At 37.1% G+C, this 144,179-nt stretch overlaps 1 protein-coding gene across 2 annotated transcripts; it reads right to left on the bottom strand.

Annotated features, from left to right (window-relative positions):
* Window positions 1-23,095: 23,095 nt before the first annotated feature.
* On the bottom strand, window positions 23,096-88,609 carry RAB18 (RAB18, member RAS oncogene family). 2 transcript variants are annotated; one of them, XM_033105320.1, is made up of 8 exons: window positions 88,409-88,609; window positions 84,155-84,210; window positions 69,231-69,292; window positions 61,988-62,060; window positions 60,661-60,779; window positions 60,520-60,586; window positions 57,200-57,352; window positions 23,096-23,504 (listed from the first exon to the last, which is right to left on the bottom strand). In XM_033105320.1, the coding sequence occupies exons 1-8, from the start codon at window positions 88,474-88,476 to the stop codon at window positions 23,458-23,460; spliced, it is 645 nt and encodes a 214-aa protein (XP_032961211.1). In that variant the 5' UTR covers window positions 88,477-88,609; the 3' UTR covers window positions 23,096-23,457. The 2 variants fall into 2 exon arrangements, with proteins under 2 accessions (XP_032961211.1, XP_032961212.1); XM_033105321.1 differs by lacking the exon at window positions 23,096-23,504 and having other exon boundaries at window positions 55,814-57,352; window positions 88,409-88,606.
* Window positions 88,610-144,179: the final 55,570 nt, after the last annotated feature.

The following is a 144,179-nucleotide window of genomic DNA, read 5'->3' as shown; positions in this document are numbered from 1 at the left end:
TCAAAACTGTCGGTTGACTGTGAGAAGCATAGCAGACCAAGCAAACATCGATAGAGAAACAGTTAAGAGAATCTTAACTGAAAATCTTGGCATGAGAAAGGTGTGTGCAAAAATGGTCCTGAAGGAGCTCACCAATGAACAAAAGCAAAGGAGATTCGAAGTTTGCCAAGACATTTTGGACAGGCAAGACGATGTTTTGGGCCATATTATCACTGGTGATGAAACATGGGTGTACCAATACGACCCTGAAACAAAGCATCAAAGTGCACAATGGAAATCAGCCAATTCTCCATGACCAAAAAAGTTCTGTCAGTCCAAATCAAGAGTCAAAATGATGTTGTTAACCTTTTTTTGACATCAGAGGGATTTTTCATTATGAATTTGTACCAACTGGACAAACAGTTAACCAAGTTTACCATCTGCAGCTGCTGAAAAGACTGCATGAAAAAGTTAGATGAAAACGACCTGAACTTTTCGCCAACAATTCATGGCTCTTGTATTACAATTATGTACCAGCTCACATGGCACTGTCTGGCAGGGAGCTTTTAGCCAGTAAACTAATAACTGTATTGGAACACCCTCCCTACTCACCTGATCTGGCCCCAGTGACTTCTTTCTTTACCCAAAGATAAAGGAAATATGAAAGGAAGACATCAAGGACATGAAGGATAATACGACGACAGCTCTGATGGCCATTCCAGAAAAAGAGTTCCAAAATTGCTTTGAAGGGTGGACTAGGTGCTGGTGTAGGTGCATAGCTTCCCAAGGGGTTTTTCGAAGGTTATCTTAGTGGTATACAGCAATGAGGTATGTAGGTAGCACTTCTTCCTAGGATGAGTTCGCAAACTTAATTGTCACACCTCGAATGACAAAACATCCAATAATATTTTATAGAAAGTATGGTGAAATAGGGGCTGGCTGATAACAAAGCTAGCTGGATTTGATATTGGTGAACAATTGAACCTGAAGTGGATTAATGGTCTGATAACATCTAGAAAGTTGTTCCTAAACTTAACTTTTATATTGGTGACTTTTATGAAGAGAGTAGATGTTAACGATTCAAGAGAAAAAAAATCAAGAGAGATAGCAAGTGCCATGGGTTATAGGCTAAATATTCAAAATGTCATCAACAACCTCAAATATTGGCTAAATCTTGATGGGATAAACCTTAGCACAGAAAAAAAGTAGTCTTACATTTAGTCTCCTAAAAATAACTCACAGAACATCATGGAAGAGACTTAGGTTGGTATACATTCATAAGAAAAAGATCGGAGAATTAAGAATAACTAAAAGGTAAGCAGAAGAGGAAGGCTGATTAAGGAGAGTTCCAAAAAAACATAAGAAATGACTGAAAAAATAGGATGTGTTGCTTGGAAAAGAAAGTTTGGGGAAATGTGAGTGCTCTCTTCAAATATTTAAAGAACTGTCTATCAAGAAGAAGGAGTTAGTGCAGAAGTAAGTCAGGAGTGACAGGGAGAGAGACTTTTGCAGCAAGAGAATGAAAAACTTCCTAGTCTACTGTGAAAGGTTCTTGGTGGTAAGGTAGTCTAACATCTTCAATGACTTCCAAAGTTCCTGTCAGCCTTTTGATTCTGGGTCACTTTTTTTTTTAAATCCCTTTCCCTGCCTCAGTCTTGGCGAGGACACAAATCATTAGGTCGTTGAGTTTTCTTTGTGAATCACTCATAGAACAAGCAGTTGCTCTGCCATGTCATAAAATATTTTTCCACTTAAGGACACAAAAGAATTTGTTGTGAACACAGAGAATCCTGACATGCTGTCCTCTTGCCAGCAGTCCCAGAAATTGTCTGAAGGAAAAAGAGTCAGAGGAGGGAGGAGAGAGAGGGTTGTTTCCATACCCTTCACACACAGGGCTGCTCTGGGCAGGTCTTATTCAATCCGTCTGGCTGGTCTCATGAAATATTCTATTTTGTACCTTCTGGGGCTGTTGAAGAGGCAGAGTGGAGATTTATAACAACAGTTGTTCATTCCAGCCCAACTGGTTTGGCACAGGGAGGAGCTATGTTTTTCAGAACAGCTTTTCAACATTCCTACATGAGCTGAAATGCATGAAAATTTCAGTTTTGAAACAACCAGATGTTTTTGTCAGGGAAGAAATAGATGACCTAAAGGAGATGGGGAAGATAAACTTGGGGGTCTGGGAAGAAAATGGTATGGCAGGGAGTTCATGTCTCTCACAAGTCCTACCAGGCACTCACCATGATTAACCTACTTGTACGAAAGCCAGAACCCACTCAGCATTTTCCATCCCAAAGTTCCCATTTGGGCTACAATACTGCTAAAGGTCTGGGAGTTAAGGAAGAAGTTCACCATCTTCCACTGCAGACACTGAGAAGAGGGAAGGTAGATGGCCGGATGCAGAACCCCTCATGGCAGAGCTGGCCCAGATGATGCAGATACACAGCAAGCTGCAGAAAGTAGTAGAAATAACACTGAGCGTAAAAATCAGGGCCCTGGGTTTCTCCGCCACGAATTTGTCATCTCCTTGAGCCCTAGTCACATGATTTGCAAAACAAGGAGCTTCGAACAGGTGATCCCTAATGTCTTTTTAGCCCCCGGATTCAATGTATCTCTGCATCTTCTCTTCCTTAAAAAATAGATAATACATTTAAATTGATCATAAGAAAATAATTTTCCCATTACTAGTTATAAGATAAAAAAAAATGGAAAATGTTCTTTTCAATAAAGGTGGCATTTCCTAATTTGAAAAGCATAATTACTTTGGTAGATTCACTGAATTAAACCTTCGTTATTGTGACCATAGTCACAGATTTTTTGAAGTGGTCTTGATTTCGGATATTCTGACCTGCTATCACACCATGAGTTCTGGTTTTCAGTTAAGAAAATTTTGGTCAGGTACTTATAAATACTGGTGGGGAAAAGGAGAGAGTACGGAGAGCATAGAGTTTCTATTTCATATGACTATTTTTATCCTGAGTATAAGGTTATCTTTTCAGTTCTTCACAAATTTCTGGATGAGACTTTTTTAAAGTTCTTGAGCAGGAGAAGCCCAGGAGTCACACATCTCCTCCCCTCTGGTCTCCAGAAGTTCTGACTCCTCATCAGCGTGTTTAAGACGCTGAGATACACCAAGTATTTATCTGCTGCTACAGCCAAGAGCCAAGAGCTCCAGGCATCCTCACTGACGTTCCTTGGTGGTCTGGCACCTGCTACTATTTCTACTCTTGCTACCTCTTTCCTGTGCTTTACAAAATCCTGCCTGGTTATAAGAGGAAAAAAGACTTTGAAAAGTGGGTGAAACTGAGAATGATTTGGACAGAGAGCACTGAAAATGTCTGTCTTCATTTGTACCAGCCATCTGCCCTACTGCTTTGACTTCTAGAGCCACACATCAAACTCCAGTACTGCCCTTTGCCTGACGAGCCCCAGCTCCTACGCTTTCCAAGTGCTACCAATACCTGGGTGATTTGTTTAACATTACTCTTGTAAAGTTACTGCCTCTCCTAGAGCCGCGTCAGCATGCCTCCCTCTTCTTCAGAGACAGCCAAGAGAAACTATTAAAAATGTGTTTGAAATTACACATTCTCCGCTCTCCTTGACAGAGGAGCTTTGCAAAGCTCGTTAAGAGAGCTGGAGAAAATTCCACAGCACATTTCTCGGTTTATGGTTATTATTTTGCATGTGCCGCTGAGCTAATAGAATGTGACTTTGGACATCGATGATCCAAGGGAAAATGGCCGCCTAAGTCCGGAGGCTTTACTACCAGAACAGCAGTGATGGCTACCATTTTGGCTATTCACTCCCATCTGTTCTACTTGCAGACTCCTTGAAAGAGATGAGAGCCAAGTAGACAAAGAGAAAGAGGAAAGGAATAAATTAGGCAGATTTTGGAATGAGTCTTTTTCTTCCCTGCGCCTTTGTTCCTTCCCCCCTCCCCAGTCCCTTGCCCTTTCAAATGTTGGATGGGCTGATTTAAGTTTATTTTACAGCTTTTCTCTGACTCTGAAACTGAGCTCTACCAGAGCCGGACTCTGAGACTAGTAAATAATCTCCTAGAGAAATCTCGCTAAGTGGAAGCAGCCTGTTTAGTTCCATTTTCTCCTCCAGTTACCATCGATGACCTCCAGACATCTCAATTTCTTACATAACCCTTGAGCAAGCAAAGCCACCACGCCATTGCCTCTATTGGAAAGAATGTTGCGCTTGACCTTCTCCCTTGCTGGTGTGTGAGCATGACAACGTGTGAACCAGCTCAGCTCAGATCAAGAACCACCATATTAAAACTTCACATACAGACCTCATGTTTTCATATCTTCTCCAGAAGATCTGAATGCCTGGTGAATGTATTGCTAAACAGACACATTAGAAGTGAAGTTCTCTACCACCTCACTGAAACTGATCTTTTACTATAAAAACAATGGAGCCCACTGACGTTTGCATCAAGCAAAATGTGAAAAAAAACTCCATTTGACCTTAGGCCATGTAAATAACTTCAACAAGTGAAAGCTAAAACATACTAAGTCCATCTAACAAGAAACATACATTGAGAAATCTAGCATGTGGGAGAACTTCAGTAGAATTTTAAAAATTTGTTTAAAATGGGAACTAAGTTCAGAAACATGTAATTTCCAGTGTCATATAAATTTGTAAAGCAAAAAATGGAAGATTTATACCTAGTGCTATGAATGTAACTTCATCTTGAAAGAAGAGTTTAGAGAACACATGTCATTCTTTTCTTCCTATTTATCTGTGCCCTCAGTTCTTGACTTGAGATAGCATTGTGAATTAGCCAGCTGTCCCCTGATGGATGAACGCCATAGTTTTCTTTTCAGTCAGGTTGAATTCAGATTCTCTCAATCTAAAGAAGGTGGAAGAGAAAGAAAATAGTCTTATCCTATTAGATGAAATATATCTATTGATAAAATAAACGCTAAATTCTTAACAGGACAGTATATAACCAACACCAAAAGGATTCTTTATTCTTCAAAAATTTAAGCACAATTTCAGGTCACAGAGTTAAAAAACAATTTCCAAAAGACAATTCCAAAACTACATCCATCTGTCTGAAAAGACCTCATTTCCAAAACCCTGTTGTAAGCTTTTTTGTTTCCCTGGATATGTTTTTCTTTCCATTTCAACTTTTACCTAAAGCAAAGACCAATCTTCACTCACTAGAATATCTCAGGGAAAGTTTTCATATCAGAATATTTTCTCTTCTGGATTTCTTAAGCACCCTTACTCACAAAGCAGGAGTTTCACTTGTGATAATCACTGCCTACAGAAATATGACCCTTTTACCTGAAACTGTGTGCTTTTCAGATTAACATCAGCTTTATATTCAATTAATTGTTCAAAGTTCACAGGCTTTGAACAATCCTCTTCATTTATCCATTGCTACCAAGGAGAAGGAAGCCCCTAGCATTACAACCCCATAACCCCTAAAACGGACATTGTTCTTTGTATTTAAGAGGCCCGTGGGACACTTGGTGTCCTGAGAGTTTGGGAGCATCTGATACATGGCACACAGCACAATACTCAGATGCAATACTCAGATACTCTAGTGGACCATCCTCTGTCCAACTGGAGGATGGCAATTGGCTCAAGAGGAGCTCATGGATCAGTCTTGCAGCTGGAACGTGAACTACTGGTTCAGAGAACTGGCATTTTCTCACTGGCCAAAACTGAAGTCTCTTTCTGATGCAGAACAAGAAGTCCTTTCCTTGAAATGTACAGGTGATCAGGGCGTGGAGGACAGGATTGGGTCCCCTCAGTGCTTCATTCACTAAGAGACAGAGACAGCTGAAAATAAGGCCCGCCCACACATTACCAGAGCCCTGAGAATGGGGAACAATTTTCCCAGTTGGGAGCATCTGAAACCTCAAGCAATTCTTCAATCTCTAGGCTACATTTAAGTTTGCTTTCCATATGGCTCCGCTCTGAAAGCTAAAAAGGGGCAGAGAAACTTGCTGAGCTTCAAAGGGCTCTTACAACCACCACTGTCAGGAGCTAATTTAAATAAAGAGGAAACTCACAGAAGAAATTTCCTTTGAAGTGCATACAGGATGTAAAGAGAAACAAAAAACGTACCTGGCAGAGCCCAGCTGGGTTCTGATTTGTCTGTTTCTTTTTGAAAAGCACGCGCGGCTCTGAAGGAGCTGGCCGTGCCCCATGTCCCCGCTCCCCATTACAGATGCTGGGGGTCACTGTGCCCTCCAGCCTGTCATGAGGCCTGTGTGTGGCAGGGGCAGGTGTGGGGGTGGGGGGTGCAGAAAGGACACAGTGCTGAGCTCCACTTCAATCACACATGCATACCCCTCTGACAAATAGAAAAGAACAAAAGTGTAGGAAAGGGCATTTTTTAAGTATTGGTGCTGGAAACAAATAATTGGAGGGGCAGGGGGAACAGATGTAGGTTGGTGAGGTTATTTGGTGAGGACAGTTTCTTAATGCTTTTCAAAAAGGAGAGAGAGAAGGAAAGAAAAGGGGAAAAACCAGTGCATTCAAGTATGAAGGGTGAAACTGAAGTGCGCTGGGCTTGGAAAGTCTCAGCAGCTATTGTGGGCCACTCACGCCCATATGATTTCCCTGCTCTCACTATGTTATCTTCTTAGAGCCAGGATAATTACCAAATTAACACCAAATTGTCAAGTGGAAAACTCTCCCACGCTTCAGATGATATCTACAAATTCCATGTCACCAGGGAAGACCCCCTGGATTTCTCCACTAGACCAGTCTCCTGTTAAAATCCGTCCACCAATTTTCTGTCTCCTCCACTGGCCCGCAGCCCCATGGAAGAAGGGGGTGTCAGCTACTGTGGATCCTTCGCCAGCACAGTGCTCTGGCACACTCCTTCATTCATTCAACGAATGTTCACTATGCTCCTCCTATGTAATGGGATCTGTGCCAGGTACTGGGATACTATGGGACACAAGACAGAAAAAGCCTTCTTTGCTCCACAGCATTTGATTTTAGGGGTGAGCAGCATGGGGGGGAGAGGGCGGGTGGACAAAGTGGCGAAAGGTGGTCAAAAGGCACCAACTTCCTGTTATAAAATAAGTAAGTCGTGGGGATGTAACGTCTAGCGTGGCGGCTATAGTTAATAATATCGTACTGCATATCTGAAAGGTGCTCAGAGAGTGGATCTCAAAAGTCCTCATCACAAGACGTAAAAAGGAAAAAAATTGTTCACTGTACGGTGAGGGATGTTAATTAACTACACTTGTTGTAATCATTGCATAAATGTATGCGAATATTGAATCATGTTGACACCTAAAACTAATACAAGGGTATATGTCCATTATCCCTCAGTTAATAAATAAGTAAATTCAGGAATAGGGATAGGGATGGGAGAAAAGAAGCCAAATATGTAAGTCAACAATTAAATGAACAAGAGAACTTCAGATACTGTTAAGTTCCATGAAGAAAATAAAAGAGGGTGACATGCTTCTGAACTTCTGAATGCAGCCCTGGGGTGAGAGGGTGGGGGTAGGAGGCCATCGGATGGAGTTGTCGGAGAGGTGATGTATGAGCAGAGACGAGAGTGGCAGGATGTGGCCAGATCAGCAAAGATCTTGGTGATAGAAGATTCCACACAGTATATATTTCCTTAAATAACAGTGAGTTGGGCATGTTCATGGAAGAGAAAGAAAATTACTATGGCTGAAGCTTAGTGGAATCTGGGAAGAGAGGCAGGAGATGGGGTGGGAAAAAAGGTATGGAAGATTGTGTGGGTTATGTGGGTCCATGACAAGGAATCTGAGTCTTGTTATGAGCTCACGGGAAATCACCAGAGAGCTTAAACCGAGCAAGATATCAGCATAATTTTACAGGCTTTTCCCCCCACGCCCCAACCACTGACTCTTGTATAAGGGTTTATGGACAGTGTAATAAAAAATAGGGACATCCTAGTTCATGGATTGAAAACTCACAACATTAAGGGCCCTCGTGTGGTTAGTAGGGGGTCTTCATGGCAACCACTTCGTTTGAGGGATTTTTGGAGCAAGTTAGGCAGAAATCCTGATGGTTAGAGCCATCCTACTGATGTAGGATATTTCTTTGTACCCGGGTCGTAGTCTTGTGAAGCTGAAGAATGGATACGCGGCCCAAGGAGAGGCAACGAGTTGCAAGAGAGGATAGTTTACTGAAGCAAGAGAAAAGTTACAGCTGCCGAGCGGGAGGGGGTACCCGAAGCTGGGATGCCCACTAGCTAAGGCAAAAGCTTTTACTTTTATATTTCTATTTCTACCCGGGAGGGGAATATTGGAATGCTGGTGCCTACCAGTATGATGTTTATCAGATCCGCTCTGCTGCTCCAGCCTGGGGAGACTTTTGAAATGTTCTGGTTGCCCCAAAGCATGATTAAGGTTTTTGCCCTGTAGGAGCAGGTTATCTTGAGGCTTGGAAGATATGGTTAGTTCAGTTTCTGCTCAGTCTACCAGGGAATTCCTAACTACCTGATATCATACTAACTAACCTGTCTCACTACAGGAACCTGGAGTCCAGATGTAGTGACTCTGGCCCAGGCATTTGAAGGTATCCCCACTGCAGCTTGACAGTAACTTAAAACAGAAAATGTTGGGGAGAAGGAGGAGGAAGAAGTGGCTTCTTTAGTTGAAATTAGTTGATTTGCTCCCTACCTGCAAGGCTGAATTTGCCAATTAAATTTGGTTATTTTCTTCAGCAAGGAAATTTATTTCAATCCTGGTTCACCTAGCAGGATTGTGTGTAGAACGGGCAGCTATAGTTAGTGTTATACACCATTGCTTCTCAAAGTGTTACCCCCGAAGTACTCCAGCACCCATGGATCCATGAAGGCGATCCCTAGGAAAGCAGCCTGTCCATTGGAGGCTAAGGCTATGTTAAGTATTATGTCGATTTATCTTCCTATTCCATAATATACCTAAGTTTTTTCTAAAATTTAGAGATGATCATGTTTTAAAATATTTTATCAATTAAGTGATTTTACTTTTCACTCATAATTTTCTAGTTAACAACAACAAAATCCAACCCTCCAGGAGGTCTTAGGTGACCTGACACATCGTTAGTGACCCCGAGGTGCCTGCTCTCCAGTGTGAGAGGTGAGCTCCATCACCACTCCTTCACGCCCCCTCATGCCCCAAGAATTAGGTCTATACACCAAAAAGGTAGTAAATGGAGGCTGGGCCTGAGAGGGGGAGGTGGGAGGGAAGGAGCTAAGAATCCCACCCAGGTTCCAGAACATGCCTGGATTTTTAGCTAGTGCTCAAGTCCTGTGTGACATACCTCTCTCCAGGGTTAACCCCTAAACTTCCTGCAGGACACTTGGGGCCCGGACTAATTCCAAGTCTTATAACTACTGCTCCACCCATCAGACTGACCTCTCTCCTTGCTTACTTCTGATGAAATGCCGTGAGCTAAGTGTTAGAAGAAGAAAACCAAAGTATCCCACACCTTCTTATGATGATTTGGATGAATGGTCCATGAAGTTCACATCAGTTTTTCTGTTTTGCAAAATCAATGCAATTTCTCACTTGCCGAGCCAATGCCACCATCCCAGCCAAATCAGCCATCAACTGTTATCTTTTCTCAGCTTCAAATAATGAAGTAATCTTGTTTTCCTGAAATGTCTTGAAAAGGTTATTTCCAGGCTGACACTCTACTTGCCAGCTTTTATTTAGAAACACATTTTTTATGTATTCACTTCAATTCTCTGGAAGAGAAAAGGGCCAAGAAAGAGTCAGTAAAGCAGCGGCTGAGGTTACTACTCATCCGTTAATCCCTGGGCCCTGATTAAACCAGAGCCATGCAAACACAGCCTTTGTAGGCCTTGCCACAGGCCAGACCCTCTTTTCAAAAGGGACCTTGTTGCCCTGGAGGGTTTAGAGTTGAAAAGAAAAGCTTTTCAAAGCCATCAGAAAATGAAAATCAATCTAAGTGCATCCATGGAGCACAAGAGTGTCAGAATTCATAATTAGGGGTCATAAATCTTTTTGCAATGGAGCAAAAATAAATAAGCTTGTGGGAGCACAAATCTAAAGGCAACGGGCGTATACACACTCCAAGTGTCAGCTTGAATTTATTTCTCCACTTGGAAAGGGGAGACTTTGAAAGCTGGCTGCCAGTCTGGAGGGAGCCTCCTCGACTCTTCTTCTGGCCCAGACAAAGGTTTGAATGTTGTAGGGAGAAACCCAAAGAATAACACAGGAAGCTTTTGACTTCTTACATTGAAAAAGAGTTCTTTGGGAGGGAGGAGGGGAGGAAAAAAAAAAGAGAAAGAGAACAAATCTCTTCTATAGTAATCTCTTTTGTATAACAACCCAAAATGTTTGGCGCATTAAAACCAAATTGCAAAAAAACAAAAGTCTGATTTACAGTATGTTTTTTGACACATCTGGAGAAGGTTTAGCAAAGACATTCACAAACCATTTTAACTGCACTGAGAACCTTGCTAGGACAACAAAGATATGTATATAAGTATGCACATATGTATTCACACAACTCAGAGTGCAGAAGTCTGAGTACATAATCATCTCCCTCGTGAATGGAAACATCATTATAGCATTCAAATTGGAGGGGATCAATAGTAATGGAATTTCCTGCGAGTTCCACATGGAAAAAGGGTCACCGAAAACAGTACCTGTGGAACTGATTACTTGTCGTTAGTCTCAGCAGCATGAAAATAAACTTTTCCCCTCTTCTGCTGTCGCTCACTTTCAAGCATCCAAACAGAAAACTTCAGATTAGCAAAGCAAAAGGGCCACTCCAGGCAAATGCCCGCGCTCTGAAAAGAGGTCTTCTGCGGCAGTCTTTCAGCAGGAGAGCCAGGGTTAGACATTTATGAGCTGAGTCACCTTCGCACATCGAAGCAACCGATCTATTGGGTCATACAGGAAGCTTGCTGCGGGTTAGTCACCTAAGGCTCAGTCACTCAGGCTCCTGCGATCACCCCTGAGCTTCTGTGACTCAGTTTCCCTCATCTATAAAATAAGACCTTTCCTTCCTACCAAATCATTTTTTTTTATGTTTAAGATAAAATCGTTAAGATACTGAGGGCACTTTTAAAGTATAAAGTGCCTTAAATATACAAGAAATGTATTGTTCCCAAGTTATTCTAGACAGCCTGAGCAGAGCGGGGAGGGTAGAGGGCAGGTAACTGCCTGCACAGAATAGTAAGCTTTTTCAGTTTCTCTTGAGGCCAATATGAGATGGAAAGTGGTATGTGAAGGAAGGAACAGGTGATCTGCTCTGGATTTCATGCAACCAGCTGGACGGGGGTGGGGGTGGGGGGGTGGGGGGAGGGGGGTCTGTGCGTGGGATCGAGTTTGGGGGCATCTGTGAGCTTGCCTGATAGCATCCTGCTTCTTCCCTGTAGGAAACTCAGAAGAAACCTGACTTGCTAGATTTGCAACTTCACTTTTCAGAGCCATCTGTCTCCCACTGACAAGAAAAGCTAAGAAGTTGACTGGCATTTGGAATTATTCGTTGGGGAGGAAAATACCTGAGCCTTTTGCTAGACTTTCTATCATTTCAGAAGACAGAGCCCATTAACTTAATACATAACCACGTATATGCTATTTTTTCCTATGCATACATACCTTTTCCCTTAAAGGGAGCACTTACAACTTCTCTTTGGCATATTAAATTGCCAGCCTCACTACACTTACACTTTGGGGCCATTATTAAGTAAAATAAGGGTGACGTGAACACCGGCACTGTGATACCATGACAGTCAATCTAATAACTGAGACGGCTACTAAGTCACTCATGGATGGGGAAAATCTACAGTGTGGAGACGCTGACAAAGGGAGGGATTTATGTCACAGGCAGGATGGAGCGGGGCGGCAAGATTGAAAACTTATGAATTGTTTATTTCTGGAATTTTCCGTTCAATATTTTTGGACTGCAACTGAATGTGGGTAACTGAAACTGCAGAAAGCAAAAGAACGGATAAGGGGAGAATACTGTATTAACAGCATGGTACAAGCAGAGGCTTGCCCTCTTGAGCTTGTGCCATGAGAAGAACAAGGGTGGTTCAACAATCCCAGGAAAATGGGAAACACCTGGAATACACTGAGCCACTGAAATCATCAGAACGGTCTCAGCTGACCAGCTAACCAGCAGATGCGTGATCCAGAACAACAATTTACTTCTTTATGTCACCGTATGTTGGGATGGCACGTTATGCAGCATTTTAGCCCCTTGACCGATATTAGTCCCCATAGAAAGTAGAACAGGTTATAAATTACAAGTGGAAGCCTGATGTTTGGTGTGTAATACAGGATATTTTAAAGCTTCAACATTTGGAAATGGTATTTTATCAGCATGACTTGATTGATCCTCATCAATCAATCATTGATCCTCAATAACTGAGACACTAAGTGTAAACCGGAGAGAAGAAAACTAGGGTGCCAAAACAATGTATACACATTTTAAGAAAGGAAAACTGTATTAAAACTGTAATACTCAATATATACAGATAACACATATACAACGTATAAACGTGAATACAAGTCACGTTTGACTTCTGCAATTACAAGAGGTGCTCAAAGTGGTTACCATCAGTGTCCAGACACTTCTGATTACAGCGAACTACTGCTTGAGCAATGTTGACCTAAATGTCCAGTTGTATGCATTTTTGGGGCACCCCCAGTATTTTTTTAAATTCCCACGATTTTTACTACAGAAATGTTCATACCCCCCCAAAAAGATTAATGAACCCTCATAAACCATTACCCAGCTTCAACATTTATCAGCATTTTACAAAATTTTTTGCTGCTACCCTACCCACTGTTTCCTTGAAAATTCAATCTTTTAAATTCCAGGTCCACTGGGATATATCTTTGGTGAGTTCCTAGAGTCAATTAGAGTAGGAAAGATTCTCTTTCTAGCAAAGGTTCTTAAATTTGAGTTCAAGGAGTCGTGTATCTTCAAAAACTTATGTACAGTTTGTGTATGTACATTTTGTGTGGAGGAAGTCCATGGTTTCCATCAGATTCAGAAGGTACATTCTACTTCTCTGTACAAAAAAACATCAGCCATATTTGCCTGTTCTCTCCCGACCTTGCCAGATGCCAGCATCTCTCACCCTCTGCAGGCAACAACAGAAAGCATATCCATATGAGGGATCAAATCACCTCAGCCCAAGGAGAACCGCAGACTCTCCAGATGGGCAGATCAGTGACTTGCTTATGTAGGCACAGAAATAAGAAGTGTCAGCTTTAATTTTACAGTACTAGAAGTCACAATCCTTTAAAGGGTCAAGAAGAACAACTCTGCCTTTCAGTGAAAATGTCTTGGGTGGCTTAGGGTTCAATTTCTAAATCTCGCCTGTCTAAGAACTTCAGTTGCCCCTGCAAGCCCGCTTCATCAGCAGAGAGGAAGTACCTCAGGTGGATAGACTGAGCCTGGGCCAGTGGGTCTTCCATTTTAGAGAATATTCGAATCACCTGGAAGACTTTCAAATTAATATTCCTGGGTCCCATTCCATACTTACTGAATTGGCATCTCTGAAATCTGCATTTTAACAAGGTCCGCAGACCATACACCAAGAAACACTGGCTGAGGATTGCCCAGGTCTAGAGCAACTATCTGAAGCTTAAAGTAAGTCTTTTCTTGAATTCATATTTCCTTTCAGTCTGTAAATGGGGGTGGATTTTTTAAAAAGCCTTTAAACTCTCCACCAGCCTAGAAAGCTGTGATTTCTAAGATTTCCAATTTCCTTTAGGGCCTGTGCACCTTTACTAATTTGTAGGACTGCTGTTCCACTGGGCTGGTTTGAAAGGTTTAGGGGAATTCTCATCAACCCAAACTGAGGAGAGCCAGTCAGAGTCAGGGGCGCCCAGAAGTTATTCAGGCTACACAGGTGGCAGTGGCAGGCATGGAACAGAGTCAAGCATATTTGAATTTCTAAACCAGTTCTTCCCAGGAGAAATGTCACATAAGTACTGGGAGCTCCAGAAGTTCTCTTCAAGTACAAAAGGGAACAAGAATTTAATGAGAATCACAGAGCCAAAGGACAGTAAATACAGCCACCCTCCCCCTCTGTGTTCAACATCAAGGCCACTGGTGCAATGTGGGTTTCATTAATGGCTCAAAGACAATATTTCTCAGAGTTATAAGTTCAAGATGTTATTGAAAAACCCATATTGTGTTTTTTTATTCCCACCTACCACCTCCCCCAGGGTTTTCTTAAATCATTAAAAAAAAAACAAAAAAAAACTTTTTAACATGGTTCCACCCAAGTGGTCATATTTCTAAGGGTCTGGGGCAATCCTCACTGGGGCCAGTGAAACACAAAACGGTTTGGTAGAAGGATGATGCTATTTCCTCTGCCTCTCAGGGGGAGAGGGGGAAAAGCTGTGAAACCGTTAAGTATATAAGCAGGATCGTGTGGGTGGCCCCAGAGAGGGACACCTGTTTTGCTACTAAATGCTAGATTACAAACACAATTTTTCCACAATACTATCCTGCCTGAAGCTCAGCCAGCACTGCAAAACCAAGGGGATTTCTAGAGAAATTTAGAGCAAGATCCCACAAGGTCTGGACGGCAGGTTGGCTCAGTGGTTGGAGCGCAGGGCTCATAACACCAAGATCGCCAGTTCGATTCCCACATGGGCCAGTGAGCTGCGCCCTCCATAACTAGATTGAAGACACCGACTTGACATGGAGCGGATGGGTCCTGGAAAAAGACACTGTTCCCCAATATTCCCCAATAAAAATTTTTAAAAAAAGGATCCCCCAAGGTCCTAACGGTACAATCTCAGGAAAGAGCCACTGCATTGAAAGAAAAAGTCTATGGATATTCTTTTTCGGAGATGCAGACTATTCTATGAGATGCCTATACTGGTTATTGGTGGTTATTTAAGTGTTTCCATTTTTTCTCTATTATAAACAATGTCACAATAGATAAATAAATATATGAGGCTGGACAACTAAGTCTGCGAACTTTCCACTGTGTACTTACATGGTGGAAAGATCTAGAAATTAATTGTCTGACCTCATGTTAATATATACTACAACGGTGTTTTGATTTCTGGAGAATGGATTTCTACAATGGATTAAGAGTACTTACAAGCATGGACATTGAACATTTCATAAATACTGCCATATTCTTTTCAAAAATGATACTAACAAGTCTTATTCCCATCAGAAGTAGATACAAGTGCCTGTTTTCTCAAACTTCTGTGAGCAGAGTTGCTTCTTTTCATCCCCACTGATATGGGCATAAAATGATTGTTTACATTTTTGTGAGTCAGGTTGAGCGTATTGTATATATTTGTTGGTCACCTCATAAGTATTTTCTCTTCCATGAATGTCTGTTCATACCCTTTGTCATAGTAAATTCTTTTTCTTATGAATTTGTAGAAGCTGAATTACATTTACACTTGGTCTTGCACATATGTTAATAATGTTTTTCTCCCAGACTTGTTTGTCTTTTAACTTTGTTCTTAATCTTGTCCTTAGACATACACAGATTTTTAATTTTTAGGTAGTCAACTCTTTATAGATTCTGCATTTCCTAAAGGTTTACCCCACCCAATGTTATAAAATATATACCTTAAATTTTATCCTAAAATATTTACAGCTTAAAAGATAAAGAACTTTAACTCATCCATCTTAAATTTATTTTTGTGTCTATTATGTGAAGTTCAGGCCTCACTTTAGATACTTCTGATATACAAAGCCAATCACAACAGTGCCATCTAGAAAACATCGCCCTACTCTCTGGTGAATTCAAATGCCATGTGGTCTCATATTACATCCCCGTGAACCTGTTTCTGAACTCTCTATTTTTTTTTTCAATTCCTATGACTGTGCTATGCTTTTATTTATTATACTTTCATACTAAATTTTAATATTCTCTATTTTTCCTATAATTTTGGGGAAACTCTTGCATATCTATTTTTACACAAAAACTTTGTCTATTAAAAATAAAAAAAAAATCCAAAAGAAATTGAATATTAAAAAAAATCCAAAGAAATTGAAACTATCCGCTGGAATTCTGATTGGAATTGCATCTTATGTAGTAATTTAAACCTTCCTATCAAGAAACATGGTAGGTCTTTCCATTTATTCAATTGGCCATTGCCCCTTGAAAACACTATTGTCTATTGCCCTTTAACACTATTTTATATATCTTCATTTGGGTTAGTCCACATTCAGAACTGCGTTGCTAATATGAATGAAATTTTGTCATGCAGGCAATCCTAGTTATTCGCAGATTCTGTATTTGCAAATACACCTGCTTGCTAAAAGGTATTTGTAACTTGCTGCACTTTCACATGTGCAAAGTGGCAACACCTTTGAGTCACCTGATGTGCAAATTGCAGCTGAGGTTGACTAAGGCAATGCTCTGCCTTTTTGTTTAAGCTTTCATAGTGTAAACGAGGGTCTCTTGCGTGGTATATTTGGTGCCATGTTGTTTGTATTTTTGTGCTTTTGGTTGGTGATTTTACTGTTTAAAATGGCCCCCAAGCATACACTGTGCCTAGGTGTAAAAAGAACTTGATGTGTCTTAGGGAGAAAACATGTGAATTAGAAAAGCTTTATTCAGGCATGAGTTGGCTGTAAGTTCAATGTTAGTGAATCAACAATATATATTAAACAAGGCATCTCGAAGCAGAGACACACATAAAACAAGGTTATGTATTGATTGTGTGATGAAAACATTATGACCAGAGGCTTGCAGGAACGTAACCTATCCGTGATCTTTATATCAGATTTTGATAGTAAGATTATGCTAATGTCATTAAATTAAGTAGTAACCTTTGCATCCTTTATATGGTCTGGAATAATTTAAATACAGGAATTCCTTTCTTTGGGACAATCTGTAGTCAAGGCTGAATACTCAGTCTATTCTATTTTCCAACCCAATTACATCCAGCCATATTATTAGAGGTTCTTCAACATTAAGATATTCCAATAATGTGTTCGTAGTAAATCTTTCATTATTTAAATTAAATAATAAAATTCCAATAATATAAAATTGCTTCAAATTTGCATATAAAGCCTCTCCCATTATGAATTTCCTCCTGAGATAGTAAAATTTGAAGATTAAATCCCAGAGATCAAAATTCTTAAATTACAGTCCAAAATATTTAATATCCCCAAACTTTCACCTTTGTGAGTTAAAAATACAAAGAAATTGAAGTTTAATATTCCTCTTCCGCCCTAATGTCTGATTTTGCTCAGCACCACTAAACGGTCCTCGATGTTTGCGTAGAGTGCGTGTTGCTTGTCGCAGCACACTGGGCTGCCCGCTGGGAGAGTGTAGTTCACTGCGGACCACCGAGGTTAAACTAGCCTCTCATACACTCTGCCTTTAAAAAGTCCAGTGTGTTCAAAGAAAGGTAGGAACATCACAACGTTGGCTTTACAGCTACGAAATTTAGGGAGCAAGCCAATGTGCAGACCCTCAGTGCAATTATCCTAGATAAAATTATGTTCTCAGAACCCCGTGCTTACTGTTGCCAAAGTCTAAATGAAAAACTCATTGCTGTCTGAAAGAAGGAGATAATGGAGAACACCTTGATTCAATTCCCCAGGATACTGCTTAGTCTATATCAATTGTCCACAACCTGGGAATTTAAACTTCATCAGAAGAAATCTTCCATTAAGAGGTTAAATTTAGCACCATGCTTTAACATATCTAGGGGAAAAAGTTACCTATGCCTTCTTGGTCCCCTTTCAGAAAGTGGCCTTTCTGAAAATGCTGTTTTTACTAATGTTTCTACAGTGATGCAGTTCCAGGCACTAAGTTTTATTTGAGGAGCTTTCATTTCCCATCCGGCATAGTCAGTCATCTTAATTCCTCATTTTCCTTTGGGTGACCCGATGTTGTGATGAACACGGCTCTGTCCAGGACGTACTTGGCATTCTTGTGTGAACAGGCATTTTCAATGCTGTGTTATAGTAGCTCCTCTTTGGAAGCCTGGGCAAATTGCATGTCAGGGATGGTTTCTCTTTCACTCCCCATGTCTGTATCAACTAAAAGACCAAAGCCGCTTTTGACAATTGTGTTTGGTCTCCTAGAGCCCTAGTAAAGACCATTCTTCTACATGGGCTGCTTCTCAATACCATATACTGTGCAATTTGGATGCTGAGCATCTAAAGCTATGTTAAAAACATATGGGTTTGATCCACCTGGTATAGGGTAGCCAGATAAAACTCAACATGCTCAGGTAAATATGAATTTAAAATCAACAAGAGATACTTTTTATTATACCCCCCAAATTGCATGGGATATAACCTAAATATTAAAAAATTAGCTTTGCTTATTTGAAATTCAAATTTAATGAGCATCCTGTAGTTTTATTTGCCTAATCTAGAACTAATTGGAAACCACATGGTGAGGGTGACTCTTCTTCCTGAAGACAAACACTTAAATTCAAAATTGGCCCCTCCACACTTTCCTTCTTGGCCCTGAATGGAAAAAGACATTTGAAGCCAACTGACAGCCTGGTAGCCACTTTAACATAGAACTTCACTAGTGGTCTGTAGAGTAGGCAGAATTCAGCTCCCTCGCAATTTAAGAGCAGAAAATATTGTTCTAACCACCAATGCCTGAGGAGGTCTAATTCCACCTCAGTGTTTCCTGAAGACTTTGGTTCCAGTGAGAATCAAGGTCATGTTGCAATAGACTTAGTCTTAAACTCTCCCTTCACCACAGCCTCAATACACCTGCTGTCTGGCTCACATACCAATGGCACTAGGTAAACTCAGCCCTGAAAGAAATTGTACAACTGCTTGTCTGCATAAAAAGTGCCCCATGTCTGTGAATAAAACCACTCAAAGTGCAGTAATCTGCCACAGGATAATGTCACATGACAGTCTCTTGAAAAACTTGAGCTTTAAATATCCCACCCAGTCTGTACTAACACTGACTTAATGGGACTTCCAGAGTAAGAACTAAAAGGTGGGAGAAGAAAAAGTATCTGTTCATCACAAAAGAAATAAAAGTTAAAGAAGTTCAATGCATATATGTAAAAATGCTCAATTTCATTTATAATCTTTTTTTCAAACTAAAGAAAGGAGATACCGTTTGGGGCCTATATATTTGGCAAAAATTTTAAAGATTTTATAGCACCTGGTATTATCATGAGTGTGAGAAAATGGCTACTCACATATAGTGTTGGTGAGTATAAATTTGTATGGCCTTGTTGGACAGTAAAAACTGCATAAAAGAGGTATGTTTATAATAAAAATTAGGTTTCGCTAAATGCCAACTAATAAGGACTAATAATTACGGCACTGTCTTATGATAAGCAGAATGAGAGAGATTGTATATAATTATGAGGAAATGTCTGTGATACCTTAAGTTAAAAAAAGGGAAATTGCAGAATAGAGTGTATAGTATGTTCCCATTTCATTTCTTCAAATTATCTGCATTGATAGACTTGATAGACAGATACACGCATACCGAGGAAATGAGGACAGGTAAAAGTACTTTTTCTCAAATTTGAAGCAAATATACGTCCCAATTATTTGCAGCCTTCCGAGACAATTTCTTATGATAACATAGACAATGTGTGGGGGGGCCACCTATCCCATTTTAATCTCCAACCTTGGTCTTCCTTGAGTTGTCATAAGGAACAATTCACTCGGAGTCTGAGCAATTTCCCTCAGGAGAGGACATAACCAGGTTTTATGGGGCCTACGTATATACAATTTGAGGGTCCCCTTTAATTTAAAAAATGTTAAAATACCTTACTGGTACAAATGTTGAAAATCACTTGACCATGTACACGCACTGCGAGGGCACCTCCCATGGCCAAGGCTGTAGGAGGCCCAGAGCTCAGTCTCATCCCCAATCTAAGCAGGGTATGGCTGGTGCTTAGTCTAAGGGGAAAGGTGAAGTGGGGAGCCTCATCTTGTTGCACACTCCAAGTGCACGGCTAGGCAAGGGTGGTTGGTGGCTAGCCATCAAATTCACTACCGCTCCTGGGGAAAGGGAGAGGTTGTCGCCTCAGCACAAGCCAGGTGATGGTAGCTGCATGGAGAAACACTCAACCAGATCAGGGGTGTTGGCACCCAGCTGGAAGATTCTGAGGGCAGGAGGCATTCTGCATCAGCCTACATGACACACAGAGGACAGAGGCTTCAGTGGACAGCAGACCAGTAGTCTACACTTTCACTCTTTGGGGTAGGTTGGTAAGAATGAGTCCCATGGGCGAAGGGGTGCTGTGGCAGTAGCTGCCCATGAGAGAGCTTGAAAGGTCTACACCCAAGGGGGTTTCCAAGCTGGATGAGGATACTAAAGAAAGAAGCAGGGAGTGTCATGCCAGGAAAGCAGGAAATAGGGTGAAGATGGAAGGGGCTAGCCAGAGCGTATCAGAGGGGCAGAGGTCCCCACCGACCGCCCAATATGCCTCCCAAAGAGCCAGCCTTTGGAGGTCTACATGACAGAGGGCAATTTGACATTGCAGAGAGAGAACTATACACAGCACCATCTATGCGTGTGCACACAGAGCTTTGCTCCTTTTCCTCTCATCCCCTCTCCGCATTCCTTGCCCCACCTCCACTTAGGAATATATTTGTGATGGGGAAATGGGAGATTAAGATGGAGTGTGAATGAAAGCACAGACCCCACTGCAGATTCCTGAACCATGCCTCAGGGGTGGAAGAGGAAGGAGAAAAGAAGCTGGGGACTGGAGATGAGGTTGAAGTTGGCTGTTACACTGGACTGGACTTTCAATATCTGAAAATGGGACAGTTCTCACAGCCCATAGTGAACTGAAGGCCATGGAATTTGCCAGAATTTCCATCAATGAGCAAGGAAAGGGAAATCAGAAAGAGTTTGTTTAAAGGCAGTGGTGAAACAAAACTAATGCTGATCGTAACCCCACTCCATTCAATGTGTTAAATAAGTCGGTTACGCAGGATATATTTCTCATTTGATTTTTTTTTTTACTTTGTAAGACTGTTTACAATGGAGGACCTACCTACTTCATCATTAGTAACACCATGCACTAAGATGGTGATTCATAATAGAATTTGCAACTCACAAACATGACACGTGATCCCCTTGACTCACATTCAGAGTTCTGAAAACCATCAACACAACTTTTTAAAAGTTCCCTTTCATTCTACCCCTTGATTTTTATCCCTTCCATCTCTTCCTAATAGAAGCAACCAAATATATAATCATAATTGACACTGATTTCTTTATGGTTTGCTTTCAGCTGAATGACGTGGAAGCCTGAGCATCTCTAGGGCAATAAACGTATGATTGCACTTTAGTGCTAGCCAAAACTTCCGTATAAAAGTCTCAAAAGTCACACAATTTCCAAATATCTATAAACAATATTTAAAACTCATGAATAGATTACCTCTTCCTTTTAGCCAAGTTTACATAAACTTTCCTGTTTAGTAATAATATGCCTTGACTCTCTTAAAAATTTCTTCCATTTTACTTTTCATATCAATGTGACACTATTTCACCAGTCACACAAATCGATGCTGTTTTCACAAGCTGACATATTTGTCCCCTTCAGTGCCACCCTCAAAACATCTAAATGCATCACTGCTCCCCCACCAAGAAACTTTCATTCAGCAAACAATTGTTTGCACAATTATTTAAGGCAAGTATAGACATTGGGGATATAACAGCAAACAAGAGCAAGCCCTTGGCTTTATGGGACTTCCATTACAAGGGGAGTTAGTCAACAATAAAATGAGAGATATAATTGTCATGATTCTCCAGAGAAAGAGAACCCATAGAATAAATAGATACATATATACATACATATACATCCACCCATACATACATATATACTTACATAGAATTATTATAAGAAATTGGCTCACACAATTATGGAGATTGGCAAATCCAAAATCTGCAGAGCCAATGTTCCCCCAGTTTGAGTCTGAAGACAGTAGGCTGCTGTAGAACAATGAAGAGCCAATGTTCCAACTTGAAGGCCATCAGGCAGGAGGTTTCTCTCTTAATTGTGGGATGGTCAGGCTTTTGTTCTAGTCAGGCCTTCCATTGACTAGATGAGGGCCACCCACGTTATGGAGAACAGTGTTCTTTACTCAGTCTACCAATTTAGATGTTAATCTCATCCCAAAACACCCAGAATAATGTTTGACCAAATATATGAGCACCTCATGGCCCACTCAAGTTAACACATAAAATTAACCATCACAAGAAATAAATAAACAAGTTGAAAAATAAATAAGATGTTTTAAATGCTGTTAAACAACAGAGAAAATAAACCTAGCAGTCTTACTGCATGGTGATATGAGAGAAAGTGGTTGGGGAAAGAGAGAGGTTAGTATAGACATGTATTTAAGTTATAATACTTTCTCAAACTTTAAATATCAGTATCCAAATGCCATCTTGTGGCTGATTATTCACATTAGGTTACATTTATCTGGTGCCATTCATCTTCACATCTGTTAAAATATGTTAAAATGTTGTTTGGAGTTAATGGAATTGCCTTCTTAAGGCTCCAGGGTTTTTGCTCCTATTTCACTTGTATTATTAGTAGCAATTTCATGCTTGATGGGTTCAGGATACTAGCCGCCATGCCTGTTTCACTCCAAGTTCAAATGCCTTGTTTGCTTGTAGTATATTTAATTCAAGTACACCGTAAAATAAAATATTCATGGTCAGTGTACATAAGGATACCATAACAGAAATATTTACACATTTATACTAACATATACAATCATTTTACAACCCCTATGTTTAGTGCAACAATAACATCATTACATAGAATAAACAGGACTCAATCATTTCCCAAAATCCAGGTCTCTATAAATAGTCTGCATTCTTGGCCCAATGTTATAGTCTTTGCTTGGTATTTATGCAGTCTAATAAAAGACTTGTTATAAAAAGGCCTTGGGCATGGCCCATAACCCATGGTTTAGAGTGAAGACATATTTTCATTATTGTGTAGATCAAATCTTCACATTCTTTTCACACACACACACACACACACACACACACACTGTTTCTATGTGCATTGTTCAGAAGACCCACTGAAATGAAGAAAATTAATTGCTGGCTTTCTCTTTAATAAACAAATGTATCAAATCAACACCCGGTACATCTTAAACTTATACAGTGTTGTATGTCAATTATATCTCAATAAAATAAAAATTTTTTAAATTCTACAAAGCAAAAATGTTTATTAAAAATGAAATTACACTAAAGACCATTTATAACATACGTAAAAGGTTCCGCTTCTACAATGTAAATACTCGTGTATATTAGTTGCCTATTGCTCCACAGAACAGCACTACAAACTCAGATGCTTAAAATGACACCCCTTTGTTAGTTCAGTTCTGTATGTCGGAAGTCTGGCATGGTGAGACAGGGTTCTCTGCTGAGGTTATCACAAGGCTGAAATCAAGGTATCAGCCAGGCTGAATTCTCAGAGGAGGCTCTGGGGAAGAATCAGCTTCCAAGCTCATTCTTGTTGCGAGCAGAATTTAGTTCATTGCAGTTGGAGGATTTAAATGGCATGTCAGTCAAATCCTTTAAATGGAATGTCAGTCAAATCCTTTGATTCTCCGACGACTTGGTTCACTGTAACAAGCTGGAGAAAGCATTTCTGCTGTTAGAGAGTTCATATGATCAAATTGGGCCCACCCAGACAAATCACTCTTTTGATTAACTCAAAATCAACTGATTATTAACCTTAATTATATCTGTAAAATCCCTTTTGCAACATTAAGTGACATAGTCACAGGTGTAACACCAGGGGACAGAGATACTTAGAGCCATCTTACACTTCTTACCACACATTGTGTCCAGCACCCAAGTAACAAGATGGAAATACTACCAATCCTCTGTGGGTACCTGCCTGATCTCATCCCCTTGCTACTATCCTGAATTCTGGGCCTAGCCTCCGTTGCTTTCCTTTATCCTTTACCACATGTACATGTAACACTAAGCAATATATCATTCCATAGTCCATGATTTCAAACCAGGTCTAGATGAAATAATATGAAAATAACCTTAATGGTAAAGAATGATTTTTTTCTAACAATCATGCTACAATTACTGAATAGCCACATGCAAAAAAAAAAAAATGATGTTTGTCCCATACCTTGCACAATATACAAAAATTAATTCAAAATGGAACAGAGATCTAAGTGTAAAGCCTAAAATTATAAAACTTTTAGGAAAAAAAAATAAAAGGAAATGTACATGGCCTTAGGTTAAGATTTCTTAAACATGGTACCAAAAGTACAGTCCCCATAAATACAAATTGATAAATTAGGCTTCATCAAAACTGAAAACTTCTGCTCTTCAAATACACTTTTAAGAGCATAAAAAGACATGCTACAGACTAGGAAAAATATATTTGCAAATCATCTATCTGATAAAGGACTTATACCTAGAATATATAAAGAATTATCAAAACAATAATAATTTCTAAAAATCTCAAAATCTCAAAAAAGATTTCAACAGACACTTCACCAAAGAAGATATATAGATGGCAACTAGACACATGAAAAGAGGCTTATCCTCATTAGTTAATAGGATACCATTACTCACCTACTAAAATGGCTAAACTTAAAAAGGTGAATAAAAAAAAAAATTGTGGTATTTCCATGCAATGGAATACTATCTGCCAATGAAAGAAATGGCCTATTGATTCATGCAACAACATGAATGAATCTCAAAATAATTATGCTGAGTGAAAGAAGCCAGACAACAAAAATTCATAGTATGATTCCATTTGTATAACTCTCTAGACAATGCAATCTAATTTATTGGGACAGAAAGCAAATCGGTGGTTGCTTAGGTGAATGGATACACAACATGTGACATATACACCCAGTGGAATATTATTCAGCCTTGAGAGAGAAGGGAATTGGGACACATATTACAACATGGATGAATCTCGAGGACATTATGTTAGGTGAAATAAACCAGTCCCAGAAAGAGACACACTGTATGGTTCCACTTACAAGAGGTATCTAAGGTAGTCAAATTCATAGAAATAGAAAGTAGTAGGGTGATTACCAGTGACTGTGGGGAGGAGGACAAAAGGAGTTGGTTAGTGGGTATAGATTTTCAGATTTGCAAGATGAAAACATTCTGGAGATCCGTGTCACAACAATGTTAATACACATAACTACTGAACTATATATACATTAAAAAATTTATATTATGTGTTATTACCATATAAACCATTTACTAACTAAATTAATTTTTAAAACGGTATCATGCTAAACGTAGTCTTTTTTTGCTGACATTACTCAATAATTATTCATAATGTTGTCTGTAACTGTAGTTATTTTAACTGTTGCAAAATATTATTTCCCTTCTTTCTACTTTCTTTGGTTTATTTTCACAGTTCATTTTGCCTGACATTAATTTTCAGCATTTATTTTTTTAATTTATGCATTAATGGCTATAAGTTTTCCTCAATATATGTTTTAATGTGGTAAAGACAATATACCATATGTTTTAATATGAAGTAGTTCTTTGTTGTTTAAAACATTTTCTAATTTTCATTATGACTTTTTCTTTGACCCATGGGTTCCTCAAAAGTATAATTTTAAATTTCCAATTACATTATGATTTTTCTAGTTACTTTTTTGTTTAGTATGTTCAGCTTAATTCTTTGTGTTCAGAGAACCACAATATATGGGTCATTTAAAAAGTGTTCGTATAATTGAAAAGAATGTCATTCATTTTTGAGTACTTTCAAATTTTATTCATGATTTCATATTTAAGCCATGAGTTTTTTAGAAGTGTAGTTTGTTTAACTCTCCAATAATGGAAAAATTTAATACTTTCTTTTTGTCATTAAATTCTAATAAAATTGTATTTTGGTCAGTATAGTACCTATTCTATAAAATTTGTTGAGATTTGCTTTATGACTTAGAAAATGATGAATTTTTATAACTGTTAAATGTGTCCATTCAATCAAGCTTCTTAATTGCCTCTTTCAAATCTGTATTTTTGACTGATTATTTTTGTTTTTAACATAGCAACAATTAGATGTTTGCTAAATTCCCTACTATAACATTTGGATTTTTCAATTCCTTCCTGTAATTTTATCAATTTTTATATATTCAAATTAATTTATTAGGTATACACGTTTAGAATTTTAAAGTAATTTTTATATCTTCTTGGTGAATTGAACATTTATTATTATATAATAAAGCTCTATATCCCTAATGATGCTTTTTATTTTAAAATACACATTTTATGTTTTATATGAATATAATATTAATTAATAAGCAATGCCCGCTTTCTTTTAATTAGCATTTACCTAATATATATTTTACATCATCTTACTTTCTACTTCTATACAGCTTTCTGTGTTTAGGTTGGCTTATGTTTCAGCACATAACCGGATTTTTAAAAATCCATTCCATTAATCTCTATTTTTGCACTGACAGTTTTTAGTTTATTTATATTGATCATGGTTACCGATATATTTGGACTTGTTTTAAGCATCTTTTTACATTCAGTTTTCTGGCTTTTTCTATATTCTTTTTTTTTTTTTTTTTTTTAGGTTTTGGAAATAACATTTATTTTTTAAAAGTTAATATGTGCATATAATAAGAAAGTGAAAACACAAGACAAAGTCATAATCACAAGCAGTTTAGTTTGATGTGTCCTTCTAGGTCCTGTGTGTATCTACACAACTAAGCTTCCATTTTTATGTAATTAAGATTGTATAGTTATGTATCAAGCTTTTTCACACATATGAATATTTACTATTTCAAAATCCCAAAACTATGAGTATTTTGATAACCAAGAACACACTACACCAACTCAATCTGGAAAAAAAATGTAATCCTGCCTTTCTTGGCGACAAAAATTTCATAAAGGATAAAAACGGCAACAGGCCTCTATGATAAAGATATTGGCAGAGTTACAATTAAAATACTGCATTCGCTTAATATTCAATTAAAAATGAGACATAAAGCAACAGAGTACACAAAGTATTCTAAGAGAATTCATTATGATCTACACTTTTAAAATATTAACGAGGCAAATTTCCACGGAAATACTTAAGTGTATTTCGATAGTAAAGCCAACAAATGCACGCACATCGGTCGTTATCACAATGTAAATACGAACACATCTGCATACATCCCTCCCTCTATCCTTCCTTCTGCCCCTCTTCCGCCAACCTCAAGAACAAGTCTCATGAACAAGTCGGGACGTCCATTTCTCAGAGATGGTTTAACAATTCCATGTCCAAGCTGCCTCTTTTCTAGCAATTGTAGCAAAAAGATATTTACAAAGTGGTTAATTCACTGGCTCTACTTTTTATCATAGTCACCTCAGGACATCTAAAAAGCTCAGCTATTCCAAAATAAAGAATGAACCTTGTCCACAACACAGGTACTTTACAAAAATGCACATGGGTCTATGATTCTAACCTAAAACTGTCTTCTAGATGTGGGGATCCTAGCCAAGAGCCCTTCCCGTCACCTTTCCCCTTCTCCCTCCTCCACCACGTCAATGACTAAGCATAGGCTTACATCTAGTAGCTCCAAGAGGTGATTAACAAAGACACTCCCAGAAGACAGTCCTTCCTAAAAACAAAAGGGCATTTGTAAAGGGATTATTTTACTACCTCTACTTTTGATATACTTTGGGCATTAGGACTTGTTTATCCTTGAATACATAGCACTATTAATTAAAATGCACATTTATAACAATGGTTAGACAATCTGAACTTGTCTGAAAACTCCTGGGCACAGAACCGACAGGTTCTCTGTACTTCCTTCCCTCCCCCCACCCTGTGAACAGTCAGCATCCGCTCCAAGACATCAAGACTGCATTCACCAAATACAATCACTCCTAGGAAAAAAAACAAACCCAAAAACTTATAAAGGGCATTAACTCTTTTAACATGTTGTACACTTTTAAACATCTAGAAAAGACTAGATGTTTCAAATAAGGATTTAAGTTTGGCCACTATACACCTAGTAGCATTGAATAAACTGCACAGAAAGGTTATAATCTGAAAGTGTCTTCTAAATAGGAAGGAACATTCTGGCCTAGAGCCCTTCCCCTTCTCATCTGTCAACCCAGTGGGCAAGTATAATAAGCATCTGTAATGCTTAGAGGGGATTTTTAAAATGTCACTTCCTCACATTTTCAGAATAATCTTTCCTAGGAATTTTAATACAAACTGTATACAATGTATTTGTTTATTAACTCTACTTCTGTCATACACTGGCAACCTCTTTAACATCTGGAAAGACTTAGATTGTTCAAATTAGGACGTTTGTCCTTTATATACACTATATACACAGCTAACTAAAACAAAATGCACAGACAAACGGGGACAGTGGTTAATCTTGCCAAACTATAAACATACTGGTATAAAGCGCTTTGCACTTTCTTCTCCTTCCTCCCCGAACCTACACAAATATAGTAACATGTACTGCTTAGAGAGGTGGTTTGATCATCCCATTTCTAAAACACAGTATTTCAGATGAATTTTAACAAAAGGATATCTACAAAATGTGTTATTTTACTAACTCTACTTTTAACATACTTTGTGCACTTCTAAACATCTAGAAATACTAGATGTTTCAAATAAGGACTTAAGTTTGTCCACTATATACAGAGTAGTGTTGAATAAACTACACACATGTAACAATGGTTATATCTGAAAGTGTCTTCTACATAGGAACATTCTCGTCTAGAACCCTCCATTTCTCCCAATTCCTCCTGTCTACCATCAATCCAGTGGGTTGAGTATAGGCACGTGTATCACTTAGATGTGATTTCACAATGTCATTTTCAAAAGTCCTTTTCTGAAGACGGCCTTTCAGTGACTTTTAACACAAAGTATACAAAATGTGTTAGTTTACTAACTCTACTTTTGTCATACATTGGCAACCTCTTAATATCTAGAGATTAGATATTATAAAATTAGGACCCATTTGTCCAGTATATACACAATATATAAAGTTAAATGAAATGCATGTAACAGGGCAATAGATAAGCTAAAAATTTCTAGTACACACTAGCAAAATGTATTTTGAAATTTCTTCCTTCCCACCTCCTTCAACCCAATGAACAAGTACATAAGAGTATACACACTGTTCAGAGAGGTGGTTTAACAATTCCATTTCCAGAGACAGTATTTCCCGAGACAGTTTTTAAAAGTTATTTACAAGAAGCGTTATTCTACTACTCCTAACTTTTAAATACATCAAGCACTTCTAAATATCTACAAAGATATTTAATATACAAACTTACGTGGCCACTATGTACACAGCACTGTTAAAATTGCACACATGTAACAATGGTTAGTCTGAGGTATCTTCTAAATATGACCGTGTTGGCCGGAACCATTCCCCCTCTCATTCCCTTCTCTCCACCACCAATCCAGTGGACAAGTACAGATATATGTAATGCCTAGAGGTGGTTGAACAAATTCACATCCAAAAGTCATTTACACAAGACAAGCTTTCTACGAATTGCAACACAAAGTGTACAAAATGTGCTAATTTAACTAACTACTTTGTCATACACTGGCAACCTCTTTTAACATCTAGAGACTAGATGTTGCAAAATTAGGACTTACTTGTCCATTATATACACTATATACACAGCAAAACGAAGCATGTAACATACAAAAATGGTTTTGTCTGAAAATGTCCAACACTCTGGCATAGTACCTTTTGCAATTTCCCTCCCACCTCCTCCAAACCACTGAACAAGTATATAATATATTGCTCAGAGGTGGTTTTAACAATTCCATTCCCAAGACAGTATTTCCTATGAATTTTAGCAAAAAGATATTTACAAAGTGTTATTTTACTACCTCTACATTTAACATACGTCGGGCACTTCTAAACATCTAGATGGACTAGATGTTTCAAATAAGGACTTACTTTGTCCACTATATACACAGCAGATTTGAATAAACTGCACACATGTAACAGTTATAATCGGAAAGTGTCTTGTCTTCGAAATAGGAACATTCTAGTCCAAGATCAACCCTTCCCTTCTCCCCCTCCTCTACTAACCAAGTGGGCTATAATGCTCAAATTTTCAAGACAGTCTGTCTAGGGATTTTTAACACAAAATGTACAAAATCTATTAGTTTACTAACTCTACTTTTGTCATACACTGGCAACCTCTTTAACATCTAGAAAGACTAGATGTTGTAAATTAGGACTTATTTGTCCATTATATACACTATATACACAGCAAACTAAAACAAAATGCATGAACATAAGGGACAATGGTTTATCTTACCTCACTAGAAACACACTGGCACAGAGCTCTTTGCACTTCTTTCTCCCTCCTCCCTCGAACCAGTGCACAAATTCAGTGTGCACTGTTCAAAGGAGGTGGTGGTTTGGCCATTCCCCAAAATAACAATATTTAACATGAATTTTAATTTTACTACGTCTACTTTTATCAGGCACTTCAGAACATCTAGAAAGATAAATATTTCAAAAAAGTACTTAGCGTTTTCAACTATTATACAGTAGTGAGGAATGAAATACATACACAAACAATAATTATACTCTGAAAATGTCTTCTAAATAAGACCAGTTAGTATAGAACCTTCTCTTCCTCCTCAAGGTCTTCTCCATGTCCTCTACCCCACTGAACAAACGTGAATGTGTGTTGCTCCTGATGTCGCTTCTAGGGATAGTCTAACAATTCTATTTCAAAGTCATTTCCAGAAGACATTTCTTCGATTAAAAAAAAAAACACCCACAAATGTGCATTTGCAAGACGTGTGATTTTCTAACTCTTCTTTATCATACGTCGGCAACCTCTTTACATCTAAAGGCCTAGATGTAGCAGTTTTCTTTTGAAAGGTTGGGGGGTAAAGTTGAGAGCAGCTTTTTCATATTATATACACAGGCCTTCTATATACGGCCAGTAAATCTTCCCAAAGGGTGGTGGGCACTTCCTGTTGGCCAACTGTGGTATATTGTTGTGCCTTTTCTTACTTCCGTAATCAAGGTCTAGTAGAACGAAGACCAACCGCCCGATGGCCCACTAACCCTTCCACCCGTCGTCGACTGGGTTCTTTCTGCTCACCTTCCGGTCCCATTATGGCCTTTGTCCGTCGTTGTCTGTGCGAGGTGAGATCTCGTCCAACTGGGTCAGAGGAGTTACCCCAAGTCCTGCATCTGCGCGGCTCGAAGGCCTAAGGGTGGGCCAGCTTGCGACCACGTAGACCCGCCTTCTCGGACCCCCGACGGTCCTAACGGCCCTCCGCGGCATTCGAGTGGCCGCCATTCTTTTCGCCCCTCCACGCCCTTCGCTCAAACGCTCGGCGTCGTCCTCCGCTTGGCGGGGCTTCGCCTAGGCCCCGCAGGGTTGGGCCAGGAGACCAGGCGATCGGTGGGATGTGCACTCAGAGAAGCCGCCGCCATCAGGTCGCGGAGATGGAGGTGGGGGTAGGGCGAGAGGTTCGCTGCTGCTTCAAGGCCTGGGCCCAGCCAGTGGGCAACCGCGGCTCGGAAGGGGTCTGGGTCCCTGCAGGACAGAGCCTGCGGCCTGTCCCTGGGCCCCCCCAGCTCACCTCCCAGCCCGAGGCCGGAGGGCCCTAAGGGGCCCAGAATAGAAAGCCGTGCTCCGCTTCTCACCACGTTCTCTGCCGGAACTGACTTTCTCTATATTCTTTTTCATTTCTTATTTTTTTTAAACTTGGTATCTGTATCTTCCTCTGTATTATTTTCCTAGGGCTGTTATAACAAAGTACCACAAACTGGATGGCTTAAAACAACAGACAAACACAGTTTCACTGTCCTGGAGGCTAGAAGTCTGAAACCAATGTGTTGGCAGGGCCATGTTCCTTCTGGAGGCTCTGAGGGACAATCTGTTCCACGCCTCTCTGGCTTTGGTAGTTGCCGGTAATGGAGTTCCTTGGAACTATAGCTGCATCAATCCCATCTCTGCCTCGTTTTTACCGGGCCTTCTTCCCTGTACGTCTGCATTTCTGCACCCAAATCTCCCCTTCTTATAAAGACACCAGTCTTTGGACTTAGGTCCCACCCTCATCTACTAAGACTTCATCTGAATCCAATTACAGCTACAAAGAGCCTATTTCCAAATAAGGTCATATTCACTGTGGGGTACTGGGGGTTAGAACTTGAACATATCTTTTGAGGCAGCACGATTAACCCACAACACCTCCTTACAAGATTAGAACTTTAACACACTTTTGTGTCCCTTTCTCGTCCTTCATATGTTGTCATTTTGATATTGTGATCTCTTAGAATTTGAATCCTTGGATAGTATGTATATACTTTATTTTGCTTATACTTTTTTATTTTCTGTTTTATTGTGCAGTGTTTATTTTTATATTTATTTGATCATTCTAACTTTCCATATTTATTTGTAGCATCTCCTAGATTTGTTCCTCTTCATATTTGAGTACTTTCTCTAAAACTCTGGATTTTTATGTAATGATCCTACTGAGGCTTTTTGTGTCTGAGATTGTTTCATTAAGCTCTGACACATAAATGGAAATTCAGCAGGATATAAAATTCTGAATTCAAAGTTTTGTCCTTAAGTGAATCGAAACATTACTGTCTTTTTATATCTATGTTAGTAATATTAGCATATGAAACAGGAGCACAAAAATAGTATTTGTTTGAAGTTCACCTGTTTTTCTTTGTGAGATGTCAAAATTGTATTTGGTTTCGGTGGTCTTAAATTACACTGTCCTATGTCTAGGCTTTTTGTTTTTTCTCTGATATTTAAGGAGACTTTGTAATCTGAAGTTTTTCATATTTCGTTAATTCTGGCGAAAGTTTTGCGTTGCTTTTCCAAATATTTTTTCATTATTATTTCTCTCTCCTTTTAGAATCATTTTTCTGTAGAAGTTGACACATCTACTTCTATCTTCCATATATCTTAATTTTTCTATTTTCTTTTTTTCTTTCTTTCTTTCTTTTCCTCTCCTATTTCCTTCTTTGAAGAGTTTCTCAATCTGTTCCAACTCATCAGTTGGTTCTCCAGCTATATCCGTTCTACTATTTATACTATCTATTATGTTTCTTATTTCAATTATTTTTCACACCTAATATTTATACCAATTTTATGTTTTTGTGCCTTTGTTTCATATGCTTATATTGTCCATTTGTGTCTTTTAATATAAATTCATTTAAATATCTTGGGCCATTTGGTTCTAATACTTCCAGGGATCTCTGGTTTATTGTTTTTCATTTAAGATCATTGCACTGCATAATTATTATTTTGGCTAATGAAATCATATTACCCCAGGGGTATCTTATAATGGATGTTAGACAAGGGCTCAAAATCCTGCAGAAGCCCATACCCTGGATCTATCCTCACAAGTTTTGAGTGCAAGGAGTGAGCAGGGATGAGCCTTAGGGGGAAAGTCCCAGGCATCATAAAACTAAAGTTAGTCACCCTCCTTTGTCACCATGTAACACCTACAGGTCAGGTCAGGACTTCTGCATGTTAAAATCACTTGGCAAGCTCTGAAAATGCTGATGCCCAGCTCAACATCCCAGAACAATTAAATCAAAATCCCTGGGGATCTTGAGATGGGGAGACTAACCCATTTCAGACTTCTGGCATCCAGAACTGTAAAGAATAAATCTGGGTTGTTTTAAGCTGCTAAATTTGTGGTTATTTGTTACAACAGCAATAGGAAACTAATACAGCTTGGCTTTCACTTTTTACGTTGATCACTCCTCTACATTTGTTACAAGAAGCACATTGTAATTTTTGTAGTTAAAAAATAGTAACGAGGAAAAAGGATTATTACCGATGTTTAAAATGATCTTTGTACCTTGTTATTTTTTAACATGTATATGTATTCCATGTTCAAAAGTAAAATATTTATATTTTAAAAACAAGCAGAAAAATGCAGATTTGTGTTGTTAGCCTGGGACCATTCAGCAGTCGGAAGTATATACCTAGGAGTCACGTGGGTATTGTGGGCCAAACAGCCCAGGAACTTTGCCTTTAGCAACGTTGTTTGTTTTTAATGTTATTGTTTTTCATTTGTTCCCTACGTGTTCCTGGGGGCAGTGTAGCATCCTAGTGGTGTATAAAGACCTACTAAGGAGACAGGGCTGGGATTTCAATTTGTTTCTCTGCAGCAGTACCAACAGAAAATTTAATGATGAAAAACAAATTAGTGAGCATTGGCTTTCTGTTTAGTGAGGATATTTGTAGCTTCCCTTCTACTCTTCCCTTTGCCACCATTGGTCCAAAACTGTGGAAATAACCCCAAGTGAATTTGACCTGGTTTCTTTCCTGGTCTATTTTTTATCTTAAGAACTCAGCTCCTGGGCCGGTCTGGTGGCTCAGGCAGTTAGAGCTCCGTGCTCCTAAGTCCGAAGACTGCCGGTTCAATTTCCACATGGGCCAGTGGGCTCTCAACCACAGGTTGCCAGTTCAAAGTCCCGCAAGGCATGGTGGGCTCCGCCCCCTGCAACTAAGATTGAACACGGCACCTTGAGCTGAGCTGCCTCCTGGATGGCTCAGTTGGTTGGAGTGCGGGCTCTCAACCACAAGGTTGCCAGTTCGACTCCTTGAGTCCCGCAAGGGATGGTGGGCAGCGCCCCCTGCAAATAGCAACGGCAACTGGACCTGGAGCTGAGCTGAGCCCTCCACAGCTAAGACTGAAAGGGCACCCTCCACAACTAAGATTGAAAGGACAAATAATTTGACTTGGAAAAAAGTCCTGGAAGTACACACTGTTCCCCAATAAAGTCCTGTTCCCCTTCCCTGATAAAATCTTAAAAAAAAAAAACAAACTCAGCTCCTAAAGATTAGGGAAATCCCAGGTGAGACCACACCTTTTGAAGAAGCCACCAGATGATAGGAACATAATGGGAGGAACCACATGCTTTTCCTTCCATCCCCACCATTTACAGACTCTAACTCCTCCTTGATCTGCAGCATGCAGATGCGACTAGGGTGCCAGCCTCTCCAATGATCCACCAATGATTCCAGACCTGGCCCTTAGTGTTGTTCCCACCCCCAGTCCCACCTGAATGTCCTTTTCTTACTCCCAAAATACTGCATGGCTATCTTAGAAAAGGAAAAGACCTGTGACTCTCCACATCTTTCTTCACGTGATGAAAACTGTAATGTATGTAGCAGAATACCATGACATTTGTATAAGGTAGTTGACATTTTTCTAAATTCAAGACTTCTCTTATTTTATCCCCCAAATCTTATATTCTCAGTCTTTCTTTAGAGAGTAGTTTGGGGGTCAAGAATTTGAATCAGTACCATGTAATCTTGCTCTTACGTGTTCCTATTCCTTGCTTATCTATATTTTCTAATTTTCCTAAAATGACTTTAAACTGTTTGTGCAATTTAAGTATAAATTTCACCTGTTAATTTAAAAATAAATGTCATTAAATTTCATCCTAGTACTTTCCAATCAGTCAATTCTTGCAACAAATATTTGAGCTTATAAAATGTTCTAGGGTGACATTAACTCAGTTATAACTGTCTGTTTAAATAGAGCCTCTTTTGTTTCTTTTAATTAGTATGACAATTATAGGGCCAATCAGAATGCACGTCTGCTCAGGAGAATATAGGTGAAAATGATACAATTAATAAGTTTTGATTTTACTCTGAGGCATTCTCTTTGAGTCTTTTCAATCCAAAGCTATTATAACCAGGATGAAAACATCAGCATTTAGATTAACAGCTGGATCTTGTTTGAAATATTTCCTTGATTATAATCTATTTAATTTTTTTGCAGTTTAAGGGATTTTTGTGATTGTTATTGGTTTCCACAGAAAATCCCTTACTTGTGTTTCTTATATGACAATCTTGTGTTTCTGGGATGCAAAGCTGAAAAATATGGTAGCATTACTCTGGAAAGCTGCCTTCTTATTTTGCTCTTCTTAAATTTTGCACCCAAGCAATCATTCTCTTTTAGGAATAGGTCTTCAACAACAACAAAAATGTCAAATCTCACTAAATCATGCAGAAACAGAAGTCGTCAAAACTGGACGAAGCCCAGTGAATCTTGGGGGAAATATTTTTTTTAAAAAAAGCAAGTAAATTCTGCTAGGGTGTTTACCTCCTCTTGAAACTTAGAAAGATCTTAGTCCTTAGCAATATGAGAACTACATGAACCCTAGATGTTGATTTTTCTTACTGTTCTGCTTTTTGAGAGACTGTGGAAACAAAGCCCACTTATAACCAGCATAGCAACAGCTCTCAGAGAGCCAAGGGGGAGCTTTATCATTTCTTTTTTCTTTTTTCTTTTTTCTCTCTCTCTCTCTCTCTTTCTTCTTTTTTTTAATTTTAATTAAAGCTTATTGGGGTAAAAATGGTTGGAGCTTTCAATAGAGATCAATTTTGATTTTAGGACTCCATATACGACTCAGACTAAAACCCTTCAAACTGTAGAGACTCAAAAAAACATCCTGGACCTAGCCCCATTTTAACCAAAAAAGAAAAAGAAAAAAGCAACTATAATATCAAGGTAGGATGCCAATGATAAGGTGACTCTGGGTGTCCATGTAACGTAAATGAAAAAAAGGAAGTAGAAAAAAGGAACCAGTCGCTATATGCTGAAATTAGGTCATCCTGGGATGATGCTACGGTCATATCCATATATTTGCTCATTTCTGTATCTGTTCTTTTGCTTGTGTGCCCTTTCTTCGGAGCACCATACTGTGGAAAGAACATTGGCCAGATCCACAATAAACACAAAAAAACCTCTGCTTTCAATGCAGAGAATGGATAGCATCCTTTACTAATAAGTGTTTAATTCTATCAACAGCTCCAGTTATTAAATATGGGCTCTATCATCAGATTTCACTGTTTCAGAAAGATGCATCTGTTATATACACAGACAAGCAGGCCACCCATCCGACACGAAAGCTATACCGTACGCATTGTGCGCAGGCACAGAGCCTACCCCATTCTACAGCTAAATGGCAAAGCTCTGCCATGTGGTTCTCATCAAAGACCTCAAAAGTGCATTTCACATCATAATCTAAAGAGACGACCCTAGATTAAATGCAGGCCCAACACATATACATTTCAGGATTCAGTAGAGGTATTTCAATTGTATAACATGTGTAGTCATTTCTGGTACATAAATTGGATTTTTACAGGCTCTCACAGAATCCATAAAGAAGCCTACCTACATTTTATATTCTGACAATACTTTGTATAAATGTTGACATCTATCCTTTGAATTGTGTTAATTGGGTGGCATGGCGTCTGCATCCCTGTAAGATAACTTTGAGATATTAGTGTTGAGGAGCATCAAGGAGCAGAAAGGAAAGGAGGGATAGTGGGAGTGATGGGGTGTGGAGGTGGAGGAAGTGAGAAGACCAATGGGAAATGGCAGAGAGACAACTAGAACATCGACCTCAAACCGAGGATGCTTCCTCCTCAACTGCTCCTGAGACCACTCCGTGCTGTGCCTCACCAGCTCAGAGGCAGACACCTCTTAGCCTCCTAAGGGAGGGAGAATAATGATCCCCCAAAAGTGCCCACATTTTAATTCTCAGAACCAGTGAATATGTCACCTTACATGGCAAAAGGGACTTTGCAGAATTGACTTAGTTAAGGATCTCGAGGTGGAGAGATAATCCTAGCTTATCTGGGATTATCAATGTAATCCCAAGGGTCCTTGTAAGAGAAGGGAAGGGGGATCAGACTCAGAGAAGGAGATGTTAAGACAGAAGCAAAGGTCAGAGAGAGAGAAAGATTTGAAGACACTGCACTCTTGGTTCTGAAGATGGAGTAAAGGGCCACGAACCAAGGAATGCAGGCAGCCTTTAGAAACCAGAAAAAAAAACAAAGAAATGGATTCTACTCAGAGCCTCCAGAAGGAACATGACCATGTTGACACCTTGATTTTAGGATGTCTGACCTCCAGAACAATAAGAGAATAAATCTGCATTGTTTTAACTAAGTTTTTGGTAATTTGCTACTGCAGCAATAGGAAACTAATATGTCTCTCTACCCCAGTGAAACGTTACTGATTTATAACTCCTTTCCTTCAAATCTTGATAGCCCTTCTAGACTTCAAAGTTCGTGTCTCTCTCTCTCTCTCTCTCTCTCTCTCTCTCTCTCTCTCTCTCTCTCTCTCTCTCTCTCTCTCTCTCTGTGTGTTTAATATGCTGAAAGTACATTCCTCTAAATAAATTATGAGTACTGGTATGAAAGATTCTCAGGGCTAAAAACACTGGAGCCTCAGAAATGGGGCAGTATCCTACACATATTTCAGCTGATAAGGATGGGAGACCTCCATCCACAAGACAAGATAACCACTTACAGTCAGAAAAGCCCACCTTCATGTGCATCCTCCTTGTCTTTTGTGCACAACCTTGAGAATCAATATTCACTTCTAGGAAAACAAGAATTCTCAACTTGCTGAAGAAATATTTTTCACCTAAAAGCACTGAAATAGAAATCCCTCCTCATAAATATAAACATATATCCAAAACCCACCAAGTACCTGAGGAAAATCAACGTGAAAAAGAACTAACACTTGAGGAAACAGAATTTACAAAGAAGACCAAAGGAAACTACAAACTAATCATTAGAACCCTCAGAGAGATGAGAGGATATTACAACAAAAAATTGGTATGAAAAAGTGATCAGAGTGGTTGGATAATAGAAACAATTCCCCAACTCCACACAAAAAAATCTCAGTATATGAGTTGAACTGCATAATGAAAGTTAGTGAAGATTAAATTGTAACCTAGAAATGCAGCTGAGGGAGTCTTCTGGAATACAGTGCAGAACAAAAAAGCAATGAATTATGAGAAAAATGTTAAGAGACAAAGAAAATAGATGAGTCCACTGAAAGTCTAGCAGTTGTCAAAGAAAGGCATATCATATATATCTAATTGAAATTTTTGACAAGGGTAAAGTTACTTTGATGTCTAAGAAGAAGTAAAGGAAAAAAGAAAAAGAATGGAAGAAGGAAGGGAGGGGGGAGAGGGAGATAGAGAAAGAGGAAGGAAAAAGTTCAAAACATGCTAGTTGCAAAAATATTTAAGTAGACTAACACATGACTACACATATGCAGGAATTCCACATGGCAATATTATCTCTGTAGTAAAATAATTTTAAACTTAGAATTCCAATACAAAACCAAACCATCAAATTATTTTGAAGGCAAAGAAATACATATTTTCCAATTGCAAAGATTCTGAAAGTTCACTAGACTATGTACGTCACTAACAACAACAAAAAAATGTTATGGAATTCAGGAAATAAGGAAAAGTGAAGAAATGGGTAAAATCATGAAATTTTTATTCTAATGGTTTTGAAGCATAATACAACTTCAGAAACCATTTCTCTAAAAGTAGAGGAATCATGGTTTTACAACAATAACAACCTGAAACTACAATTTCACATGTTTTTCAGAAAGTAAATTAAATGGGTAGACAATGAGGGGCAATGAAATATACCAAAATAAATCCCTGACAGTTCAGGTTATGAGAGGCAGGTAAAAAAGATGGATTGTCAACGTTGATAGAAAAATAAAGTGTTACCAATTTAAAGAATAATAATAAGATGTGTAACTTTCAAACAATGGCATTTTTTTACAGAAACAGAAAAAACAATCTTAAAATGTATATGGAACCACAAAAGATTCTGAATAGCAAAAGCAATCCTAAGAAAGAAGAACAAAGTAGGAGGCATCACACTTCCTGAGTTAAAGCTATATTATAAGGCGATAGTAATCAAAATAGTGTGGTACTGACATAAAAACAGGCATATAGGCCAATGGAACAGAATAAAGAGCCCAGAAATAAACTGAAGCATATACAGTCAACTAATATGTTACAAGGGAGCCAAGAACACTCAATGGAGAAGACAGTCTCTTTAAAAAATGGTGTTGGGAAAACTGAACAGCCACATTTTACAGAATGAAACTAGATCCTTATCTTACGCCACTCACAAAAATGGACTCAATATTGATTAAAGATTGAAATATAAAACTCCTAGATGAAAACATCAAGAGTAAGCTCTTTGATGGGTCTTGGCAATGGTTTTCTGGATTTGATACCAAAAGCACAATCACCTAAATAAAACATAAGTAGCACTATATCAAAGTAAAAAGCTTCTGCACAGCAAAAGAAACCATCAACAAAATGAAAAGGCAAACTACAGAAAGGAAAAAATATTTGTAAACCATACATCTGATAAGAGGTTAATACCCAAAATATGTAAAGAATTCATACAACTCAATTGCAAAGAAAAAGAAAAAATCTAATTTAAAAATGGACAAACGATCTGAACATTGTTCTGAAAAATATATATGAATGGCCAATAGGTACATGAAAAACTGCTCACTCTCACTAATCATTAGAGAAATACAAATCAAAGCCTCAATGAGATATCACCCCAGGCCTAATAGAATGGCCATTGTCAAAAAGTCAAGATAACAAATGCTCGCAAGGATGTGGAGAAAAACGGAACCCTTGGGCACTGTTGGTGGGAATGTAAAGTAGTACAGCCACTATGGAAAAACAGTATGGAGATTCCTCAAAATTTTTGAAATAGGACTACCACATCATCCAGCAGTTCCACTTCTGAGTACATATTGGAAGGAAACAACACTAACTTCAAAAGATATTTGCACCCCCCATGTTTATTGCAGCATTATGTACACTAGCCAAGACATGGAAATAACAAGTGTCCATCGATGGATGAATAAAATGTGATATATATTATTTATTCATTCATCCATCGATGGACACTTATGTTTTTTCTATGTCTTGTCTATTATACATAATTCAACCATAACAAAGAAGGAAATCCAGCAATTTGCAACAACATAGATGGACCTTGAGAGTATTATGCTAAGTGAAAAAAGTCAGACACAGAAAGATAAATATTACATGATCTCACTTACATGTGAAATCTAAAAACCAGAACAGATTGGTGGTTGCCAGAACTGGGGGTCCAGGAATTGGGTGAAGGCAAACCCAGTTATAAGTAAATTCTGGGGCTGTAATGTGCAGCATGGTGACTATAGCTAACAATATTATATTGTATATTTGAAAGTTACTAAGAGATCTTAAAAGTTCTCATCACAGGAAAAAAAAATTGCAACTATGTGAGGTGGTAAATGTTAACTAAAATTTATTGTGCAATATGCATTTTGCAATATACAAATGTTAAATCATTATGTTGTACACCTTAAATACATGCTACATGTCAATTATATCTCAATAAAACTGTGAATAGGAAGTGCCAAATTGTTTTCAAAGTGGTTGTAAAAATCCTACATTCTCAAATTTGCCCCAGAAGTAGTAGGCCCTTATTATTCTTTTAATCTCTGCAGGATCTGGAGATGCTCCCTTTCATTCCTGATATTAATAATTTATTTTCCATTTTTTTTGTTATCAGTCTTGCTAAGGGTTTACCAAATTTATTCATATTTTTCAAGTTTCATTCTAAGAATGAAATATAGAATTTGATAATTTTCTCTAGATTTGTGTTTCCTATTTCATTTATATTTTTCTTATTATTGCTTCCCTTCTACTTAGTTATTAATTCATTCTTCTTTTTCTAATTTAAAGTGGAAGCTTAGATTGCTGATTTTAAACATTCCTTCTTTATTAATTATTCATTTAAAGCTAAACATTTCTCTCTAAGCTACATGAGGTAACATCCCACAAATCTTGATATATTGTGTTTTCATTATCTTTCAGTTTGAAGTATTTTCCAATTTTTTTCTTGTAATTTCTTTTTTGACTCATGGGCTCTATAGAAGCTGGAAATTTTCTAGTTACAGATTTCTGCTTTTATTCTATTGAGGTTTAAGAACATTTCATTCTTTTGAAATGTGTTGAGACTTGTTTCATGGCCCCGCATATCATCTATTTTGGTGAATATTCCATGTGCTTTTTCTGCAGTTCTTGAGACAGCATTTTATAAAAGGGGTTGCTATTGCTGTTCAAGTTTTTAATGCCTCTCTGATATACTTTAATAAATCAATTTCTGAGAGAGGGTGTTAAAAATCTCTCGATATGGCTGTACATTTATATAGTCTCCCTTTGGTTTTGTTAGTCTTAGCTTCATGTATTTGGAAGCTGTTTTAGATGCATACACATTTATGATTCTTATGGTTTCCTAACTGGCCCTCTTATCATTATTAAGTAGTCCTCTTTATCGTTTTTATATTCTTTGTTTTGAAGTCTACTTTTTTATTTAATATAGATCACTTGCTTCTTTACCTCAGCCTTTAATGGCATATGGTTTACGTTCAACAAATATAGATTGCGTATTTATCCGGTCTGATTAGCGCTGCTTTTAAATTAATGCTTAGTTTCTTTATTTTGAAAGTAATTTTCAATATGATTAGGTTTGGGCCTATTACATTGTGAATTGTTTTCTGGTTTTGCATCTTGTTTTGTTCTTCTCTTCCTCCTTTTAGGTTAATCAGATATTTTGAATATTCTATTTTAATTCCTCTGTTGCCTTCTTAGTTCTACCTCTTTGTACTATTGATTTCAATTTTATGAGACACAGAGAGTTATGGAGATGAATGGTGGTGGTTGCACAACATTATGAATGTACTAAATACCACTGAACTGTAACTTAAAAATACTTAAGATGATAAATTTTATGTTATATGTCTTTCATCACAATCAAAAAAATTGTAAAAAGAGAACAGATGCTCAACTTTTCTTATAATCAAATAAAAAATAAAACAACAAAAAGCTAGAGATAAAAAACACTATAATAGAAATTAATAATGACTTCGATGTGCTCATTAGTAGAATGGATATGGCTGACAAAATAATCACTAGGTTTGAGGATATGTCAATAGAATCTTCCTAAACACAAGAGCAAAGAGAAAAAAGAGTGAAAAAAAAAGAAACAATATTCAAGAACTGTGGAACATACACAAAAATTGTAACATACACATAATAGAACTACTAGAAGACAAAGAAAGGAAGGTACAGAAGAAATATTTGAAACAATAATAACTGAGAATATCCCCCAAATTAAAGTCAAACACCAAACCACAAGACCAGGAAGCTCAGAAAACACAAAGCGGGATTAATGCAAACAAAACAAAACAAAAAACCTACACCTATCATTTTTGCATTTTCAAACTGCAAAAAAATCAAAGATAAAATCTTGAAAGGTGCCAGAATAAAAATAAACTTAACTGTAAAGGAGCAAAGATAAGAATTACATCAAACTTCTGCTCAGCAACAATGCAAGCAAGAAGAGAGGAAAGTAAAAATTTTTAAATGTTGAAAGAAGGAAAAAACAATCCTTAAGTCTGTTTCCTGTGAAAGTATCCTTCAAAAATGAAGGAGAAACAGACTTTCCCAGACAAACAAAAATTGAGGGAATTTGTTGCAAGTAAACCTGCCATGCAAGAAATGTTAAAAAAAGTTCTTTAGACAGAAGGAAAACAATATAGGTCAAAAACTCAGACGGAAATGAAGAAAGAGCACTGGAGAATGAGTAAGTAAAGATAAAATAAAATATACATTTGATTATGTATGCTTTTGTGTATGATTATGTATTGCTTATATATAAGTGCAATGAATCACATCAGTGATAGAAGGCATGAAGGGGAAGAATTAGGAATATTTTGTTTTTATAAGGAACTTGTACCACCTGTTAAGCAGTATAGTGTTATTCAAAAGTGGACTTGGATTAGTAGTGTGTATTGCAAAGTCTAGGACAACCACTAAAAAAAGTTTAAAAAGAAGTATAATTGATAAGCTAAGAAAGACAATGGAATCATGTAAAATGCTTAATTAAACCTACAAAAGAAAGAAAAAGAGTGGAAGACAAAAAAAAAAGGATAAAGAACAAGGGCAACAAATAGAAAAAAAGTAACAAATATAGTAGATATTAATCAAACTATATCAATAACCACTTTGAACATCAATGAGCTAAATGTCCCAATTAATAAACAGAGATTGTCATAGTGGCCAAAAAATAAGACCCAACTATAAGTTGCCTTCAAGTAACCCTCTTTAAAAACACATATAGATTGAAATTGAAGGAATGGAGAAATATAAACCATGCTAATGCTAATCAAAAGCAAGAGTAGGTATATTAATTTCATACGTGTGTATATATATATATATATACATGTATATATATATACATACATATATATGTATGTGTGTATATATATATATGTTACGTATATAGTTACAAGAAGCGGAGAACAGCATTAGGAATAGAGGCAGTAGAAATGTAATGGCTCTGTGCGATGTCAGAGGGATAGTGGATGGGGTGAGGGGGGTTGTCACTGGGTGAGGGATATAAATGACAAATGTCTAACTGTTACATTGTTTTGTGCACCTGAAACTAATAAAAAAAAGTTAAATAAATTCAGTCACATTTGTAAAAAAAAAATCAAAAATGTAAAAACAGGATCAGTATTAAAAAAGGGAAATAAATCAATATAGAAGCAAAAATTAAACACATAGAACATTACCAAAAAAATGTAGATATTATCGAAAAATATTTTTAAAGTGGGAAGTATGATCAAGAATATTAGCTGAAAAGACTTTCTGAACCTTCTAAAAATGACTCTAACATTATAAACATATATTTGTATCAAGCATGTCTGTCATTACTCAGTCCAGAAATAGTGTCATTTAAGCAAAATAAGCAGAGAAAGAGAGGTAGTGCCAGATTCTGATGAAGAATACAATGACAGGATTGTCTTATAATTTGAAACATTTGGAGAAGAAAACCTATTAGAATTAAATGTATTCAATATACTGGAGTCAAAATCATCGAACAATTTAGTTTTAAAAGTTTGGTGGAAAATGAAGTGCAATTTTAAATCCTTTATTTTAACTGAGTGTTTCCAGAAAACAGTTCTCTCTCCTCACAAAAAGAAGCCTAATATACTCTCATCTTTAAGCTCTAACATGATTCTAAAGCAAAAATAAAAAATAAATCATTTTAAAGCCTTAAATTAACCCAGTTGTACAAAATATCGGTTGCATCCTTATTGTATCTGTAATGGCTCTATTCAATCCCCTGAAACTTCTCTTTAAAAAGATAAAGGCATATCACAGGAAGGAAGAAATCCTGTCCTGTAAAATGCAAGTTCACTTATGCTTCCATTGTCTCCACATTCAGCCAAGTGAACCTCAGTGGATGCTCAAGTCTGTCTGTTGACTTCAGCATAAGTAGGCCCTTTCAGAACAAAAAGACTTGGGTCTAATAAAAATGTGACCCATGGCTGAACTTGGCCAGTAAGAAAAGAAAAGGGAGAGAGAGAGAGAGGTGCAGAGGGAGAGAAAGATAGACCGACAGAAAGAAAGAGAAGAAAGGTGGGACACGCACAAAATCACAGCCTGTAAAAATTCTCACTCAGTTGGACCAGTTGTAAGGCTTTGAACAGGACTTTCACTGTAGGATTTCTCAGATAACTGAAGAGCTGCTGCCACCTCATGGAGAAATGAAAGATCTTGTTTAGAAGTATTGATTGTTCAATCACATTTATATCCTGCCTTTTCTTTTATTGGACTATGAAAATTACAAACATTTCTAATAGAAAATGCTCATTCTTTTTGATATATAATTTTCCCTTAAAAATAACTAATTCCATTTTTGATGACCATAGTATTATACAGCACATGCATATGAAAGGAATAAAATATAGAACCTCTTTATTATTACGTGGATTTAGATATACTATCACTTAAATTGTCCCCCAAACCTGACTGTGCAGAGAAATAATCTGACATGACAGCCGACAATTCTGCCCTAAACATACACTTTACAAATCTAACAGGCAAATTTCAAAATCTGGAGAATAGCAAAGTTGAAGTTGGTCTTGATGCTCCATGTCCACCTTCCCTGTAACATCCTGACTGAAAATAAAAAATCTGGTATTTTCTGTATTGCTGTCTTTCCAGTTTCAGGTCTCATCTCAAGTCATGTAATCCCAGCAATAGAAATGGGCAAGCTAAAGGCCCTTTCAGAATAGAACAAATTCACTTCCAAGGAACATTCTTAATGGCAGAACAAAACAACACACCTTTTTCTGCAGAATATTCTGTAATGTGGATTTTGATCCAGAAAAAAATAACCACAATGTCTAAATGTAATTTTTTATGATCTGTCTCATCCCACTAGAATATAAATTCCATGAAAGTAGGGAATGTCTGCCTAGTTCTAGATTGTAGGCAATTACAAATATTTCTGTGAATGAGAAAATTAACATTGGTTTACTTAGTGACTATTTTTTTTCACTAGCAACAGTATCTTCATTGCATTTCCCTTTATGAAAACATTTGATGCCATATGGATGGAAATTTCCCTACACATCCACAAAATAAGATTGGTTTTCTTTTAAATTTAAATCAAAGAGGATCTAAAATTCAATCAAGTTTTAGAAACTACTGAATTTATTTCAATCTGTTTTCAAATACTAATCTAGGAACCATAATACTTATCAAGACCCCTTCTTTTTTGTTTTGTTTTAGGTGCACAAAACAATGTAATAGTTAGACATTTATCATTTATATCCCCCCCACTGTGTCAAACCCCCTCCCCCATCCACTATCCCTGATATCGCAGAGCCATTACATTTCCACTGTCTGTATTCCTAATGCTGTACTCTGCTTCTTGTAACTATATACATTACACACACACACATGTATATATATACACATATATATAAACTTGTAGTTGACATTCATTATTGTTCAGTTTCAGCTTCAGGTGTACAGTGCAGTGATCAGGCATCTACATCATCCTGAGGTGGTCTCCCTAATGAGACAAGTGTCCATCGGATACCCTACAAAATCTTTACATGATTGATTACATTCCCCAAATTAACTTTCATAACCCTGTGGCAATCTTGTGGTTACTGACAATCATTTCTAATCCCCTCACCTTACCCATTATCCCCACCCCCACCCCTATCTAGCAACCCTGTTTTTCCTGTCTCTGAAACTGTTTCTGATTAGTTCATTCATTTATTCTTTAGAGTCCACATATAAGTGAGATCATATGGTAATTGTCTTTCTACGACTTATTTCTTAACATAATGTTCTCTACATCCATCCATGTTGTTGCAAATGGTAAGATTTCTTCCTTCTTTATGGCTACGTAATACTCCATTGTATAAATACACCACGGTTTCTTAATCCAGTCGTCTACCGATGGGCATTTCAGTTGTTTCCATGTCTTGGCTATTGTGTATAGTGCTGCAATAAACATAGGGGTTCATAAATGTTTTTGAATTAGAGTTTTGGATTTCTCCGGATAGATATCTAGGAGTGTAATTGCTGGATCATAAGGTAGTTCCATTTTCAGATTTTTGAGATACGTCCATACTGTTTTCCATAGTGGCTGCACCAATCTGCAACCCCACCAACAGTGCACAAAGGTTTTTTTCTCCACATCCTCACCAGCACTTGTTGTTTGCTGATTTATTGATAGCCATTTTGACTTGGGTGACGTGGTATCCCATTGTGGTTTTTATTTGCATTTCTCTGATGGTTAGTGAGGTTGAGCATTTTTTCGTATGTCAAGACCCATTCTTGAAAAAGCTTTTTCCTCAGCTTTAGTGAGGTATAATTGACAAATAAAATTGTAAGATATTTGAAGTGTACATCGTATACACGTACATTGTCAAAGGATTGCTCCCATCCAGAATGACACAACTAAGATGTAATTTATACAGATGATATTTATCACTGGCACTTGAAATGGGATTTCCAAAAGTTGCATCTTTATCATTTAGAACTAAGTGAATTTTGGTATTTCCATATCCTTACCTTTAAATGCTTCAACCAGGTTCTCTTCTCCATCAAATTTGTGTTTCAAAGTAAGCTTTTCACAATTTTATTCACCTTCTTTTGACTCCATTCCTACCCTGTACTGTTTTTGGGCTCATGCTTAAGCAGACCTTAATACAGTTTGAAAACAAATCTGAATTCCTATATTTTGCATATTGTTTAAATCTTTCCAAAGTTGGGAGAGAAAAATCTAAAGATAAGTCTGCTTTTATCACCAAGACTGGTTTATACAGAAATGGAGCAAATCTCCAAAAATAAATTTTACACACACACACACAACTTCAATGGGTGTTCATCATATTATTCTTTATAACATATCTACATTATCTATATTCTTTTAAAAAGATGAAAACATTTTAATGAAGTAACAATACATGGTGGCAATATTATCAGATTAAGCAAAATTCAAGGTCCAAACTAATTAAAGACAAAAAGGGAGTATTGTATAATAATAAAAGATACAATCATAAAGAATATACACATCGTGTTCCTGTATGGACTAAATAACATAAAGCTACAACTTCTAGATCTATAAGAACTTGATAAACATGTATCGCAATAAAACCATTAATACAACTATTTCAGAATTTGACAGCTCATATGGACAAAATAACAATGTTATAGAAAATGTGAACGATACATGTTTTAATTAATAGATGCATCTGTATAATTTTATTCTATAAATATGTATATATTAAATTTCTTATATCCATGAAGTATTTTTAAAAAATCAATCACAACCCCAACTGTTATTTATTATGTGTGACCTTGGGAAACTTTCTTAATCTTTCTGAACTTCTATTTCTTTCTCTGAAAAATAAAAAGTGTCACACCTATTCACTGGATTCTTGTGAAGGTTTAGTAATTTTTTTTTTCTAGTACTCTTAGAAACATCTTTAGTACCTGTGCCTTTATATACGCATTTGAAGATTTACACAGTGTATTCTATACAGCATGGTGTACACGCATTTGAAGATTTAATGATTAATATGAGTGAAAGCCAAGCACAGGACCTGGCACCTATGAGACAGTAAATTATAGTATTTTGTCTTCTTGTGATTATATTTCTCCTTGGTTTCCGTCTTCCCTGACTTGAGTACAAGTACTTTTTTAGTCCATCTTCAAATTCGTATCACAGTTCTTCCCTACTTAGAAAAAATTTAGATGCCCCAAACTGTCAACCCCAACATACCACAACATAGCATGCCAGACGAATTGCTCTTGCCCTTGTGTGACCTGAGCTATCCAAACGCAAATGTAAAACAAGTAATGACAAATATGAACAAACCAACCAGGAAAAAAAAAAATCAAATTCTTGGCCACCACGAAAACCTTAATGAATTCCAAAAAAATACAGATTTTATACTCCACATTCTCTAACCATAATTGAATTGTAAACCAGAAGTTTACAACACAAAATAACCTAAAAGGGAAAAAAGAAAAAACAAAGTCCTCACAATATAAAATTGAGACACACTCTTCAAAATACTTTCTACCCAAAGGCATAATCGAAACATATTACAAATAAAAAGAGCACTTGATATCAAAATATCTTAACACAACTAAACTGTGTGCAGTAGAAAATAGTCCAAATGCTTCCATTACTAAAAAAAAGTAAAAAGAGAATGACAATAAACTAAGTATGCAACTAAAGAACATTTTTAAAAATTATAATAAATCAAAAGAAAGTCATAGAGAATTAAGAATCAAGGTTGATGACCCAGCTCCCACACTCCATGACACATCTGTCTACATACACAACCTGAACAAATTATGTATAGCCATATCATTACTACTCAGTAATAAAATGAAAGAACTGTTGATACACACAACAACTTGGATGCATCACAGTGTATGATTCCATTTATGTAACATTCTTGAAAGGACAAAATTATATAAATGGAGAACAAACTGGTTGCTGGGGTTTAGGAAAGGTGGAAGAAAGGGGGAGGCATGACTATAAATGGACAGAACGAGACAGATCTTTGTGGTGATGGAAGTGTTCTGTATCTTGAGTATGCTGGAGGTTATACTAATCTGCACATGATAAAAGGATAGAAATACACTCGTACACATGCATTGGACCAATGTCGATCTCCTGGTTTTAATTCGTACTATAGCTTTGAAGGATGTAACCATGGGGTGAAGGGTACATGGCTGTATTATCTTTGCAACTTCCTGCAAATGTATAATTATTCCAAAATAAAAGGTTTTACAAAGGAATACAAATTTTAAAGTAGAAGTAAAAAAATCTTGTTGTTTCAAAATAGAAACAGATTAAACCCCCAACAAGTCCGACCAAGAGAGAAAATGAAAATGTAGTCAGGAATAAGAAATAAGGTATAACCCCCAACTACAGAAGAAATGAAGACACTTGATATATTCAATGGCAGTAAATTTGAAATTTTAGAGTGAACTGATCTAGTATGGGGCACTTTTCTAGGTAAGGCTTCCATGGATGGCTACACAGTTTGTGCTCATTGAATCCATTCCCATTAAAACTCCCTCTCATAAAACACAATGGAACCCCTAGAGGTCTGGGGTGAGGGGCTACAATTGTACGTATGAATTGCTTTTTTCTAGGTGTAGAAGACAGATTTCAATTTATAAGACTCAGTCTATGTCTTCGTGTAGCTTATAAATGCAAAAGTCACAAAGACATGAGTAGTTAAATCCAGTAAAATATTTTTTAAAATACAACTCAGACAAGTAAGATATATTTCAAGAATGTAAGGACGATTTTGCAACAGAAAATCTTCAACATAATTCATTATTTTAAACCAAGCAAACAACGAAACCATTTGCTTATGTCAATAGATGGCAAAAAAAAAAAAAAAAATTGAAAAAAATTCAGCTACCATTCCAAGTAAGATTGAAATAAAATATTAAAAGAATGAAGCTAAACTAATATTCTAAAATAGTAAAGACTATTTCTTGAAATAAAAGAAAAAAGGAAAATCAAACATTAAAAAGAAAAATATTGTCATCAAATCAGGATCAGACAAAATTATTTTTACTCACAAATATTATTTTGAACTTAGAAAATAAGAACCACTAAAAGAGATTAGCATTAATATCAAACTTGGTAAGATACTGTTTATAAGACTATATTAACTAATTTTTCTCTATTACAGAGAAAAATAAGAAATGGAAATGGAAAAAAACCTTAATACAACCTTAATACACTATAGTAAAAATGATAAAATGTCTAGGAATGCATTAACAAATATAGCTAGAGGGTGTATATGAAAGAGATCCTAATATTTTATTGAAGGACATAAAACAACTGAATAAATGGAAACATATGCCATGTCTCTGGATTGGAAGACTTTTTAAAATGTCACTTTATAAATTAATATATAAATTTAATGCAGCTCCTGTCAGAATTCCAAAGGACTTTATTTTGTAACTGGATAAAATGATTGCCAAAATGTAAAAAAAAAAAAAAAAAAAAAAAACCCAGTAAGAACCTGAATTTTATATATATATACATATACTGTAAACCAAAATGGTTATGATTTTGGCAGGACTTCATTGGTGAAACAGACTAGAACCTAGAAATAATTCAACTGTATACCTATTGATTGAAGAAACATCCATGATCCATTTACAATACATATACATATACAATCCAAATACATAATTTGTTGCTTATTAGGGTAATTAAAAAAGAAAAAAAATGTTGTTTGTGTGGGAGAGAGATGACGGGGGACAGAACCGAGAATAGGACTTCACATTATTATTGGACATGTGCACGTATGCAAAACAACATTAACTAAAAGGCACTTAAGCAAACTTTATACATAGTCAGAAACATTACTGGTTCCTAAATACGAAACAAAAAGCTAGCAACAAACAGTAAAATTTAAAGCCCCATAACTTAACAGAAGTTGATTACCTTTTTTCCCCCCTCCAACCTGATAGATGTTTCCATTTTGGGGGAGGGGGAAAATCAGAGATTCCTGGGTAAAGCCATGTTCTTTTGGGCCCCAAGTCTTAGCCAATAGATTGACTTAGCCAAGCCATTTCTATTCTCTTCTCTCAACATTCCTAGACAAAACCCAGGATGAAGTCTACAGCTGATTTATCTCGGAATAGCTTGGGTCAGAACTAGTAATATGTCTTCTGAAAACTGATGAAATGCTTTTACTCCATATGCAACTAGGGAAAAATACATGAAAGACAAAAAACTTCCTAAGTATGACTGTTAAACAACAAACGAACAAAACAAACAAACAAACAATCTCATAGACACAGACAACAGTTTAGTGGTTAGCAGAGGGTAAGGAGGTGGGGAGTAGTAGAATGGAAAGGGGATCAAATTTATAGTGATGGAAGGAGAATTGACTCTGGGTGGTGAACACAGAATGCAGTATGTAGATGATGTATTATAAAAACATACACTTGAAACCTGTAGAATTTTACTAACCAATGTCACCCGAATAAACTTAGTAAATAATAAAAGAATCCAAGGGCCTCCCACGGGTCCTCTGGTCCGCGTCTGCATCTGGGTACCGAACCTCCCCCAGCGGGCAGATGCTGAAGAAGCAGTGACCGAGAGAGAGGTGGGAACGCGGGTGCTGGGATCTGTTGCCATGTCCCACCAACCAGTTAACTGCCTAACTGAAAAGGGGGCCAGCCCCAATAAACCACAAGAAATGGATCCCCCAATCTGGCTCACCCAAACCTGGACACATTCACCCCAGAGGAGCTGCTGCAGAAAATGAAGGAGCTCCTGTTGGAGAACCATCATCTGAAAGAAGCCATTGAAGCTGAATGCCCAAGCTATGAAAGGACGATTTGAGGAGCTTTCAGCCTGGACAGAGAAACAGAAAGAAGAACGCCTTTTTTTTGAGATCCAGAGCAAAGAAGCCAAAGAACAACTAACAATTTTGAGTCATGAAAATGAAAAATTGAAGAAAGAACTTGGAAAACTAAAAGGGAAAACAGAAAGGTCATTCCAGGACTTCCCTGGGGACCCCAAAGCAGTAGCAGAACAGGAAATGGAACAGCTAAAGACCCAGGTGGCACGCCTTCAAGCTGAAAAGGCAGATCTGCTGGGCATTGTGGCATTGAATTACAACTCAAGCTGAACTCAAGTGGCCATTCTGAAGACTCCTTTGTTGAAATTAGGATGGCTGAACAAGCAGCATCTCAAGAAACGTAGACCGGTTAAATGACCATGGTGACACTTCCACAAGTGCCATGGAGGTCAGAATTCAACGTCTGGAATTTGAATTCTTCAAAGTGAAAACTTCTCGAGATTCTTTGAAAATAGAATTGGAAGAATGTAAGCACCTCTACCTAGAGGAATTAAAACTTAGAACATAATTGGAAAACAAACTAAACAAGACTAATGACAGGCTGGCAGAGATGAGAACCCAGCTTCTCATGAAGGCACCACAAGACACTTTACTCAGCACGGCTCCTAGCAGGCCAGTCCTGCAGCTACCTTGTATTAGAAGGCTAAATGATCGGTTCCTACCTCGAGGAAATCTCGCTCCAAGAGAACAACTGGTGATTCGTACATCAACCCCACAGACTTCTAATAAGGGCACCTTGACCAACTTGGTGAAGGAGCAGCAGGAGTTGGTGGAAAGCATAACTAGAAACGTAGAAGCTGATGCTGAACTTGAATCTGAACACCGTCCACTTTGCTCTAATATCTAGTGATGATCTAGTTTTGAATGCATCACAAGAATATCATTTTTGAGTAAGTATATGATCTAAAATAAAAAATGGTACAACTTTACTTGGCTGTTTACATAGCATTTTCCTTCTTTCCCATTAAACATATGGCATATGAAAATCCTTATTGAAGGAAAATATTTTTGTTTTCATATGTGTATATGAAAATCTATATAGTATTCAAACTGTGTTTCTTGGCATCTAACTAGCTTTGCAGCATATTTTGTGGATGAAAACAAGCAGTATTAAGTTTTACATACTCATACTGCCCAAATACCAGCTGTTTACACAACACCCAAACAACCAAGTTGTCATTAATACTTCAGTGGTATAAATTGATAGTTTTTGAATTTTCCAATATTTATCACTGTCTATGAACCTAAAGATTTTGACAGACATCATTTTGATATCTGCTGTTATGGCTACGATCAATGTTTGGATGTATTACAATTGTTACAGTGCCATAAATCTGATTATATTAATATATCATTTTAAACACTGATTCATAAAGCTGTCCTCTTAGAGAAATAAAATTTGTCTAAGGCTTTTCAAAAAAAAAAAAAGAACCAAGAGACAGAAGCATAATTTTTGAATACTGAGAAGACTTACAATCTAGAGAAGACTTGCAAACTAGAGGATGTTTCCAGTTCGCATGAAAATCAGTTAGAAAAAATATACACTAAACTGTCTTTTAAGATATTATGGAGATGAGGTAGATCTGTACCATCCCACAGGTAAAGGGTGATATAAGGATGCTATTAAAGCTATGGGGCCAGTCCCACACTTTGTACAGAATCACGTATATTAAGTATGCAAACTATAATGAATCAAAATTAAATCCAATTCCACTGCACTCAATGAGGAAGTCAACACCAAGTGTGAATATGTAGATGGCAATTAAGTACTTGAAATGAAAATATCCCCCGATTTCGATTTTGAATAAAAGAGACTGTTCCTAGGTTTAATTTTTTTTCTCAAGTCCAATTACAAATAGGAAGTTAAGGTGCTGTAAGTCCAACTTTGTACTATTCTAAGTCAAAGATTTTCATTCTACTCTGAGAAGGTAAAAGAACTAAGAGGCAAGCTACCTTAATTGTTAGGACAAATGACTCACACAGTTGGTTTACATCGATGGGATTTGCTCTATAACCAAAAAATCTGAACTACTTCTACTATTCATAAAAAAGAGCGACTAAGAAACAGGGAAACTTTCTCACCCCTGCTGCGTTAAAACAAACCTAGTAACTAGCCACAGCAAAGAGAGCACTGGTTAAGGGCATGGACTCAGAAGTGAAGACGCCTTGACTGGAATCCAGCTCCATCACTGATTAGCTATGTGATCTTTGGGAAGTTACCTAACACGTTTTATTAGTCTCATCTTTAAAATGGGTATAATAGGAGTGCCAACCAATCTGTTAAGGCTGCTTTGAGGTGCTATGATAATCCAGCACTTAGAACAGCACCTCTCACCAAGGAAGCTTTCAATAAATACTATTTGTCTTAATATAAATAGAATAGTTATTTGTTTGTTTAGGTCTGTACCAGTACTCCTAAAACTCAAACCACTATGCCCTAATTTGTTCTAATCTGCACCATCTACAGAAGGTACTTTAAAATGACTTCAAATGATTGGAAAAGAAAAATTAACAAAATCCTCAGTTATTTAAGTGGCAAATTTTGGATATTACAACTACTTCACTTAGAAAACCTCCACTATGAAACAAATAAGCTTTCAACAAAATAGTAAAGTGAAAACCATAGAATACAATAGAACTTGAATAACCCTATTTAACACTACATAACTATAACAGATGTTCCTCAGCTGATGAAAATAATAGGGAAATGTATAATACTTCCTGAACAAATGCATCTAGGGAAAGCAGGCTATATTTATTCAAAAACTATAAAAGGTTGCGATATAAATTAAACAAAATTAATTTTTAAAAGTTAAATGAGGGGGGTGGGAGATGAGGGTAAGGGGGATCAAATATATTGTGATGGAAGGAGAACTGACTCTGGGTGGTGAACACACAATGGGATTTATAGATGATGTAATACAGAATTGTACACCTGAAATCTACGTAATTTTACTAACAATTGTCACCCCAATAAATTAAAAAAAAAAAAAAAAGTTAAATGACTCATATGTATCCAAATTCTGACCAAATCAAGACAACAAATGAATGCACAGATAGGTTATAAAACAGCCCAAGGAGCAAAAAGCAATAAACAGAAATGTCTTGTTAATATAGACACTATATAAATATGCAAATCTACAGTTTTAACATAACATAATACAAACTAATCGTAAATACAAGTGTTGGCTACCTTTCTCCAACACTAAAGTACTAAATGTTTTATACTTGGTAAAAACATACATATTATATAAAACTTTAATCACATGTGACGTAGTCCAACAAGTGTGAACCAAGTGCAAAGATGGACATTTCAGAAAGAATACAATTTGAAGTAAATCCATTATCACATGTATTGCAAAGGTAATTCACAAAAATGTTTATCATTTGCAACTGTATACAGAGAACAAACTGACCAGAAATATCAGGGGTATTATAGTGTCCTGCCTGAAGGGAACATTACTCATTTGGGGGTTTAAATAGCAGAGATCAATGTAAATTAAATAACATGTGAGTGAAAAAAATATACAGTGTACAACAGCAAGAGGTTAGCAAAATGAATACTGTGGAAAAGATGTATTAGTCTGTACCGGTTGGTTTTGATAAACTATTGACTACTTGTTACAGTAAATAAACAAGACTTTCATAGCAATAGTATTCTCCCACACACATAAAAATCTGGAATCAATAAATATGCCTTTCTCAAATTGACATTTAGTGTTTGTTTTTTCCCCAACCCTCAAAACACAGATACAGGTTTCTGAATATCAAGAAGCCATTTATGGAAGTCATAAGATACAGATATTCATAAACATTACATAGGCTACAGTTGAGGTACTAGACAAACACTACCAATGTTTACGGAAAAAGCTGTTGGTTTTAAAAATGGCAAGTTCTAACATGAGCCACATCAATCCATTATTCATGTCCTCCCGAAACCAAAATGGGGGAAAACCTTACTGCCATTCTGCTGAACACCACATAACTAAAAATGCTGCACAAAGGGTCATGAATCCACATAAATGTCACAGAATTAAAACTCCAATTAAGCAACTGAGCTACTCATTGAAGTAAATTAAAAAGACCAAACTTCTATAACATATTAATGCTATTTTAGAAGCATCATCAGAACAAACAGATTTAATTATAAATTGGTCTGGACTACATACTGTAAAGAGAATTTTAATTAGTACTAAAAGAATCTGTCAGCAAACATCCTAGAAAAGCTGTGGAATCATGCTCTTTGTTATTCCTGAAGAAATCTGCCAGGTTTGAGAATACCTGTGTATCTCCCAGTGGTTCTAGGAGTACTACATACCAATTAATTCACTAATTGATAGGAATATCTAAGAGAAAAGAAGACCAAAGTAGACCTTGTTATCAACATATTCTAGATAGGTGGATATTCTTTAATCACATGATAAATGTAAAATCACAAAAATCAAATGTTCTTATAAACATACACCTATGGTATGTTACATAAAAAACTGTAGACTGCAAACTGTGCATGCTTACCATAACATTTTACCTGGGAAAGCCAATGAGTGGGATTTCTTGCAAATATTTACTGTCATGATACAAAACAAATATGTGCAAACTGCAAGGTCCCTAAAATAGCAGTTAGTATACAGTAGGATGAGTTTATATACAGAAAGATGTCACTATCTGATCAAATATGCAAGAGATGGTGTTTCCCAGAGTTTATAATACAGAACAATAACCTCCACAGGCTCCTCCATGGCCTTCTTCCCTGTGCGACAGTTTCACTCCTTTATTCTGGTTCTCACTTTCCCACAGTCCAGGTGTCTGAATGATCTTTTCAACAAGTTCCTCAAAGGCACACTGTACACCATCACAGGTTTTTGCACTTGCCTCTAAAATTCAAGGAAAAATGTCATTGTATATTCTTTTCTGGTCATACTCCTATGACTTTCTGGGAAATTATTACGGCATAACTATCAGATGACAGTATATAAAGAGCCAAGTCAACAATTCCCCACCCCGTAGGTTTAGTATTAGTGAATTTCCCCAACTCTCAAAATTGAGCTTTGTAAATTCTATCCATACGAATAGTGGTATATAAGCCCAAGAATTGTGATAGAACTGTAAATTGTAAAGTCCTTCTCAAATATTACGCCCAAGTTCTTGCCTTAATTTTTCAATTAGTACTTAAAACCAGCCCCCGAAGCAGGTATTATTCCTATTTTCGAACAAGGAAATTGAGCTACAGGTTAAACAGTTAATCTGGTTGTTCTATGCCTGCAACCAAGCAGCTATATAGGTGGTTGGATAAGTGATATACAACCATGGACACTGCTCCCATTTTAAATTTATGCTCATGAAACTCATGTGGACACTTCATCCTGCTCCCCAATGCTACACTTTCCTAGTGATTACCTTTTTCACTACCTAAGATGACTGTTTTATTCCTTCATCTTCAATCTCCTCTATCTCGTCTGATGATCTAGTGTTATGTTAAGAGAAACAGAAGCAATTTGGCAAGAACTACTGACGATCCCACTAATAGATTTACCAACTTACCTGCAGACGTAGCCTCATGCTTTACCTTAACTCATGTTACAATGGATGAATTCTCCCTGCTATCTCAGGCCATCCCTTTTTCTAGGGCATGGGATCCCACCCCTTCTCATTCACTGAAGGATCATGTGCCCTCTTTTGGGTCATACCAACCAGCTTAACAGCCTACCAAAATTATTATCCGACCGACCGACCGACCGACCGACCGACCCTCCAGTCCACATATTCTTCTAGCAGCCGCCCAGTTTCTCTACTATCTTTCAAAGCAAAATTGTAAAGAGATATCTACATAAGCTGTTTCCACTTTATTAACTCGCATTCTTTCTTCAAACTACTCTAATTAGGCTTTTGTTCCCACCACTCCATTGAAACTATTCTTTTCAAGACCACCCACAACCTCTGCCTTCTTCAGTCCAATGTCATTTTATTTGAGATCGTGCAGCATGTGATACAGTTGATCACCTTCTTTCTTTAAATACTTTGTTCACTTGACTTCCAGGACACTGAACACTTCTGAGACTCCTCCTCTCACAGACATGTCATTCACAGTCTTATTTGCTGGCAACTCCTCTTTCTGCTGACCTCTAATAGTTGGAGCATGCCAGGATTCAATCTTCAGCACTTTTCTATAGTTTTTCCTATAGTGATCACCCCGATCCCACGACATTAAATGGTACTTAAATGCCAATGACCAGCGTGTCCACTAGTTATCTGAAAGACAGCTCATTCTTATGTTTAAGAAGAATTCTTGATTCCCTACTCTCCTACTCAAACCTGTTCTTATCTCAATCTTCCACAGCCAGGTTAATGGCAGCACAATCCACCTAGTTTCTCATGCCAAAAACCAAAGTTATCCTTGATTCTTCTCTTTCCTTAGTCTCCACACCCAATTTTTCACCACTGCATGTTAGCTTTACCATCAAAGTATCTCGCAATCTGCCAACTTTCCACCTCCCACTGCTCCCGTAACCACAACCACCCACATCATTCATCTGGGCCACTGTAATAGAATAACTAGCCTATTGCTTCTGCTTCTCATGGACCATTTCCTACACAACTGGGTCATTGTTGTTTTTTTTAAAGAACATCAGATCACAGCATTATTCCCTTGTTTTCCACCACACTTGGGATAAGACCTATTTCTTTAGCATATCCTGTGAGGTCCAACATGACCTTTTTAAATCTCATCTCCCATCATCACCACCCTTTCCCTCAACACACACTGCCCTAGCCCACAAGCTTTCTTCCTGTTTCTTAACTACATTAAACTGGTTTCTACCTCTGGAAATACTTGCTGTTCTCTCAGCCTGAGATGTTCTCCCTCTAGATGTTCACATGAGGGATTCTTGCTCAAATGGCAGTGCCCTGAAGAACTTTCCCTAGTCAGCTCCCACCCTGGTCGTCCTCTCTCTGCTTACCATGTTTTATTTCTTTCATAGCACTACTTAGTTTTTTAACGCTGTTTCCTGTACTAGAATATAAGCTCCATGAGGGCAAAAGGTTTGTTCATTTTGTTCACTATTCAATATCCTGTGTTCAATAAATAGTAAATAAACTAACGTATAGAAATGAAGGACACGCAGCAAGTAAGCAGTAGGGGCAGTACTTGGTTCCTAAAATTCCCTATACCTTTCACTTACACTGCCGGGTTCTATCTATACATAGTGTACTCCCACATCCATTTCCTGATTCCTTAGGTTCTGGCACCATGAACAGCGACACCGGTCATTCCCAAAGCTGGCAATCGACCAGAGTGTTTTTATATACTGTCTTCCAGGCCTTCTTTCAGACCTGTGATAAGGCCCACGGGCCTGTAATTTTCAAAAGCTCCCCAGGTGTTTCTGATATGGGCGAGAGGTCGGCAAACTTTTCTAGATGAGAGGTCAGCAAACTTTTTTTGTATAGGGCCTGATAGTAAAGATTTTAGGATTCAGATGCCATGTGGTTTCTAGTGTAACTACTGAACTATGCCATGAAGCCACAGACAATATGTAGGTGACTGGGCAGGCTGTGTTCCAATACAATGGTGGGACCAGAATTGGTCCATGCTGTACTTTGCCAAGCTCTGCTCTACCATGCTTCTGAAATATTAATGTGCACACAAATCACATGAATATGTTGTTAAAACGCAGAATCTAACTCAGAAAATCTGGGTTAGGGTTCGAGATGAAGCATTTCTAGCAAGCTCCCTGCTGATGCCACTGCTGCTAGCACATGGACCAGCAAGGAACAACTTGACAGTGAGTGCCTGGCTTTACTGAATGCCTTATATCCTGAAAGGAACGATTTGACTGTGTTCTGTATGTTTACATAATGTGATCCTATATACATTTTTTTTTTTAATAGAAGGAAAAATAAGAGAACCTGATTCTATAGTAAGATTTTATAGCATGGGACAACTATTAACTACATATATTTTATGATTCATAAAGAACAAATTCAGTAGAAACTCCATTTCTAAATTCCTCATTAATAATAAAAGGATAAATATTCACACACCTACCAATAAATAACATGGAATGCTTTCGTGCAAATTTCAGGCCTTCTTTTCTATCGACTTCACGGTTTTCCTAAAAGATAAATGCAAAGATTAAGAAAAGCTACCAAAATATACAGCCAAAATGCCAAGTGTCTAACTTCTTACCTTATCAATTTTATTTCCAACTAGCATGTTTACTATGTCATTTCTCGTGCAGTATGTTTCCAATTCATTTAACCAATTATCCAGTTTAACAAAGGTATCTCTTCGGGTGACATCATAAACTAAAGTAAAAAGAGTCATTTATTAAATAGGCATTTAAAATAAAAAGCAATGGCATTGTATTTCTGATATGTAAATAGAAACTAATGTTACTACATAGGCAAGTCTGTAGGTTTTAAGCCTTCCATGCTTAACAATCAGTGTCTGCTGATCCAGATGAAAGAAATAAGTGCATAAAAAAAACAAACACATACATTTACATGCACACACACACTTTAATTTTATTAACACACTGTGAGAGAAAAGAAATTATGCCCTGTGCAATAACTGAAAATGAATTTAATCTAAATAGCTGTTGCCATTCCTAACCAAAAAACGGTTTGTTCAAAAACCAATGTGTTCAGATCCAAATCTGTAGCAAAATACCAAAAAATTTCGTATGAATTTAAACATTTATTAACCTGTTAATTTTTTTCTTACAAGAATCAGAAATTTCAACTTTGAAAAACTGTGTAAAGTTAGTAGATGGAATCCTGTTGTCTTCCTGTTATCACTTTCATCTTATTCTGCATTATAATAAAGAGCTTTATTAATTTACAGTATTTTCTAAACTTAGGAGATACCAAAACCAAAACAATAAGAGGCTGTAAATTAACAGAAATGAAACCAAAGTGTCACAAGTCATGACATAAAAAAAGAATTCTCCCTGTAACTGATCAACATCCATGTTAAACAGTTTCCCAGGAGCACTAACAAGCACTTTCCAACAAAGTACACTGAGAATCCACACTTGGTTTTTAGATTTTGTGTGATTCTGAATCAATAGTGTTAAATTTTGTGATTATGAATCAACAGTGTTAAGTGCTTCGTGCTATTCTTCAGACTGATAAAACAGATTCCACTAAGCAACACTCTTCTTTTATAAAGTTCAGCAAATATGTTAACATGCTGCTAATTGAAGATCAGTTTCTGGTAACACTCTAAAACGGACCAACTATTAATCCTCACTTAGGGCCTCATCGACATGTGCTTTAAAACCAGATAAATCAGTCTGATCTTTATTTTTTTAATCGCTAGACAAAGGGCTGAAAAGAAATTCTAAAAGTTTAAATATTCATTAATTAAATGAAGTTAATACAATTTTAAGTTACATAAAAGTAGCCCTAGAGAAAAAAAAACAAAAAACTTACTGACCTTCAAAGATAAGGAAAATCAGAAACTCTAATAATGCACAATGTTTTTAAAACAGTATATTAAAGTAAAAACTTACCTAATATAACACCCTGTGCACCTCTATAATAGCTGGGAGTTAATGTTCTGAACCTCTCTTGACCAGCAGTATCCTAAAAGTGACAATCAATTACTATTAAATAAAACAAAATATAAATAACAGACATTCAACATACTAATTTAAAGAGCAGAAAGTCAAACAGCATTATTAAAAACATCAATACAGCTCATTTAAAACTTGAAATTTTAATAAGATGTGTTCTCTTACAAGTGTTACATTAAATAAAATTAAATACTGACTCATCTCTAAAAAATGCAACTACCGTTGTTTCTCCGAAAATAAAACCTAGCTGGACCATCAACTCTAATGCGTCTTTTGGAGCAAAAATTAATATAAATTATTATAAATTATTAATATAAATATTATTGATATTAATTATTATAAATAATTATTAATAATATTAATATTAATTATTTTAAAATAAGACCGGGTCTTATATAATATAAAACCCAGTATAATATAATATAATATAATATAATATAATACAGGGTCTTCTATTAATTTTTGCTCCAAAAGACGCATTAGAGCTGATGGTCCGGCTAGGTCTTATTTTTGGGGAAACACGGTAAGTAAGTAAAGGTTTTCTACCACTTTGGATTTAGATTTTTATCACATAGGAAACCCATTTCATTGAAAGCCATGGTTCTCAACTCTGGCTGCACAGTGAAATTTCCTGGGAAATGAAAAATACTGATGCCTGTTATTGCACTTCACAGATGTTGCCTTCTTTACAAATTCCAGGCAAGACCCTCTACCAGCAAAAAGATTACGATTCACTTTATTGTGATACTAGCTTTACTGTGGTGGTCTGGAACAAAACGCACAGTATCTCTGAGGTGTGCTTACATAGGTGTGAGGTAGGGGGTCTAACTTCATTCCTTTGCACGTGGCTATCCAGTTGTTGAAAGACTATTGGAATCCCCATAGAACTGCCTTGGCACCCTTTCTAAAGGCCCCTGATTCTTACTGAATCTTGCTTTTAGGACATGGGGCTGTCATTGGAAAGATCACCTTGTCTTTTTTTTTTTTTCCACTCAGCCCATGTTTGGCTTCCCCATTTTTACAGCTGGCTTTCGGTTCTCCACCTGCTATCTCCCCTTTTACCTGTCTCAACAATACTGGGTCGTATCACTGTCTGATGTTCAGCAGTCTTTCTTGGTGCATGTTCTAGTTTCACACACTATTCCTTGGGGGAGGGCAATACCAATACCAATTTTCTTTTGAGGAAACTGAGTCACATAGAAGTGGAATAACTTGCTTAAGGTTACACAGAAACAGGACTAGACCTTTGGTCTTCTGACTTCCAGCCTTTCAAGGGCTCTTTAGTCACTTATACTGTGATGTCATTACCTAGGCCAACTGATGGCAGGCTAAATTTTAATTCTAAAAATACAGTTGGCTAATATTTTTATTTCTTAATTCTGAAAAAGGGCCTAGTAATGATCTGTTACCTTTAAAAAAAAAAGAGAGAGAGAAAGAAGAAAGAAAGCAAAATACTGATGCCTGTATCCAACCCCCAAAGATTCTGACTTAACTGGTCTAGGGAATGACAGAATTTTTAAGATCCTCCCAGGGATTCTAACATAGAATCAAGGTTGAGAACCACAAGAGATACAGGAGTGTTTTATTTTAGGAAAACAAACTTAGCTTGAACTTTTTAAAAGTGCTTTCTATGTATCTTCTTTTAGGATAATGCATAAAACCAAATAAGATTTCATGAGGAAGGGACCTCATCTGCTTAATCACCAGTTTAACCCCAGTGCATGGAGACAACTGCTCAACTTTTGTTTAAAAAAAAGAACAAACTAATTAACAAGCCTCTGCTTCTGGGCCTGGTTCCCTCTGTTTTCTTTCTACCATCCTTAGGCTACGGCTTCAAGGTACCTAAGATTATGCAAAGCAGCAGTTGGCAATCTGCTGCCTCAGCCCACTACCTGTTTTATTATGTGAGCTTTTATTAAAGTTTTATTGAAATACAGCCAGACCCATTCACTTATACACTGCCATATGGCCCACCTTAGGGTTGCACTAAATATTTACTATCAAGTCTTTTAATAAAAGAAAAAGTTTGCAGTCTGCTAATGTAAAGTAACCTGAAAAAAAGTAAATATGTGTATCAAATGTCAATTTAGTCACCAGTCCCATGTTTGTAAAACGTGAGTTTAGCTATGGGGCAAACAGAAGCTCCTTTAGATATAAAAAGTGTTAATAACCTCTAAGAGGTTTTTAAGATTGGAGAGGAATTTTAAACCAGCAGCCACGGGATCCAGCAATACCTAGTTTCTTTGAATGGCCAATACAGACAATGCTTTAAGAAAATAAGAATAGGTAGAGAGTGTCTGAGGTAATATATAGACCAAGAAAAGAAAACTTAGGAAATGAAATTTCAACGTAGACTACTCTGTACATCCACTACTCTTCCACAGATAAGCTTACATAAATGCAGAATGTCCTTACTTCCAGATTCTCACCACTACAACTGCTCCCCGACCCATGCCACGTTGAAGTGAAAAAGTAACAAAATCAAAATTAAATTTTCTAAACACATAAATTTATGAGATAATAAATATTTCTCTCTTTAGAAAAATTTTCTTTGCCTCAAAGTGTCTTACAAAATCTGCCTCTGGCATTTAAAATTATTCGATTTGTGTGTTTACTCCAAACAGTAATATATATTAAAAGCTGCATAAAGTGGTGGACTTCCTATCTAAAGCAAATTATCATTCTGGCAATACGATACAGGTCAGGGCAAGGACCAAGCATGAACTATTTTTCACCCAAGACCTTTTGTTACAATGGGAAAAAAGTCATTTTATTTGCATAGTGACAATATCCATACTTTAATAAATTAATTTCCAAAACTAGCAGAAAACATTTGAATATAAATTTTGTTCCGTTTGGTCTTTACTGAGATCAACTTCAATAACTGCTTTGATGAAGAAACAACATAAAAATCAGAACTGCCAATTCCTGTTAAAATATACAAAAAGCCCAATGTTTTCAAAGTAAAGATCAAAGCAAAAAATGTTTTACTGTTAAAATATTGCACATGATGGACATTTTCATGTGACTATTTAATTAGGTCAGATGTTTAAAGTCTTGATATTTTTTTATTCACCTACAAAAATGTTTAAGTAGATATGATAATTTGGGCAAAAAACACTGTGCCTTAGTACTAGACCAGGATTTGAAACAACTCTAAAATTTATATGCTTAAATAGTCAGAAGTTAGATTTTTCCTTGTGTTTGTTTTCAATACAGGAATACGCTGTAAGTGTAATGACATCTTTGTAATATAAAAGCAGCAGAGCTCATTATCTTTATCCTGTGGTTTTATTCTCTGATGAGAGAAGAGAGAAAAGATTATTGAAGACAGAGATGTATAAAGGGTTAGAAAGGATCTAGAAAAGCTAAATAATAGGAAGTGGGAGTAAGGGAAGGATACAGAGAAAAACAACCTCAGAGGTGCCAAGTAGTAGTTCATGATATGTATGCAGTACTTTCCGGAAGCTTTGGGGTGGGGCTACACTTGATTATTCCATCTGACCGATCCTAGAGGAGCTTCTAAGTAGGAGAGGAACTGATTTTATTGACATAAATAAAACCATAGAAGAACTAGAGGAAACTATGGATTCACATTATTTCTAATACCAAATGAGGAAGGTCTTCCTAAATATGACATGGCACCCAGATACCATGAGAAAACAACTGATCTGACCACATAAACACTAAAACCTTGGTATGGCAAGAACATCTCCCCTAACCCCTCACTCCCCACACAAACACGCTCATCAAAACAAGATTTGAGGGCTGATCCGGTGGCTCAGGCGGTTAGAGCTCCGTGCTCCTAACTCCGAAGGCTGCCGGTTCGATTCCCACATGGGCCAGTGGGAACCACAAGGTTGCCAGTTCAATTCCATGAATCCCGCAAGGGATGGTGGGCTCCGCCCCCTGCAACTAAAATTGAACACAGCACCTTGAGCTGAGCTGCCGCTGAGCTCCCGGATGGCTCAGTTGGTTGGAGCGCATCCTCTCAACCACAAGGTTGCCAGTTTGACTCCCATAAGGGATGATGGGCTGTGCCCCTGCAACTAGCAATGGCAACTGGACCTGGAGCTGACCCGCGCCCTCGACAACTAAGACTGAAAGGACAACAGCCTGACTTGGAAAAAAAGTCCTGGAAGTACACACTGTTCCCCAATAAAGTCCTGTATCCCTTCCCCAATAAAAAAAAAAAAAAAAAATATTTTAAGGTAAATGACAAACTGAAAAAAAAGTCGGTAGCATACAAGTTAGTATTTTACACACACACACACACACACACACACAAAGAACATTAACATATATTCACCTTAAATAGGATTTAAAAATAAAAAAATAGCATTTGACAAAAACCTAGTATTTTGATATATATTTGAAAAAGATGAATGCTAATATAAAATGAGCAAAGTATATAAAAATTCATTTAAAATATAATTAATAAATATGAGTTTTTTCAGCCTATTTCATATGTATCAATGTTAAATCTTCACATTCTTTGAGCCAACAATTCTACTTCTAGGTGAACATTCTAAAATAACTGGCCAGGGACACACAGGATGTATAAAGCAGGATGTCCATCAGAGCAGCTGATCTTTGTGAAATACTAATAACAGTGTAAATATCTCTTTCCCTAAGGGGTGACTAAAGTAACGTATATCCATAAGAGGGAATACAGGTGTTCACTTAAACTGATGTGCCTCTACACTCATTGACACAGAAAAATGTACACAGTGTGTAAAGTGTGTGGGTGAAGGTCAAACAGGTGAAAAAACATAAGATACAATCCTTTCTTCTGAAAAATTGAACATACATTATGTGTAACAGTAGGCACATGTCTAGGTATGTTAAAAGATGTTAACTAAAATGTAGACATTGGTTAAAGATAAACTTTCTTCTCTATTTTGTATTGTTCAATGATCCTTTTTAGAATGAGTCTGTATTATCCTTATAGTGGGGGAAACCTCTCTTTAAAAAATAATTATAGGTCTATGATAAAGATGTCACTTCAGTAATACCTGCCAGCCTTTTTATTAGGCAGAAACTATAAAGTAAATAAAAAACAAAGGAACCAACAAACAAAAAACTTCTCGTACGAAAGATCTCATCACAACCATCAAGCCTCAGATCCTACTCTAATCTGTATCTTTCACAAAGTAGTACCAAGGGCAGAAACTGATGATAAATCAACTATAAAAAGCACATGGAAAATCAGGCCACTACGTTAGTACAGAAAGCAGCCAGCATTCTTAAACTGTTCAATATATTTCACTATGACCTAGTCCAACATTTTTCAAATTGCTTTCTGTTGGGCATTACAGTTCTGATTGATAGTAAAGGTTTTTGGGGGAGAGGAGCAAATAGGCCACCAATCACGTAAAGTATTATATGTTAGAAAAAAATTACCAGGAAGAAACATTAGACACACTCCTTATTTCGGATGAAACGTCTGTTAGGAACAGTATGCCATTCAGAGAATGCTAGGAAGATGAATGAGATCATACAAGGAATAAACACGTGGGGTTTCGATCTGTAACTGATGCCCAGACAGCACTTAGTCTTTACCCACCATGGTGAAGTATGTCTCCATTTGATGACTGCTGACCAGTTCTAACATTATTTATCATGTTACAAAATAGATTTAAATATTTAATTATAGTACATATATAGAAATGAGATACCTAAAATGGTACGTTTCATAAATCATGTATGTAATATATATTTAATATATTAGTAATCATATTTAAAGACAGATATAGAGACATGACAGATAGACAGATAGATGAAAGAAAGGGAGAGAGGTAGGGAGGGACGAAGGAGAAAGATAGAGAGGGGCACACAGACGGTCGCTGAGCATCTGGGGTGTGAGTGACAGTTAATGCTACCTAATCGGCATTACCACGAAGGGGTCTAGATAGCCGGGCAATGTGGGTCACATGGCCAGGTTCACAGGCGAATGAAAAGAAGCAAAGAAGCTAGTATAGGAAGACTGGGCATCAGTACTGAAAAACAAATCTGAAGTTGGTAAACTCAAATTTTATAAATATTTATACTAACAAACATGAAAAACGTTTTTTTCTAAGTATCACTTCGTTCCCTTTCTCCCCAACAATGGCCTTTAATGTTAGTTCAGTCTAACTTGCATTTTTAAACTTTAAAGAAACACATTCAGTAACAATGATTCTCTCTGGCAGCCAAGATAATTTTTTTTCATACTTTGTTCTCTTTTTAAATATTCTGAAGGGATGACATTTTTTTTTTTTAATTTATAAAAAGTTATTTTTCAATTACTGTTGACATACAATATTATATTAGTTTCAGGTGTACCAAAAAAAACACATAGTGGTTAGACATTTATGTAACTCAAAGTGATAACCCCAGTAAGTCTACTACCCATCTGACACTGTACACAGTTATTACAGTATTACTGACTTATATTCCCTGTGCTGTACTATACATCCCCATGACTATTTTTTTCCCAATTATAGTTGACATTTAATATTATTTTATATTAGTTTAAGGTGTACAGCACAGTGGTTAGACATTTATATAATTTATGAAGTGATCCCCCTGATAAGTCTAGTATTCACATGACACTATACACAGTTTTTACAATATTATTGACTGTATTTCCTATGCTGTACTTTACACCCCGTGACTATTTTGTAACTACCAATATGTACTTCTCAAGCCTTTCACCTTTGTCACCCAGCCCCTCAACCCCCTCCCACCTGATAACCATCATGTTGGTATGGAAGCAATCGAAATGCCCATCAATAGATGAATGGATAAAGAAATTGTGATACATTTATACAATGGACAATTGCTCTGCCATAAAAAAGAACGAAATCTTATCATTTATGACAACATGGATGGACCTAGAGGGTATTATGCTAAGTGACATAAGTCAGACTGAGAAAGACAAATACCATATGATCTCATTTACACGTGGAATATAAAGAACAGAATAAAGGGATGATATATTTTTAAAATTTAAGTAAAACAAGCCTCTGCTTAATTACCCAACTATAAGATATAACTATTTCTTATCCTTTAATGAACATCAAATCTCCTAAAAGTTATTTAATACAAATTGTTCATTCACCTCTAACACTATATATACATCTTTGCTTCTTTAAAAAGTACATTAACATTTATACAAATGCATTTTAGAAACTCTTACCCATATTGCAAGTTTAGCCTTATTTCCATCCACTGAAATTGTTTTCACCTTAAAGTCAACACCTTGAAAAAAATGAAAATTTTGATAAGAATCTCAGTAAAATACAGTTTCAAAATCAATTACCAAGCAAATCAGAAAACAGAGAAGCCACATTATCAAATACCCAAATTCACACTCCAAGTTCTTAGTTATGAATGTGAAGATAAAAAAAAACACAAAAAACAAAAATGTCAGTAAAGTTCAGCAGCTTAGGATTTAATCAGGATAAATGAAAACCAGATGCCTGTAGAATTCAAACACTCACCTACCTGTACTTCTTGAAAAAATAAAAATTTTACTGAAAAAATAAAATTCAATGAAAGGTGGTGATGGACTACGCACATTAAAAGCCAAGACCTAAAATTCACGGTGCCAAAGTAGACAAGACTATCTATGGATGACTGTGGATGGGGACAATTTTTCAGGGGCTCCCTAAGCATCTACACACCATTATTAAGAGTGTTGTCCACAGCCAATCAACCCCCTAATTCAGATTCTGACTGTAGGCAACTGGGAGGACTGGTAAAAATATAAAATGACCACTCACCTCGTGTCTTATGAATTCTTTGTTTTTATCCTATAAAACAGTTAGTTTTATATAGCCTTATCAATGATCACTTGCTACTGCACAAATTCAAAAAGAGAATTTACACTCAAAAACATTTGTGCCCAACCCTCTAAGAATCTTCAGAAGTGAAAGAGGGGTGCTCAAAGTTCTGTGAAAACCTTCTGTTAGTACTAATTTATGTAAAGAGAAGAAGTTTTAAGAAGTCACATAAGAGTTTACTACAGCAACCCCCCAAGAAGCCTCTCCTTTTCCAGGAAAACAAGTTGACACATGCCATCTGGCTTAAATGAACAGTAACTGCCCACAATATCAAAAATAATATGCAGTTCACCCACCGGCCAGAGGGAAACCTTTAGCTCAAGAAGCTTGGAAAGAAACTTTCAAAAGATCTTATTAGCTTGTCACAATTAATTCAGAAAGCCACAACAAAGATGAACATGCAGCACCCTCACATACTAAATGCTTAGAACACCTGTCACCAGTATGGAAATATATTAGTAACTCTCGGATGATTTCTGATGATACATTACATATACAAATTAGATAATAAGAAACTGTGGTACATTTATACAATAGAGTATTACGCAGCCATAAAGAAGAAAGAAATCTTACCATTTGCAACAACATGGATGGACCTAGAGAACATTATGTTAAGTGAAATAAGTCAGACAGAGAAAGATAAGTACCATATGATCTCACTTATTTGCGGAATCTAAAGAAAAGAATAAGTGAATGAACTAATCAGAAACAGTTTTGGAGACAAAGAGGAAAAACTGAGGGTTGCTAGATGGGCGGGAGGGGTGGGGGGTGGGGGGGAGGGAGAGGGGATTGGAGGGCAGTCGGTGACCACATGATGGCCACGAGTTTGAAAATTAATCTGGGGAACGTAATTTAGTGGTTACCAGAGGGTAAGGGGGTTGGGGGGTGGGAGATGAGGGTAAGAGGGATCAAATATATGGTGATGGAAGGAGAACTGACTCTGGGTGGTGAACACACAATGTAATTTATAGATGATGTGATACAGAATTGCACACCTGAAATCTATGTAATTTTACTAACAATTGTCACCCCAATAAATTTAAAAAATAATAATAATAAAAAATGCATTTCAAAATGTGCATTTTGCAGGTCTTTCCGTATGCCAAAGATTAAGAGGAAAAACAAGTTTGGTCTTTGGGCTACAGTAATAAAGGAGTTGATAAAGCCATGCCTAGAATGATAGGTATCCATTAATTAGTTAAAGGGCAGTGTCAATTACACAGTCCAACGAAACCCGCAAAGTTTCTTTGCAGCCAACAAAACAAAGAAAAAAAATCCCATATATTAAATAATCTTGTATTCACCAGGTCTAGATTAAGAAAAACAATGCACCATCTATATAAAGATATGAAATTATTTACATTTTACACATATTGCCTTAGAAAACAAAACCTAAGAAAATTTGGATACAGGAAATGGTTCTGACTCAGTACAGGTACCAAATGAAGGCCACTGGCAAACATTACATAGAGACAGCCTGTCATACATATCCTACAGTTAAATTCTCAAGGTTTTTCAGAGAGTAAAAAACTTTATTTTCTTAATAACCCCAGACAACACACTCAAGAACAATCTGACCTTTTCCTAGCTACCAGCAATTAGTTTACTCACAAAAAGAAACTCATTGCTTCCAGGATGTTTGTTTTCTTACCCTCCCCCATCCTTTCTCTTTTATAATTTCCTGTTTGTGGACATCTAATGACTGTCACTGTCACTGGTACAATTTGTATGTCGATAACTGTTGCCAAGTTATTCTTCTAATATATTAGACCTGAAAGATACAGAGAACACACACCCTCAGGAAACACTGGAGTCCTACCGTCCAAGCCAACAGACCTGGGTAGCCTGAAAGGGCACCTCGTCTGGCCTCAGACTCCATGAGTCCCCATTCCCCAGCCATCTTCCCTTATTTCCTCTGGAGACTCATATGCGGACTGACACTCAGCTCTTTAGCTCTCACATGCTCAAACAGCCTCTTCATCAACCCTGGTTCTTCCATCCCGCCAGTGGCTGTAAATTTGTCTTCACTGGTGACGGCAGTGGGAATCTTTTAGGTAAATTTGATCTCACCAACTACAAGATTTGAGTAAATTATTTTTTTTCTCATTACTCTTTGTTTTCATGGGTCTCAAAACTCTGTGACAGAGTTTTAGTCAAGTTGTTTCCATTAAAAAGTAGATTTTAAAAACTAATAACTTAAAAACTGCCACACACAAAAAAAACAAATGGTCCACAAAACATTCTCCTTTCCCTCTGAAGATTTTATGATGCATTGTAATCATTAACCAGTCTTTTACTATTACACTTAAATGGCCAATTGAGACAAACAGTTCTGAGACTGTTCTTCCATCACTGACTAAGACTGGGTTGGCAGGTATTGGGGATAATATTCATTTGGCCTTCTGAGCTTTCTGGGCAGACTTGGTGACCTTGCCAGCTCCAGCTGCCTTCTTGTCCACTGCTCTGATGACACCCACAACAACTGTCTGTCTCGGGTCACGAACAGCAAAACAACCCACAGGAGGGTCGTCAGAGAAGCTCTCAACACACATGGGTTGCCAGGAACCACATCAACGATGGCAGCATCACTAGATTTCAAAAACTTGGGGCCATCTTCCAGCTTTTTCCCCGAACTATGATTAATCTTCTCCTTCAGCTCAGCAAATCTGCAGGCATGTGAGCTGTGTGACAAGCACAGGTGCATATCTGGCACTGATTTGGCCTGGATGGTTCAGGATAATCACCTGAGCAGTGAAGCCAGCTGCCTCCATTGGTGGGTCATTTTTGCTGTCACCAGCCACATTGCCACGACGAACATCTTCGACAGACACATTTTTGACATTGAAGCCCACATTGTCCCCAGGAAGAGCTTCACTCAAAGCTTCATGGTGCATTTCAACAGACTTTACTTCAGTTGTTACATTGACTGAAGCCAAGATGACCACCATGCCGGGTGTGAGAATACCAGTCTCCACTCGGCCCACAGGGACAGTACCAATACCACCAATTTTGTAGACATCCTGGAGGGGCAGACACAAAGGTTTGTCAGTTGGACGAGTTGGTGGCAGGATGCAATCCAGAGCTTCAAGTAGCGTAGTTCCACTGGCACTGCCATCCTTACGGGTGACTTTCTCCCTTGAAGCAAAGCATGTTAGCACTTGGCTTCAGCAGGTTGTCAGCATTTCAACCAGAAATTTGCACAAACGCTAGTGTGTCTGGGCTGTAGCCAATTTTCTTAATGTAGGTGCTGACTTCCTTAATGATTCCCTCGAATCTCTTCTGGCTGTGAGGTGATTCAGTGGGTCCATTCTGTTAACACCAACAATTAGTTGTTACACACCCAGTGTAAGCCAGAAGGGCACGATCACGGGTCTGCTTCACATTCACCAACCCCAGCAGCAACAATCAGGACAGCACGTTCAGCCTGAGATGTGCCTGTAATCGTGTTTTTGATAAAGTCTGTGTCCTGGGGCATCAGTGATGGTCACGTAATACTTGCTGGTCTTGAATTCCCACAGGGAGGTATCAGTGGTGACCCCGCGCTCACGTCCAGCTCTCAGTTTACCCCAGACCCAGGCAGACTGGAAGGAGCCCTTTCCCATCTCGGCAGCCTCCTCCTCAAATTTCTCGATGCTTCCTTTGTCGATCCCACCACATGTGTGGATCAGATGACCAGTAGTGGTAGACTTGCCGGAACCTACGAGTCCAGTGACAATGATGTTGATGTGTGCCTTTTCCTTCCCCATTTTGGGTTCGATTTAGCGGTTTTCACTACCCCTGTGTTCCGGCGGCAAACCCGTTGCAAAAAAGCTAAACTATCTTTTCAACCTCCTCATGTGGATGACAAGGAGCTCACAGTAGAAGCAAAATACCTAAGAAAAAACATTCCTATGTTTCTCCTCTACTACAACACTGAACACTTCTGTGACCAGAAATGTGTGGGGTTTTCCCACAACAAGCAATTCTCCAGCTCTCCAGGGACAATAGCTAGGTGTCCGTCCAACAATTCAATTCTGATACTATCCAGTCCTCATACTATTTACCTGGAGTTAGAATCAGATCCCACCAATAAGGGCTCAGTCCCGTAAGACTGTCACACCTACCAATTCAGATGCCAATCGCAAATCCAGGTTGTTACCTGTGCTTCTGGCAAACTGGCTATAAATCAGAGGTTCCCACGATCCCCTCCTCTTTCCGATTAATTTGCTAGAGCAGCTCAGTGAACTCAGGAAAACAGTTCACTTACTAGATTATCGTTATAGAAGGATACAACCAGGAACAGCGTGAGGGAAGACATGCACAGGGCAAGGGTTGAGGGAAGGAGCACAGAGCTTCCAGGTCCTCTCCAAGCTCTCCATCCTCCCAGCACCACCGCGCGTTCCCCAACATGGAAGCTTTTCCCCTCAGATCAAGAACAAAGCAAAAATGCCTACTCTCACCACTTCTATTTTACAGAGTACCAGAAGTTCTAGCCAGAACAATTAGGAAAGAAAAAGGAAAGAAAGGCATCCAAATAGGAAAGGAAGTAAAATTATGTCTGTTCAAACACTCTTATATATAGAAAATGCTAATGATTCTACTACTACTACTACTATTACACACACACACACACACACACACACACACACTGTAAGAACTAACAAATGATTTCAGCAAAGTTGTAAGATACAAAATCAACATAAAAATATCAGTTGCATGTCTATCTATACACTAGCAATGAACAATCCAAAAAAAAAGAATAAAAAAAAAAACACCATTCCATTTACAGTAACATCAAAAAGAATAAAATAACCAGGAATAAATTTAACCAAGGAGGTTTAAGACTTACACACTGAAAACTACAAACACTGTTGAAAGAAAATAAAGAAGACAAAGATAAGTGGAAAGACATGCTGTGTTCATGAGTTTGAAGACCTAATATTGATCAGATGACAACACTACCCAAAGCAATCTATAGATTCAACACAACCCCCATAACAATTCCAATGGCTTTTTTGCAGAAATGTTAATGAAATGAGTTTTAGACTCCACCTGTGGAGCGGGGCTGGAGACCCAACCTTGTGATTAGATGGTTGGAACTTTCAGTTCTACACCCAACCTCTGGGGAGGGGAGAGGGGCTGGAGGTCGAATCAATTACCGATAGCCGATGACTTAATCAGGCGTGCCCAGGTAATGAAGCCTCCACAAAATACCCAAAAGGAAGGATCAGACAGCGCTCAGGGTGGCGGGACATGGGAACTGGGGGAGAGCGGTGTGCTTGAAGAGGACATGGAAGCTCAGGGCCCCTTCCCTATGCTTTCCCCTATGCATCGCTTGCATCTGCCTGTTCCTGATTTATAGCCTTTTATAATAAACCAGTGATGTAGTAAAATGTTTCCCTGAGTTCTGTGAGCTGCCCTAGCAAATTAATCAAACCTGAGGAGAAACTTGAGGGATTTTTAGCCAGTCAGTCAGGAGCACAGGTGACAACCTGGCATGTCAACTGGCATCTGAAGAGGGCGATGGCGAGAGGGGCGAGGGCAGTCCTGTAGGACTGAAGCCTTAACCTGTGGGATCTGACACGCTCTCCGGTTAGATCATGTCAGAATTGACCCAGCTGGTGTCTTCAGAACTGGTGGCATGGGAACTCCTCCCCCCCCACCCGGCCAAGAAATTGGAATTAGGTCCAGGGACTCAAAAGAAATGGATAAACAAAATGCGGTACATACATAGACAGAATGGAACACTATTCCACCATAAAATGGAATGAAATTCTCACATATGCTACACAACATGGACGAACCTTAAACACACCACGCTAAGTGAAATAAGGCACTCACAAAAGGATAGACATTGTATTAATATGATGCTACTTATGAGTTACCAAGACTACACAATTTCAGAGACACAAAATAGAATAAAGTTGACCAGGGGCTGAGGGGAGAGTGGAGTAGGAGTTATTGTTTACCTAGTACCGAGTTCCTGTGAGAGGCGATACAAAAAGTCCTGGAAATGAACAGTGGTGATGGTTGCAAAACAATGTGAATGTACTTAATACCACTGAATTGCACATTTAAAAATAGTTAAAATTGTGAATTTTATGTTATCTATATAAAACTTCTAGAAGAAAACAAAGGAGAAAATCACTGTAACCTTCTGTTAAAGTTACAAAACTGAAATCACCATCCATAAAGAAAAAAATGATAAACTGGATTTCAAAATAAAAAGCTTCTGCTCTTAGAAATATCCTGTTAACGACATGAGGAGCCACAGACTGGAAGGAAAATATTTGTGAAGTATAAATAATCTAATAAGGGACTTATATGCAAACTATATAAAGAACTCTCAATTTCAACAATGAGTAAAGAAAAAACCCAATTAAGAAATGAACAGAAGATTTGAACGGACACTTCACACACACACATACACACACACACACACCACCCACATATGATAATGCCATACAAGCACTTTAAAAGATGTTCAACAGCATTAGTCATTAGAGAATGCAAATTCAATCACAATGAGATACCAATACACACCTATTAGAATGTTTCAAATCTGAAAGGCTTATCATACTTATAAGTATAATAGGTGAGAATGTGGAAAAACAGGAACTTTCATATACTGCTAATGGTGATATAAAATGATACTTTATTAAAAAATGGCCAAACTGTTTTTCAAAGTTAAACAGGCATTTGCCATTTAATCCAGCAATCCCATTATTGAGTATTTACTCTACAGAAATACAAAATTAATATTCATATAACATCCTGTACTTGAATGTTTATAACCAGTCTATTCATAATCACCCCAAACCGGAAACAACCCAAATGTCTTACAATGGGTAAATGTTATCAACTCTGAAACATCCACACAATGGAATATAACTCAGCAATAAAAAGGAACAAACAACTGACGTACAACACTTGCATGATGCTCAAAGGCATTATGCTAGGTGAAAAAACTCAGTCAGAAAAGGTTACATACTACATTATTCCATTTATATGACATTCTAAGACAAAACTGCAGCAATGAGGACCAACCAGTAGTTGCCAGGGATTAAAGGCAGGGGAACGTATGACTAACAAGGGAGATAACATTATTAGGTCCTTTTTTGGGATGATGAAAACTGACATCCCAATTGTGGTGGTAATAGTATGACCATATACATTGTTATAATACATAAGTTTTAAGTTAAAATTCAAATAACCGTATACCAAACACAAGTCAATTTTACGGTATGATTTTTTTTTTTTTAAATACTGCGATCAACATGTAATGTGCTAGGAACATAATAGGTCAAAATTATTTTCTGAGAGAATAAATTATCAGAGAACATGTATCATTTCTGCTTCTTTTAAATATAAGATTTATTTTGTTGTCAAGTTCAAGACTGATTTTTTGAAAATTTTCCAGGGGCTTTTAAAGTAACAAGTTTTTTATTCAAAAGATTTGTTGATTGTGTTTATTCTATTTCCACATGGCCTTATTTGTGTCTTTTGGATCTATCTAATTATGAAAGACATAACAAATCCAATAACTATTTTAATCAAATTCTCTTATGTTATGGACAGATTTTGCATATATGTTTATGACTGTTACAGCTGCTCTGTTAATTAACTGGACCTTTCATCATTACATAATATCCTATTTTATTCTATCCAATGCATTAATCTTAAATTCTACCCCAACTTACATTATATTACCACCTCTGCTTTTGTATCGTTTACATTTGCCTGGCACATCCTTTCATTTTCAACCTTTCCTTATTTGTTTTAAGTGCTCTTCAACTACATCTGACATCAGAATTATTAGAATATCCATTCATATTTAGTTAGCTGATATATATAACTGTTGCTTCTCTCTTATGTTTAGCATTTCTCACATTTTGTTCAAATCTGCATTTGATCCTTCTTACTGTTGAGTTGATGTGGTAAAAAAAAATACCAAGTTAAAAATTAGGAGGATGGGTTTAGTCTCAGCTCCTTTACTAGATAAGGTCTAGATAGGTAAAGTGTTTACCCCTTTAAGTCAATTTCCCCCTTCTTATCAAGGAATATAAAAATTCCTGCTTTACCTGCATTTTTAGTGTGGTTTTGTTGTGGTGGTGAGGGTTAAGTGACAGCAAGGAAAGTGGGCATCAAAAGAGGTACTATAAGGATCAAATATATGGTGATGGAAGGAGAACTGACTCTGGGTGGTGAACACACAATGGGATTTATAGATGATGTAATACAGAATTGTACACCTGAAATCTATGTAATTTTACTATGTAATTTACTATGTAAATGTCACCTCAATAAACTTTAAAAAAAAAGAGAGATACTATAAAAGCTTAAAGGATCCAATGGAGAACAAGATTATGAGGACCTAGAACCCAAAATCTGAGTTTACACACAATTATAAAAGTATAAACAATAAAATGTGATAAATGCTCTGGTGACCCAGAGGACAAGTTAAACATGTTTTAAGAGTTGAGAAGGACTGAGAGCTGCGGATGAGAGAAGATGTACCTAATAAAGATTAGAATCTGGGGGATGAAGAACACCCTGGCAGACCAGGGCTTTCTGTGGTGACTACTTAAAGAGGGAAAAACCCTGTGATGCCTCATGGTCTTACTGCAGATAGCAACAGCAAAATAAAAGATTTTGGAGAGGAAAGAGGGTGTGGAGGAAGGTCTTGTCTGGCTGAATTGCGAAGCTCCAACTTGACGCCTGCTGGTGGACATGAGGCTGGAAAAGGGGTGAGTGGTCTTACTCCAACAGGGAATAATTTCCAATAAATGAGAAATAAAATTAAGAAACACATTCCTAAATCAAAGATTTCACATATTCAAACTGAAAATTCAAACTATCCAGGGAGCAATGAAAATAAAACACACCACACCAAAACCTATGGAACACAGTAAAACTTGTTATTAGAGTACATCTTTATTAAAGAATAAGACTAAAAATAAATTAATATTCACCTTAAGAAACTAACAAAATAAACCAAAAGAAAAGTAGAAAGGACAGGGGGGAAAATAAAGTAATTCCTCAAACAATACAACAGACACATTCCTTAGAAAAGAGAGACAACAAAAGTATACCAAAAATTACAAGTCAAGAAACAAGAGAGGAGCATAAGTTCAGATAATGAAGTTTAAAAGAATATCAACTTAAGAGATAAGTTAACTAATTGCACTTAACTTACAAGTGCCACTAAAAGAGATAAGTTGAGATGCTTTCCCAATTACACTCCCAAGACTGTCCTAAGAAATAGAAAATTTGAAGAGGTTAGAATGGTAAAGAAGGGAACAGGATCAGATTGATTCACAGGTGAAACGTAATCTTTAAAGAACAGATTAATTCCAATAATACTGAAGCCACTAAAGACAATTTTAAAAGTTGGAAAGCTCCTTCATTTTATAAACCAGTGCAACTTTAATACCAAATCCTGATTTTTAAAAATTACAAAAAAGCAGAGAGCATCTTATGTATAAAAATAGATGTAAAAGTTCTAAATTAAATATCCAGAAATATATCAAACAATATGAGTGAAGACTTATCTAGGAAAACAAGGATATTTCAATGTTAAAAAAAAGTCTATCAGTGCTGAAAAGGCATATGAAAAAAAATCACAACCTTTCCTAATAAAACCTCTAAGTAAAATAGAAAAAAGAAACTACTTAAATATGATGAAGTATTTGCCATTTGACATTATTCTAAATAAAGAAATGCTGGTGCCATTTTTATCACTTTATTCCAAGTAAAGTGTTTAACTGAATGAAATTATATGAACAGAATAGTTACATTTTTCTTTGAATTGTCTCATATTTCCAAATATTTTTAACAAGCATGTTATGGCATCAAACAAGAATAAACTTACTACTTTCCATTTTAATTAAATTATATTTTGATAAGAAAGCCCAAACTATACGGTAAATTATAGATGGAAACAGATTTGGTCTCTACCCTTAGAAGCCAACCAGGTAATATAAGGGCATAGTCATAGGTATTTTTTTTAAGTTTACCAAGGGAGTGATAAGAATCACTGATATAATTCAACCAATAACAATCCAAATTTGTCTAACTTTAGTTGAAATGTATCACCCTTAAAAAACATTTTCAATATTTTAACAATTTTAAGTCTTACAAACAGATTAAGAAATAGGTTGTGAGCCTGTCTTAAATAGAGAACTGGTTTTAAAATTTTCTAATTTTTTAATTTGACAGAAGTTTTACTTACAGCACTTTTTTTTTATATTCAACAATTACCTAAAACAGAGTAAACTAAAAAAGAAAAACTTGAACATGAAGAAAATGTGGCCTATTTAACCAGATTACATATAGTGCAATTAATTTCTACAATGATCTACTACTCTCCACGGTTAAATTTCAACCAATTCTATCTATGATTCTGATTAAGACCTCAGGTCAGCATCTGTTTAAATACCATTATATGGCCTGGTCATAGCAGAAAAAGAAATTTAATACCTTCTTTTTTTTAAACACTCCCACGTAACAAACAAAAAAACTTGGTCAAAATATTCTTGCAATTTTGTGTGTGTTTGTGTATGTTACTTTGATGTCTGAAATGTTATCTTGAATTATATCTTTAAATATATAAATATCCTTTTTCTAATTTCCATTTCTACCATTTTCTCTCTAATTAGTTTTAACATTTTAATTCATTTAGGTAAATTTTACCCACTTTGCCCATTTCTAGCTTCCATGTCCTTTATTGTATTTCCCAAGTCTCTATTGGCCCTTGTGACTTCCAATTTCACCCTCATTTCAGTGATTTTGTTTTCTTATTTATTTTTCTTTCCTCTCAATAAGCTTACATTGCATTTGCTTACATAGTCACACTATCGCCTCCCCGGCCTCTCATATCACTGCTTTGTGCTCTCAGAGGTAAATACTTTCATTAAGGTTTTTAAATCCATGACACAATGTTTTGGCATGATTTTCATCTTCTTTACAGCAATATATTTTCTGGTGAGTATTCTTCATTTGTCCTTTCTGTTTCTGTTCCTTTCTTCTTTTTTAATTCTTGAATGGTGATAGTAGCCTTGAGCCGACTTCCTTTTGATTTTTTACCTCTGAAGGAGGTGGGGTTTTCCTGGACAAGCTATTTATAGGCAGGCCATGCATAATGGCTCCAGTTCTAAACCAGCTAAACTTTTTCTTGATTCAGGGTTTTCCATGAAAATAATTTAGTTTTTTTTTACTTCTCACCAGCCAATGGAGATAGACGGCCTTGAGGTTTTTCCCAATGCAAAGGCACAGCTCCTCCCCTACTACTACAAACACAGACAAATACCCAAGTGGATTGTTCATGTTAACTCCTGTTTAGCTTCGTCTCCCCAAATTCTTACAATCAAACCAAGCGTAGGGAGACTCCTGCCATTAGCTCAAGAAAGTGAATTTTCAGTTTGAACATTTGAAATCTTTGATTTAGGAATGTCTTTCTTAATTGTCAGTCCCCTTTTGTTGTTGTTGTTTTATTTCTTATTTATTGGGAATGATTCCCATTTTGCTTTTGCAAACAAGGGGTTTGGGATTTGCACCTCAAGGTGGGCCTCTCAACTTCATAAAGCATCTCTTGCTAGTGCTGAGCTCTGAAGCTATGGCATCTTCTCCCTACCTCTCACAAGCAGCCTGCTTAACCTCCACTGCTTTTGGCAGCCACTCCACCTATTTTGTGGCCTGGGGTTTTAGCTATCTTCTAGTTTAGTGGAATATGGGGTTTGTGTTTCAGTTTTTCCCTCTTTTTGTTGTTATTAGCTATGTAATTGCCAGAAGAAATGCCAACTGTACAGTACCATCTTCAAACCCTAAATCCAAAATTATCTTAAAAGAGTATTTTCTACAAGACAGAAATTTAAGTGTCTCACCATATTTCTGAAAGATAAAGGTGTGCTTTCCTTACTTAATATTTTACTGTGATGTAAAATACTACTTTTCCACAAAACACTAATATTCACAAGGCCTTAACAATTGAGCTAATTGTTTTTATTTTAAAAACTCGTGTGTATTGGTTATAAACTAAGGCAGAAAATAATCTGATGCCTAAATGTAAAAGATACTTTTCAGACCCAGGGCCCATTTGGGGAACAAATTTATATATATTCTCATCAGTATGCCACAGTGTTAATATTTGTTTTTAAAGCAAACAAAGTCTTTTTAGTCATAAGGACAACACAAGATCTGTCGTCTGCAAGGCCCCAGATTCTATTTCAGTTTGAAATGAAGATAAATAGTATTATGTTATATATAAGATCATTCCCTTAGTAAAATTTTAATTCTAGGCGAGTTTATGTTCCTGCCAGTTACCATTCTTCCACTCCTCGCTATCCATGACCAGGCATATTCTAAGCAAAATGAAGTTTTACTACTAACAAAATTTTTAAAGAAGCAAATACCAAAGCCAAATTAAAATGGATTTTGAAATCCATTTTAATGGATTTGAAATCCATTTTAATGGATTATCCATTTTAAAAAATGGATAATGTTTTAAATAATTCCCTTTCACGCATATGTAGACTACATCTGTAAATGTTTACATGGCATACAAAAGCTAAGTAATGTCTGATATAATTTATTAAACATTTAGAGCACTGAGTTTCTGTTGATAGAAACAAAGAAGAGCTCTTCCTCACAGAATTCTAAATAAGAAATTTAGACAGAATGATGGATTTCAAAAATCACCATCTGACAACCACCAGTTGGAATGACAGGATGACCCCTTACAGTGGACAAATCTGGCGTATGTCACCTTAAGTAACCAAAGTCCCATCACCAGTAATGATATAAACATGAACCACGCTCAGAGAAGCACTTTTTTTGTAGAATTCCTGCTAAAAATACATAACCTAAATCTAACCATGAGGGTACAAATGCAATTGAAGGATATTATATAAAATAACTGACCTGTGTACATTCTTCAAAAATGTCAAGGCTATAGAAGACAAAGGAAGATCGAAGAACTGTTCAAATTAAGAGACTAAAGAGAAATGACAACTGAATTCAATGTGTGATCCTGGACTGGATCCTGGACCAAAAACAATTCTTTTTCTTTTACTGCATATAAGATATTAGTGGAACAATTGGTGAAATCAGTCTGTATATAGAACTGTATCCATGTTCATTTAGGAAATACACAATAAAGTATTTAGAGGCTAAAAACATCACGTCTGCAATTTAATCTCAAACAATTTGAAAAAAACAAGAACCATGTGTATGTACAGAAAGAATGATAAAGTAAATCTGATAAATATTAACATTTAGGGAATTTGGATAGACAGGAATTCTTTGTACTACTTTTATAACTTTTCTCTAGGTACGAAATTATTTTTAAATGAATAAAAAAACAAAAAACATACCCACAATAAATGAAAACAGTAAAGCCAGTTAAGAGTAACTATTTTCCCCTAACAATGCTAGAGATCATCTTTACTACATTCTACTCATCAAATCACGAAATTTTAGAGCTGGAATTAAAATGTACTACCTCTCACCAAAACTTCTCAATTGAAGGCAATTGAGACAGATGAAGGCAATGATGTCAAATGCCTTGCTCAAGATCACTGGTTCAAGGCAGAGCCAGACCACTGTCTTGCTCTGACTCAGCTCTTTCAACTATTGCAAGCTGTTTCTTGATATCTCTATACTGTCACCTACTCCCTAAACAAGATACCAAACTACTTAGCTCTATCTTTTCATACAGTCTAAGAAATGAGTGTGGCAAACCATTCTCAGGCAATCTAAATTTCATTTTAAAAAGGCATTTAGGTGTCACTGCTCCTAACAATCTTTAATAACTAATATTGATAAGTATGTTGTGTTCCAAATTCATGCCAGATACTGTAACAAATGCTAAAAATTAACACATTCTATTGTTAGGCAGTGCTGTTAGGTCCAGGATGATAGGAACCTAACCTGTATTACTCATCATTATAACCCCACCTCTTAGGACAGTGCCTGTCATACAATAAATATTCAGATAATTGGATGTTGCTAAATCAAAGACAATCCACAGTACAGGAAAGAAACTGTGTTTACAGATAATCGTAATATCCCGTGTTAACAAAGTGCCACGAGACAACAGATAAGTGAGTTATTTTTGCTTGGTAAGATCTAAAAAGGCTTCAGAAATGTAATGACACCAAAGTTAAGCATTGCAAGACAAACAAAATTTCAATAGACATGGAAGCAATGAGGTGGTGAGAGGAGGGTAAGGGGGAGTTAGAAAAACAGCCTGAAGGCAAGAAAATATTTGGCATTTCTATTAAATTTTTAAATGTAGGCTTACCTATTGTTGCTGCAAGTTCTGGATCAAAAGTATCATCTGTGAACCTCAAGAGCAGGCTAAAAGAGATGTTAAAAAGACACATTAGAAATTTGACTTTTTCATTCTAATCATTTGATAACTGTGTTCATGAGTGTTATATTTTGTAACGAATTAGATGCATCTAAGAATATGATAAACGTCTGCTCCCAAAATATTGCCTCGGTGCAGGTATACACAGAAGAATTAAATTACTGGAGAGACGATTAAAGAATCCCAAGAGCAAGAGTTTACTAGAAAACATATTCCCACGCTCCCTTACACAATCCCCCAACTGTGACATGTAGTACTACCTCAGTGGGATGAAAAGATATACTACTAAAAAGTGAGGGCAGAAAGATCACATGAGGCCCAGGGTATATTCCGGCAAATGTTATGCCAGGTATGTGAAACCAAGTAGGCAACAGGGAGCTACCGAAGGCTTTGAAAGAAAGAAATGGCTAGAACTGCTCTACATTTGAAAAGTTAGTGCCAGCAAAAAAATGTAGGAAAATCAACAGGAGCCAGCTGCCACAGTTATGGTGAGAGATTAACAAAGGCCTAAACCTAGGAAAAAGTAAAGAAACTAAAAAGGAAGGGTGAAATGAAAGCAAGACACCAGATTAGAAAAGTACTCTAAGATTTTCCATCTCCCAGAATTGTTTTATTTAATATGAGGCAGAAGTGTCAATTATTAGAAGCTGTTCAAAAATAAAATCTAAGCCTTTGTTAAAGCCCTGGATTTATAAAATTAATCAATCTTCCCTCAGATTATCTCCTAAAGTAGGACAAGACTGTTCTATTGACCTGTTTGCATTAATAAAATAAAGGCAAAGCTATTAGATGTCTGAGTTGCAGAAAAATATTTCTATGGGTTGTAATTATTGCTGTTATAGAGATTTTTTTTTGGGGGGGTCAAGAGTATACAGCAAAACATAGTGCCTCCTGAGACTTCCCAAACCCAGTATCCTTGATTGTATTTGAAGAATTAACTCTCCCTTTCTTTGTTTTGCTTTCCTGTGTTTACCACAAAAACAAAGTAGAACAGAGAATCAAATTGTAGATTTTTCTACTTAACATTGAACTCCCTTGACTATAACTATTGTTACTTACTTTCAACATGAGTCAGGTGAGAGCACTAATAAGAACCTTAAAAGACTACTTACAAAAATTTTCTTCTCTCCCCAACAGTAAACTTTAAATTAACTAATGTGAAAATTTCACCAAAAATTTCAGTCACCCATAATTTAGGAAGAGAAAAGGTATATATCTGTACTTGGTCATCACAGAAAATACTATTACAAAAACATAAGTTAACATAACCTCATAGGGTTGTGGTAGTAATAACAATACCTAAATAATACAAATAACAACAACAGTATTGGCTATTATTTACTACATGACAACATGACAACAATGAGACAGACACTGAGCCAGGGGTTTTTCTTACATAATTAATTGTTAATCTTTACAACAACTCTTGTCATCAATGATACTTTGTCAGGAAAGGCAAGAAATGGTATGGTGCAAAGCAACCAATTTTAGTCCAGGCTCAGTAGAAATCAGCAGATCTTTAGCCAGGGATACAATGGTAGCTCAAAATGTATTCTGTACTCTATGCATGTATTTTTCTAGGCAGAGAGACCATTTCCCTATTAGACATTGAAAGGAATCCACAACCTAAAACTGATTAAGAACCACAGCTCTACAGGATGTATATTTAAGCTTTCATATTTTCAGTTAAAGGAGCAAAATACTCTCCATGCAGAGCTATAGATGGAAGGAGTAACTGCCATCACTCCACTAAGAGGAGACCAAATTTATAATAAACAGTGTGATTATAACTAATCTGCATTTCTTAATTTACAAATGAAATTAGCAAAGAAGGATGGGGATAAAAGGACATAGGAGGGACAGCAATTTACATAACAGAAGATCTATATAATCCTTTCCAATTTCTGAAACACTGCAACTTCTTTTACTTCCGTTTGGAATCAAGAATCTTACATATTAACTAACATTAAACAGGGTTTGAAGGATTTCTATTCCAACCTCATTTTTCACATGAAGAAATGAAGGCCTAGTGTGTTCAAGTATCATACACAAGGTCACACCAGTGGCAGCACTAGTTTCATAGTCCTGATCTCCTGGCTGCTAACACACATGCTCATTACACTCTTAAGAGTCTGAAATAAACTGGAAAAATAACCTACTAATATGAATTAGTTAAGATATTCTTTGTTGTGCAATGATTTCACAACAACACAAGTGATATCTCGCTTCCACTAACTCTAGATCTGTAAAGAAACAGAAACAAACTATTAGAACAACCCTTGAAGATTATACCCATGACATGTTTTTCTACTAACTTGTCTTAAAAAGCATAGGCTTCTATTTTAGTAGTCATTTATTCTCATCATATCCAGAAAGATATGTGTTCAAGGTTGTTTTCCATAGCATATTATATACACAATAATGTATATCTAACTAGAAAAATAAGACAACATTCTCTTTAAATGTAATCTTTCCTTGAAAGAGATAGCTACAGGTGTTCAAATTTTGCTGTGAGTTGATCACTCACCACTAAATACTGAGAAAAAGTCTGGGCAGATTAGATCCAAAAAATTTGAGAGGCAGGAACTAAGGAAATCGGTAAATCCACTTAATATATTTTACTCTAAAGGAATAACCTCAACTATGTAAACATTGTACCTCCAATTAAACTTCCAGAAAATTTTAACATAGCTTAACTAGTCATCCACACATTTACAAAAAGTGCCAACCAAACATGTATTGGGTTCAACCACATAAAATGATATACAACCATCACTGACTGAAAAAAATCAGCAATTTCATATGCCTTAACTTAAATGAGAATCACATCTCAAGACAAAAAAGGTCACAAGGCTATGGAATTACTATTAAGACAAAGTTAAATATATTAACTAACTTCTTAATCCTCAAATTGAATAGACGGTGATCATGAAATGATTTTATTCAGCCCTCTAAGTAACATACACACACAAATCGTACTATGTGGCTAGCCCATAGCGCTTCAATAATTTATTCCTCGTTATGTAAAATTCCCTTACTCCGATATATATATAACATTAAATGAGGAAAACTATGAAAATGTGTTGTCATATTTTAAAAATATATAAAATTTCAGAACATATTACAGAATAAGATTTCAAACCCTTAAGTATCTAAAACGGTAAATAAAACTTTATGACGTGATCTGAAAGATAAGTTTATCAGAAGGTATAGCTAAAATGTGAAATTGCTTATAGCTCCTGGAATTTGAATATTGTTTAAAGATCAAGGCAGCCTACAATATAACCTACTCATAATCAGACGGCAAAGATAACTTTACCCAGAGAACTTTGTTGTAAGATCTGGATGAAATCACTACCCTCTTGCAACACCCACCGAGCTCCGAGTCTTACTTTATATCCAACTCTAGATATTGTCAATATTATTTTCCCCCAAGAAAGTGTCAAGAAAGAAAAGGCCCAATACTACTTTGTTCTCTTACTTCTCTATGATGTGGCAGAATGAGAAGTAATAAGTACACTTTATTTTCAAATTACCCAAATTTTCAAAGGAGGTCCGCAGCTTAAGCTCTAGCATCTTAGACCAAAATGGATTATTCAAGTAGTCAGAAGACCAATAAGTTCTTTCACAGCTGACTCATAAAACAAAACAAAACAAAACATAAAAGCAGCAGCAACGGGGTGCACCAAAATAGGCCAGGAATGTGATTTAAGGAGTCACCAAACTTTCTGCGTAGAAGACTGGGTATTTAGAGAAAGCCCGACAGAAATCCCAAAGTGGTCAAGTTACAGCTCTTAGTTAACTCGAGGGGTGACAGGTAGCCTGAACCCCGAGGGGCCGAGACGGGGCCGCGGCGGCACTCGGGCCCAAACACGCCCGCCACGCCCTAGGCTCCGCCGCCGCAGAACAGCCGGCCAAGTGGCGGCCCTTGGAATTCCTTTTTTGCTTTGTGCGACAGGGGGAAATAAATCCAGGGAACTCGGGTGCGGCAGTGACCCTGAACCAGGCCGTCGCGGGGGTCAGGGGCCGCAGGACCGCGCGGCGGAGAGGCCCGGGAGGGAGCGAGCGGAGCCCGACCCAGACCGGCCCGAGCCCGTTTACCGTTTCCGTCGCGGCCCAGGAGACAGCGGCCACCGAGGCAGAGAGGCCCGCCGCCCTCGTCACCGGCCCGCAGACCCGCCTCACCTGGACTTGCCCACGCCACTCTCGCCGATGATAAGGATCTTCAGGGTGGTCAGCACGTCCTCGTCCATCCTAACCCCGCTCCACTCCGAGCCCAGCAGCTCGGTTCTGGCTCTCAACCGTTTACCAGGAAGACCTATCCGCGCATGCGCGCTGCTCCGCAACTGCCACCTTTTTGGTTTAGATTGCACGAGCCGGGAAGGCCCATTTCCGCCTTGAGGTAGCTCTGCGTCTGCGCAAAACCAGAGTCCCAGACGTCCTTCCGGGGGACGGTTCCTCCCTTGCGCAAGCGCAGATGGGGAGAGCCGTGTGGATTTCACTGTTCGTAGCCTTTTCCTCCTCCCTGGCCCTAACCTAACCTTGCTTCGTTGGTGTCCTTGGGAAAGCTGAGTGGGAGGAGTATCACGCTGTTTTATTTCAGCAGCTGTTCCTAACAGCTGCATTGCAGTGGAAAAAGCGTTGTGATTGAAGCCAGACGACATTAAATTTAGGTCCCAACTCTTCTGTATAACCGCTTTATATTACCTAGCCTTCTGAGCCTGTTTCCAATAATACCTCTTAGAATTGTTATGAAGATTAAGTGAGTTAATCTGTGAAGACACTTTGTAAACTCAAGTGATCTATAAAAGATGTGACTGGTTATTGTTCACTTCTTGGCTTATCCTCTGAGATTGAAGAGGACCCCTCACACCTCAGTTCATCTTCAAAGGGAAATGTAAACTTCAGGTAGATCAGGTGCATACAAACCTTTGGTGATGCAACTTCAAGAACTGCTACACCACAACTACAGGAATTGTGTCTCCTTTACTAAGTTGTAAATCTTAGTGAAGTTACCAACATATACACAATACCTAGCAAAATGCCTGATAACAAGACAAATAGTAAATAAAAATTAGTTCTTGTGTTTTATCTTCTTATACTTGCACCTAATGCCAGATTAATAGATATTTGATTAAATAATACATGTTAATAAAATTAGCATAAAGTTAGAAATTAATTTTTTAAATACCTGGAAAAGCTCTTTCACTGGATGTTCAAATGGCTCCTTCACCTCTTTCAGGTCTTTGCTCAAATGTCGACTTCTTAATGAGGTCTTCCCTACCCATACTACTGAAATTTGCAAATTCTTTCAGCATTCCCTGTACCTCTGCATTATATTTCTGCACAGCCCTTAACCACCCTCCGAAATACTAGATATTTTACTACTTTATTTGTTCACTGTCTAACCTTCTCTAAAAAGAAGAGAAGCTTCATGAAAGCAAGAGCTTTTGTCTGGTTTGATATAGCCTCTATATTCCTGGCATATAATATGTGCTAAATAAATATTTGTTGAAGGAATTAATTGAATGAATGTTCTCGAATCCATTCCTGGCTTTGGAAGATGAGGTCAACCAGACAACCTTAACCTCTCATAAAATAGTTCTTGAAACCTCAATTAAGTGTATTCAGGCTATAGCATCAAGAGCTTATTCATGAGGTTCACATTTTTGTCTGCTCTTTCTCTCTGGGGCAGTAATTCTAGAAGTGTTGTCCCCAAGTCCCTAGAGATCCCTCTCAGGGGATCTGCAAGATCAAACTAGTTTCATAATTATTCAATATGTTATTTACTTTTTTCACGCTTGTTCTCTGATACCACAGTGAAATTTTCCATAAATCGTGATAGCAAAACAGATTGAAGGCAGAACCAGATATGAGAATTCAGCTCTTTTCTATTAAGCCAGATGTTAAAGAGATTTGCAAAAATGTAGAATAATGCCACTCTTCTCACTAATTTTTGTTTTAAAATAGTTGTTTTCATAAACACATAAATTAATGAGTTTATTTTTTTAATGAATTAATACATATATTTAAAATTTTCTGTTTTAATTTCTAAGTAGATATTAATAGATATAGCCACATAATCAGTTCTTTCTAGTCCTCAATAATTTATCAGAAGATACAATAATTTGTACAGCCAAAAAGTTTGAGAACTGTTGTATGGTACTATTCACACTAAGATTAAAAAATTAAAAATAAAATGCTAATAACAGGCCTGGATTTATTGATGCTGCGTATAACATTGTCAACCTACTTTAGCAACACTATATTCTCTTAAATGTTCTCCTACCTCCTGACCACTTCTCAATTTTTTGTGAGATCCTCACATTCATATTTTAAACAGTATTGTTCTTTGGTTTTTAGTCTGTATTTGTCTTCTTATTCTACGTACACATTGTCTTCTTGGACTTACATGACGTCTTCATCCCACTTAAAGAGTGCCAAAGTTACATCTCTGGCAGAGCTTTCTCTCCTGAGGTTCAGGTCAATTTACACAACTGCCAAGTCACCTCCATGTAGGTATGCCAGGTGAAGAATGCCAAGTGAAAAATGACTGAACTTATTGTCTTTCCTTCTATACTAGGTTTTCTTTTTCCTGATTTCCTTTTTAACACCCATTTAGCTTCCTCTCCCTCACTTCCCACACCCAAACATTTAGTCCTTACAGTCCTACTCCTTAAGCTCCCAAAATTTATCCACTTTTTTTCATCTCTACATTTGAGCCCTAACTGCTGTGGTTAGGGCTCATCATCATCTTTTTGCTGGATTACTTACCCTATCAGCTGCCCAACTGGCCTCCCTGCCTCCATTCTTCTCTTCCTTCAGACCCCTTTCCCCTGCAGCCAAAGTGGTATTCTTAAGATGCAAACCTGGTTGAGTTATCCCACCTTCCATATACTGCTCACTGCCCTGACAAGTGTTTATTACCTTATCACTAAGCCCTGATTATTCCTCCAACCTTATCTTTTGCACTCTATGTTCTGGCCAAATTAGACTTCTATCATATTTTCAAGGAACCATGTTTTGCTAGTCTTCAGACCTTGCATGCTTCTGCCTGGAGCACTCTTCTGTCCCCCATCTCTCCCATCCATGCACAAACACACACACACACTTTTGCTTGGGCAACTCCTACCCATCCAACATGTTCCGGTTTGGGGATCCCTTTCTCTGTGACGGCTTCCCTGGCCTCCCAGGTCAGCATTATATATTCCTCTGATGTGTTCTCACGGTGTTCTATGCATCCATTGTGGTATGTACCCCACAGTATTATAACGGCATGTTTAATTATTTGTTCCCTTACCAGAGTGTGTGCTTCATGAAAGCAGAATTGATTAATATCTTGTTCATTGTTCTGCCCTCAGCATCTAGTACAATGCCTAGTCTAGAGTTAGTTGCTCAAAAAAATATTAATTAAAAAAACTAAGTCAACGACGGGAATTTGAAACAGTAATCTCCTTGTTTATTTTTTGTTTATATAGGTTAGGCTGTTTCTTTAATCTCTATATTGGACATTATGGGGGAAAAAACACCTTCAATAACTCATAATGCACAACCATTACCAGATACTGCTAGAAAGGAAGTGAGCATTTGTGCACAGATAAAACAAAATAGTATATATATTTTTTGTGCTAAATGGGTAATACAGACAATAAATGCTCTAGAAATTCAGACAAGAGTAGTTGGTCACTGAAGTTTAGGGCAACCAGAAAAGGCTTTGCAAAGGAAGTCGGTCTTGAAAGAAGGATACATTTTAGACAAGTATAAGAAAGGGGACAACTCTTCAAGCAGAATGAATTTAGTAAAAACCAAGGCATTATGATGATATGTAATGGATGATATGTTAGATTGATATGTCTCGCTATGTATAGGAAGTAATTAGGGAAACGGCAGGTGTAAAGGCACAGGGACGTCATGGAGTTCATTGGAAGACACGAACGTGTTGGTGGCACTGGGAGCTGGAAATGGAAGGACATGTAAAAAGACATGAGGAATAAAAGAAAGACAAAGAGAAGAAAAGGGAAAGGAAAATATCAGGTATTTCTCTAATGTTTTAAGCCTCAGTGCCATGGATAAAAAAGAAAACTCATGACAGAAAGGAGGAAAATGGGCTAAGTTTCAACCATGTAGAATTTTATGGGAAGGTGGGCCTTGGAAGCAAAAATTTTCAGAGCTCTTTTAGAGCTATGGTTCTAAAATTCAGGGCAAATAACAAGACACCAAAACAGCAGAATCAGGAAGATGACATTCCTTATCAGTGATCTGATCGGGGTGTTCTGTTCCCCATATACATGATTGTCCTTAAATCCCTGGAAAAAAGAGTCATCCATTCTTAGGCTTCAGACATAACTTACTGGCCTTTGTTTTCTGGATCCATCTTTTAGCATCAATTCTTTCTGCCACATTCAGAAGATATTATCAGCTTGTAAGGGAATATCTAAGGCAAGATTCTTAAAACCTGAAGTTCGGGGTGACGTGTAAGCAAGCCCAGTATGGAAGAAGGGATTGTAATTAAGAAACATTTGGAGATGTGATGGGGAAGGCCTCCCTGAGTCTGTATTATTCACAACGTGCCCACAGCAGTGGCCTCAGAAAAGGACAACAGAGGAGAAAAGAGATCGAATTGAAGCCACTGACTTTCTGCATTTTTCTGCTGTTCCTGTCAGCATCAATAGTGAAGAATAGAAATGCTGCTTGCAGAATTTACACGTTCTGAACAGGTACCAACATGAATATTGTGACTCATGGCTTGTATACGGTTGCAGTGTCCAAGTTTAACAGGCCTTTGTGGCTAGAGTTCAGGTGCTACTGGTGGGAAGAGTTCTACAGCATTCCTGTCCACCTCCTACCCACCCCCACCCTCACCCCCAGAGGTTCCAAAACCACATTCCAGTATCTCCTTGCTCTGTTTACATGCACAGAAGCTTTGATTTGAAGTCAAGGAGGAGTTCATTTCATTGTTTACTTGTTTTGATAAAGCCCTGGGGACTTGGGAGAGATAGATGAAAGATAAAGTCCCTAGAAGAAATAGTTGGTGTGCTCTTTTGGCCCCTGGGGTGGGATTTTATAGCTGGAGCATCAAATTAGGTTTTGTAGCTTGATACAAGTAGTGTTGTCTTCACGGCCCTTGGGACAGTTTAGCCCAGACTCTATTAAGTGGCTCCTACCACAGCCCAGCTCTCACTGGATTCTGGTAACATTATTTCCGGTCTCTTCTTCAAATCTAGAGTGAAAAAGGCTTCCAACTAAATTAATCTCTGAGTTTTTCCTATGTTGGTTATCCTAACCTGACCATGCTGCAGTCCTTTAGTCATAGTCTCTTGAGACACCTGAATTAAATTGTTTCTTTCTGAGACACTGATTGATACACCCATTCTCTTTACAGTTTCACTGAAGTGAGCACCTAATATTATTCCCATTTTACATTTAAAGAAATGAAGTCACACAGAGTTAAAGTAATTTGCCCAAGGTCATGAGGCCAGAGGATGAGAAGCTCTCCTGATATACTTTCATTACTCATTGTCATCACATAATCAGGCACACTTTATCTAGATGTGGAAAAATTTATTTTCCAGTACCCAATGGAATGAAGAGAAGTACCTACTAACTCATCTAGTTGTTTCCTAGTTTCATGTCTTAGCCACAAAGGAAGAGAAATTAACTTTAGAGAACACTGATTACATGGATATAAGTTCTATGCTATTCAAATATTTGCATTTTGTTCATTTTCACTACTAACTAGAACATCTTAGATATTGGGTATTGATGCTGATACTCTCCGTTCAAAATGCCATGTGAACAGTTTGATATCTGATCTTAGGGTGGAATAGATGGACCACAATTCAAGGTAGGCAGTAGATTTTCTTGAAGATATATTATAAGTGAATAGTTAAAAATTTGGAGTAAATGATAAGAAGAAGACGACCATGGTGACAACAGCCAACCACTTGGATTACTAAAAGCCAGCCAAGGATAAGCTAATGAAGGACCTCAATGGAAAATGTAGTGTTAGAGGTAAGTATGGTTTTCATTATAAAGTTAGCTGTGAATTACTCGTCAATGTAGTATGAGAATCTAAAATAGAGATAAACCTGGCATGGATATACCTGGAAGTCAAAATTGTAGAGTCATAAAACTACTGTCCTATAAGGATACTTGAGTTCTAGTCCTGGCTTTGCTATATACTGACTGTAACCTTTAATAAGTCACTGAGTCTTTCTTCCATGTAGCCTCAAGTAAAATAAAAGATTTGGGAGTGTGACATAATCAGAAATGTGTATCTGTTCCCTGCCTGCAGTTCCTGACGCAGAGCTCCGAAAACCCTTGTGATTTCCTGAATGATGAGAATCATAGGAGCCTCTTACACTGAGCTCCTAAATCCTTTGGAATTTCCTGGACGAAAGGAGTGTCTTTTGTTGTAAAGAGTCAACTTTCGGTGGGCTCCTGGATAGCTTTAGGATGGGGCTGGCCACCAGAAATAATATTCGTGGTTTCTGATTAAAAGATTCCCAATATCAAGCCAAGAAATGAATCAACATAAGGAGAATCCACACAAGTGCCACATCAGGAGAGAGGAGTCAAAGCAAGACCAAAGAGATAGAAGAGAAGGTGAAGGACCAAGGTGTATACAAACAACACAGATGAATTGGAGGGAGCAGGACAAGAAATGGTGAAATATGAGGGAGATGAGAGAGCTGGCAGAGGTTAAAAAAAGGGGGGGGGGGCGGCAAGTACTGAAGGCAGACAGATTCAGAATTAATCTCATCCACACCAAGTGATGGTCATCACAGTTCTTTGTTTCCAGGGTCTTAAAAGTATACTACTGCCACAAGATCACATTTTTCAGTCCTCAAGCCTGGCCTCGAAATGACAATAGCTGCAGGAAGTTGTCTCTCAGGTCCCTCCCAATTCAGCATTTTACTAATCTTGATAATTGAGTTGAAGAGCAAAACAAAACAAGCACATTCCCTTTGAAGAAACTATTGATCACGTTAGGAAAGTATAAGTTGGAGTAGGGGCTCAGTTGCTGTAATAAACAGACCTCAGAATACACTAGTTTAAATAAATATTTCTCTCCCACTTAATTGTTCAAAGATACCTGGGAAATGCAGGTGGGTAGATGGCTATATTTCAGGTGGTCATCCAAACCCAGGCTGTAGGGTCAATTTGCCAAACTCAGCTTGTACCTTCCACTTCTGGATCCCAGGTAGCTGATTCTGTTGTTGTTTCCCATCCAGTGGAAAGGGGAGAAAAAGAAGTCCAGGGAAAGGAACTTACCTCTAACTAAGTAACACAGGAATCCACACCTCTTTGGCCCGAGGTTAATCACATGGCCACACTTACCTTTAGGGAGTCTGGAAAATCTAATGCGCATCTTGGCAACCCTGTGCCCCTCTAACTCATGGGTTTCTACTATCAAAATGAAAAAAGGAAGAATGAATACTGAGGGACACAGACTAGTCTTCACCGTAAGATGCATCTCCAAGACAACTATGAATCAAAACGCTACTTTTTGAACCAGTGGCTATTTCCTCCTTCTGCCTAAATTTTTTTTAAAAATTGTCATTTGGTAAAATTGATGTTTTTGGTGTACGGTTCTATGAATTCTAACACATGAATAAATTTGTGTAGCCACCACCACAATCAGGATACAAAACAGTTCCATCTCTCTTCCAATCTCCCTCACGCTACCTCTTTATAGTCACATCCTTCCCCGACCCTAACCATTGGCAACTATTGCTCTGTTCTTTATCACTAGAGTTTTGCCATTTTGAGAATGTCGTATAAATGAAATCATAAGTATGTAGCCTTCTGAAACCAATTTCTTTTACTCAGAATCATGCCTTTAAGATAGATCCAAGTTGTTGCATGTATCAATAGCTTTTTTTTGTTTCCCATTGTTATGGCTAATCCTTCATGGTATGGATGTAAGGCAGTTTGTTTATTCCTTATCCATTGAAGGACATTTGCTTCCATTTTTGGAAATTATGACTAGAAGTTCCCTTCTATTCCAGGTTTCTGAATTTTCACTATAAATGGTTGTTGAATTTGGTCAAATGCTTTTTCTACATCAATTGATATGAACATGTGGCCTGTTAAGATAGTGGATTGTACTGAATAGCTTTTTACTACTAAACCAGCCTTACGTTCCCATATAAACCCCAGTTAGTTTTGGTGTGCTAGTGTTTTTATACGTAACTGGACTCAATTGGCTAATATTTTCTTAAGTATTTTTGTGTCTATGTTTATAGGAGATACTGGTCTATAGTTTTCTTTGTCTATAATGTCTTTGTCTAGTTTTGGTTTCAAGGTAATGCTGGCCTCATAAAATGAGTTAGGAAGGGTTCTCTCTTCTATTTTCTGGAAGAGCTTGTAGAGAATTGACCTAAACTCAAACTTAACTCTTCCTTAAATATTTTGTAGAATTCACCAGTGAAATCATCTAAGCCTGGTGCTTTATCTTTTGGAAGATTTATTTATTTTTTATTTAATTTCTTTAGAAATTGGGTAGAATTGATGTCATTTCTTCTTTACTTGTTTGGTAGAATTTACCGGTAAAACTATTTCAGGCTGGATATTTCTATTTCAGAAAATTTTTAACTGAGGGTTAGTTATGTAAAATAGTTATAGAACGACTCAGGTTATCTATTTCATCTTGGATCAGTTTTAGTATGTGTTTTTTTAGGAATTAGTCCATTTTATGTAAGATCTTCAATTTATGTGAGTAGAGTAATTATCTTTTAATGTATCCAGGGTATGTAATGTTTTCTCCTTTTTTTTCCCCTGATATATGTGACTTCACACTTTTTTTCTTTGTCACTCTTGCTGGAGGTTTATCAAATTTATTGATTTTTGTGTAGCTTGTATACAAAAACACAGCTTTTAGCTTCATTGATTTTTCTTTAGTTTTTGTGTTTTTACTTTCACTGATATCTCTTCTTATCTTTATTTTTTCCTTTCTTCTGCTTGCTTTAGGTTTATTTTGTTCTTGCTTTTCTGGTTTCACATAAGAAAGTTTAAGTTATTGATTTCAGATCTCTCTTCTAACATAAGCATTTAATGTTAGAAAATTCCTACTAAGCACTGATTTAGCAGTATCTCACAAATTTAGATGTGCTATATTCTTATTTTATTTCATTTGAAAACATATTCTTTCCCTTGAAACTTGCCCTTGGATCCATGAATTATGTAAATGTCTGTGAATAAATTGCCAAGTGTTTGAAGATTTTTCTAGTACTGATTTATATTTTGATTTCATATGGTCAGAGAACCATTTCTATGATTTCAACTAGTTTAAATTTGTTAAGATTTGCTTTGTGAGCCAGTATGTGATCTATCTTGGCAAATGTCCCATCTACACTGGAAACTATTCTTCTGGTTTGGGTGGTGTGTTCTATAAATGTCAATTAGATCCAGTGGTTTGATAGTGTTGTTTAATTCTTTTATATGATTGCTGATCTTCTGCAATAATGATCTATTTCTCCTTTTACTTCTATCATTTTTTGCTTCATGTATTTTGAAGCTTCATTGTTAGATGTGTATAAAAGTAATAAATAGAGCCACTTTAAAATGAAGCCAGAGCTGCCATCACAGAGAAACTGTCGTGCACATCTGTCTTGCATATGTCTGAAACCTTTAGAATCTTAAAACAGGCCAAAATGGGTTTTGGACTAGGCCTGAGGCAATACTGTGTCCCAAAGAACTGTTTGCAAATATAACAAGAAAGCAGATATTGTGACTACCGGAATGATGACTACAGGACTCGAAATTTTAAAAACTGTTTAGAATTAGTGTCACTATTGGTTATGTTATTTACACCAACAGAAATATCTTCCTCCTATTGATGTAATTGTTCCCCTTCTTTTTCTCATAAGTACCCTTTGCCTTTGTCTGCTAATCGGAACATTATTTGGGCTTTTGCATGAATCAATGTTTGCCAAATAGCTATTTTTTTGTTTAATCTGAAATAAATGTTTGTTGCCTCTCACTTGGAAAGGTCTTTTATTTTTAGGTTAATAATTTAAAATTATTTTATCTTCTAGATGAATTGAGACTCTTATTGTTTGTTGTATAGTGTTCGTTTTTTCCCCTGGTAATTTCCTTTTTTTAAAGTCTACTTTGATCAACTTTAGCTATTCCAGTTCCCTTTTATTTATTTATTTTTAATTTTTATTTTGTTTTATTTTATCCCCTTTCTTCTGCCTTCCCCGCACCCCCACTCCAGTTCAAGCCGTTGTTTCTCAGTCTAGTTGTGTAGGACACGGCTCCCTGTCCCATGCTGGTATTATGAGCCTTCTGCTCCCTCTGGCTGAGGCAGTCGGTAGCCAGTCATTGGTAGGCCACTCACAGCAGTTCACAGCAGCTCTCGTCTGTTGCTGGCGACCTATGCTGAGCTCATGGAAGCACATAGCAGCCCATGGCAGTTCACGATGGTTGCCGGTCACTCATGCAGGCCACCAGCCACTCATGGCGGCACGTGGTAGTCCACGGCAGCACACAGCAGCCCCGCGGCAGCACTCAGCAGCCCACAGCAGCTCACGCTAACCTCCGGCTGCTCACGGCAGCCCAGCTCCAGTCCAGCTCCAGGGAGAGCTGTTGTTCACAATCTTAGCTGTAGAGGGTGCAGCTCACTGGTCCATGTGGGAATCAAACCGGCGACCTCGGCATTAGGAGAGCGCGTTCCAATCACCTGAGCCACCTGAGCCACCAGGCCGGAACTATTTTTTATTTCTTTTTAATTTTATTGGAGAATATTGGGAACGTGTGATTCTCCAGGGCCCATCACCTCCAAGTAGTTGTTCTTCAATCTAGTTGTAGAGGGAGCAGCTCAGCTCCAAGTCCAGTCGCCGATTTTCAATCTTTAGTTGCAGAGGGCACAGCCCACCATCCCATGCAGGAATTGAACCGACAACCTTGTTGTTGAGAACTCACACTCTAACCAACTGAGCCATCTGCCACCCTCTGGAAGCTCAGCGGCAACTCGTCTTCAATCTAGTTGTGGAGGGCACAGCTCACTGTCCCATGTGGGAATCAAACCAACAACCCTGTTATGCTCTCTCTCTTTTTTTTTAATGGTATTTTGCTCTCTCTCTTGTTCAGGTTGGATAATTTCTATTGATCTATTTTCACATGTACTGGGTCTTTACTCTGACATCTCTAATCTGCTATTAATCCCATCCAATGAGTTTTAAAATTTCCATTATTGTGTTTTTCAGTTCTAAAATGTCCATCTGCTTCTTCATATTATTTTTTCTAAGATTGTCTATTTTTACATTCAAAAGTATTTGTGGTTGCTTGCTAACGCATTTTAAAATAGCTACTTTAACATCTGTGTCAAATAATTTCAAGATCTGTGTCATCTCAGCATTGGAATCTGTTCATTGTCTTTCTGCGTTGAAATTTTCCTGATTCTTTGTAAACTGAGTAATTTTGGATTATATTCTGGATTGAGCTGAGAGTCTGGCTTAATCCAGAGGATCAAGTTGTCAGGAGTTCTGTTTCCATATCTTGGCTCTGCTTTCTTCTCTTTGCATTCTGTTCTTGTTCAGGTTCCTTATTTATGATAGCTAGAAGGCCCCCAGTAGCTCTAGACCCATGTCCTAACCTTTTAGCATCTCTTATAGTGGAATTCTCTCTTCTGACAGTTCTAGAATTTCATCTCATTGAATCATGTACCCATCCATGAATTAAATCATTTTAACTAGGTGAGTAAGCTGATTAGCTGGCACAATTATGTGCTACCCCCTGGAACTGGTGGACAGGATATCAACATTTCCCAAATGACATTAAGGAAAAAGTTTCCCAAGGACAATAGGAGAGTACTAACAAGAAGAGGAAACAGATTTGGGGTAATTAGAAAAAAACAGGTATCTACCACAATAAACCCTTCCACAAAGAATTGCCTGTAGACCATGTCTATGATTATTTTAGAACAATGCTTGCTATGCTCTACTATCTCTATGTGAGAGTGACTTATAGAAAAATATAAATCAGTTTCATTTAGGGATATAAATGAAATGTCAGAATATATAATTGAACAGTATATAAAGGAATAAATTACCAAAATCAATCAAGGTATATCTTAGCAATAATATAACAAAATAATATAACAAAATAATATAACAAAATCCATTAATATAATACATTGCATTAATAAGTTATGAGAAATAACAAAAAATACGTGAAACTATAGCTAGTCCTTTTAAAATTAGGAACCAGAAAAGAAAATGATGCTCATTATTATCATTATTATTTAATATTTTCTAAAATGCTAGTTAACATATTAAGGGATAAAGCAAATATAAAAAGTATCATAAATAGAAAGAGGGAGAATTATTCTACCAATAAAAGACCAAAACTAACAAAAGTGGACAGATTCAGTCTAGTTTATCAACAAGGAGAACCTGACTGAAGGACAAGGACATAGGTTTGCTTTGGAACAGGGACAATGGGAATGTTAGTTACAGAGCCAGATTATTCTAAGAATGATCTCAGAACTAGAGAAAAAGAACAAGACCCAGTCCCTAGGAAATGGGGCTAAAAGGAGCAAAGCCAGAAGTAGATTCTAGCCAGATGGCTTGTAGCCAAAGAGCACTGAGTCCTCAAGAGTTCTAGGTAGAAGAGAGATAGGTAGGGACCCAGACTTGCCATGGGGTATATTTACCAACATCTCTTGGTGCTGGAAGTGTAGATATACTTAATGTAAGCACACTTAGGTGAGAGCAGCAGGGCAAGAGATTTTGATGTGGTGCTGGGCTGGCTTATCATTGGTTCAGGGGTGTGAGAGGGTAGGCATCTTATTCTTAAATAGGTACTCCTTTGACAATATAACTCAGTTGAGAATGGTATGGGGCAAGTCCTGACAATGCCCTCCATGTGTGTTAAGGATTGTGAATGGCATATCATAAAACAAATCATTATGTTTTAAATACAAGAATGAAAGACATTCTTTTGAAGTTTGAGCTTTTGACATGGTGGGTTATCCTTTGTTACTCCATAGGTCTAGCCCCATGAGTAAACTAGAGGGCCAGAAATTCCAAAACTCAAAAGCTACCAGTCAAAGGGCCCAGTTTCAACTAAGAGGAAGTAAGTACACGCCACTCTTTCTCTCCCACTGAATGAAGCTATAAAACCCGAAAAGAATATATGAAGTAGCTACTTGAAGACTCTAAAAGTAAATAGTAGCATATGACTTGAGGAGGAAGACCAGAATTTTGAAATACCACTAGACTGGCAATGAGTTTACCATTTTTCCTCCCTCTGATATCTCCTGGCCCTAGCTCAGTGCGCTGGAAATGAACAATGGAGCACAGAAAGACAGAAGTCCCCTGGTGGCGACTTGAGGAGCAGAAAAAGTAACTTTTGAGTTCAGAGAGAGTGTGGAAATCTAGCCCCTTCTTTTTCTTTTCTTTGTTCTCCCATGCCCCAGCCTCCAAGCAATCCTATGGTACCAAAAGCAGCCAGTGGCAGCAGGAGTCTGCAGCAGGCAAACTCTTTGGGAGAAAAACCTTTCTCTGTTTGGATCACACAGTAGAAAGGGTAGAAAATGGATGCCCATGACTTTATTAATGGTTCCAGCTTTTACCAGGATATGAGCTGTTCTTAGAAGATTCAGACTTTTTAGAAAGAAAGTCTAAATGAATAAAAGACTGATAAATCATGAAGGAAGGCAAGAACTTTCACCGAATAGTGATACACAGTTGCCATGTTTATAGTATCCATGTGACTGTTCAAAGTATAAAAATGTGTATCCTAAGAATTATGTATAATAGTAAGTAAGAGCCATTCATAGTGTATTGCTCATTTGTAAGCTGGCTTACTTGAAATTGTCCTAATGTATAGTGTCATACAAGTATAAAGCATTAATGATCTTACCGAAACGAGAAAAAAAAAATTCACAAAGGCTTCCACTTCTGTATTGTTTTAATATCAAAAGTTTAAATATGCTGTTCTACTAGTGTTGTCTTCTAAATGTCCAGTGTATTAGCACTTTCCTTGATGTGCTTAGGAGATGGATCCATGAATTGCTTAGACTTTCTGCTGGAGTTCATTTAAGGGTGTCTGATTATATGGTGAAGAGTAGACTGAAAAGACCTTTGAGTGACAATGTCATTATTTTCTCGTTATATTTTTAGGTTGGTGATAAAGATACAGTTGTGTTTAAAACCAAATGGCATTAGTTATTAGGTTTACCAAACTGGAAACCTATCTTAGTTAACATTTTAGGAAATACGAAACCATAACAAAAGCCATAACTATTTTTACTCTGGACTGCTAGTTAACTTAGAGAGATGTAGAATTATTCACCATTTAATGGTGGTTATTAATGATGTTTATTTTCAATATTTTTAATATGGGTAATTTTTTCACCTCCTCTTAAGAGGAATAATGTTTATTGATTAAAGATGGGAAATGGTTAAGACACTAATTGTGTTTCAGATCTTTGACTATATTATGCATTGTATGATAGATTTCATTTTTCAAGAAATGTCTTAGTTTTGTACTTAAAAAATAGAGGTATTGAAAAAAAAAGGGTCTTAGTGTAGTCAGATCCTAGGTCTGTAGCTTCCTTGACAAAGATTAATCTTTAACTTAAGGGAGCCTGTCTATTGTTTTTTTGCATCATACCCTTGGAATGCCAGAGTAAATTCTTTGTCCAGACCCCTCAGAGCACACACACTGCACCAGAGTACAAGACCACAGAACCCCTCATTGTTAGCTTGTTCCCCGAATGCTATCTCTATGTGCTGTAAAATATTGTTAACTATCCCATACCTACCAATGTAAAAGAACCATGTGTGTGTCTCTCTGTTTTGTTCTTTATCCAATCAAAAGATTTCCCTGCTTTGCTTTCTCCCACCCACTTAATCTACCACCAATGGATTTCATGTAAACTTCCTTAATTCTCCTTTGATTTTAATGTATAAAATAAGCTGCAAAATTGCTATTCTCTAGAGCATTTTCTCAATCCGTTGAGATTTTGCTTCCTGGAAATTGTCATAAGTTTGGCTCAAACAAACTCATCAAAATTCTCTACAGGCTTGGACATTTCTTACATCAACAGTAGTTAGGCAATTGAGTTTGGATTAAATTTTCAGTCACTTTGAAAATGTAATTAGAGTTGCCAGTATACTTGAAATGGAAGGGAGCAGCAAGGAGAGGTTGAGAAGTCGCAATGTTCTTCAACCCTTTAGAGACACCTGGAACTTTAAAATTATCAATACAGAATACCCCTTTATTGTAATTTTTCAGATGATTAATGTGCTGCGAGGGATAAGATGCACTGGAATAGAGAATTGTACCAATTCAGGGTCTCAAATGTGTTGAGACAGTTAAAGTGTAAAATGGCAGTGTTGATTCTGGGAGCAATATTTCACACGCAGTTAGTGTAAGTGATAAGTGTAATCACTTATCAGAATAGATAACATCCATGAAACCCAAGGAAAATCGGGGTTCTTGACTGACTAGGAGAGAACCCCACCTAGGAAAGACTGATGGGCTCTGAGAAATCCCGGGAACAGGACCTGGGAGGTTTCTCTCCCGTCTCAAACCCCTAAACCACAGCATTGACACAATCACTACATGTTCAATGACTTATGTACAAATAATATAAGCAACTGTGGCTTGTGTGTGAACTTCTGATTGAATGCAACACAGTGATAAAAAGAAGTTAGTCACTGCATTGCTCTTGGTTAGAGAACATGCTGGCATACACAAACTCTGTCATTAGAAAAGATTATACTGGTTGATAGAGGAAACAAAGAGGCTTTTGGAATGTTTCTAATATTGTTTATTGCTTTGGGTACTGGTTACACCGGTGTGTTCAGTTTTTAAAAATTAATAAAGATGTACACATATGCGTTTGAACTCTTCCGTATGTATTTTGTACTTTAATATTTGTATTAAAAATAAAAAACTGACGAACCGCTGCTTCTTTTCAAGGTGTGTATCGGGGTGTGGCTAGATAATTCTTTTCAATGGGAAAATAAATGTCTCTGTTGAACTCTTCCACTTACAGAGCTTGGGAGGAGGAAAATGGGGGTCGGGTGAGGATTGAAGAAAGACAGAAATTGTAAAGTCTGTCAGTTCTTCAGTCTGCACAGGGGTGAGCCCCTGAGGAGATGCTTTTTCTTTAGCAAAGTGACAAATGTATTTTGAATATGCAGTGGTGGACCTCAACCTGAGGAAGATGGGGAGAGCTAATTGCTCTGCCCTGTAAATGTGAAGGGAATCAAATTTCAGGAAGAGCTAAAGGTGAAAGGATCTACAGAATCAGGGAATAAGAGGGGATACCTGAGGGAGAGGATTGATTAAGCTGTGTGATGGCAGATTGAAGCCTGGGAAAAAGACAGCCAGAAAAAAAATGGGATGCATTCTACAGATGCAGTGGTAGAATGACTTTGAAGAAAAGGGGTATCTAATACTTAATTTCAAGTTGTTTATATGGCTGTAATGAAATCTCACTCCATTGCTCCAAATCCCCAGTAACATCTGCTACTCTAGCTCCCCTGCTACCCACCTGCTGTATACTATTACAAACAAGCTAGGTGGAAGGGTAATGTAACTTACTAACCCAGAGAGAGAGTGTGTGGGTTGATTGGGTTATTTTAATTGGGTTGTTGCAGAACATGGAATTGAATTTTCTTTTAACAATGATACATGCCTGCAACTTAGTGATTTGGGGCCAGTCTCTCCGATTGTAAAATGGAAAAGTGTAAAAACTGACTTGAAGCCCTCATGAGAGAGCTAATTCTGACACATAGATGATTATCTATTTTCGTCTTCAAGTGTAAATGACCAGTGTCTCACTGGCAGCTGTGATGTGGGACAAAGAGTACTATAACTTGAAGTCAGAAGATCAGCTACATTTCTTGGAAAAGCTACTTAGTCTCTGTAAGCTTGTTTCCTCCTGGATAAAATGGAGGGAAATGACTCCCATGTAGAGACACACTGAGACCTAAATGGAAAAATGTATTTGAAGTAAGTCCTTTAGAAGATGACGTATAGTGAATAATAAATATTAACACCTTTCCTTCTTTCACTTATATAATATTGCATGTAGATGTATTTTGTAAATTGCAAAGCCACAAAAAATTGTTAGTAAAATTAGTGACAAGTAAAACTTGTTAATTATTTAAAAAGCACATCCTTCATAAGAGCAAATTTTCAGAAGTGGAAATAGTATTGTTGTGCAGTAAATTAAACTAATGGTTTTGGTGCAGTGATTTTCAACGGAGATTGATTTTGCCTCCCTCAACCCCTGGGACATTTGGCAAGGTCTGGAGATATTTTTGATTGTCACAAATAGGAAACTGCTACTGGCATGTAGTGAGTGGAAGCCAGGGATGCTGCTAAATATCCTACAATGCACAGGACAGTCTCCTACAATAAAGAACTATGTAGCTCAAAATGTCAATAGCACTGTTGTAGAAAAACTGGTAGTAAGGCGAGTTAGTCTGGTTAGTCTTGGTTTCCAACTTTGCTGATGCTTAGACACATATTAACATTCCTTAACTTTAAAGTATTCCTTAGTCTGTGAACTCTCATAAAAAAAAAAAAGGGAAAATTTCCTTCTAAAGTGACCCCTATGATTATATGCTCAAGCCTATAAATCATGCACCTGTAATATTAGTACAAAGCTTGTGTTCAGCCCCAGAAAAGTCTAGAAAACACTGTCACCTCCCATTCTTCTCCACACCCCACTGAAAGACATATATTTTATAAAATGTTACCATTTTTGAAACCTGTACAGTCTTGCTTATCGCAAGCAATACTTAGTAAACAAAATTCCATTGTACTCAACTCATTTCATGATTCAACATTGTGGATGGAGCTCTTTCTGGTAGACAAGGTGATGGCTTCAGAGTAAGGTCCCCCCTTCATACCAATCTTAAATCTTAATTTCAGAGATCAGAATGAGAGAACTCAGAGCTAGAAAAAAAATTTGTTCAGAAACATTTCTGTTATTGTGCCATATGAATCTAACAGCTATGAATCTAACAGAAGGTGTAACCTGGAGTAACTGAGCTATTGGTATGGCTCTGTTCAGCTTCTTCATCTCCCATTGTCCATGCCACAACTGCTGCCATCCTCCCACGGGCTCCCGTGATAGGGCTTGGATGTCCAACAGTAAGTTCAGAGCTGGGTCAGGGGCAGAGAGGACGGGAAAATGGGATGGAACAAGCAACACAGAGTAGTTCTAGAGTTCAGTAATAATGATCCTACAATTTACTCCATGTTTTCACAACACATTATTCATTTGATCTTTTTAACAACCCAATGATGTAGGCAAGATAAGTAATTTTATCCATAGCTTGTGTCTTATGTGCCATTGAGTGGGTACTGACTCTTGGCCACCCCATAAAGGAGTGATGTCCACAATGTCCCATGCTCAACAGCCCTGCTCAGCTCCAGTAGACTCGTGCCTATGGCTTCTTTTATGAAGTCAGTCCATCTCACATTTGGCCTTCCTCTTTTCCTGCTGCCTTTTATTTTTCCCAGCATTATTGTCTTTTCCAAAGAACCCTGCCTTCTCATGACATGCCCGAAGTAAGACAGCTTCCTTTTTGTCACTTTGGCCTCCAGCCATGCTTCCCTAGTTTATAGATGAAAACAACAATACCAGACCTATAAAGTTTGAGTGCCTTGCTCTAAATCATGCTGCTGTTCAGTGTCTAGGATTCAGATTTCCCATCTCTTACTCTAGAGTTCTGCACACTACAACATACAAAAATATAAAGCTTACCTTATGATCCTTTCCTTCGAGTTCTCTTGATTTGCTTTGCTTATCTCAGTTGCAGGAGAACTGGAGATACCAACCTGGCATAGTGGGGTCTGCAAACTGCAGAAAAGGGACAGAAATCCTTCCCCAGAATAAAGGGATCTTAACTCACTGGTATTCTCCAAACCAAAAAGGACTAGCTCTACAAAAATCTTTGGGAAAATCATTCATTTCCCCAAATGTCATTTTCATACCATAATCAATCATTCTGGAAGGATTTTTTTTTAAATTAGCCTTTAAATAAAATAATGAATAATTTAGTTCTTGCCTAATTTTACCCTGTTACTCTAATTTAAACCATATTACTGTGATTTAATGTGCCTTTCTTCAAGATAATTATTTTAAACATTTGAAGACAGCTTGTTCCAAGTTAGCAATGTCACGACCTGAATGCATATATTTATTCCCTTCATTAGCTCTCTTAGCTATTCATTCTCCCTTGAAAGGATCTTTCAGTTCCTTAACTTCCTCTTACTTGAATACTCAGTGTAATTGTTTTCATACACAGCATACAGGTCTTTTTTTCTTTCTGGGAATGTGGAGCCACACTTGTTCCAGTTATAGGAAATTGTATTAATGAAGGTTTTGTGTGGGTATTTACGACTGTAATTTTAGTTTTATTTTTGTTTGTTTTCAGAGGAGTCAAAAATTTCATAATGAACTCATAGTACTATTTAAAGTCAGGAATTTTTAAATATAGAGCTACAAAATTATAGGTTATCTTTATAACTATGAAGAACAAAACCAGAAATGCAGTGTTCCTGCAGCAGTATAGAGTACCAAACTTAATATATATTGTCTAACTTCTACAAATACAACTCAAAGTTACACTGTTATTCCTTTCTTCGACTGCATTTTGCAGATTCATACCTTCAAAGACATAGCAAAACTCTGAGTGATTCATTAACTTCCTCCATAGTGAGACAGACTTCAGCTGGGAAAAGAAAAACACAGAACTATTCTGTTCTGGTCTCATCTATTTCTAGGAGAAAACGGGGAGACAGTTCTTTTAGGAATCACTATGAACTTACAAAAATTCAGCACGGATCAAGAAGGGCGAGAATGTCATGGGATGAAAATGATTTCCTTCAGCTCACCAGCTCTCCAGCATTTCAATCCTGGTCTATCTCTGAACTACACAATAATAACTTCTCTTTTTATAACTGAATGTTTTTTTTCCCCTTATTTTCAACCCATTTTTTTAAGACACAAATTTTTTAAAATTTTAAGCTAAAATTTTATTGTTGCTGACAAATGACTGCTTCAGTGAAAAATAAGTTTATTGGGACCACATAAATCAAACCAAGAATCAGCCTCTCTCTCTCTCTCTCTCTCTCTCTCTCTCTCTCTCTCTCTCACACACACACACACACAGACACACACACATGGGGGTGTGTGGGGGAGAGAGAGAGAGAGAGATATTACTCACATATAACATGTACATGTAAAGTTTAACAAATAGTTTCTTAAAAAACCATGCCAGTGCACTGATCATGTAGGTCACAAGACAGAAAATTTCTAGCGTAGTAACAATCTATCCGTGTAGTCCTTCCTACTCCCAACCCCTGCCTCTCCGTTAGTGGTCACCCTTTATCCCAACTTCTATGCTAATAATTTCCTGCTTTCCTTCATATTTTACCATATTACACTCATCCACAAATAATATGTTTAGTTTTGCCTGTTTTTAAATTTTTAAGTTGAATAATATATTTTGTTTTTGCTTTTTTTCTTAATTTATTTATAAGATGCATCCACATTGTCTGCAGTTGTAATTCATCCAATTTTGTTGCTGTGTAAGATTCTACTTTATAAAAATGCCACAGTTTTGCATTGTATATATACACAATGGAATACTATTATGCCATAAGAAAAGATGAAATACTGCCTGCCATTTGTGACAACATAGATGGATCTTGAGATTGTTATGCTAAGTGAAGTAAGTCAGACAGAAAGTGAAGAACCATATGACTTTACTCATATGTGAGATATAAAACTGAAAGCAACAAAGGAACAAGAAAAACAAATAAAGAAACAAAAACTCATAGACAACAGTTTAGTGGTTACCAGAGGGTAAGGGGGCATGGGGGATGGTAGAAGAGGATAAAGGGGGTCAAATATATGGTGATGGAAGGGGAACTGACTCTGGATGGTGAACACATAATGCAATGTATAGATGAGGTATTAAACCTATGTAGTGTTGTTGACCATTGTCACCCCAATAAATTTTAATTTAAAAAAATGCCACAGTTTATCCTTTCTGACAATGATGACCATTTGGGTTGTTTTCCATTTTTGGTAATTGTATCAACAACACTGCTGTGAACGTTCTTGTACATGCATCTAGGAAATAGTTAGGAGTGAATTTTCTGAATCAGAAAGTAGGTATATATTGAGCATTAACATGTAGTGTTAAATCATCCCCCAAAAGTCATTGTACAAATTTAAACACTGATTCATTTTACATCTGAGTTTTTGTAGTTCCACATTCTTGCCAGCTCTTGGTATTGTGATGCGAGGGGCCTGAGAGAAGAATCAGAATGTACTTTTCTGGGAGTAAATATTATTTACCTCCCTCTCCATTGTTCTTTTGCATATAATGCCTGATTTTTTTTAACTGTGCGTTAACACAGTGCCTGATTTAATATTAAGAACTCAAAGAAGCAAAATGTGAGCTATGGTTGAAAATAAAAGCAATAAGAGTCAATAAAAACAAACCCAGCAATGGTCCAGATGTTGGGCTTATCAGGCAAGGATTTTAAAATAATGAATAGGTTAAAGGATATAGTGGGTGAAAATATGGATACTGCATAAAGAGATGGGCAATATTCACCGGGAGCTGAAAATTACAAAAAAAGAAACAAATAGAAAGGTTAGAAATAAACTCATAACAGATGTGAGAATCATTTAATGGACTTTTCAGACTGGACATAGCAGAGAAAAAAAATCAGTGAACTTGTAGACAAGTCAATTAAAATGATCCAAATTAAACTAAAGGGGGGGGTGGGTAAAAGCAGGTTAAAGATAGAGAATATGAGTTCTTTGGTTCAATAACAATAATGGCCTAACATTGTATATGTAATTAGAATCCCAGAAGGAGAGCAAACAGAGTGGAGCATAAGAAAAATTTGAAGAAATAATGGTTGAAAAATTCCAATTGATTAATGATATCAACCCACAGAGTCAAGAATCTGAGTGGACCTCAAGTAGGATAAACAGAAAGAAAACTGCTCCAAGACACATCAGAGTCAAACTACTAAAAACCAAAGACAAAGAGCAGATCTTAAGAACTTCCAGAGAGGGGAAAAATTACTTTCAGGAAAATAATAATGATGGCTGAATTTTCCCAGAAACAATAAAGAAAGAAAACACTAGAACCATATTTTCAAAGTTTTGAAAGGGGAAAAAAAACTATCAAGCTAAAATTCTACATCCAGTGAAAATATCCTTCAAAAATGAAGGCAAGGTAAAGACATTTTCAAACAGAGTAAAGCTGAGAGAATTCATTGCCAACAGACTGTCATTGCAGGAAATGCTAACAAAAGATTTTTTAGACCGAAGGAAATGATACCAAGTAGAAGGAAGGATCTGCAGGTAAAATGCAGAGCACCAAAAAGTGTCAATATGTGGCTTTAGACCAACACAGCATAAAAGCTTGGCTTTGATACCCAACTCATAGTCACTGATACTTTGCCCTAAGGGAAGTGGTATGGGTAGTGGGGACTTTTCCTGCTAGAGTGTGAGCTCTCCAGCTGTGATAAAGAGTTGGCCACCATTTCTAGCTCTCATGTGACGTTTGTGAAAACATAACTCCTACAGACACTGTTCTTAGGGGCTTTTTCTTTCTTTCCTCTGGATTATGCAGTTCTTTAGTAAAAATCATTTTATATTGAAACATGTCACTACCTGCCAACAGTGTAGCAGGAGCTTTAGAATCTGAATAGATGTGTGTGGCGGGGGGGAAAGAACAGTGTGGTGGGGCTGAGTGTGCATAAGCAGAGAGGTGGCGTACGTTCCTCTGACTAGCTTACAACGAGCTCATTTGCAGAAGGAAGATGGCTGACTGCCTCTCTGGTGTTTTAGTCCAAGAGAGCTCCTCAATATCTGGGCAGGCAGTTGAGGTGAATCAAACCTTTTCCTGTCTTTATTCCTGTTATACCTGCTGCTTTAGTTTAGAATTCACAGTATATATGTGTGTGTGTGTGTGTGTATGTCTGTGTGTGTGTGTGTATCTCCAAAATGTGTCCTTCAGCCCACCCCTAGAGATAGAATAGTGGAATTATCTTTCAATTTTGCAAACCGTCTTTTTTCCCTCCTTTATTTTTTCCAGTTCTTGTCCTTTTGTGTATCTTCTCAGGTATTTTAATGGGAAAATTAGAGAAGTCATATCAGATAAGTCTAGTCTGTTTCCTTTACAACTTCTTCTTATTTAAATTTTCATATATATAAGAAATTTGAAAGAATTCTACACGGAATGCCCATATACCCCCCCCCCCTCCGATCTAGATTCTACCTGAAGTATTGCTTTTGCTTATTAATGATAAATTTTAGTTTTTGGACACACATTACAATAGATTGTCGTTTAATTCAAGCAGATTGTTATTATGCACATTCTCAGGACCTATGAGCATTTTACATCGGCTTTAAAATATTAATAATAAAAAATAATTAACCAGAGAAATAAAAACTGGAGTGTATATATAATTGGATGATAAATGATGTCTGCATTATATTAACAAATGGAGAATTGAAGCAGTCATTTTAACTACTGATAATTTAAAATTTTTCTGTGAGAGTTAGTTGAATAAAGTTTTATAACTACCTACCTCATTCCATAGATAAAATTGGTTGACTTAAGGGAAAGGAGAAATAAGCAACCTTGGGCCCATTGTGTCCCAAGTAAAAATTTACCTAAAATATAAATCAATCTTACAATTCAAGAGATCTCCTCTTATAGATAATTTTTAAAGGATATTATATAGTCATATAATCTCATGCCAGATGATGAGGGCAAAAATGAGAAAATTCCTCTTGGCTTTGTGATTCATTACCTTCCAGTATTTTTATGATTTGGGAAAAGATAACAGCAGCGCAGCAAGTGGGAGACTTCTTAGGAAGACAAAGGATGACCTCAAAGTCCTTTAAAAAAAGTGCTTAAACTCCAATCTTCTTTAAAAGGGTGTTTATTTTATGAAAAACCTTGGTTGTAATATTCCTCCACTTTACATGCGCCCCTCCTCCCGCCTCCCCCCCCCCCCCCCCCCGCTGCCCTGTAATACAGCATTTTAAACACGCCAGCCAAGGGACCATAAAGCAATCTGACTCTTACATAACAATTCCCTGCCTATTATTACTATTTTTTTAAATTGCATTTCCTTGGCACACATTACAAAGAAGTTTTCCTACAGATCAAAACCTAAAGCTTGGGCTGCACCAATGTTCATTTCAATTTGAATCACCACCCACCTGGGCCTGACTCAGGCTGGCACTCAAAAGGGGAAAATCCTGCCTAAGTGCATTACAGCCTCTGGATCTGTCCCCCGCTCAGGTGCACAGAACCAGATGAACTGGGAGAGGTGACAAGGTAAATTTCACTGGAGATGAATTCTGGGAAGCAGGAAGGTATAAGGTAGCCCAAGCATTTGGCAAGGAGTAAGTAATTACTTTTCACGGGAACAGTTTGAGAAAGAACAAGGTTGCTCGTGATCCCGAATTGGTGACAGAGCTTGCTGAAGCTTTTTAACTAGAAATGCTTTCAAGCCAAGAATTTTCCTTCTGGAGAAGCTTAAGACCTGAAAACCAGCCATCTTTTGCTATTATGAAACTTCACAATATATAAAATTTTAAAAGGAAGACTCATGTTCAAGAACTTACTTAAAATAAAAAGAAGCTAGACTCGATCTGCTTTTTGCTTCTAGAGATCCCTTTCAACTCTTTTCACGCTAAAGGTAGAATCCTTTTTCAAATTAACTTTCAGGAAAAGGAAGCATGGTTTTATTAGACAATTATTATTCTTTCCTTTTACCCATTGACCAGATTTTGCCAGGTGAGGAAAAGTGTTAGTTGGCTGAATCCTTCTAACTTTAAATACCTTTAGCTCTCTTAAGCCTCCAGGATATTGCTTTTTATGGACAGACATTAATCACTGCTACCCAAGGGCCAAGCAATGTGGTGGGTCTCCTGCAAAGTTGGTGAGGAGGAGGTGTTGCATGCCTTATCTGAACTTAGTCAAAAGCCCAGAAGCCTGGGAGACCATGTTGGCTGCTTTTGGAGGTTGTATTGATGTGACTGGAGAACCATGATAGTGTTTCCAGCTGCTCCATTTAGTGGCTGGATAGATTGGGATAAGTTACTTAATCGGTAAGGCCCATTTCTTCATCTGTAAAATGGGGCTAATAGCAATGCCTACATCATCGCACTATTTTGAGGATTAAATGATACAGAGAGAGCACAAAGTAAATGTTAAACATACATTAGCCATTACTATCAGATGTCAGTGTGTGCGACTCATGTAACTGCACTAAGACCAATTTTTATTTGTGTCCGTGGGATTTCACTGTCAGCTTTACTCAAAAATATCATATTTTTAAATGTCTTTCATGATTGTGAAAAGATCATAAAAAAGAAATTGTGAACTGATAGCCAAGGCAGAGGGAGAATAGGGGTCCCCTGAAATTGGTGTTGGTGAGGAGGAGCTGTTGCATGAAATTGTTGATCCCAATGTCCTTCCCAGTTCTTATCACTATTGAAAGCTACTTTTTTCTTGGATAAAGAGAAAACACTCTTAGAAGCCTCTCTGGAACAAACTCTGTGTGTGTGTGTGTGTGTGTGTGTGTGTGTGTATTTAAGTTCCTCAATAAATACATTAAATTCTGCTTTGGGAATACATGTCATACAGAGAGAAATCAGTAGAAGGAAACACTTGGATTTAAAAAATGTCATAGGGACTTCATTAACGCGTGGCTACTTGTCCCATTTATAGTTATAAAGAGACCCCCTGAAATTACCCCAAAAGGTGACCCAAATAGGCTCAATGTGAAGATGCTTTTAATATGCCTCTAGTTCAGTTTCAAATAAATTCACAATAAGTGAAATTAAAAAATTCAGTTTCTGTCTCCAGAGGATGGTTTTATTGCTTTTAAATCAATTTTGTTAAGTACATTTTCAAAGTAGAGGCTTCCATACCTAATGTTATTAAATAAAATTATTGGAAATTAAAAAAATGAGTTTCGTTGAAAGATATTCAGATTTTTGAAGATTTTAGTTTTTTCTTTCATAATTTCTTTTTTCTAAGAGAGAAATGTAGAGTGACATCTGAAACATGGTGGTGTGTAGGATCTATAATTCAACAGAGGATTCCCTGTACAACACATAAACATTTCTGAGAGATCCCTCCCCAAGCTATCAGTAGGCCCCAGAAGAAACTGAAACAGTAACTGTTGGGTCACAAAGCAGAATATCTACGGGCCTGAGAACTGGAGAGATAGTTGCTGAGTGGCAGATGCACACTGAGGCTAATCCCAGTGACGGGGGTGGAGATACCAAAGCGAGGCAGCTGAGGTCTGGCACTCTCCATTACTGGGAGAAGAACAAAGCCACAAACACACCACCAGCCTCCCCTAGCTCACCCCGCCCCCACAATGGCTGCTGACCCCAGCAGGGACACCTGGGACAGACACCTCAGGCAGTACAACATTGTCTCTGGCTGCAGGGACAGCACTGGGATTTCAGGGGCTCAGAACCCCATGGCCCACCACATTCTCCCACAGGGGTGGTGCCCTGAGATTGAGGTGATCTGATCACACAGGAGATGCCCACCTCCCCAGGGAATACAAGGTATTTTTCACCACCCAGCAGAGATCCAAGAAGCTGGAGCAGTGCAAAAGGAAATAAAACACTTGTGCACCAGTGCCAACTACTAGAAAACAAAAGAAAGATCTCTTATCAACCTGCTACAGAGTTCACTACCATAAATGCCTAGGCAGAGAAATAATCGATTAAATACCATAAACAACCAAGGTATAAGGCAGCTCAGAAAGAAAATGAAAAATCTCCAGAAAATAAACTTAAAGACGTGGAAATATGTGACTTAAATGACAGAGAATTCAAGACTGCAGTTCTCAAACAAATTCAATGAGATGCAAGAAAACTCAGATAGGGAGTTTAATGAACTCAGAAATAAAATCAATGAACAAAATGAACACCTTACCAAAAAGACTGAAAATTTTTAAAAGAACCAAATAGAATTTCTGGAGCTGAAGAACTTGATAAAAAAGATGAAGAATGAAATAGCAAGCTTTGGAAACAGAGCTGGCCAGATGGAGGAAAGAATTAGTGATATCAAATATAGAAATCTGGAAATGATGCAGATGAAAGGAAAGAGAGACTTGAGAGTAGAAACAAATGAAAGAACTTAACAAGAACTATCTGATTCCATCAGAAAGAGCAACATAAAAATAATGGGTATACCAGAAGAGTGGGAGAAAGGATCAGAGAGCCTATTCAGACAAATAGTCAATGAGAACTTCACAAACCTATGGAAAGAACTGGATCCTCGAATCCAATAAGCAAACAGATACCTAATTATCTCAATCCAAAAAGTCCTTCTCTAAGGCACATTATAGTAAAACTGTCAAGAATTAATGACAAAGAAAGAATTCTCAAGGCAGCCAGGGAAAAGAAGGTGGTAATCTACAAAGGAAAGCCTATTAGATTATCATCAAAATTTTCAGCATAAACTCTACAAGCTAGGAGGAAGTGCAATCAAATATTCAAACTATTGAAAGAGAGAAATTACCAGCCAAGAATAATATATCTGGCAGTCATCCTTTAGATATGAAGGAGTAGGAGTAATAAAGACCTTTCCAGACATAGAGAAGCTCATGAAATTTTCTACCACAAGGCCTGAATTACAGGAAATATTGAAGGGGTTTATTTTATCTGGAAAAAAAAAAAAGATAAAAGGAAATGGCCCTATTCAGATTAGGGCACTAGGCACTTAAATATAACATAAAGATTACAGGAGTAAAAACATAAAAAAAACAAAAATGAAAAAGACCATTTTTACTGCAACTTGGAAATGAACTCATAGCATAAGTAGGGATAATTTGTGACAGCAAAAACATAAAAGGGGAGAGGGTAAAAGTCTGAATTTGCAAAAGGAAATGGAGATAAGATGCTTGCAAAAGAAAAAGGAATACTATATATATGAAACTTTCTTTTATGTAAACTTAATGGTTACCACACTCAAAAAAAACTTTCAGAACTAAGACATACAACATGAAAAAAGAGGAAACAGAGGAAAAAATTATAGAATACAACCAAACTAAAATAACAGACAGAAACACGAGGGCAAATAAACAATGGAGAAACTGAGCTACCAGAAAATGAAAGATAAAATGGATATAGGAAATTCTCATATATCAATAATCATCCTAAATGTAAATGGACTGAACTCACCACTAAAAAGGAATAGAGTAGCAGATTGGGTCAAAAAACAAAACCCAACCATATGCTGCCTTCAGGAGACAAATCTCAGCTACAAGGACAAATATAGACTCAAAGTGAAAGGGTGGAAAACTATACTCCAAGCAAATGGCATCCAGAGAAAAGTGGGTGTAGCCATATTTATATCTGATGAAATAGATTTCAAGATTTAAAAAAGGTAACGAGAGACAAAAATGGACATTTCATAATGACAAAGGGGATACCACATCAAACATACATAACACTTATCAATACATATGTTTCCGAACACAGAGCACTAAAATACATAAAGCAACTACTAACAGAACTAAAGGGAAAAACTGACAAAAACACAATTATAGTAGGGGACCCAAATATCCCATTGACAGTTATGGATAGACTATCTAAACAGAAAATCAATAAGTAAATATCAGCCTTAAATGATACATTAGACCAAATGGACATAATTTATATTTACAGAGCCTTTTATCCCAGAGCACCAGATTACACATTCTTCTTTAGTGCAAATGAAACATTCTCAAGAATACACCATATATTCGGATATAAAACTTGACTCAACAAATTTAGGAAGACTGAAATAATTCCAAGCATATTCTCCAACCACAATGCTTTGAAGTTGGAGATCAACTGAAGAAAGAAAGCAGGAAAAACCACAAATATGTGAAAATTAAACAACCTGCTACTAAAGAATGCATGGGTCAAAGAAGAAGTAAAAGGAGAAATCAAAAGATAAAAACAAATGAGAATAAAAATACAATATGTCAAAACTATTGGGATGCTGCAAAAGCGGTAAGAGGGAAATTTATATAATTACAGGACTATCTCAAGAAACAAGAAAAATCCCAAATAAACAACATAATATTACATTTTAAAGAACTAGAAAAAGAAGAACAAATGAAGCCCCAAATCAGCAGAAGGTAAGAAATAATAAAAATTAAAGCGGAAATAAATGAAATAAAGAACAAAAAGACAATAGGAAAAATTAATGCAACAAAAAGCTGGTTCTTTGAAAAGATTAATAAAATTGACAAATCCCTGGCTAGACTCACTAAAGTAAAAAGAGAAGAAACACAAATAAACAAAACAGAAATGAAAGAGAAGTTAAGACAGATACCAGAGAAACACAAAGGACCATACAACAATAATATGAAAGACTATATGCCACTAAATTTAATAACCTAGAAAAAAATGGACAAGTTCTTAGAAATATATAACCTTCCTAGACCGAATCATGAACTGGAAAATCTAGATAAACCAATCGACAGTAAGGAAATTGAAACAATCATCCCAAACCTCCCCAAAAGCAAAAGTCCAGGCTTTGCTAGTGAATTCTACCAAACATTCAAAGATGATTTAATACCTGTCCTCCTCTAAATCTTCCAAAAAATTAAGAAGAGGCAATACTTCCTAACCCATTTTATGAGACCATCATTACCCTGATACCAAAATCTGGTAAGGATAACACACAAAAAAGAGAACTACAGACCAATATCTCTGATGAATACAGATGCAAAAATCCTGCACAAAATACTAGCAAATCAAATACAACATTAAAAAGATTATAATCAAGATCAAGTGGAGTTTATTTCAGGGCCACAAACATTGTCTAACATATGCAAATTAATCAATGTGATACACCACATAAACAAAATAAAGGATAAAAAAATTATATGATCGTATTGGTAAATGCAGAAAAACATTTGACAAGATACGACATCCATTTATCATTCAAACCTTTAATAAAATGGGTATAGAAGAAAACTACCTCAAAATAATAAAGGTCACATGTGATAAACCTTCAGCTAATATCATATTTAATGGTGAAAAACTAAAAGCTTTTCCTCTAAGTTGAGGAACAAGACAAGGATGTCCCCTCTCACCACTGTTATTCATCACAGTATTGGAAGTCCTAGTGAGGTAAATCAGACAAAAGAAATAAATAAAAGGCATTCAAATTGGGAATGAAGAAGTCAAACTGTCACTTTTTGCAGATGACATGATTTTTTTATATAGAAAACCCACCAAAAAACTGTTAGAAACAATAAAAAATACAGTAAAGTTACAGGGTACAAAATCAATGTACAAAAATTCATTGCATTCCTATATATTAACAATGAAATTTCAGAAAAAGAAATGAAAAAAACAAACAATTTCCTTTGCAATTGCAATAAGAAGAATGAAATACCTAGGAATAACCTTAACAAAGGATGTGAAGGACCTATACACTGCAAACTTCAAAACGTTATTATGTTATTAAAAGACGTTGAAGAAGACACAAAAAAATTGAAAGATATTCTTTTTCATGGATTGAAAGAATCAACATAGTTAAAATGGCCATATTACCCAAAGCGAAATACAGATTTAATGCAATCCCCATCAAAATCCCAATGGCATTTTTTAAACAAATAGAACAAAAAGTCATCAGATTTGTATGGAATCACCAAAGACCCCGAGTAGCCAAAGTAATCATGAGAAAATAGAACACACTGGAGGTATCAGCTCCCTGACTTCAAATTATACTACAAAGTGACAGTAATCAAAACAGCATGATACTGGCAGAAAAATAGACACAGAGACCAATGGAATAGAATTCAGGAAACAAATGTTTACTGAGCAATACTGGCATTCTGAGGGATAACTGGAAGGAATTAAATCATAAAACAGACATGAAATGAAACTAAAACTGGATATTACATGAAACTAAATGAAAATAAAACTGGATATTATTGCTTTAGAATTAGACGGCCCAGGTTCATAGCCTAGCTCTTCTATTAATTAATAGTATGTACCTTGAGAAAATTACCTAGGTCTCTCAATATCTCATTTGTGAAATGGGGACAATAATAGTACCTACCTTATAATATTGTTCACAGAATTATATTAAATATATACGAAGAGCTTAGAGCCATACTGGCCAAAAATGAGTTCTCAGCTTATATTAAGTTTTAATATTACTCTTCCTTGAGTTATATCATAAGACAGAAGTCAGAAAACCTCTTCACTAAAGAGCCACATAGTAAATATTTTTGGCTTTGGGAGACACATGGTCTCTGTCACAACTACTCAATTCTGCCATGGGGGAAGCAGCCACAGACAATAGGAAGATAAATGAGCATCTCATGATTCAATAAAACTGTATTTGTGGACACTGAAACTTAAATTTCATATAATTTTCACGTATCACAAAATACTATTTTTAAAAATTTATTTCTCAATCATTTTACTATAAAACACCATTGTTAGCTCCCGGGCCATACAAAACTAGGTGGTGGGCTGGATTTGGCCTGTGGCCTATTGTTTGCCAACCTATAGTTCCCCTACCCCCACCACCACCATATGGTTTCCCTTTCTGGCTGTTTCACACCTTGACTCTACCATGCTACTGACAAGCATGCTTCTACTAACTATCAAAGTTTCTCTGCATCCTTTCTTGTTCAGGTCTCCAGCTCCCTGTCTTTGTCTTCCTCCACAGAAAAAAGCCAGAACTCAGTAGTGACCTTTCCATGTCATTATGACACAAGTAAGTGTGTTCCCTCTTTGTCTCAGCCTCTATGCTCCAGACTGAGCTCTATCCTCACCTTTGCAAACTTAAGGGACCAGGGAAAATGGCCACATGCATTGTAGGAGGAAGCGTGTTCTCAGTTTGGGAAATATACACATACAAATGTGATACTAATTGCTGCATAGTAGTCAATTGTTTGAGTCTATCCATTTGTTTAACTTGTCCCTTATTAATGAATATTCTTATTGTATTATTTCCAGGTTTCAGGTATTCACTATTACAAAGAATGTTGTGTTGTCTTATATAATCGTGAAATAACTCTATGAGATGGCAACAATTTAATCCTGTTTTACAGATGAAGCAATAGAGAGAGGCACAGGGAAATGAAATAACTTGCCTATTCTTGTGCAGGTAGTAAGCGGAAAAGGTAGAATTCTAATCCAGAGTGTACATTTTTCACTTCCTTCTGTTGTCTTTTTGCCAAAAGGGGGGAATAAATCAATATTTATTTAACATGTTAAATAAGGTGTTAGAGGAGTGTTGCAGAATGTGCAAACTGGGAGCTTCAGCAGTGTCTGTAATATGCTATTTCCTCAGCTTAGGCCATGGATTCATAGGTGTTTGTTTATTTTTTATGCTTCTTCATTAACATTACTGTGACAGATGACTTTTCATATGTATCATCTCTTGCACAATTAAAACTATAAAAAATCCTGATATTGGTATAAACATATGCAAGTAAAACCTAAAGACATGTTCTTTAGATTGCTTTAAAATTTTTGACATTTCTTTCTGAATGGCTAGGGAAAGGAGGGATTGAAAGGGTGAATCAGGAATCCAGGGAGAGCAAATATCAAGTTTGGTCACACAATGGCCTCCACACCATTTGTTTGTCTGGCACCACTATTCTAGGAACTGGTTCTTTTTCCCCAAAAGTCTTGACGATAGCAGAAGACACTATGACCTCCACTTCCTGGATACAGGTGATTGGACCAAGAGTGATCATCTGAGCCAGGATAGAATTACTATAGTAATTCATGTCCTGACTTCAGTCAATTGGTCTATAAGCAGGCACGTGCCTCAGGCTAAGCAAATCAGTGTCCTTTTCCTACAATTTTTAGAACTGGAATTGGGAAACTATTAAGATTCAAACTCAGTTCTGCTAGTAGACTTTCGGAAAAAAATTCATTTGCATTCAAAGAGAAGGAAGCCAAGGCAGACAGAAAAACAGATGAGTCTCGGGGTGTCTTATCACATTCAAAGCTTGGTTCTGGATGTTCCTGAGGCCCAGCTACACCCCAGACCTGCCAGAAGCTAAGCTGTTTTGTAAGAGTCCACAGTATGCATTTTAGAAGTTACTTTTTAGAAGTACTTTAAAACAAAAAGTTTCTTTCACTTTTTCCTGAGAGTTCTAATTTCTTTAACTCAATTAGCAAGTGGTGTTGTAGGAATTATAAGAAGGATCATAAGGACTGTTTCTGTGATGGTCACTGAAAGTTTAATAAATTATAGATGCAGGATAAGTATTTCTACTGAATAGCCAAAAGACGGTACAGTTAGCAAACCAAGAAACATATTCTGTTAGTCATCATTTAAAAACAGACAAAAGTCGCCAGAGTTGTAAAACTTCCTTTGCTAAACATAAAGAGGAGAAAAATATTTAGAGGCAGAATAGCAATAATAGATCTCAATCAACAGGAATAAGCCATTTAAATTTTTTTTTTTAAACTTCCTTAGTTTTTTTTTTAAGTTTTGTTTTAGTTTAATTTTTTATTAGTTTCAGGTGTACAAAACAATGTAATAGTTAGACATTTCACCCCTCACAAAGTGATAACCCCCCCGCTCCCAATCTATTGCCCCTCTGACATCATATATATCTATTCCTCAGTTTTGTGTAAAATAAAGTAGGCGGGCCAGATAGCTGCCTAACTCCTTACCAGCTCAAAAAGTCTTTATCTCTAAGGTTAAAAACGTCAATAGCAATTCACAAATTTTTTTAAAGTCCTGAACATATGACAAAGATTATTTCATATTGAATATAACTCAAAAGTGGAGGTCTTCACTGACTTAGTTCCAATGATAAAATCAGACTAGGAGCCTCAGAACATTATTGGTTAGTTAACAAGTTTGTGTTGATGACAAATTGTTGCCAGCTATCAGAGGTGACTTGTGAAGTATAAGATATCGCCTGTGCTTTTTATATGCTAAAAATATATAGATATGTTCCATAAATATCCAAGAAAGCAAAATCATCTCCCTATCATTTTATTTCTGTATGGCTTTTGATTTAAAATTGCTGCTCAGCTCAAGGTCCAATTCATATTTATTTTCATTTTAGAGTTTAGCTTATTATTCATTTAACACCAATGGTTCACTTTACTATGATTTTTTTACTGTGATTTAGTATAATATGTATATGTAATTAGAGTAATAATTACAAAACATTTTTGACAAGCATGGAAAATAGCAGTTAATGTTTTCCATCTGCTACATGGTATGTCACCAAAAGAACCATTGATCCTGCAGAATAAGGAAACACCGATGCAAGTATATGACAGAAATCTAAATGTCTAATGAATTAATTTTGATCATCATACATTTTTGTAAATGCTAACATATGTTTAAATTACCCATTATCAAAATTAGTGCCTGAATGTTGTCATTCCAGAGCTTCACTGTGGAAAGTTTTTAAAAATCGTAATTATTTTAATTTATTTGTGTAAAATATATTTTCATTTATTTCTAAATACCTAATTTCTAAAATTAAAGTTAGAGTTCTGAAGTCTCTTCCTTAGAACAGCTTCCGTGGTGCTGCAAAGTCTTTTGTTTGGTAGACTAAAGTTCTCCAAAGAGTCAAAACCAAGAACTCTATCTAATTACGTCAAATTCAGACTACAAATTGTAGAAAGGGAATGCAAAACACTCTCAATTTCAATCTGCAGGCTTGGAAAGCATTACAAATTGTCTGTGTTCTAGGAAGTTACTCTAGCATGGCTCCATGTTGGGACCCATCTGTCTCCACCCCACCCCACCTCATCCTTTCCAGGGATTGTGTTGGAGGAAGAGAGCTCAATCAGGATGACACAGAAAAGTCTAAGAAACTCTTTCTAGGTGAGTCTATTTTACCAACCTGGAACAAAAATTGAGATCAGAAAGTCTTCCCTTAACCAAAACAATTGTTCTAAATGTTATAAATATTGGTAAGATTATTCTGTTGTTTACTGAGCTTTTACTGAGTACATACAAAGTGCCAGCACTGTCCTAAACAACTTAGAGGCAGGCACGCTACTTATCCCATTTAACTTGCCCAACATTACACACCTAAGACATTGCTGAGCACAGGTGCCTGACTATAGAGCTTGTGGCCCTAAGCAGTGCACAATGCTACCTCCAAATGACCAAATGTAGAGGGCTAAATTTATTAGTACAAAGGACACAAACATAACTTTGTGTCTTCTTGTCCTAGGCTACCTTGTCAGGATGTAACTAAACAGCCTTCCCGGACTGAGATTCCTTAACCTTCTATTAAAGTTTACAGACCCTGGCTTCTCACCATTAGTATTGCATGTGTAAATTCCACACAGTGAAAATTTGAAGAAAAAACTAGCACTTAAATCACGTAGCTTTCCCAACTGTAGTACTGGCAGAATAGGTATCCAAGAATCTGCTCTGCTCTCCCCTTACCACACTGCTAAGTCAAGGAAGAACTCCAGGGAGTCTACAGACTCCTGAAAATAGGCAAAGGCCTGAACACATGCACACATGCACATTTTGCTCAAGAGAGGTCGTATGGCTTTTATCAGATATTCACATGCCAAAATATGAAGAACCACTGCATTAAAATCTTTTAAAATGTAAAGTTGTGACTTCCCACATAATTTTACTATATAGGAAGAATGTTAATCCATAAAAGAAAACCTGGCCTGCTTGTTCTATTTCTTGTGGTAAAGTAATAAATTGGTATTTGTTTTTTTTTGACTTTTATTTATTTTTATTTTTTAAATTTGTATTAAATTTATTGCGGTGACATTTGTTAGTAAAATTATATAGGTTTCAAGTGTACATTTCTATAATACATCAGCTGTACAAAGGTCTAACAATTAAGTTCGTGAACTTGTTGCAACAATAATGCGAACCTTTTTTTGATACCAGAGGGATTGTTCATTATGAATTTGTACCCAACAGTTAACCAAGTTTACTATTTGGAAGTGCTGAAGAGGCTGTGTGAAAAGTTAGACGACCTGAACTTTTCACCAACAATTCATGGCTCTTGCATCACGACAATGCACTAGCTCACACGGCACGGTCTGTGAGGGGGTTTTTAGCCAGTAATCAAATAACTGTATTGGCACACCCTCTCTACTCACCTGAGCTGGACCCCAATGACTTATTTCTTTACCCAAAGATAAAGGAAATATTGAAAGGCAGGCATTTTGATGACATTCAGAACACCAAGGGTAATATAAAAGCTCTGATGGCCATCCCAGAAAAAGAGTTCCATAATTGCTTTGAAGGGTGGACTAGGTGCTGGCATCAGTGCATAGCTTCCCAAGGGGAGTACTTTGAAGGTGACCGTAGTGATAGTCAGCAATGAGGTATGTAGCACTTTTTCTAGGATGAGTTTGTGACCTTAATTGTCAGACCTCATATATCATATTGTGTGTTCACCACCCAGTCAGTTCTCCTTCCATCACCATATATTTGACCCCCTTTACTCTCTTCTACCTCCCTTTCCCCCCTTATTCTCTGATAACCACTAAACACATGTCTGTGTCTATGAGTTTTTGTTTGTTTGTTTGTCTTGTTCATTAATAAATTGGTATTGCGATTTATTCTAAAGCAAAGTTAGAGAAAAATTAAAAATATTTGTATTAAGGCTTCCAATGCACACATAATATGACTATGTTAAAAGAAAGAGCAACATTAAATTAACACAGTGGTAATTGTTTCATCAATAACATATGTACTAGATAGAGTCTCTCAGAAATCTTTCCTTCACTCATTCCCAAAGGAAAAAAAACAACAACAAATGACTTTTGTTTGAAATTCCTCCCTTCTTACAAGAGTCATAGTACTGAGTTTATGTATTAGCAATTATCCTTTTTCAGTATCTACATTTGAATTCAAATGCATTGTTACAACAGGATTTAAACACTTAAATTGTGTATTGATAATTTGGTCCGATCACTTGAAATCTTTGATTAAAAGCACTTAATGTGTATTTTATTGTTGAAAAATAGACAATTTTCAGAGATTCAGCTAATAATGACTTGAATCCTCAATATCATGATGCAAAATGGGGCAGAGAGTGTGAGAAAGAAGGGAAAATTGATGTAGAATGATATAAATTAGAGGAAAACTGGAGGTTATCTACGTAAGTATATTTTCCCTTAGTATAAAAACACATTAAAGCAAAGAACTATAATAATCTTTCATTTTACCAGTCATGATTTCTCTTCTTTTATGTAGCAAATGAGCTCACACCATGTTTAGTGTAATAAGGAAATTGCTTTTGAACCATACAATGTGTGCTTTCACTGATTTTTGTGTTACAAAGAGTCAGGTATTTAATCTGTTCTAAGAGTTAACGGATATAAGGATTTCACTTTTCAGGATGCAGGAAACAAAACAGAGCATATATATTCCTGATATAGCATCAGTGTACAATTGAAATGCTTGAATCTAGGCCTGTCAATACACTCCAGTGAGTTGAATAATATTCATGTGGTATCCAGTAATTGTTGGGTTTGCTTTTGTAAATGTGATTTAATTTTAATGGATGGCAGAGAAAAAGAAAGGCACTCTATGGCAGTCTATACAAGGAATATTTTTCCTGAATGGCACTATAATATTTGGTCTCATGTAATATTTGTAGAGGAGCCACATAGGAAGAGATAGAATTATACATAGTTAGGGTATATCCTTTAAGACATCATTAGTAATCTTGTCTTGGACACTTATTCCAGATGTCCAGAAACATTGTTAGGGAATTAAAATGACATTGATGAACAATCTGAGATTTTTCTTTTTCTTTACTGTTAGACCCACAATACCAAGCTCATAGATTTTAAGCTTCAGGTAGAGCAAAGCCAAGTGATTAGCAAATTAAGTAAGTGTCACTATCATAGCAAACATGTACAGTAGAAATATCAGTCTTAATCCAAAACCAAATGCAAAGAAGAGAGAGAGAGAGAGAGAGAGAGAGAGAGAGAGAGAGAGAGAGAGAGAGAGAGAGAGAGAGAGGAATCTACAAACAAAAGTGGTTGATAGGAAAAACATGCAGAACATCAACAGGCAATCTTGGGCCAAGATTGGATTGAGACTCATGATAAAGCAGCCAAATAATTTCTTTTAACCTTGTTGTAGAAACAGATATTAGAATTAGGGCTCTCCTGACTTAAGAAAATGCAATCACTCGCCTTCTTTTAAGAATTTAAGCCCCGTAGGGATTCACCGTCTTTGAATACATGTTCTATTGTCAATGGAAATCATAGCAGAAATAAACTTGTCCTTCTCACAATCCCCGAACTAGATTTTATTTATGGATAAAACCACCATTCTCTCTGATGGTGGTTTTGCATTCTTAATCACCTCCAGAAATCATATTTCTCTTAAATAGGCATCCTAATAAAAGTGTGTCAACACATTGACATAAACACACACCTTACTCTTCCTTAGCTTTTCATTCAGCCTCTGATCCAACAAATTTGAAATCATTTCTTTAAAGCTTCCTTTTATTACATCGTCCATAGTAACAAGACATCAGATATTCTTTCCTTTGTAACTTTCAGCAAATTTAATGGCATTATGTGTGAACTTCTGTTAAGGTTGGTTCACAAAAATGGAAAAGGTGTTGTAACTATAATACTTTAAATAAGAAGGTACTATAAAATTTCCAGATTATTAATCAAGTCAAATATTTTAATTCTCAAATTATTATTATTATTTAAAACAAAAGTATGTTTTTCCCAAAGTTATTGGCAAGTTAATTGGAATTGTCCCAGCTATTTAATGATAATGCAGTGCAAAAATAAAATCAAGACCACACTTTTCTACCTCCCCTCTTAACCCAAATCTCTAGAAATGACAGGAAAAAAAATTAAAATCAATAACAGTGCTTGAAAACATTGGTGAACAAAAACTTTTGAGAAAGCCTTAAGAAACAGAAAGTAGATATACCTGGCTGAGGAAAAAGCCACAGCAGAAACACATAGGAAAAGGACTGCTGTGAAACTTGGATGCTCTGCAGGTTTCTAAGCTCAGAGAACATGGATACTAGATGGACTGGTCCCTTTCCTCCAGCTCCAAGGACTCTCTCCCCCATTTTGTCAAAGAGCAGGCAGCTGAGGCATTTGCTCTGGATTGGAGAAGAGAGTGTAGGCAGTTAAGCTGGAGAGACAGGGCAATGCCCTTTGTGAATGGTGTCACCCAGCACTCCTCATCCAGTAACACATCACATTCCTCCACCCCAATTTTGGAGACAAACCTCAGGCAAATAAAACACCCGATCCAAGGATTGCCAAATACGTGAGGAAAGCCAGCATCATAAAAGATGTGGTAAATTTCATTAACAGAACTAATAGCTGAGAAAAAAATGCTTAATAGAGCAAACAAAATGAGGCTTTAATAAAAATGAAATTAATATCCTTAGAAGGACATCATAACTATATAAAAAAAAGAACAGGTAGGTATTACAACAAAGCAATTTTAGGTCCTAGAAATAAAAAAATATTACTATTAAAATAAAACTCAATACACAGGCAGAGTGATAGGATGGACACAATTGAAGAGCATGTTAATAAGCTGGAAAATCACACTGACAACCTTACCCTAAATTCAGTGCAACAGAATGAATGGTTGTGAAGATGAAATAAAAATTAAGGCTTGAGAGAAAGTCCCAGAAAGTCTTACATCCATCAGGTGGGAATTCCAAAAAGAAAAGAGAGAAAAGAGGACTGAGATAAATAAATAAATAAATAAAAGTAATGATAACAGAAGATTTCCAAGAACATCAAGACATGTCTTCAGGGTGGATGGGTGGCTCAGTTGGTTAGAGAGCGAGCTCTGGAAAGCAGGGTGGCCTGTTGGATTCCCACATGGGCCAGCAATCTGCGCCCTCCGCAACTAGAATAAAGTCAGTGAGCTGCCGCTCAGCTCCCAGGTGGCCAGATGGCTCAATTGGTTGGAGCACCGGCTCTCAACCACAAGGTTGCCAGTTTGGCTCCCGCAAGGGATGGTGGGTTGTGCCCTGTGCAACTAACAACTGCAACTGGATCTGGAGCTGAGCTGCGCCCTCCATGACTGAGATTGAAAGGACAACAACTTGACTTGGAAAAGTCCCGAAAGTACACATTGTTCCCCTCAAAAAATCCTGTTCCCTTTCCCCGATAAAATCTTAAAAAAAAGAAAAAAAAGACATGTCTTCAGATTTAAAGGGACTACTGAAAATTGAGCAAGATGTAAAACAATCATAGATATGTTCACATCAAATATTAGAGAAGAAATATACCATATTTCCCTGAAAATAAGACATAACTGGAAAATAAGCCCTATCATGATTTTTCAGGATGTCGTAATATAAGTCCTACCCCCAAAATAAGCCCCAGTTAAGATCGTCAGCCAGACAGACACATTAAGTAGATCCATTGCAACACACGACAGACATATTGAATTACAAAATAATATTAATATATAATTAAATATAAATAAATAATATCATTGACATTAACTCTTAAAATAAATGATAATATAAATTATAATTAAGTATTTGTAAATATCCAAGGGGGCGCCTTTAGATGAGAGGTAAACGCCTATGTAAATAGATGAACTAGAGACTTATTGCCGATTGACCAATCGGAGTACAGACACAACGCAGGAATAACGAGCGCACTTGATAACGAACTGACATGGTTATGTCTAACATAAAACTTCGTAATTCAATATGTCGTATGTTGTAACGAACATACTTAATGCACTCGTGTGAAATAAAGAAACGTTTTCTGAATTTTGGTGCCTGCAATTTTTTTGTCACTTTTGTATGGACCATCATTCTTAACTGTCATTATTTTTGTTGCCACTCCTGTGTTGTAAACTTCAATTAACACTTGATTTAATGGTAGATTTAAAGGGAATAATATTTTGACCCCCAGACAAGATGAGTACAAAAAGAAAGAGCTATTCCATCGAGTACAAGAAAGGAATCGTGGAGGACTCCCGAGGCAAGAATCTTATGGCTTTCTACAAAGAGAAGCAGTTGGATCTCCGAATGGTCTGAAAATGGCGAGCAGAGTGCAATAACCTCAGTCAACAGGTGAACAAGGGAAATGCTAAGAAGCGTAAGTGTGGATCAGTTCGGCAACCATTATTTCCTGAACCGGAAGACATCATCTGTGAATGGATTGCTGACAGGAGAACAAAGGCTTTGGTTGTGCGCCGTGCTGATATTCAAGCATTAGCCCTTGCAATGGCACCACAGTTAGAAATATCCCCAGAAGAATTCAAAGCATCACAGCACTGGCTGGATGGCTTCCTTCAGCGATATGAACTGTCTCTAAGATCGACAACACTGTTCAAGCTGGAAGATACTGAAGTTATTAAACATGCACTTGCATCCAAATCCTTCATTGATGGCATTGACTTTTCTAAATCCCAACTCTCCAACATGATTGGTATGGATGAAACTGCAGTGTTGATGGGCCAAGGATCTCAAACGACAATTGATCAGAGGGGTGCCTTGTCAATCTACATTCCCTCCACTGGTTATGAAAGTGCACGTGTTACCTGTATTTTGGCAATTCAGCTGGATGGAAAGAAAGCCTCACTTCTAATCATCACTAAGGGCAAAAAAGATAAGGTTGAATGTGTTTCAGGCATTTATGTTCTTAAAACCGAAAAAGCCTGATGCACACAAGCAGTTATAAGGAAGAGGGTCAATTTAATTCTGACACTTGTTTTGCAAGGTGGCCAAAGAGGTCTGCTAGTCTGGGATTTAGCCAACACTCACCGCACTAAAGACATGAAGAACTTCCTTGCAGAGAGAAGAATAGGTCAAATAATGATTCCCGCAGGAATGACTGCCTATCTCTGGACTCTTGATATTGCAATAAACAAGCCATACATACAAGGACGATTTGTGCCTGGAAATCAATGACTACATTGAAAACAGAATGGAGAGAAACCAGTGTGGAAACTGTGAAGCCTAGCCTGCAAGAGGTCGTGACTTGGGTGAAGAATTCATGGGATAAAATCACTGACAGCTGTTTAGCCAATGCACTACGAGCAGGCTACATGGACAAGAAGTGCTCATTTAAGGAGAGCTCTATTGCTGGACATGAGAGATTGGGGCCAATGGTTCTATAGGAAATGGAGTCGCAAGAAATTCAAGCGGGAATTCAGGGTTTGGAGAGTTATGATGATGCTCCAGATGACATGACTGTATTTGAATAAATGTAGATTTTTGTACATGAATAGATGTAGATTGTTGTACATGAAAAAATAAGACATCCCCTGAAAATAAGCCCTAATGCATCTGTTGGAACAAAAATTAATGTAAGACCTGGTCTTATTTTCGGGGAAATAGGGTTTCTTAAAAGTCTTCAGAATTTATAGATGATGTGATACAGAATTGTACACCTGAAATCTATGTAATTTTATTAACAATTGTCACCCCGATAAATTAAAAAAAAAAAGTCTTCAGAGAAGAAAAATAATTATCTGCAAGAACAAGAATCTGATTGATATTTGATTTTATTATAGCAATGCTGGATGCAAGAAGTCAATAGAGCAAAATTTCAAAAGCAAATGAAAATAAATCTAAATCTAAATTTGAATCTAAACAACTAAAATATCTGCCAATAACAGGTAATTAGATGAGACATAGTGTATCCATGTTATGGGACATTATTCAGCAGTTAGATATAATACCATCTCTAGATATACTGTTAGCAAAAAAGCAGGTTACAGAAATATATATATATATATATATATATATATATATATATATATACACACACACACACACACACACACACACATACATACACATATATATCACTCATTGCTCAACCAGAGAAACAGAATCAATAGGAAATACTGGAGGTGCCAAAAAAACATACACATGACTTGTATTTATCTTTTGTTATCGGTATATATTATTACAATTTTAATACAGTTTTTCCTTTCTTAAATTGTGTATATATTTTTTGGCACCCCCTGTATATATTATGAGCTTTGTTTCAAAGAGCTGACTTATGCGATTGTCAGAGTTGGCTAGGCAAGTCTGAAAATCATAGGGCAGGCCATCAGGAAGGAAACTGTCTAGAACTGTCAGGCACAAACAGAAGCTGCTGTCCTCCGACAGAATTTCTTCTTCAGGGAAAACTCAGCTCTGCTCTTAAGACCTCTGGAATAATTGAATCAGCACACCCAGATTATCTAGGATTATCTCCCTTCCTGAAAGCCAACAGGTTATGGACTTTAATCACATCTACAAAACTCGCCTTCACAATACCTAGATAAGTGTTTGATTGAATAACTGGGGACTATAGTCAAGTTGACACATATAAATAACCATTACAACCACATGTATTATGATTCATATGTACTATTGCAGTGTGTGTGTGTGTGTGTGTGTGTGTGTGTGTGTGTGTGTAGATAAACAGAGAGTTCAGGAAGGATGCACACCTAATCACTTTTGTCCTCCTTTGTTCCTTTTAGTGTAACTCCTCTTTGTTTCTCCTTCTCTCTGTGCTTTTGAGGAGATTTAACTCTAGAAATTCTTGGTCCCCTAAGGACTCAGGAAGTACATGAATCTTTACCTAAGTAACTTCATCACCTGGAAATTTACTAATAACACGGAAAATAGTCTAAGCTAATTGCCCAAGTTCTTGACTTAAAAGTAATTCAGATTTTCTTTAACCACTTTAACTAGTTCTGCTGTTCTTCAAGAGAACATATCTAAGGGCACCTGCAGCTACTCAGTTATCTCCTGGATTTGGGCTTCTCCTGGGTGCATTACTCCAGTCTCCTTTGTTAGATTTGTTTAGATGCTTTCTCTCTCTTATTAATTATTAAATTGTTTCCCTCTTTTTAAAGTCCTATCTCAATAAGCTGTCAGTCTGGGTTTTTCTGTTTTTTCCTTTTTGTGTGTTGAGTATGGCCTTCAAGATTTCATTTTTCCTTTTCTGTCTATTGTGAGTCCCCCAAATTCCAACACTTCTACTAAGGAAATGTCTATTTTTTCTTTTCCGTAAGCAGTCTCCAGTTTGTCTCGTGCTGTTTCCTGACCCATCTTTTTGGGTATTGCTACACTACAGGAAATGAGGATTCATTTTATTGCATAAAAAGGAATTTAATGAAGATGAAGGAAAAAACAACTAGTACCCCAAAGAGCTTACTATCAGCATTGTGAACCTGACCCAGTCAATAGGAACCCGTGCTCTCTTGTTTTTGAGCAAGAAACCCCAGTGCATAAGACTCTGCTTGTGTCACAGTTTCTGTAGTTCCATTGGACCAAGGAAGTCACAGGGCCAAACTCAGAGTCAATGTGGGAGGGAACCACGAAAAGTCATAACTACCAGGAGCCATGATTCATTGGAAGCCTTCAGTGTAAGTCTACCAGCCCACCATAAAATTTACATACACTTTAACAATATGGTTCTTCTCCCCCAACACTTTATATATTGTCAATTCTTGCTGCTGTCACTATTAATACCTCCCTCAGTTTCTTTCTTAATTGTCCATGTTTCAGTTTTAGAGACTCTTCTCAACGCATGATGCAATTTATTAAATCTTTAGATTTTAGCCTAGACAAAGAAAACTGAGTGACTTCATATTGCTCTGTGACAGATTATTATATAAGCTAGGTGGAACAGCTATCCTGCTTTAATTCCCAACAAGGAAGAAAGGAAAAGGGAAAAGAAAGCTTAAGGTGGGGCAGATGAAAAGATGCAAAAAGATACCTTGTATCTCAGAACACTCCCTTAGGCATCTGAACAGACCCTACATGGTCTACAGAATACATTTCAGCCATTATGTCTGCTGTATTTTAATTATATAATTTCTAGAGCTCTAGAAAGGCAAACGGGACCACCTAAGTAGTGAGAATAGTCAGATGCTCACACAGTTCAATTGAAAGTTCCTTATTTTTGCCCCCACTGCCTCTACTCTCTCCCCCTTTGACTAACATTAGAGTGCTCTGAGTACCACACACAGGGCTGCCGAAGACACCCAGTCTTTGTCTCTGAAGAGCTCATGGTCAAAGAGTTCACATAAGAAACAATGATATGACTAAAATACAGCTAAAACAGAGACATCTTATATATAATAGTGGGCAACTTTCCTTTTTTTATACCAAACTCTGTTTTGCTAACCTGATAGAATGGGACTTAGAAAAGGAGAAAGGGGAGAAGAGAAAAAAATGGGGCACAAGGGCAGCTTGAGAAAGACTGTGGAACAGAAGGAAAGTGGAATATACATAGTGACAGGAAATAAAGAAAAGATGGGTGACTGAACACCAAATAATGCTTTGCCTACTCAATTTTATCTAAACTGAATGTGGATAAGAAGTAGACAAAATAAAATTTTAAGTTCTAAACTATATTCTTTAATTCCCTAATGCCTTCCCCCTTCTCATACAGAAGGCATTTTCTGAAGTATACAGGATATCATCCTGAAAAAGTGGACACATTCTCAGATTAAAGGCCAGCAGGATTGTCTAAATGGAAAGGAAGAACCTTAAGAGACATGCTTAATCAGAAACCATGTCACCCCTAGGCCATGTTACAACTGCACTTGAGCTCTGAAACCTACATGAAAGACTTTCACAACTCAAAATAGCAGAATATTTGGTCTGTTTTTACTTTTTAGGCATTTTAAGAACACCAAATTCCTTTTATGGAATGATACAGGAAGACTGGCAAGAATAATTAATGGCAATATTTTTGATTGATATTCTAGACCCACACAAACATGAATAATGTAGATAAATAGATTAATAAAATAACCTAAAATCGATCATCTAACATAAGGAGACAAGGTGATGTCTGCTCTTGAAGCACAAACATTTTTCTATAGAATTTAATACTATGCAGTGACAGATTTGTGAGTAATTGTAGAGACTTAGTGGTTGTGTTTTGAGGGGGAAAGATATGCTGATGTTATGCTAAAGAAATATCATAAGATGGTCAGTAAGAGGCCCTGTGCTTGGATTTGCTCCATTAGAGAGTGCTTGTTAACACCCTCATTCCAACACTTCATATTAAATACCTAGGAGACCAACTGAGGCATTCTCCCATAATTTGGATATAGCTCGACAAATGGAATTCACAAATCAGTTACCCCATCTTCAGACTTCAAATCTGATACAGGTGCCATGAGTTTTACAGCACATAGATGATAAATTCAAGAGGTAGCTAGCTATAATTAGGTCTTTCAACATGCAAATGAAGGAAAAAAGGAATCTTCAGTCCAATTTACTGTTTAACTTTTAAAATAGAAAACTGATGCCATCTTGTGGTTATTTTAGTAAGCTCACTCTTTAAACAATGACTTCTGAAAAGCCAACATACAAAATCTCCCATTTCTTTCTCCTTTAAAATATTGTTAAAAATATTTTCCCTAAAAACTCTTAGACTCAGTGCTCTTACAATCTGGAGATTTCATGAAAATTCTTATTTCTACCCACATAAAAACACAGCTGCTATTACATTAATGCTAAGTGATTGCTAATCATGAACAAAGTGCAAAGCAATTTTCAAAATTCTAGGAACTGCACACAACATGCCTTTTAAGAGCTCAGTTATGTGCATGTTAAAAGTTAGGTGAGTGTTTTCATTAAGATGGTTGTATGCCACAGGGGTCACTCTACCCTGGAGACTGGAATAGACCAAAGAAAAACAAAAAATGAGATAAGTTTACAAAAACACTGGAGACTGGATTAAGTATCATCCATACTTCACACATTTTGGAGAATTTCTTCGATTTAAAGTGCAGAGAATACAAGACTGAAAAATGACTCCATAGACTACTTATAATTATAATTATAATTTCTTATAATTAAGAAAAATGGTATAGGCAAGTCTTCTAAATTTGGATATATGAATTTGCTTTATTCATTAATTTCCATTAAGAGAATTTGTGTGTGTGTGTGTGTGTGTGTGTGTGTGTACTCAAAAATATGCTCTATGTGCTCAGCAGTAAAAATTACCAACATGAGAGTAGAGGTATGCATAGCTTCATGTGGGAGTTATGGGTGAGGTGGATAGAGAACAACTTGGCTACAAAATTTTCCAAAATATGACTTGATTAAATCAAACAGCTCAGAACCACTCACTTGAAATACAGATAAGGAAAGGCCTTCAGTGATTACAAAATACCACTTAATCACCCTTTACCCTGAGTCTCCTAGCTTATCACAAACTTTTATTTTTGTATGTTTATTAAAAAATTAGGACACGCTTTAGAGGTACTAATACAACAACATGGTACCCACCAAAGAACTGTTGCTTATTATAACCTATTCCTTGACTTAGTAGTGAAGTGCAACTCTTCTTCCCTCACATCAATAACAGTCTTAGCTAAATTAGTTGAAGCACTTTAGTCTTGTACCAGAGTCACCTTTAAATCTGACAATAGCATATGCAGTACATCTCTGCTGATAACTAAAAGTTCCCCAATTCCATCTAGTTTATTAGCTACTCATAAGATATTATTACTTTCTCCTCATAATTCTCACTTTAAATGCTGTTAACTGTGAAAATCACCCACCTCTATTCCAGGTCCTTTCCAGGTCCTGATTCACAGATGCTAGGTTACTGACAAATCCCTTTCATTGGCAGAACACTCATTAAATAAAATGAAGTGTGCTCAGACACGAGTGGTTAGAGACACCTATCTCTTCATTGGACTCTTTATTGGTAAAGCCATGCCAGCCACTTTAATAAATAAGCCCCAACATTTTAGTGGCTTATCAGAATGGAAGTGTATTTCTCCTTCATGTAAAAGCCACTGAAGATGTGACTGGTCACCGAACAAGTTATCTTGCCCCTGGTGATTCAGAGACCCGAGTTCCTGGCAACTTATGTTCAGGAATTCAAATAGGCTCTTCTGTTGCCTGTATCTAGATGGTGAACCAGACACAGAACTTCTTAAAAGTTTTGGCCTATAGGTGACACATACCACTTCCTCATATTTTCTATAGTTGATTACCAATCACATGATCACACATGCAAGTCAAAAGGACTGGCAAATGTGGTCTTTGATTGGGCTGCCATTTTCAATTTTAATTCCATACTATGGAAAGGTAACACAATTTTTGGTTGACAGCAAGCACTCAATGTCATTGATTCTTACCCTCATGTATTTCAGTAAAATGAATTCCCCAGATGGATCAATACTTAAATGCAAAAAAGTAGATAATTATAATAACAGAAAAAAAGGAAAGTCTGTCAATTATGACACAAAATCCAGAGCTCATAGAAGAAAAGAATTAGTTAATTCAACTGAAAACACAGCCTTGGCAAGCAGCAATATGGGTGAGGCAGGGTGGAGGCTCATGACTCAAAAGACAGCAAAACATAATCATTTCAATATATAAATGGTTCCTATACGTCCAGAAGAAAATCCCCACAATCCAAAAGGAAAACTGGCAAAAGATAATAGAAGATAGTTCACCGAAAGAGGAAATATGATGATTCTAAGCAATAAATTAAAAACAAAACCAAAATAATATGCCAATGGAACAAATCAAACACTTGACTGACTGACATTCTGAGATAGGCTATAGCAAAACAAAACCTCCTACAATGCTTATGAAGGTGTCAATTGATACAACTTCTACAGATCTTAATTAATCAATAGCTGTAGAAATTTAAAAGGGGATACCCTTTGCCCTAGTAAACCTACTTCTAAAAATTATCTCATAGACACAGTTCTTATTCTCTAAATAAGAGACATTCATTCATTCGACACTGCTTGCATCAGTAAAAGACTCTAAACCACTCACAGGTCTATCGATAAGGTTATGACTCATTAATCTTTGTTTTACCCATACACTGGAAAAATTATAGAGCAGTTTAAAAGAAGATAAATGTATATGCACTTATATGTTATGGTAAGCTCGTTGTACATCTTAGGTCAAAAATGTAATTTGCATATACAAATAATTCAATAATCTTTATGAAAATATATATTTACATATATTTTGATATTCCTATAAATGCATAGAGGACAAATGCATAGAGACAATGTTTGTGAGGACAAACACCCACTTTTTACCATGTTCTTCAAAGACAGCGATGGGATAGAAAGATGGTTTAGGGATGGGTTTTGGATTTTTTAGTTTCAATTTTCATTGTATATAATTATTTCTAACATATATGTATATATAACATGTGTAGTTAGGAAAAATAATTGTAGTTAGAAAAAATAAATTAGGTAAAACCAGGTTCATGAAAGCCTTCCCTGAGAAATATGCCACCGGATGAGTCCCACAAATGAAAAAAGATGTCAATCACAACACATGTAATATCTGTGTGATTTGTATGTGTTTGCCTGTGAACAAGCTAAAGTCTTCCAATAATGTGGATCGTGTAAGACAGGCACACGTATTATTTGCCTTTAACATGTTCCTTGTATTAACTGGACCCCTGAGAGGACAGGCCACAGACACATATGGGGGTGGTCAGGCTACAGGGCAAATAGCGTGCTGCCCAACAGAGCTCCAGCATCTGCCTGCAAGTAGTCAGAGCTCAAACTGACTTCCTTGGAAATTCTCCCGGAAACTGTTGGGTAGGGTGGAAATGGGCAATACATCCAGCAGCTACTTTTGTTGACTCTGAGAAAGAAGATACCCTTCAAGAAGGCCCCCTGGTAGCTAACTAGGCTCAAATTTGAAAATAGAGCCGAGCAGCCATTTCTAAATGGGGCCTCTCAGGCAAACTGCCCTTCAGGGAGAAGCCTGCTCTTAGCTGCGTGCCTCCCACACTGAACCACCTACTTGCATTTTGTTCCTGCCTTCTGAGCTAAACCATATAAAGGAGATTCTGAAATTGTATTTCAACGAAAAGGATTGAGACTTTCCCCTTCCAATCAGAGCTGGAGCTGCATAGCTATATCCCCCATTCGCATCTTCACCGATCAATCAGAGAGGCTCCCTTTTGACCAATCAAGACAGTGCTTTTTGGAGCAATCAAACTGAGAAGCTTTGGAGTCCTCATTTGCATGAAGAGAAACCAATCAGGGAGGAGGGGTGGGAACTTCTCTCTGCATATGTCATCCCTGCTGTAGCTCGAGAGCACACTACCCCTTTGCACTGAAGTCTGAGTTCACCTGGTTGGAGCTGAAACACTGACGACATCTCACCAGAGCAGAATAGACAGAGCTGAGTGCAGCAGAGCAGGAGGAACAGGCCAGAGCAGGGCACAGTGGGCCAGACCAAACCAGACTAGAGCAGAGTGGAGCAGAACTATCTAGCTGGAGAAGAGCCCTGCCTCAGGGCCATCTCACAGCCATGCTCTCCCACATTTGTACAGTCTCCTAACTGAGGTGTAACACTATTGAGTTGTTCCACAGGTGTGCTGTATCACAATTGAGCTGTTTGCACTGAATGATCTTTCCTCTTTCACTGCACCAATGACAACTGGTTGACATTTTCTAATCTACTGTGGTGTTTGAGAACGGTGCCTTTCTTTCCAGAAAATGAGCTTCAGTCCCACTAAAGTTGTGTCAGAGGCAGAGCCCGAGCCCAGTCTGATCCTAGCTAGACTGGAGCCTAGAACCAAAAGCAAGCCTGGAACCAGAAGCAAGACTGGAGCCAGAAATGGAATCAGAGGTGGGGTGAGGAGATGACTGTCAACCCCAGAGGGTTTCTTAGCAGTTGTCAGTCAGAACAGGGGTCAGAGCCACTGGAGTTTTCAAAGGAAGGGTGGGAGCAGATCTAGAAGAGAGATTAGTATGGGAGCAGGGGCCAGATCCAAGCCACAAAACTGGTCCTAAGTCACAGGTTTTGTGAGCATGAGATCCAGAGTCCTAAACTAAGTGGAGACCAGCATTGGGACAGGTCCTGAAGAAATTCTGGTTGTCAAAGCACAAGCTGAGCTCAAGCCAAGCAGGGAGCCAATCCTGTTCCTTGTGAATACTGGTTTCTGGCCTAGTTTTAAGGAGGAGAAATGTGGGCCCAGTAGGTATAGGGACATGGCCACTGTGGGTACCTCTAATAAATTACCTCAGAAATTCCTTATTCTGGAGAGGAAACTACAACACTTAGAAAATAAATCACACACACACACACACACACACACACACACACACGGTGGGAAAAAGGGGAAGAATAGGAAGAATGAAAACACTATGTTGTTAACTTAGTAGGATGAACCATTTTTTTGTTAAATGCCAGGCCTCTCCAAATATATATACTCCTCCTCCTCTCCATCTTGTTAAGCTGGTTCTTGGGTTGGAATATGCCCAAGGAGAAGAGGAGAGAGAACAGGAAAATTCTAAAGTCGCAAATGCTGCCATGATGACCTAATACATGCCTTCTTTGGGCTTAAATATAAAACTCATCCTCACGTGAGTGCTTTTGAAAGTTCCTTGGACATCTCTCACTCCTACTTCTCTGTTATCCTGAGAATTTCAACTCTTTTCTGGACAGCACCTCCTCGACCATCCCTAAGATATCCCCATCCTGTCTGTCTCACACACATTCATATATGACGGTTATTCTTAGCTTACGTGCATTTTCCTCAGACAGGCCCTTATTCAAATACATTTTAGGGTTCCATATTTATTGTTTTGCAGAGAATGCATTTGTACAACAATGAGACTTTTTCAAAAGGTTATGCTCCAAATTGAACTTGATTCTATAGCATATAGTGGTATATTGAGCTTCTAGACTATTTCAAAATCGACATTTTGGGAATGACAAAACTTACACCAAATAGAAGATCAACTGATGATAAAATCTGGAAAATCTGTGTCTCTCAAATATACTCTTCGCTGATGATTCTTTTCAAAGAAGATGTCAACTGCTTACCAAGCATATAGATGGTTTTCTAAGTGTAGTAACTTCTAATTGAGTCTTTCCATGCTAAGTGAATAGAAAATTTAGGAAATTGGCCATTTTGCTGCCAGTGATGCCCAAATCAGCCTGAGCATTAGAATCATATCAGGAAGTTTTTAGACACATAGATTCCGCAGCTTCACTACAAACCTCTTGAGTCAGGATCCGCAGAGCTGTGTTCCAGGAAATCTAAAGTTGTAAGACGCTTCTAGATCATTCTGATAAACTGCTTAAACCAAGGTCCTTCTTGGGGACTGGAATATCTGCAAGTCTGTTCACCAAGTTTCTAGTGTTCCACCTTCACATCTGTCCTTCCATGGATGATTGAACATTAAAATATAGGTCAATTAAGGAAAGTCAAAACCACAATGAGTCAAAGTCAAGTCACTATAGCCAATAAAATACTTTACTCCCTCCATCCTCTGAAAAATTTACACCAAAAAAATACAGAAATTTGAAGAGGGAGTGGGAATAAACATGTCTTATGCAACCTTTATTAATCTTTCAGATTTCAAAGTTCATCTTTGTTACTTTTTATCTTAAACTTTTATAAACTGATATTGTTGTTTAAGAAAGTCTTCATTATAATCAAGATTTATCATAACAAAGCAATTTACTTTGGTTGTGGAATTTGTTGGTTTGGGGCCCTGGATTTAACTCACGGCACATTGAAAAATATATCTGGGTTGACATCAGTGCAGAAAAGAGAAGAGGCTAATCCTAGAGCGTGCTTCACCACAGAAACTTCAAAAAAAATAACAAAAAACTGTCAAAATCAACTTTGACAGAACTCTAGAAAACAACCCAAGCTTTATATCAACAAAGTGAACACTAAATCTGGAAAAAAGGCAACATAAAAATGATAGAATGTTTTGTGGCACTTTAATTTGCCTTTGTTCCAACCCACTGCCTGGTAGGTACAGTGCTGGTAGTGGTCTTCAAGAAGGCAGCTTGCATACCTGATGTGGGACCCTGGTCAGTGTTCCAGAGTGAGCAGAACAGACCTTATTCACAAAGAGGTATTTGTATGTTTTAACCTGTCTGAAAGCTAGCAGGAGACTGACACAAAGCACTGCCCTATTTTGGCTACTTCAGAACTCACTCATTGTGGAAAAGCAGCAGGAATTCTGTAAAAACACTGTAAGGCAAACTGACAGACCACAGCCAGTAGGGACAAAACATAGTTTGAGGCACATAATAGACCAGTGAAAGCCATGGATGAAAAGCTCGAGAGGGAGTTTCTTTGTGAAATTGAGGTATTCAAAGGCACTCTTGTATGCTGGGAATTTACACACACACAAGAACAGAAAGGCAAAAGGATGAAGAAAATGAACAGAGCCAAAAAGCTCCACCAAACCAACCTACAATGGGAATCCCAGATAGAGAGAAAGGAGAAAACAGAGCATAAAGAATATTTAAATAAACAATGGCTGAAAACTCCCCAAATTTGATAAAAGTTGCAAATCTACATATTCAAGAAGCTTAATGACCTCCAAAAAATATAATCCAAAGAGGTCCACACCATGACACATTAAAACCAAACTCTTGAAAGTTAAAGACAAAGAGAGAATTTTGAAAGCAGAAGAGAAAAGTGACTCCCGTACAAGGGATCTTCAACTAGAGTAATATTAATCGTATATTCTTCATCAGAAACTATGGAGGCCAGAAAGCAGGGCAATGACATTTTGAAATTGCTGAAATGGGCTCTGGTTCAAGATGACCACATAGGAAGATGCTGAACTCACCTCCTCCCAGAGATACACTAATCTACAGCTATATATGGAATAAACTACTGTGAGAAAAACCTATCAACAGGCAGACAGACCCCTTCACATCAGGCAAACAAGAGGAAAGCCACATCCAAGTGATTAGAAAAGGCTGAGAAACAATCTTGCCATAAACCCCACCCCCAGCACAGCAACCCACAATTGGGAGGGAATTCAAAACCAGAAACTTCTCCCTGAGGAATGAAATGTTGGTATGCCACATTGGACACCCAACTTTTAAGACAAGCACCTGAGAGAAAAGCCTCCAAAACACCTGACTTTGCAGAGTATCAAGGCTGGTGCCCACAAGATCCACAGGGTGTGTCAAATTGAGAAACTACTCTTAAAAGGCTAGCGGGCAGACTACCCACCCCAGGACCCAGCGTAGAAGCAGGCCTTTAGGATAGCTAAGATATGGCAACCACCAAAATAAATGGATAAAGAAAATGTGGTGTATTAATAATGGAATATTATTGAGCCATAGCAAAGAATAAAATCTTGACATTTGCTGCAATATGGATGGAACTTGAGGGCATCACGCTAAGTGAAATAAGTCAGACAGCTACCATATACTATCACGTATATGTGGAATCTTGGGGAAAAAAAACTCATGGATACAGAGAACAAATTGTTAGCTGACAGAGTCTTGGGGGTGGGGAGCAGGCAAAGTGATGAAGGGAGTCAAAATGTAAAAACTTTCAGTTACGAAATAAATAAGTCATGTGAAGGTAACCTACAGCATGACAACTATAGTTAAAAACACTGTATTGCATATTTGAAAGTTGCTAAGTAGATCTTAAAAGTTCTCATCACAAGAAAAAATATTTTGTAACTATGAATAGTGACAGATATTAACTAGACTAATTGTGATGATCATTTTGAAATATGTACAAGTATCGAATCAGTATTTTGTATACCTGACACTAATATGATGTTTTATGTCAATTACATATGTTATTATTTATGTATATATTTATATATTGTAAAATATAATATATAATGTATATGATTAAAAATAAAATATATATGATATATAGTTACCAAATATATGATAAAATATGTTTATATGTGATAAAATACATATACAAAATAAAAACCATATATGTGATATAAAATATATATGTTTATATACCGGGGTACCAAAAAAATGTATACACATTTTAAGAGATGTTATCTAAAATATGTATACATTTTTTTGGCACCCTCCATATATGAGAAATAAAACAAAATATTAATGCTGTGCAGAGGAGAGCTGATATTCCTGGCAATGGTAAATTTAAAAGAATTTTACTTTTAATTTTTCTAATACCAATAGAGAAAAACAGAGTTTACTTTATCTTCTTATATAAATAATTGAAAAAAATATATATTTTCTCTGAAGAAACAGTTTTGAAAGTTCTCAAGTTCAAGATTTTCTCATAGGGGATCTGGCCTGAACCTGGTCACGGAATGGAAGCTACTCATTATCTTCACTCTATATGGATGATGCCCTTCTGTCCAGAGTTTCTTCAAGAGACAGGGTAGGGCTTGGCAAATGAAGTCACCAGCCAGGAAGAATTATCCAAACCACATGTCTTGTTAGCCATTTCAGTCCTGACAGGGAGACCAGGCTCAGCGAATTCCTTATGTTAGAAGAGGGAGGGCAGAAGAGTGGTAGTTGGTAACACTTCTTTCTATTTAACCACAGTAATAATAGGCCTTCTCCCTAGTGTAGAACGCCTAGTGTTACACGCATAGTGTTAAAAGTGTGCAATTCGTTTATTCACATCACAAGTATTTTTTTGAGCATTTGCACTGTTGGAGACACTCTTCTAGGTCCTCACCCTGAGGCAATGAACAAAATAAACAGAATTTTCTGCCCCATGGAGCTTAACACTCTAGTGGCTGAGGAAAGGAATACACATGATAAATAATTACATTGGATGTTAGGAGGTGACAACCGTCAACAGAGAAACGTAATAGCATGTACCATGAAATCCAGCTAGATAAGGTGAGTCCTTATCACTAAATATTAATATATGTGCACATGCACACATGTGTTAGTGTCCATGCATGTGTACACAGGTGTTGGGGAGAAGGGAACAAAACTGCCACTGCAGTAATGACCAAACTGGGGTAAAATCAATGCTTATCCTTAGAAGTATATTAACAGATACTAACCTGGAAAGTAAATTAAGGTAAAGGAAGTGCAGTACTCTTTCTCTATTTTCAATCATGATTATTATTTTATTCTTTTTCCTAAAATGGCTTGGGATCAGCTTCACCTTTCTGGGTACTAACGAGAAAACTGATTTTGAATTATAAAGTATGCACTTAATTCTTTTAACAGACTTTATTAAATTTAAGGGTTCACTGTAAGGTTTTTGGTTTTT

Source organism: Rhinolophus ferrumequinum, chromosome 5 (genome assembly GCF_004115265.2).
Source record: "Rhinolophus ferrumequinum isolate MPI-CBG mRhiFer1 chromosome 5, mRhiFer1_v1.p, whole genome shotgun sequence".
NCBI lineage: Eukaryota > Metazoa > Chordata > Mammalia > Chiroptera > Rhinolophidae > Rhinolophus > Rhinolophus ferrumequinum.
The sequence above is the reverse complement of the archived record's forward strand: the minus strand, read 5'-3'. Positions and strand labels throughout refer to the sequence as shown.

Excerpts from the sequence above, each read along its gene's own strand:
- RAB18 (XM_033105320.1), bottom strand. The coding sequence starts at position 88,476 with ATGGACGAGGACGTGCTGACCACCCTGAAGATCCTTATCATCGGCGAG. Across the intron at positions 62,061-69,230 it reads AGGCTAAACTTGCAATATGG|GATACTGCTGGTCAAGAGAG; the intron begins GTAAGAGTTTCT and ends TGTCACTTTTAG. Across the intron at positions 60,780-61,987 it reads TGCACAGGGTGTTATATTAG|TTTATGATGTCACCCGAAGA; the intron begins GTAAGTTTTTAC and ends TTTTTACTTTAG.